The sequence below is a fragment of the Canis lupus genome, chromosome 22, assembly GCF_003254725.2.
Source record: "Canis lupus dingo isolate Sandy chromosome 22, ASM325472v2, whole genome shotgun sequence".
NCBI lineage: Eukaryota > Metazoa > Chordata > Mammalia > Carnivora > Canidae > Canis > Canis lupus.
Window position 1 is genome coordinate 16,757,101 of NC_064264.1, and position 140,510 is coordinate 16,897,610.

The following is a 140,510-nucleotide window of genomic DNA, read 5'->3' on the forward strand; positions in this document are numbered from 1 at the left end:
TCTGCCTGTGTCTCTGCCTCTCTCTCTCTCTCTGTGTCTCTCATGAATAAATAAATAAAATCGTAAAAAAAATATATATATATTAAAAAAAATCTCAAAGGCTACAATAGTCCTTTGCAATGTTATAAGTAATATTGCTACATTGCTTTAAATTGTGAAACAGAATATTTTTTTTAAAAACTTGATTTTCATTTAGGTAAGTTCTCAGTTGACTATTGCCAACTCAGGCCAGAGAAGAGGTCTCATTAAATTGAAAGGGAATGAAATGATGTGAAGTGTATTGTACAACTATAACAGAGTAAAATTAGAAATCAGTAGTAAAAGGAAATTAGGTAAATTCAGAAATTTGTGGAAATTAACACACTTTTACATAACCAGTAAGTCAAAAAGGAAATCACCAGGGAAATTAAATACCTTGAGGTAAATGAAAATAAACAGACAATATATCATAATTTATGGGATTGAAATGGTGCTCAGAGGGAAATTTATTGCTATAAAAACCTATGTTAAAAAAAGATCTCAGAAACCAGTGACCTTACCTTCCACATAAGCAACTAGAAAAAACAGAGCAAACTAAACATAGGCATGTGGAAGGAAAGAAATAATAATATCACCCTCACTCTCCGTAAGCAGGCACATATAAGACAACAGGAAGTCTACTGGAATCAGAGTGCTAGTGTTCTAACTGGCTTTTTTTTTAATATTGACCATAATAATTGGAACAACTGTCATGTATGCAAGTCTGACCCCTTTCTTTCCTTAGGATTTTTTCTTCCCAAGAAAGCTCCGTTTTGGCCATCTCATGCATTTTTCTAGTCAAGCTCGCACATGCATTAATCCCAAGTGGGCAAAGGTCAGTCTTAAACTGAAACTACAATTTTACTATGCAAAAATGTATAAGAGATTGTTATATTTTATTTCCTCCATTTTAAAATGCTCTTATCTTTCATCTGTGGTTCCTATTCAGTAATTGACAGTGAGTTAAGAGGAAGGGAAGAGGTCAGACAACATGACAGAGGGAGCACTTGTAATAAAACACAGATACAGGAAATTGTGCTAATAGGTTAACTCCCTACTAATGTGAATAAATCCCTCTGTGAACCTTTTCTGTGATTACTTTCATGAAGTAATTATTGTCTGGCCTAAAAGCTTATAGTTAAATTAAAATTAGCAAATTTTTATAGAGTACTGTGGTAATGTCATGTTTCCTGTCACAGCAGCATGATACTTTTTTGGTTTTAAGGTGTTTGTTCATTCACCCCTTCATTCTTTTGACAACATATGTTGTATGCTCATTATGTTCCAGTCAGATATGTGTATAAATGATTGCACTACAGTGGGGTAAAGGCAGATTAGCAGTTTGGACCCAGACGAAGGGGAGTAAAAAGGAGAGTGTCATCAATTCTGCTTGGTTGTGTAAGGAAAAGCTTACATGAGATTTGGTCTTGCAAGATGAAAGTCTTAGAGTCTATCGGGGGAACAATAAGAAGGAACATTACAGGCAGAATGAAAGTTTGTGTAAGGAATGAAATAATGGGACTTGTTCAGGGAACTGTAAATAGTTCCACATGCTCAGAGAGTCCCAGAAGCCACAGAGTTTGGTGTCAGAAAAGCTGGACTTGAACTTAGCTCTGACATTTACTGCCTGTATAACTTAGGTCAAGTCACTTAACCTTTCAACACCTGAGTTTTTACTCATTTGAAAAATGAGAATAGTAGTATTCACCTTAGAGGATTTTTTTCTTCTTTTTATAAGGATTGAATAAAATGTGGCCTTTTAAAGAGTTTCTGGCACATGAAAAATACCCTTTAGTTGTAAGCAGTTGTTGTGGTCCACATTGTCTTTAAGATCATTGTTGCTTTTAGGATAGAGGAAGAAGGAGATAAAGTTGGAAGAGGTGAGAAAGGATCAAGCCATAGAGGACTGTGGGTGTTCTGCTGAGAAATCTGATCTGCATACTTCTAAATGTAATTTCACTGACAATAACCTCTTCCAAAATTGTATGAAATCCATCTTTAAAGCATACTGTCCTTATCTGCATGTTTTAACCTTCCAATTATGTTTATTAATCTCCAGTATCTTTACTGTTCTCTTCCTTGTCACACATTCTTTCATCCATCATTTTTCTTTTATGTTTAGCCATGTAATTTTAAGTGTTTTCAAAAGATTCACAAATTAATTTTCATTTGCATCTTCACTTATAGTTATTTCTATGAATAAGGAATCAAGCTTTTAACTTGATATTTTTATCATGAAACCATCTCTTCTTCAATCTTAATTTTCTCATTTATTTTACTTGCTTAAATGATTAGCAGTTAAGAAAAAGAAAAGCGAAAAAATACTCTTGTATCCACATGCTTTATTGGAACTACAAGACCGACATGACATAACTATATTAATTATGGGATATAAATAGAACTTTCATTATATGTTGTCAAAAACATGATTTTTATAAAAAATTATCCTATAACTTTAAAATGTAGACAAATCAGTTGGTTCAGATTTGCTGTTCTGAACAAAAAGAAAGTAGCTGTGTATGGAAGCTATTAGGAATATATTTATGCATGAAAATGAATTTGATTCTGAATAGCACCCTGAAAAAGTATGTTTTTTTGCTATATTTCAAAGTAGTCATTTCCATAACTCTCACCAATGATACATTTGTATTGCCAAATCCCTCCTACTGAACTAGCGAAAACTGAAAAATTCATCAGACATAAAGTTGTTTGAAGAAAAATGCATAATCTAAAGTTGTTATACTTTGCAAACTGAATATGCTAGAATATTACCTTTAAATTTTTCTTATACCAAAATAATTTTTAAAAATTGTTTTGAAGGATAGTCTTTTTTTAGGCTTAGAGGAATGAACATTTAAATATTAAGGAATTTATAAAGAAGGAACATTTTTAACCCCACTAGTTAAATATGTCATAAAATTCATCCATTTGAAGTATACAATTCAGTAATTTTAATATATTAAGAGTTGTACAACCACCACCAAAATCTAAATTTAGAACATATTCATCACCCCATTACCCTGTGCCCATTACAGTCACTCTTTAGACCTACCCCAGCCCTAGACCTTATATCTACTTTCTCTCCCTATGAAATCACATATCTGGACAGTTCATATAAATGGAATCATAAAATAGGTGATTTTTTTTTGTGATTGGCATCATTTGCTTAGCATGATATTTTCAAGGTTCATCTATCACATAACATGTACTGGTATTTGATTCCTTTATTGCTGCATAATATTCCTTTGTGTGGATATAATACAGTTTGTTTATTCATTCATCACCTGATAGACATTTGGGTTGTTTCCACATCTTGCTTATTAGGAATAATGTTCTAATATTCAAATATTTTGTGCAGATATGTTTTTATTTAACTTGCTGTTGCCAAGGTCATATGATTAACTATATATTTAACCTTTTGAAAAACTGCCAAACTGTCTTCCAAAGCTACTGTGCCATTTTGCACTCCCACCAGCAATGTGTGAGGATTCAGTTTCTTCATCTTCTTGTGGTTTATCTTTTAGATTATACCTATTCCAGTAGGTGTGAAGTGTTACCTTATTGGCGGCTTTGATTTGCATTTCTGTAATGACTCATGTTGCTGAGCATCTTTTCATGTGCTTATTGACCCTTGTATATCTTCTCTGGAAAGTGTCTTTACAGGTCCCTGGCCCATTTTTTAAAATTGGGCTCATTATTTAGTTGTAAAAGTTCTTTATTCTGAATATTAGTTTCTTCTCAGATATATGATCTGCAAATATTTTCTCTTATCCTACAGATTGCCTGTTTATTTTTCTTAATGGTATAATTTGCAACACAAAAGTTTTTTAATTTTGATATAGTCCAATTTACGTTTTTTCCCCTTTGTTGTTTGTATTTTAGGTGTCATATCTAAGAAACTATTGTTTAATCCCAAGTCACAAAGACTGATTCCTGTGTTTTTTTCTGAGAGTTTGATAGTTTAACTCTTATATTAGGGCTATTATACACTTTGGGTTTTGTTTTATTTGTTAGTATGATATAAAGAAGAGGTCCAGCTTCATTTTTTTTTTCTTGCATGCAGATATCCAGTTATTCAGCACCATTTATTGAAAATACTTCATTATTCATTGAATTGTCTTGACAATCGTGGCAAAGATCAATTGACCATAAATGTAAATGTTAATTTCTGGACTCTCAGTTCTATCCCATTGACATATATGTCTGTTTTATTCCATTACTATGTGGCTGTCTTAATCACTGTGGCTTTGCAATAAGTTTTAAAACCAAGAGTAGTGAGTCTTCCAACTTTGTTCTTTTTTTCCCCCCCAACGATTATTCAGGCTATTCTGGGTCTCCTGAATGTTCATATGAATTTTAGGATCAGTTTATCATTTCTGTAAAAAAAAAAAGTAGCTGGGATTTTGCTAGACATGGTGTTGAATTTCTAGATCAATTTGAAAGTATTGCCATCTTAACAATATTAAGTCTTCTGATCCATAAACATGGGATAGGAGGTTTTTTAGAACTTCTTTGATTGCTTTCAACAATGTAACTTTTAACAAAGCACAACAAACCTTGTGCTTTGTTAAATTTATTCCTAAATATTTTGTTACTTTTGATGCTCATTGTAAATAAAATTATATTCTTAATTTCATTTTCAAATTGTTTATTGCTGGTGTATGGAAGTACGATTTTTTTTGTATGTTAATCTTATGTCCTGCAACATTGCTAAACTTGTTTACTGTTCTAACAACTGTTAGTAATTTTTACTTTTTTAATTTATTTATTTTTAAATTTTTTTTAAATTTATTTTTTATTGGTATTCAATTTACCAAAATACAGAATAACCCCCAGAGCCTGTCACCCATTCACTCCCATCCCCCGCCCTCCTCCCCTTGTACCACCCCTTGTTCATTTCCCAGAGTTAGGAGTCTTTATGTTCTGTCTCCCTTTCTGATATTTCCCACACATTTCTTCTCCCTTCCCTTATATTCCCTTTCACTATTATTTATATTCCCCAAATGAATGAGAACATATAATGTTTGTCCTTCTCCGACTGACTTCTCTCAGCATAATACCCTCCAGTTCCATCCACGTTGAAGCAAATGGTGGGTATTTGTCATTTCTAATGGCTGAGTAATATTCCATTGTATACATAAACCACATCTTCTTTATCCATTCATCTTTTGATGGACATCGAGGCTCCTTGCACAGTTTGGCTACTGTGGCCATTGCTGCTAGAAACATCGGGTTGCAGGTATCCCGGCGTTTCATTGCATCTGTATCTTTGGGGTAAATCCCCAACAGTGCAATTGCTGGGTTGTAGGGCAGATCTATTTTTTTTTTTAATTTTTATTTATTTATGATAGTCACACACACAGAAAGAGAGGCAGAGACACAGTCAGAGGGAGAAGCAGGCTCCATGCACCGGGAGCCCAACGTGGGATCCCTGGGTGGCGCAGTGGTTTAGCGCCTGCCTTTGGCCCAGGGCGTGATTCTGGAAATTAGGGCAGATCTATTTTTAACTCTTTGAGGAACCTCCACACAGTTTTCCAGAGTGGCTGCACCAGTTCACATTCCCACCAACAGTGTAAGAGGGTTGGTTCCCTTTTCTCCTCATCCTCTCCAACATTTGTGGTTTCCTGCCTTGTTAATTTTCCCCATTCTCCCTGGTGTGAGGTGGTATCTCATTGAGGTTTTGATTTGTATTTCCCTGATGGCAAGTGATGCAGAGCATTTTCTCATCTGCGTGTTGGCCATGTCTATGTCTTCCTCTGTGAGATTTCTGTTCATGTCTTTTGCCCATTTCATGATTGGATTGTTTCTTTGGTGTTGAGTTTAAGAAGTTCTTTATAGATCTTGGAAACTAGTCCTTTATCTGATACGCCATTTGCAACTATCTTCTCCCATTCTGTAGGGGTTGTCTTTTTGTTTTGTTGACTGTATCCTTTGCTGTGCAAAAGCTTCTTATCTTGATGAAGTCCCAATAGTTCATTTTTGCTTTTGTTTCTTTTGCCTTCGTGGATGTATCTTGCAAGAAGTTACTGTGGCCAAGTTCAAAAAGGGTGTTGCCTGTGTTCTCCTCTAGAATTTTGATGGAATCTTGTCTCACATTTAGATCTTTCATCCATTTTGAGTTTATCTTTGTATATGGTGAAAGAGAGTGGTCTAGTTTCATTCTTCTGCATGTGGATGTCCAATTTTCCCAGCACCATTTATTGAAGAGACTGTCTTTCTTCCAGTGGATAGTCTTTAATACTTTATCGAATATTAGTTGACCATAAAGTTCAGGGTCCACTTCTGGATTCTCTATTCTGTTCCATTGATCTATGTGTCTGTTTTTGTGCCAGTACCACACTGTCTTGATGACCACAGCTTTGTAGTACAACCTGAAATCTGGCATTGTGATGCCCCCAGATATGGTTTTCTTTTTTAAAATTCCCCTGGCTATTCGGGGTCTTTTCTGATTCCACAAAAATCTTAAAATAATTTGTTCTATCTCTCCGAAGAAAGTCCATGGTATTTTGATAGGGATTGCATTAAACATGTATATTGCCCAGGGTAACATTGACATTTTCACAATATTAATTCTGCCAATCCATGAGCATGGAATATTTTCCATCTCTTTATGTCTTCTTCAATTTCTTTCAGAAGTGTTCTATAGTTTTTAGGGTATAGATCCTTTACCTCTTTGGTTAGGTTTATTCCTAGGTATCTTATGCTTTTGGGTGCAATTGTAAATGGGATTGACTCCTTAATTTCTCTTTCTTCAGTCTCATTGTTAGTGTATAGAAATGCCACTGACTTCTGGGCATTGATTTTGTATCCTGCCACGCTACCGAATTGCTGTATGAGTTCTAGCAATCTTGGCGTGGAGTCTTTTGGGTTTTCTATGTAGAGTATCATGTCATCAGCAAAGAGGGAGAGTTTGACTTCTTCTTTGCCAATTTGAATGCCTTTAATGTCTTTTTGTTGTCTGATTGCTGGGTCTAGGACTTCCAGTACTATGTTGAATAGCAGTGGTGAGAGTGGACATCCCTGTCTTGTTCCTGATCTGAGGGGAAAGGCTCCCAGTGCATCCCCATTGAGAATGATATTTGCCGTGGGCTTTTTGTAGATGGCTGTTAAGATGTTGAGGAATGTTCCCTCTATCCCTACACTCTGAAGAGTTTTGATCAGGAATGGATGCTGTATTTTGTCAAATGCTTTCTCTGCATCTAATGCGAGGATCATATGGTTCTTGGTTTCTCTCTTGTTGATATGATGAATCACATTGATTGTTTTACGGGTGTTTAACCAGCTTTGTGTCCTGGGGATAAATCCTATTTGGTCATGGTGAATAATTTTCTTAATGTACTGTTGGATCCTATCGGCTATTATCTTGTTGAGAATTTTTGCATCCATGTTCATCAGGGATATTGGTCTGTAATTCTCCTTTTTGGTGGGGTCTTTGTCTGGTTTTGGAATTAAGGTGATGCTGGCCTCATAGAACGAATTTGGAAGTACTCCATCTCTTTCTATCTTTCCAAAGCTTTAGTAGGATACGTATGGTTTCTTCTTTAAACGTTTGATAGAATTCCCCTGGGAAGCCATCTGGCCCTGGACTTTTGTGTCTTGGGAGGTTTTTGATGACTGCTTCAATTTCCTCCCTGGTTATTTGCCTGTTCAGGTTTTCTATTTCTTCCTGTTCCAGTTTTGGTAGTTTGTGGCTTTCCAGGAATGCGTCCATTTCTTCTAGATTGCCTAACTTATTGGCATATAGCTGTTCATAATATGTTTTTAAAATCGTTTGTATTTCCTTGGTGTTGGTAGTGATCTCTCCTTTCTCATTCATGATTTTATTAATTTGAGTCTTCTCTCTCTTCTTTTTAATTAGGCTGGCTAATGGTTTATCTATCTTATTATTCTTTCAAAGAACCAACTCCTGGTTCTGTTGATCTGTTCCACAGTTCTTCTGGTCTCGGTTTCGTTGAGTTCTGCTCGAATCTTTATTAACTCTCTTCTTCTCCTGGGTGTAGGATCTATTTGCTGTTTTTTTCTCTAGCTCCTTTATGTGTAAGGTTAGCTTTTGTATTTGAGTTCTTTCCTGTTTTTGGATGGATGCTTGTATTGCAATGTATTTCCCCCTGAGGACTGCTTTTGCTGCATCCCAAAGATTTTGAACTGTTTATCTTCATTCTCATTAGTTTCCATGAATCTTTTTAATTCTTCCTTAATTTCCTGGTTGACCCTTTCATCTTTTAGCAGGATGGTCCTTAACCTCCACGTGTTTGAGGTCCTTCCAAACTTCTTGCTGTGATTTAGTTCTAATTTTAAGGCATTATGGTCTGAGAATATGCAGAGGACAATCCCAATCTTTTAGTATCGGTTCAGACCCGATTTGTGACCCAGTATGTGGTCTATTCTGGAGAAAGTTCTATGTGCACTTGAGAAGAATGTGTATTCAGTTGAGTTTGGATGTAAAGTTCTGTAGATATCTGTGAAATCCATCTGGTCCAGTGTATCATTTAAAGCTCTCGTTTCTTTGGAGATGTTGTGCTTAGAAGACCTATGGAGTATAGAAAGAGCTAGATTGAAGTCACCAAGTATAAGTGTATTATTATCTAAGTATTTCTTCACTTTGGTTATTAATTGGTTTAAATATTTGGCAGCTCCCACTTTCGGGGCATATATATTGAGGATTGTTAAGTCCTCTTGTTGGATAGATCCTTTAAGTATGATATAGTGTCCCTCTTCATCTCTCACTACAGTCTTCGGGGTAAATTTTAGTTTATCTGATATAAGGATGGCTACCCCTGCTTTCTTTTGAGGACCATTCGAATGGTAAATGGTTCTCCAACCTTTTATTTTCAGGCTGTAGGTGTCCTTCTGTCTAAAATGAGTCTCTTGTAGACAGCAAATAGATGGGTCCTGCCTTTTTATCCAGTCTGAAACCCTGTGCCTTTTGATGGGGTCATTAAGCCCATTCACATTCAGAGTTACTATTGAGAGATATGAGTTTAGTGTCATCATGATATCTATTCAGTCCTTGTTTTTGTGGATTGTTCCACTGAACTTCTTCTTAAAGGGTAATTTTGAGAGTCCCCCTTAAAATTTCTTGCAAAGCTGGTTTGGAGGTCACATATTTTTTCAGTTGCTGCCTGTCTTGGAAGCTCTTTATCTCTCCTTCCATTTTGAATGAGAGCCTTGCTGGATAAAGTATTCTTGGTTGCATGTTCTTCTCATTTAGGACCCTGACTATATCCTGCCAGCCCTTTCTGGCCTGCCAGGTCTCTGTGGAGAGGTCTGCTGTTACCCTAATACTCCTCCCCATAAAAGTCAGGGATTTCTTGTCTCTTGCTGCTTTAAGGATCTTCTCTGTATCTTTGGAGTTTGCAAGCCTCACTATTAAATGTCGAGGTGTTGAATGGTTTTTATTGATTTTAGGGGGGTGGGGGATCTCTCTATTTCCTGGATCTGAATGCCTGTTTCCCTTCCCAGATTAGGAAAGTTTTCAGTTAGGATTTGTTCAAATACATATTCTGGCCCTCTGTCCCTTTCGGCGCCCTCGGGACCCCACTCAAACGTAGGTTTTTCTTCCTCAGGCTGTCGTTGATTTCCCTTAATCTATCTTCATGGTCTTTTAATATTTGTCTCTTTTTTCCTCAGTTTCCCTCTTTGCCGTCAACTTGTCTTCTATGTCACTCAGTCGTTCTTCTACCTCGTTAACCCTCGTCGTTAGGACTTCTAGTTTGGATTGCATCTCATTCAATTGATTTTTAATTTCTGCCTGATTAGCTCTAAATTCTGCAGTCATGAAGTCTCTTGAGTCCTTTATGCTTTTTTCTAGAGCCACCAGAAGCTGTATAATAGTGCTTCTGAATTGGCTTTCTGACATTGAATTGTAATCCAGATTTTGTAACTCTGTGGGAGAGAGGACTGTTTCTGATTCTTTCTTTTGAGGTGAGGTTTTCCTTCTAGTCCTTTTGCTCAGTGCAGAGTGGCCAAAAGCAAGTTGTATTGGGAAAAGGAGAAAAAGAGAGGAGAGAAAGAAGGAAAGAAAAGAGAAAAAGAAAAAAGGAAGTAAAAAAGAAAAAGCAGAAAAAGAGAAAGAAAAAGAAAAAACGGAAAAGGTGGGGGAAGGAAACAAATAAAAAAAGCAACACAAAAGGAAACAAAAACAAAACAAAACAAACAAAAAAACCCACGGGGGAGTATCTTCTGATTCTGTGTACTTTAAGTCCCTTGACTTCCCCTGGAACTTGTCCGTCTAGCTGGTCTTGTGGGGGAGGGGCCTGTTGTGCTGATTTTCAGGTGTGAGCACTTGGGGGAGCTGCTCTGCCCCCTGCCTGGTGCAGGGCTCAGTGGGGGTCGTTTACCCCGTGAGGCCCCAGGAGGAACAATCGCAGTGGCAGCGGCCAGCCCTGGAGCCCTGGAGTCAGCTCCCGCAGTAACTACAGAGCTCTCCGTCTGCAGGGCCTGGAGGCTATGGGGCGGGGCCGCTGATCTGCTGAGCTTGGGGCAGGAGCGTCCTTGCTGTCCTGGGCCCTCCCGGCCTGTGCCTGGCCCGGGGGGAGGTGGGGGAGGCCGGATTCTGGGCTGTGTCCCCGGCGCCCTGGGCTCTGGGACATGCGCTGTTGGATTTGTGCTCCCACCCCGCAGCCCCCTCCTCGGAGCCACCCCCGAGCCCCGCCCCAGCTGCTCCCGCCCCGCAGCCCCCTCCGGGGAGCCGCCCCCAAGCCCCCCGAGCTGCTCCCGCCCCGCAGCCCCCTCCGCGGAGCCGCCCCCGAGCCCCCGAGCTGCTCCCGCCCCGCAGCCCCCTCCGCGGAGCCGCCCCCCGAGCCCCCCGAGCTGCTCCCGCCCCGCAGCCCCCTCCGCGGAGCCGCCCCCGAGCCCCTCCGAGCTGCTCCGGGTCCCGCCGTGCGCGCTGCAGCCCTTAGGGAGCTCGGCCGCGGGGTGTGGGGCTCTCCCGGGGCGCAGGTGTCTGTTAGTGTCCCCGGGAGCCCCAGGGCATCCCCGCCCTCCTGGGTCCTGCTCCACCTCCCCGCGAGCCCCCTTCCGCCCGGGAAGGTCGGTGCAGCTCCTGCGTCTCCGGGACGGGGCTCTCCTGTCCTGGGGACACTCGCCCCGGCCTCAGCCCGGCTCCTCGCGGGGCCCCTCCTCCTTGGAGGCCTTTGTTTATTTCCTTTTCCCCGTCTTCCTACCTTGATAGAAGCGCAAACTCTTCTCACTGTAGCATTCCAGGTGTTCTCTCTTTAAATCTCAGGCCGAATTCATAGATTTTCAGGAAAATTTGAATGTTTTCTAGGTAATTTGGTGGAGACAGGTGATTTGGGGACCCTACTCTCCCGCCATCTTGCCCGTCTACTGTTAGTAATTTTTAAATGATTTTATCTATACAAAATAATATGATTGGGGATCCCTGGGTGGCTCAGCAGTTTAGCGCCTACATTTGGCCCAGGGCGTGATCCTGGAGTCCCTGGATCCAGTCCCACGTCAGACTCCCTGCATGGATCCTGCTTCTCCCTCCTCCTGTGTCTGCCTCTCTCTCTCTCTCTCTCATAAGTAAATAAATAAATAAATAAATCTTAAAAACAAACAAAATTATATCATTTGTGAATACAGATAATTTTAGTTCTTCTTTTTTTTTTTTTTAACCAACTGGATGCTTTTTATTTGTTTTTCTTACCTAATTGCCTTAGCTAAACCCTCCAGTACAATGTTTAATAAAAGTGGCTAGTGGGAATGTAACCGTCTCTTACCTGATCTCAGAAAGAAAGCATTCAGTCTTTCACCATTAAGTATGATATTAACTAGGAGGATTTTGTATTTTGAGGAAATTTCCTACCACTTTTAGTTTGTTGAGTTCCTTTTTCATAAAAAGATGTTAGATTTTGCCAAATTACTGTATTTCATGTATTAAGATGATCATGTGGTTTTGTTCTTTTTTTCTTTTTTTTAAAAGATTTTATTTATTCATGAGAGAGAGAGAGAGAGAGAGAGAGAGAAAGGCAGAGACACAGGCAGAGGGAGAAGCAGGCCTCCCGCAAGGAGCCTAATATGGGATTAAATCCAGGATCTTGGGATCATACCCTGAGCGCAAGGCAAATGCTAAACCGCTGAGCCACCCAGGCATCCCTTGTTCTTTTATTCTATTAATATGATGTATTATACTGATTGACAGATACTAAACCACTCTTATATTTCTGGGATAAACCTCACTTCTTCATATTATCTTATCATTTATATGTTGCTGGGATAGGTCTCCTAGAATTTTGCTTAATGATTTTTTTGTGTGTTTATATTCATAAAGGATATTAATTTACAGTTTTCTTGTGATGACTCGGACTGGTTTTGGTGTCAAGGTAATACTGAGTTCATAAAATGATTTGGGAAAGGTATCTTAATCTATTTCTTGAGCTAATTTCAGAAATATGTCTATTTTATTTAAGTTACCTAATTTTTTGGCATATAGTAGTAATATTCATAATATTCCTTTATAAACGATTTTATTTCTGTAAGGCCAATAGTGATGTACTATCTTTTATTCCTGATTTTGGTCATTTGAATCTTCTTTTTTATTTTCTTCTTTAATTCAGCCAAAAGTTTATCAGTATTAGTAATCTTTCAAGGGAGTCAACTTGACTTTATTGATTTTCTTCATTATTTTTATATTCTCTATTTCATTAATTTACACATCCTGAAACGGCTATTTCACTAAAATACTCAATTGGTATTTGAAGGACATACAGACATTTAGTGGGAGTCCAGTGATACATTAACATAAAGGTGAAAGGAAAGAGTCTGTGGAGAGGGATAGAGAGGGAGAAATTTTTGAGATATGTTTTCTTTCCTCTCTCTTTGGTAGAAAGCAAAAAAGGTGTGTTTGTTTGTTTGGGTTTTTCTGTTCTTTTTTTTTTTTTTTTTGTCTTTTGACATTTCAAGAAGTCCTAACACAATCACACTGTGTTGGAGTAGCCAGCTGTTATCTTAAAGGTAAAGTGTACCTTCAACAGAGAAGGTAACAACAGCCTTAAAGGGCATTAGTAGACATGGTGAACCTCCAGGTCTTAATCAGATTCAAAGTTTCATCATTCGTGGGAGTTAAAGCCAGTAGGAGTACATGAAATTCCAGGCTTCATTTGCAGGGAGTGACTAGCTTCCATCTAGATTTTTGAAGATGGTAGACATTAATACACTTCAAGCTGAAAAGAAAAAAAATGATTTGCTTTTACTGTCCCTTTTTGGTGAATGCTTCTTAAGAAAAAGCCTTAAAAAATAGGATGCCATATGGAAGCAGAGTGAATTTGTTTATGTGGACAAATAGATGTCCCAAGCAGTTGTAAGGGGGATGAAGATAAAAATGAATGCCATGATTTAAGTGATTTAGTTGCTTTGACTAGCAGGAGATAACTATTGATGATACCATTAATCATGGTAACATGAATGTGGAGCTAAAGAAATACCATTTACACAATTCCCTGTCCCTGTTTTGCATTTACTATTTATTTACTTTCAGAAAGAGGTCATATTCCAGTTCTTTTAGTGCAACCTGTAAAATCAAAAGGCCACAGATGGATTTACTTGTGGCATCAACATCATCATGATCATCAGTCTTTGCCATGATTAACATCTATTTTACATTTATTAATTGTGTCAGTGGCCTTCTTTTTGTAGGATTTTATCTCAGCTGTCCTTCCTCCCACTTTTCCTCCCTCCACACATTCATTTTATGCAATAGAATGAAGTAAAATGTTAGGAGGTAGTCAGCTACTTCATCACACCATTTTATTCCACTGACTGTGTTCTGCTTTGGTGGTACATTAAGTTCCAACAGAAACATTAATATGTCTTTAGATCTTAGGATTCTAAATATGCTGAATTTATTATTTACTTTAGGCTAGTGAAAGAAATCAAGTAATGAATGTAAATGAGAGGAGAGAAGCACCTCAAAATATGTTCATTTTATCTTTAGGTAATTAGATATACAATAGTAAACCTTGAGTAAAAGAAAAATAGATGGGATATCACGTGCTTCAATCACTATTGAAGATCAGTGGCTTTTAAGTTACTAAAGCCCAGTGATTTATTCAGTGGTTTATTCTGACTAGAAAACATCTCAAATTAGTAATCTTGGTTTACTAATCCACGTGTGATTTTAGCACTCTCAAAAAGGAATGATAATGTTAGGTGGGTGGGATTTTCTGTAATACACTTAATATTGATTTTCAGTATTAGAAGCTAGATTTAACTAACCCCTGAAACACTAATGATAGTAACCCCTTTAGACCATAAGGATAGAAATCATGTGCATTATTTTTTAAATTGATTTTAGATTAGGTAGCTTTACCTTATGGTTCATATTCTTCCTCATCTTCCTGTGTCAAAATGGGTGTTTTAAAAATTACTTCATCTATTCATCGAAGGACATCAAAGATGTGGTACATGGGGCACCTGGTTGGCTCAGCCATTGAGCATCTGCCTTCAGCTCAGAGCGTGATCCCTGCGTTCTTCGGGGATCAAGTCCCACATCAGGCTCCCTGTGGGGAGCCTGCTTCTCCCTCTGCCTGTGTCTCTGCCTCTCTGTGTGTCTCATGAATAAATAAAATCTTAAAAAAAAAAGATGTAGTACACACACACACACCCAAATATTACTCAGCCATCCAAAAGGATGAATACCTACCATTTACATTGACGTGGATGGAACTGGAGGGTATTATGTTGAGTGAAATAAGTCAGTTGGAGAAAGACAGTATGGTTTCACTCATATGTGGAATATAAGAAATAGTGAAATAAGAACTATAATAGAAATAGTGAAAAATTAGAGAGGAAGAGAAACCATGAGAGACTCCTAACTCTGGGAAACAAACAAAGGGCTGCAGAAGGGGAGATGAGTGAGGGAATAGGGTAACTGGGTGACGGGCATTAGGAGGGCACATGATGAGATAAGCAGTGGGTGTTATATGTTGGCAAAATTAAATTTAAATTAAAAAAATATTGCATGAATAAAAATTAGTTCGGAAGCATTGTTGATTAAAAGGCAGGCTGAAGGGCACCTGGGTGGCTCAGTTGGTTGGATGTTGGAGTCTTGATTTCGGCTCAGGTCATGATCTTGAGGTCATGGGATTGAGCCACCAGTTGGTTCCACACTCAGCACAGATTTGGCTTCGGATTCTCTCTCTCCCTTTGATCCTCCTCACACTCGAGCATGCACATGCTCTCTCTCTTAAATAAATGAATAAAATCTTCAAAGGAGGGTGGTGCCTAGATGGTGCAGTCAGTTGAGTCTGCAACTCAGTTTTGGCTCAGGTTGTGATTTTAGCATTGTGAGATTGAGCACTGCATTGGGCTCCATACTCAGCATAGAATCTGCTTATGTCTCTCTCTGACCCCCCCAAAAAAATAAATAAATAAATCTTTCAAAAAAAAAGGCAGGCTGAAAAGATAGAAAAGCACAATATTTCTTCATTTCATTTGCATAATATTTTGTGTTCTCTATTCTCTTTTTCAAACAAACAGAAATCTACTTTTCATAACTGGTTTCATGTAAAAGCCAGATGATTTGGTACTCTTCAGAAAACACTATTTTAAACTTGGAGAAAAGTTAAGTATATTGTACAAATAACATTTTCCTGAGCCATTTGGAAGTTAATTGTTGACATAGTTCCCCATTTTTCTGAATATTCTGGAACAGATTTCCTAAAAACAGGGACATTTTCTTACATAACCAACAATACAATAAACAAATCAGGAAAGTAACAATGATATATTACTACCATCTGATACTCAGATCTTATTCAATGTTCAAGACTTCTATCAGTAATGTCCTTTATAGCAAGAAAAAGAACATGTTCTAGCTCATATGTTGTATTTAGTGGTCAAGTCTTAGTCTCCTTCAGCCTAGAGCAGTTCCTTTATCATTTCTTAATTTTTTTGACATAGATACTTTTGAAGATTTCATGCTACTTATATTGACTACTTATATTTGGTATATTGACACTGAGTTTGGGATTATCTGATGCTTCCTCATGATTCACTTCAGCAGGTTATGCATCTTTGGTAGGAAAATCACAGAAGTAATGTTATGTTCTTTTTGCATCCTATCACATAGTACTTGATTTGTTTCATTGTTGGTGAGGTTAACCTTGGTCACTTGATAAAGATGGCTCTGCCAGACTTTTCTTCTCTTATAAATAATAAGCATTTTGAAGGGAGGTGCTTAGACTATGTAAATAGTCCATTTTTCTCAATCCATGTTCAGTTTATTATTTATTTCTAGTGGTAAGTACTGTCAAATTCCTAGTTTATTGAATGAATTATTATCAGTTACTATGATTATTTCTTCCGATATTCAAAATTTCTCAGATTTGATCAGTTCTTTAAGAGGTCTTTTTGTTGTTGTTGTTCTTTTGATACTTCCCATCATTCTCTGCCCTTTTTTAATTTCAAGCTCAACAATTTGTTCCAAATTCATCATAAACGTTTTTTGTCCTAACCCTGAAATTTAGCCATTCTTTCAAGGAGACCTTAATTTCCTTTTGTGGATAACAGGAAGTTCTTTCCCTCATATGCACACTCATTTCTTTCCACCTAGGCTCTGAAACCCTGTTCTGGGCTGTCTCTACTTTGCCTGCGATGAAGCCTTTATTCTTTTTGGGATCCAACATGCTGCAACACTCTGTCCCCATATGTGTAGATGTCCTCTTCATCCCTCTTGGGGTCCCACATTCAATGCTAGAGTTGCACTGTGTGTGAATATCCTCTTCACCATGCTGAACTCTAATATCTGATTCAGGGCCACTACTACTACTGGTGCCTAAACTAGACAGCAGTCTTATTCTCTTAGGCCCCAATACTTGCCCCAGGCCAATGGGCTCCTAGGTTTCACCCCCTATGCTGCAGGGGCCTATAGCTGGGTTCCTTCGGGTGGTGTTTGGAGTGAGTTGAAGAAGAGAGTTAACTATTTGAAGATTAAAGTTACCTTCAATAGTACTCAAATGATAAATAATTAGATTTATAAATTGTCTCTCAGAAACCAAAGTTATGGGGACAAATAGCCCCTACCTATTGATTGGCTAGAACACAAAACATAGAAGATGACTCAAAATTCCCATCTGTACACAGATGACTACCAAATGCATTCAGCCATGCCAGAACTCCCTTTTGAGCTAGACACCCATGATTATCTGCCCACCAGAAGTCTCCACCTTGATGTTTTAAAGGCATTTAACCTAGTCAGGTCTTCTCATCCTCTTGGTAAATGATATTTCTTTTGACCCATTAATGAAATCCAGAAACCTATGGATCAGCCTTGCTGCTTTATGCTTCCTCTCTCCCACATCAAGTCTATATATTGCCCCTTAGATAATTATATATTTATAATTTAAATGTATTTGCTTCGCCTATCTCATCTGCCACCACTCTAATCTGAGATAGTCATCTCATCCCTCAAGTATTGAAGTAACCTCCCAAGTATTCTCTACACCTACTCATGCCTATCAGAATCCATTCTGCACACTGCAGCAGAAAGATGTTTTCAAAACACAGTTGGATCATAGCAAGCATGTACACTCTCTCCACTATATAACACATCAGTGGATTTCCATTGCTTTGAAGATGAAAAAAGATATCCTGGAGCTACAAAATAGTGTCGGGCTGGCCTTTGTTTACCTCTTCAGCATTATCCTCCTCTTTCCAATTCTCTCTGCATCAGCCATATTAGCCTTCTTTCCTGTCAGTTCTTTGAATGTTTCCTGCTCTAACATAACCTTCCTTCATGCTCTTCCCTATGCCTGAATGCTCTTCCACCATGTACACATAAACAGCACTGTTTACTTAACTCCTATTCTTCTTCCTTCAGATTTCATTTTAATTACTACTTCCTCAGGGCAACATCCCTGCCTGCCTGACACCATCACTCATCTTATTCGATGTTTTCCTATTAACATGAACTTTTCTCTCTGATCACAGGTCTGCACCTATATTTACCTGTGGTTGATAGGTGCCTGACCATTCCCACACCAAACCCTATGCTCCATGATAACAGTTATTGTTACTTTGTTTACCGTTATATTTGGTTATCTAGCAAGCCTTCAGTATATATTTGTTGAAACAACTGAATGACTAATTCACACTTTACTACTGGGAGTCCAAAAGATTTTTTTTTCTCCTTCCTTTCTACAGGGCTCTTTCTCTGAAGCTTTCTGTTCATTATGCTACTGCTTTATTGCTTGTCATTACCAGGGCTTCTTGTGGCTAGATGCCTTTTGTAATATCTTTCAAAGATTGAAGTACATTGTCTCTGTCCTCTTTCAATTTGTAAAATTTGCCAAAGATAAAAAGAAAATTTCATGGGAAAATTAATAAAGATAAATGTATAATGTTTTAAATTAATATTACTTACCATCAGCCTATCTTCAGTATTTTAGTTGTAAAATGATTACAGTAGGCAGACTACAACATCAGTATAATGGTATGCAGCTAGCCCTCTTTATTTAGCATAGGGAGAGAAAATACAGTAAAATAATTGTTAAGAGAAAGCAACTGTTCAACTTTCTTTTATTTGAGGAGCATGTCCAAAAGGCAGACAAATCCTTGCAGCCTCCCAGGAGGATCTACTTCTCTTAAGGCAGTAAATAATTGAATGAGTACTATGATTAACTTAGTAAGACCTCAGGATAAAATTTATGGATGTCACAGTTTGACAGTTATTAACCAAAGTGACTCTTTTATGTCTGTGGGGATGTTTGTTTTTCCTGACAAGTCTATTATCTGTGTTGCTTGATATCTTCAGAGATAGTAGAGATATGATGTATCTTGGAGCCTACACTAGGCTGAGGGTTATTTTACTTTGCATTTTGTATGGGTGGTTGTCATTTTACTTTAGAACGAGCATTACACATCTGGCAGGATATTTCAGCTTAACCAATAAGTTATTTGTTCTCTATAACCTCTAAATGCAAAAGGTATAATCTCAACTCATGAAGTTCTGAACCCGAAAGAGTTCTTGAATCAGAGAGAATCAAGTATTTTGCCTTGAGATAAGAACAACCATGTCTCAATATGTTTCATTGGCTTTGCTTCTATTATGACAAAAATGCATATTGCCACATTTTGTTATAAAACACTAGTGGAGGGATCCCTGGGTGGCTCAGCGGTTCAGCATCTGCCTTTGGCCCAGGGCGTGATCCTGGAGTCCTGGGATCGAGTCCTGCATCAGGCTCCCAGCATGGAGCCTGCTTCTCCCTCTGCCTCTGTCTCTGCCTCTCTCTCTCTAGGTCTATCATGAATAAATTTTTAAAAATCTTAAAAAAAAAAAACACTAGAGGAAAATATAATTGATATGATGCTATATTTTACACAGAAGCTATTTTGGCCAATGTAATCTAATGTTATATAAGGAACATGTCCAACTCTTTCTGAGACCTCTACTAGCACTTACATGAAAAATTTGCATTTTTATATTTACACCATTTTAACCTATTTATTTTTCACATTTTATTATTGTTGATACTTTCTTCAAAAATAGCACTTGTTCCACATGTATCTGTTAAACTCCCAATACCTCCTAGGCATTGTTATGATCCCAGAATATAGAACATGAGATATAATATTTGACCTTAAAGGCCTCATAGTTCTTAGAATCTGATAAAATCCTGCATTTCAAATTCTGGTTCAGCCACTTACTAGCTATGTCAAATTATATAATTTTTCTGAACTCTAATTACCTATGAAATGGAAAGACTAATAATATCTGCTTTATAGGACTGTTGTGAGAGTTAAATGGGATAGTTCATGTTAAGCATTTTCTATGCCATTTGAAATATAGTGAATACTTAATAGATACCAGCTTCATTATGGCTGTCATTATTTTTGGAAACATCTTATTTATCATCTATAGATTTGAAAGTATACCAAGGAGTGCAACTATAAAGGTCCATTTCACAAGTAAGTTTCTTATCACTTCCCGCTGTTTGTAGAGTTGTGTGAAAGAGCGAATTGAAGGAATATTAGGATCAACTATAGCAAAATGGTTATCACTAGGGATTCTAGAAAGGCTAGGCAGTCTTCCAAAACCTCACCTAAAAAAAAAAAAAAAAGTACATTAAAATATGATTTAATTGTAAATACTGCTGGGAGAAATCGTAACTTAGTTCAATAAATTTTGGCTATTATCTTAATCTTTATCAATCTGTTGTTGATACAATATGGTTACCAAAAAAAAAAAAAAAAAAAAAAAAACCTCAGTGGCATGGAAACTTAGGCATTTGTTTAGCTCATATAGCTCTCCACTGGAGGTGCTAACCTAGGCTGAGCTCGGCTGAGTGGCTCTGCTACTTTTGGGTGGATCTCCTCAGGCATTGTGGATTGATTCTGCTCCACGTGTTTCTTATCTTCCACTAGGAATCAGAGAGCCTGCCTCGACTTGGTCTTCTCATGAAGATGGCAGACGTATTAAGAGGACTAGCCCAACTGCTTGAATGATTCTCAACCCTTTGGTGCCATTACACTTGCTAACGTTCCATTGATTAAGGTAAGTCACATGGGTGAAACTAAAGTCAAGAGTGGTGAAATACACTCCACCACTTTAGTGGGGCGAAAGGCACTGAAAAGCTATGTGGAAAAGGGCACAGACCTTTGTTAAGAATGTTAAAGAATTGGAGCAGTCAGGACGCATGTGTCTCCAATGGCAGTAACACAAACCACTCTGGTGCTGTCTCCTCCCACAGCTTCATTCCTACTCAAGTCAGCCTGTCCTCCTCCAATATCCGCTGTGTGTAAATACCTCTGTGACCTCTTACATTGCACCATATCGACCATCTCGTCATATTAACAGTGCTTGACAGCCTGCAACCAGTTCCTCCTATGTGATTCCCTTTAACTGAAACTTGGCTTTCTCCTAATACTGTGAATTCCTTTCCAGCTGTTGCAGGTTTTTCCTCTGAACTCATTTGGTGGCAAGTTCAGGCAGTATATTCTTTATATTGTTCATACCTTTTTTTAGGTAATTTTTCTTTTCACTGAGGCTCAATAGCATTTTTATGAGCTGACATTTTCCACTTGTTTCTCTTTTCAGCTTTGCATCTCAAAATCACCTTGTTCCTGCCAGCTTCAGAGTTCCAAATCTACTCCCTTTCATTATGTCACTTTTGCCCTCATGTTTTCTTAGAAGTTTTTCTAGGCTTCCATAAATGGGCATTATTCTGTTTTATTTCCTACTTCTTAGGTTCCTCCTTTGCCTCATGTACTGGAGAGTTTCTTATTCCATAAATATAGGCATTCTTTAAATATTTGTCCTTAGCTTTCAACTCATTATTTTTCCCTTGATAATCTAATTTGTTCCCAGAGGTTAAATTTTCATCTCTAGTGAATGAGTCTCGACAATGTTTTTACATTGGCTTCCTTCCCAAGAAGTGAACTTTCAACAGCTTGCTGTACTTCTTTACTGTCCACAGATGATCTGTGTCTATTTTGAAGACTCCTGTTTCTTTATCACTATATCAGTCTTTCCAGGACTTAGCATCAAAATTCCATATATTCAATTTATTTTAATGTATTTAGTCCTTTATATTCTAATCTAGTTAGACCTTTCCACACTCTTGTGTATGACAGGAATCTCAAATCAATCTAACAAGCATCTGTTAACTGCCTCTTATTCCAATCTTGCCAGGTCCAGTAGATAAAAATATGACTAAGATATGGTCCCAGACTTCAAGGAACTCTATTGGAGGGGGCAGAAAATAAATATTTGGCCATAAAAAAGACAAGTGGCATAAACCAAATGTTGTGGGAACACTAAGAAGCAAAAAATTAATTCTGATATGGAGATATGTCAGAGTAGCCTTCACAGAGGTAACATTTGAGCTGTCTTTGAAACATGCATCAGAAATATAGCATCCTTGACATTTAAAGATTCACAGTCTAAAAATGACCTGTATCAATATCCATAATAGATGCTTGCCTGCCCGTAGGGACAACAGTGACACTCTATAAGAGGTTTCTCCTCCACGGCACCAGTGTCACAGGAAATCTTGCCTGGTTCTGCCTTCTGAGTTTACTTCTTTATTCTGAATATCAACATCCAGATATGGTGATTTGGACCATTCTTTCCTTCTTGTGTCCACTCTGAATTGATTTTGGTTCCCTTTTGCTTCATTTTCTAAAGTTTTTGACAAGAACTTGCTCTGGTAATCCAGTCACTTACAGAATCTGAGACTCCTTACTTTGGTAGGTATTCAGATAATTGTGGGAGTAGGATGGATGGGTAAATAACTAAAATTCAAACAATAGGTAGATGTCATTAAAGAGTTTCAGTGTTATGCAAATTTAAAAGGAGAATTCCTCACAAGTTTGTCAGCTTCTTCCCAGATAACTCTTGACCATCCCATCATGACTTAAAATTATTTTTTCCCCATAAATATCATGTTCTTGTCTCCATCTTTGAGTGTTCTAGAAGAGATTTGTGTGGGTATATGAAGGAGAATGTCTGCATGTTTATCTATGAAAATTTGCAAATCTTTCTTTATTGTAATCTGACTTTTGAACTAGGTGTGTGGCCAGAGGTAACAGTAACTTACCTCAGATTTCCTGGGCACTGGAACACTGAGAATGAGTCACTCCTAGTAGTTAGTTGTAGCATTATGCACACACCAGTATGAGTCAGCAGTTCCATAGGGACCTGAGTGCATGGATGATATTCATACTTCCATGACTGGACTGGAGTAAATCTGAATCTGAGCTTGCTTCTGTCTACAGGTATATTTGTCAGATGCTCAAAGAAGGAGAATAATGACTAATTTAGATCCTAGGAGCCTATAATGAAAAATAAAACAAAATCAAACTAGGTCCAGTGGTAACAACTAGTGCATGTTGGGGTAATGGTTGGGCAGGAGAGCCTAAATTAGTTTTTAGTTCATAATAAGATGGATTAGATAATAGAATTCCTCATTGTTCAGCAACAGAGGCTGGGATTTGAAATGGATTATTTTATTCTTTGTTATGTTTTATTACGGACTCAATATTAAAACAAATATTTAGGGGTTTTTTTTTGGTGAGATCTCAAAAGACTTGCTTTGAATTGAATTTGCTAGTGTATTTATTTTCTGTAAATGCACTTCTATTGCTTTTTGGTATTAAGTCTACACTGATTAGTCTATGAGTATGTATTTTATCTAGAAATTGCAATGGTAAGTGCCTGGTCAAAATACATATTAAGAGCTTGTAGGTCTAAATATAGTTTGCAAATGTAAAAAGAACTTTGTTAATTTTCTATGACCACAGCTATCTCTTAAGTAATAAGGATAAAAGATAAACACAAATATTATTACATTAATCACAAATATGAAAAATTTATAAGACACAAAAACTATAGCTCTTCAGAAATATAATACTATAGGAATTAGAATTACTGGAGCCAAGTCTGTTATTTTTGTTGAAAGTAGTCCTGACATAATTGTCAAAGCTCTGATTTGAATGTGTGTCTCAATTTCCATATTTTTGTAAATTTAAAAGAGCAGCAAAATCATGAGATGCTACACTCCAAGGACTATTTCCTCTATTTAATTTTTTAAATGATTTTGAGCCACTTAGCAAGAGACGGATTTTTGGAATATAATTAGTAGGGCAGTATTGACAAGGAGGATGTGGCAAAAACACAAATGAATTTACATATGCCAGAATATGTAAGAAAATATAGTTTTCCTTAATGCAGCAATTTAATGTGGTAATGGAATAATTTTAAAAAGGGAATTTTAATTGCATGCAGTACCATAATTCTTCACATTTATTGGAGAAATCAAAATATTAAAACTGTTTAACAAATAAAATTAATATTTTCCTTCATCCCTCAGTATGTTTTAGGAATCTGAGAGGGTAGTTATTAAAAATGTTAAGGCCAATGTGTGTGGTTAAAGAGTTTGCAGAAATGGAGGGATTACCTTCTGGTATACATATTTATTCAGCACTAGCCGGCTTTTCTAAGAATACAGCCTTAGCTTTGAACTTCTGGGAGGCGATAGATTGTAATTGAACACAAGGAGGTTTGGAATTGAACGTAACTTGGTTTTAGCTGTGAGCCTTTGGCAAATTGAAAACCTGCTCGCATCTCCCATTTCTTCACTTAGAAAATGGGGAAACTGTATCTAATTCTTGCTGATAAAGTGTTCCATGTGATATCAAATATTAATTGCCTTGTACTGAAAGTGCTCAAAAAAATCTTTTGTTCCAGTTCTTTCTCCTGTAAATAAAGCAAAAACATAGATGAGTAGTAATATTGCTGCTACTTTTACTACTATTGGCAATAATTTCTGTTTATTGAGCAACTGGTATATAATCTGTATTGGGACAGACACTTCATATACACTTAATTGTCTACTGTGCACCTAGTATTGAGCTGGCTACTTTATAGTATATTCACTAGATAAAATTTTCAAAATCAACTTTTAAGGAAGACATTTTGAATCCAGTTATACAGATGAGAAATTCATATTTGAGGGGAATAGTACTGATTTCCAAGCAGAAAGACTAAAGTGTTCTAGACCTTTAGAAGCTTTATTATTTCATTATTATCTCATTTGAAATCATATCTCTGTGTAGTAACTGAGATTTCAGTAGCCTCAAGTAACAGCTGAGACAACAAAGCTTTAATTATGTTGTGACTTTTACTTTCTCATTTTCTCTTAGTTACTATTGGAGTATGACTTAAGTTCAGCTTTTTTTATTTAGTTCAGCTTTTCCTTCTCTCTGTCATTCTTTCTTGGTTTGTGTTTATGATAACTTAGTTACATTAATAACTATAAAAATATAGTTTAAGGGTAATAGTAAATGATTTTTCTCTGGTTCTCTGGAGATCAGGATAAGAGAGTATGCCTATTAAGTAGTAGAGAAGGATTTTACCATTTGGGATAAAAAGTTTGCTTTTTTCCAGTTGTGAAACATTGTAATGGAACCATTGAGAGTGGTTTTCTGAAGATTTGAAAGTATGGAAAAGATAGGACTATATTTGGAAGAAGATATGATGAGAATGGGCTAAATGATTCATTCAAGATATTTTCCTGGCTTCAGATGATAAGATTTTGCACCATGTATATTTACACTCTCCTATAACGTTCTCTCCATACCCATGAAAACAGATTTTATTTGCTCTCTGTCCCCCACATACCACCCAAACTCAAGCACCTGCGCACTATACCACAGACCCACACAAACAGAGCCTTGTTTTCCTGGATAATGGTAAGCCATAGCAGGTCCTCGACTTTTGGTCCTGGATAAGTGATATTTGGCCATTACTCAGAGCAGTGGTCTCTGATGGAAAGATGGTAAAACCAGAGACAAGGTGGACAGAAATAAACTGGACTGCTCAGGTACTTAAAAAATGCACTTAACAGGCCTAATACTTTTGTTGTGACTCTGTAAAGTATACTAGCAGTTGAAGCAGGAGTTGGCCACTTTGCTTTTCACTTCAATACAGTGTGGTAGAGATTTTAACTTCTAGGCAAACACATACTGAGTAATTGAACCGCTTGAGATTTTCACAGGTAAAATGGAATAGAAGTTTCTATCAATGTCATCCTTAGGTTGTGCTTTTCTCTGCATCTTATGGAGCCAATAATTTTCTAAAAGAGTTGTGAGTATAGCTATTTTTCTCTTAATAACTTGTCTTATTTCTGGAATCAGTTGTTAACTTAAACCTGCCGTGTTAATTGTTAAATATTTAAATATTCCTATACCAATTAGTTCATTTGGAAGATACTGTTTGGGACTTTGGAAAGGGATGTGAATTGTTTTTTTGTTTTTGTTTTTTTAAAGTAAGCTCTATGCCCAATGTGGGGGCTTGAACTCACAATTCCCTGATCAAGAGTTGCATGCTCTACTGACTGAGCCCGCCCAGCACCCTGGGGCTGTGGGCATTTTAAAGGTGTTGTTTGACTACCTAGAAAAGTTTCCATGTATTGGGATAATAACATATTTATAGTAACAAATGGAAACTATAAAATATGAAGAGAAGTGATTAATCTGGAAATATTGTACATTAAATGCTATTTTTTGTTCAGATGGCCAAAAGTTATAGTCTAGGGTTGTTGCATTTTTGGTGCATATAGGATCTGCTCAGATTCTCTACTGAGTAGAAACTTATGCCATTTAACTATTACATTCCATAAAGAGCTTTTGCAAAAATAAAAAGTGAACATCTTGTGTTTCATAGATGTGTCTGTTCTTGAGCTGTGACTTTTCACAGGAGGGAATGTTCACATTACCTTTAGTTAACTCTATCTTTGAAATTGACTTATAATTCAGGGCATAGTGTCTGGCAGTGATATGCTGAGAGTTTGCTGGAGCTTAATATGATTTGAAAAATGCTTCCTCCTACTCTTAATCTAAAGTATATAATTGATTACTCATCCCTCCTTGTCAAACTTGATACAAGTCCTATCTGATAGAGAGCAATCTGTGTAATGTGATCTCAATAAACATTAAAGAATACAAATATCTTTCTGGTTATTTTTTCCCTGGTAATATCTGCTGTGTTCATTATAATTTCAATATGACAATTAGTTTCTTTTTTATTATTCGGTTAAGCTGAATGTGTACACATGCCCTTTCTGTGTTTGTTCTTTTTGTCTTTGTTTTTAGTTGCTTTATATTTATTGAACTTTTAATACAGTGCAGGTCATCATGCTTTGCTTTCTGTAATTTTGAGCTTAGTGAGATCTGTATTTATATAAAGGAACACAGTCTATGAAAAGGTATTCAGAGATTCTACCCTAACCCCGAGAAGACCTTAGGTGACTTTAACCAACAAGGCTCTCAGTTATCGTAAATGACTTCAACTCAAGTCAACCTTAAATCACTCACTTAATTAACTTAATTTAACGCAAGACATGGTTGGAATCTATTGGATCCCTTAGAAGTCTATAATTATTCACTTTTTAAGAAAGAATAACTGTCTTTAGATTAGATACCATTTTTAAAGAATTATAATGCATTTCCAAAAAGCCTCTATCATTTGAAAATTATTCACCCTGTGGTGGCTTACCAAAATCATATGTCTATGTCATAGAAGTAACTTGGCATTAAAATGACAGCACTGCTATTACCACTGTGTATATGTATGCAGAGTGAGCATAACCAGGAAATATGCACTCTAAGTGATGTTCTTAAATGCAGAACTAAGAAATATTGTCCTGCAAGCTTGTCAGTAGTGGGCAGGATGGAGTCTCATTTTTCTAATTTATGATACTGGTTTACAGCTTACATTGGAGTTGACAGTATATATTTAAGAGAGTAAAACATAAAACATAAAGCTCTTTCTCTTTACAGAGACAATTTTACTCTGACTTTTTAGGTGGTTTTAAGTCCTGAAAAGTCAAAGTTCTTAGCAGGACCAGGACGAAGGTACAAATAGTCAAACTGTGAAGAATAGGAGATTTTGCAATAATTGTAAACTAATGGGGTTAGCCTGTCATAGTTTCGTGGACACTGGCAGAAGACATGAGATTCCTTGGCTAGAGACAAAAGACTTCATTACTCACAGTAATAACAGGGTCAAGAGTGTCAGCATTTTGTTGTTGTTGTTGCCAATCTGCTGAGAACCAGTTTCCACAAGGAGGTATGAAGAGGGCCAGGTGACACCTGTACATGTAGTGTGTTGTGTTGTAGGAGATTAACCCCAAACTTAGGGAACCCATATATAATGATAAGTAAGCATACCCTTTTGCTGTAAAAAGAGATACTCTTTGCACTTTCCAAGGTTATGTGATATATATATATATCTTTCATATATATAAATATCTTTGAAAAAAGTCTAGAATGTAGGACAGTGTCTCTGCTTTTAAAACATGTAGGAAATGCAAGAGACTCATGGAGAGTTGGCACCTTCAAAGATCTGACCGTGAGTCATTATCTAGAAGAGTATGTAATTCTTACCTAGGTTTATCAGTTCCAGTATCTTGTCTGAGAAAAATATCTTTTCCTCTAAATGGCACATGGTAAAAGAACCCATTCTTATCTCCAGCTTACTCCTTACCTCATTTCTGTATGAAACTAATTTCACTTACACCAGAAATTACTTCTTTGAGGATGGACATATCCAGTTTCATCTTTCTTGGTCTTTCAGTAGCAATTGATGCTACAAATTACTTCTTTTTGAGATGAGGTGGGGTTTTTTTTTTTTGGCTATTGTAAAACTATACCTATGCCTCCACTGCCACCTCTCAGTTGCCTCTGTGGTTAATTCTTCCCTTAAGAAATCAATGTCCTTTGAGGTTCTGTTCTTTTGTTTGCACACACTCCTTTGGTGACAGCTCAAAGTCAACAGTGCTGGTTGCTCTCACATTTATGTCTCAAACCTAGATCTTTTTCTGAGCCCCAGACCCACATTACCACCTGCTTTTTGAATACCTTTATTTAGATGTCTTACTGGCATCTTCATTAACCTAGTTTAAAATGCAACTTGCCATTTTTCTTGGTCCCCTAAACCTACATGTTCTCTTGTACTACTGTCTCATTACTTGATACCACCATTTTCCCAGTTTTCCATTTTAGGTAGATGACATCCTTGACTCTGCTTCTCCTGTATCTTCTGTGTTCATATTTGTTCATGCCCTACTGCTTTTGCCATCCAGTTACCTCTCCATATATTCCTATCATCCTGACCATAACTACTTTAGTTCAAGCCACCCTCATTTATTGATGCTAATTAAATATGTTGATTCCTCACACCTGATCTTTTTGACTCAAGTTGTCATCTTCAAATTTACTCTCTAACCAGAGTGATAAAATGCCAATTTGAACTTATTATTAACCTGATTAGAATACTTTCTTGAGTCCACTAACCCTTGAGAGAAAATTGAAACCCCACATCCCTGGATAAAATGGCTTCAGATTTGGCCTACTGATCCATTCTGCCTTGTTTCTGATCACATTTTAGTCCAGCCATATCTACATTTTTCTCTCTGTTCCTTGAAGTCACTTTCTCTGTTTTACCATGAGGCTTTCACGCATGCTGGTCCCTTTGCTGGAAACTGTCCCATTTGCCTATTCAACTAGATTTAAATCCATAGGGAAATATTTTCAAAATCATCTTAATTTTGTCCTCAGTGCTCCATAGCACCCTTTACTTCCCCTCTCTGAGCACTCATCCCCATGAATAGCAGTTGCTGATTTAATACTGACTATCCTTTTGCACTGTTAGCTTTATGAAAGCAGGGTCTGTTTTTTGTCTCATATATTGTATTCTCTAAGACTGCATGCTATTCTGTGCTGATCAAAGGTTTTCAATAACTGTTTTTGAATATATGAATAAATCAAAGTAAGATATAGGTCTCTTCACAGTGAATTACATCTGTATCTTGACAACCACAGATATCTCTATTTTTAATATAGTCAAATAATGGTACCATTTATATAACAGGAATTACACAATATAATAATGGAGGGTATTTTTATAGAGTTTTATATATTTGTTATATATTCGGATGTGTAAATGTTATAGTCAGAGCTGAACAATACCAGTAGTTTATTTTGGCATTTTGGCACATAAGAAAGTTCTCAATAAATACTATAATTTTTAATGAATGAATGAAAACTGGAACTAGATCTTGTCTTAGTGAATTGTCTTTTTTCTTTTTTAATGACAAAGCCAATGGTATCTATTTCCTACACAATGCAATAATGATAGTATTTCTAGGGTAGGAATTTCACACATATAACAACAGGAGCCATTTTCTCAGAGGATTTTGTATATGTGCTTTTTGCTTTCCTCAGAGCTATACAGACCAGTGATAGAATTAGGAATCATATAGATGGATAAGTGGATATTATCCATTGTATGCTGTGTTAAAAATATGTAAGCATTTTTTCTTTGAAGATATTCTTATACATTCTTAATGGAAATTTATTTCTTCAGGATAGACTCTGCTAGTCTAGGTGCATTCCAAAGTAGAAGCCACATTTTCCTCTTTGGATACATTCTCAGTCCCTCACAGAATGAAATGTTAAGTCAGAGGCATTTGGAGCCTTATTTTACTGCTGCCACTGCCTTCTGTGTCTGATGACTTGGTTGCCCTTGATGACTTGTTTACCCTTGCTGACTTGTTTACCCTTGCTGTCTCCTTATGAGTGGGGTAGAGAAGTAGCAAGCTTTCATCGAAACTAATTATTAATAATAATTAATTAATACCTCTTTTTCTTCCTTGCTGTAGCTGGATAGGACAATGGAGGGAAGGCAGTGGGACAGCAAAACCTGTGGAAAGTGAGGTATTCTCCTGAGAGGCAGCTCTTACGCTCGTAAGAAGTTGCCCTACACTAAATGAAATTCTGATATAACAGGTTATCATTATGTCCATAGCACACTGGACACACTAAAGAAGTCCTTTGAGATCATACCAATTAAGTGATCTGTTGGCTAGTCTCAGTGATTGGAATATATGTGATCTCTTTGTCATATTTTCTTGCGTATATCATATATTTTCTTGTGTATATTGACTATTATATATTCCTTGGGAAGTGTGTCTGGCAGTTTCAGAGAGTTTGTTTATTTGTTTGGTGCTATTCCACAGCACATGTTGTGCTTTCCTTTATAGAGACAGTGGCAATGCTTGTTACATTTGATTATTATTGCTTTGTAGATGTGCTTGGTTCAAGCTCTAAAAAATATATATGCTATTATTGCCTCCCAACTTTATTTTTAGCTTCTTAACAATGTGCCTGCATGTTGCCTAAAGCTGCCTTTCAGTGCACAGGCTTATATAATGTTAAAAGGCAAATAAAGCTGAAAAGCTCCTCATAATATTCTGAGAAGAATATACCTACTATTAAAACAAGGTAATTGCTATTAAATAAGTAAAGTATATTTTTGGTAATGTGCATACAAGAAAACCTATTGATTATCTGAGGGGGCTATCATAAATAAGGTTTTTAATATCATTAAGCAAATTTGTAGAAATTACATAAATAAAAATACTTTTCTTCATCCCTAGAACAGTTCCTGCTCTTTTTATTATAAAAATTGTGTTATACCAGAAAAATATTTATTAAATTTTATTATTTATTATTTGATCTTTTTGCACCTGGACCTATTTTTTTCTTGGCTTCAAGCTAACTTTGTAGCTTGAAATTACCTGCTACTGTCCCTTTAGATTAGAGATTGTATTTCTTGGCTTTAGAACCTGAATTAGACTGGTACAAAGGACAGACTGATTTTATTTGTACATACTTCCAGTAAGGAATCACTTCTGAAGATGGTTTTTATGGGATGATGTTGACTTCAATTTTTATTTATTTTTAAATTACTGGGGAGTACCAGTGTTAATTAAGAAGTAGTTTCTCATTTTGTATTTTTTCTTCATTTTATGGAATTTATAGTTGATAAGGAACTTGCCTCTTGAGCTCTGGTTTATAATTATACACCTAATGATAAGAGAAGAAACAGCAAACAAATAGTAATATTAATACTTCCTTTTTTTAAAATATTTTATTTATTTTTTTCATGAGAGACAGAGAGAGAGAGAGGCAGAGACATAGGCAAGGCAGAGGGAGAAGCAGGCCCCCTGTCAGGGGAGCCTGATGTGGGATTCAATTCCAGGCCCCCGGGATCATGACCTACGCTGAAGGCAGATGCTCAACCACTGAGCCACCCAGGTGCCCCTATTCCCTGGTTTTCATATATTATCCCAACTTTAAAAAGACGGATATTATCTCCACTTCATAGACAAAGATACTGAGGTGTGGTGAAGTGACATTCATAAGTACACAGAGCTACCAAATGGTGGTATGAAGGATGGTGAAGACAATAGCTAAAAGCATCACACTTCTCTGTAAAGCATGAGAGCTTGTCCACAGTCTAATAATAGTCTAGATTCTTACTAAGAAGCAGAAATTACATACTTTTTTAAAAAAAGAACATATAAACTGCAAAACTTTCAGTTAATAGAAATAAATATGACCAGTTGTAACTGGTATGAAATTTAGCAAAATATCTTTGAATGGTAGTGACACAACTAAAACATGAGGCAATCTTTTTGAGGGCAACTATTTAAATATTACAGAAATACAAAAATCTAAATGTGACATACTGACTTTCCTATACAAAGCTCAAAGCATCTTCCTGTTTGGCTTAAACATGTGAACTTGTTTCTGTGCTTAACCCTCACATGTGTTTTTCAGCCTATCCCAGTCTCCATTCATTTCTGTCCTCAGTTCATCCTTATCCTTTACCACTTCCTCATCTCTATTTCTCCTTCATTTACTTTGATAACAAGAGGCCAGGTTTAAAGGACAGTCCTTGATATCCCAGGACTCCCATGTAGCTCTTTCCTTTATGCATTATGCAACAATTTTTATACTGGAAAATAAAGGACACAATAACAAAGCCAGTTTGGAGATCTTTGTGCTTATTTATTATAATGATGCTTGTCTTATGAAGTAGAAGACCTCTTTACTAATAAAATAAAAGAAACTACAAAAATACTCTCACAAATTTTGCCTTTTTAAGTAATTGGAAAAAGAGGGGGTTGGGAAGGAAGGTTTTGTTGAAATAGAGAACTAATGTATTAGCTACTAGAGTGACTTGGCTGGTCAGTTTCCGACAGAGATAGAATAACAGTACCAGATTAAAAAACACCATAAACACTTGCATTAAACTGATCAAATTGACTAATTTTGGGGAGACACTTAGATCTAGCTATAGAAAGAAAGATTTAAAAATACATAATCATATCATATCTTATATAGTATTTAGTTATATGTGCACTTACCTTCATAAGCAAATCCTAACCCCCTGGAAGATAGGAATTACATTTCAGTGTTTATCAGGTATAGGTCTTTCATACAATATTCTCCCAATACATGTACACTGAATAAATGAATTCATGAATCTAGCCAGAAAACCTTCAACTTCAAAGCTGTTGTAATGATAGGATTAATCCTAAAGGAGACTGTTTAAAAAAGATTTATCAAGTACCTAATAAACACCAGGCATAACATTAGGTACAGGGAAGATTTTCTATTTATTATCTCCTTTGAATCTCACAGTAATCCTACAGTGAAAGCATTATTATCATCATTTTATATATTGGAACACTGAGGCTCAGAAAAGTTAAACAATCTGTCCAGAGCCAATGATTGAAAGGAAAAAATCTGACATTTTTCCACAGGTCTTTGGCTCCAAAGCTCTGTCCTTTCAGTTGGTGAGTGAAAAGAAAGTACAATATAGCCCTAGAGGCATTCTGTGTGTGTGTTTGTGTATGTGTGTGTGTTTGTGTGTGTGTGTGTGTGTTTCTAATAAATGCTAATGACAAATTCACTTTGGCAGGTCAACAAAATCTAATTTAGTAGAGTCAATCAAGTATTATTCTCATTTGCTAATTAACAATTCCTTTGCTTTTTAGACAGCAGAGCCAAAGCAGTGACTAAAAAGTTATTGGTCTAGAATAGACCAGGGTATGGTTGTCAACAGCCTCCACTTTGAACACAAAGGACAATTATGGTGAATTTGTCCCTGTGTAATTAACAAAGTTTTACAAAATGCATCCCTCTCAGTATTGCAGCATCAACAATCACTTCATAAAAGAATGAAAGTATTTCAAGTACTTTTTTAAAATTCTGAGTAGGTAAACAAGGTTTTATTTTTAACTTTCTGCCTTAGGTATTCATTCATTGCTAGACATTCATTCACTCATTGATTTATACAGCAAATATTGTGTGCTTACTAAATATATTTTTAATTTGCTACCTATTAGTTCAGATGGTTGATTAGATAGAAAAAGAAAACAAAGTATAATAGTGAAGTAGATATAGTAAAAATTGCTTCTCTAGAAAGGACTACACTACTTTGACAAGGATTACTAACTCCTTAAAAGAAATGAGGAAACTGATATGTCATAAGTCTTTTCTTGATTTTAATTTGTTCTATAGGAGTTCACTCCTGCTTACCAGTGCACACACACACACCCATACATAAACATATTTACAATATCAAATTCTGATTGAGGCTGTTTTTATTGATTTTTTTTCTTCTTCTCCCCTTTCTCTCTCTCTCTCTCTTTTTTTAACTCCTTCTGTGCCTCCTTTTCACTCTCCCCTCACATTACTAATATTAATTCAGTACTACTATTTCCTAGGCACAATAGTAAGTATTGAGGTCATACAAATGAATAATAATGCTCCTTCTTGTCAAAGGGTTCAACATACTATTGGAAAGACTGATAGGTGAGCAGATAATTACAATGTAATGGAGAAAGGAGGTAATACTGATATGAAAAGATATGAATGGTTTTCTGTGGGAGAACAGAGAAAACGCCTACTCTACTTTGGGTAGATGGAAACCAGAGGAATTATACTTACGATGAATCTTGAAACTGAATGATAATTTCTTAGGAAAATAAAGATGAGAAGTGCAGTGTCAGCCTGCACTAAGAAAGATGTGCCATCAGGAAACAAGCCTATCATTAAAAAGCTTATTTTGCCGTTCTCATTAGTATTTGCAGTGATTCCTTACAGAGAAATTTGAAAATTCTGTTCCTAGGTCAAGTCATTCCCATTGTGGTTCACAAATAAAGGGTGATAACAAGCAATGACACCTCATCCAAGTATAGAAATTTTTTTCACAAATCAAATTAAAATGAGTTTTCTAATTTTCATAGATAATAACATGCTTGTGGAAGTTGTCAATAATCATGTGATTGTGAAAGCTGTTGACATAGTACTCTAATTGACATGTGTGTTTATGAGAGAACAGATGCATTAACTGAAGTTTTAACAGCATAACAATTCCAAGTATAAGAAGTAACATCCAATCCAATCCAGATTTCAGATTAAAACAGTGTTAGACTAGGAATTCTCAATGCAGAGTTTCCAAGCATTTGACTAAGACCTCCTGAAAATTGATGAAAACTTAAAAATAAGATTTTTAAAAAACTTGCAATGTAAACTAGTCTAATAGTTTACTTGTTGCCAGTCTTGGAAGGTTTACAGACTAGAGACTAGAGACTGTAAATATAGAGAGAGCAACAAACTGAACATCATCATCACCACCACACACAAAAAACAAGCAAACAAAAAAATCAATCCATGATCTATGCACACTTTGTTCTGTGAAATGAAATGATGCAACCAGTTAGGAAGTTGCTATGGAAGACATTACATCTTTTTGCCTTCTTCCCTTAGCTTGTTGGAACCAAGCAAAAGACAGGGAATGCCAATAGCTCTCACTTAAGGCTAATATTGACTTTTGCCTCATGACAATCTCTTGTGTGTTTACTTTTAATCATGGTACTTTTCATTACTTTCCACCTCCCCACCTTCACCCTATGACCATCCCTTGAATGTTTCCCTCACTTCTTTCATTGCCCAAATAAAAACGTAGTTAGGTTCTGGTAATATAGTGATGGACAAAGCAGACATCCTGATTGTTATCCTTATAGAGCTAACAGCAGAGTGAGAGAGACATAATAAGTTAAGAAATATGTAATTACTAACAGTGGTAAATACTCTGAAGTCAAAACATTTGGTGAGAGCAAATTGGTGTGACTTTTTATTGTGAGAAGGTGATGACCTGTAATAGTACTGAAATATTTACATAAATGATCAATAAAAATTATATAGGTCATGTTTTGTGACCAGAATGTGATAAAGTAGAGGTAAATGAGTCAAATTAGCAATATGTAAGTTATAAAAATTAAAATTTTTTTAAAATTTTTATTTATTTATGATAGTCACACAGAGAGAGAGAGAGAGGCAGAGACACAGGCAGAGGGAGAAGCAGGCTCCATGCACCGAGAGCCCGATGTGGGATTCGATCCCGGGTCTCCAGGATCGCGCCCTGGGCCAAAGGCAGGCGCTAAACCGCTGCGCCACCCAGGGATCCCCCCCCCCAAAAAAAATTTCTTAAGTCAGTGTATATGGTCAAATATACAATAAACATTAACATGAAATCAAAGTATCTCATAGCCAAAATGATTCTTAAAAGTAAATTATTTATTATAAAAGATTGTTTTTTAGAATGACAGAAAACATATAAATTTTACTTCCAAACTAAGGATAGAAAAACAAAACAAAACAAGGATTTAGAGAAGGAACAACTACAGATGGCTCAAAGAGGAAAGGAAGGATGAAGACACAAAATTAGAGCTGAAATTAAATAAATTACAAAATAGCAAAAAGAATAGGTTGAATAAATGTATATATATGACCAGGTCCTCTAGAAGATTAATCAAATAGAAGCATATTCATAATATAAATTTTTAAAAAATTTCCCGCCATGGGAAATAAAAGAGATTTCATCTGACAAAATGAGATGCCAGGGGAGGTGAGGTAAATGGGTGATGGGCATTAAGGAGGGCACATGATGAGATGAGCCCTGGGTGTTATACTAGAAGTTGGCAAACTGAATTTAAATAAAATATAAAAATATAATAAATAAATAAATAAATACATAAATACATAAATAAATAAATACATAAATAAATAAATAAATAAATAAATAAAATGAGATGCAATGTTCACTCACCAGATCAGCAAAATAAAAATGGAGGTATGTGTAAAGTTGATGCTTTGGTAGATGGTATTAGGGAGGAAAAAATTATCCTTTACCCTTCAAGATTCTTCTGGCTAGTCTAAGAATCAAATTGATATGAGACCAATTAACAGGAGAAAATCAAATTTAATTTTGTACACATGAGTTGACATAATTATGAGATTCCAAAGATATCAGGCAAAATGAGGTATATATGTCATCCTGAACTAAGGAATAAGGGATTAGGGATCTGGCAATTCACAGGAAGGCAATTCATAGAAAGAATGGAAAAACTAAATGGTAAACAAATATTTGATGGGCCATCCAGGGACAATAGGACAAAAAGACTTTAGTCAAACAAGCCTTGCTAAGTTTCTCCTGTTTGCTCTACCTAGTTCATATTACAATGTTTTCTATGATGATGTGGTATTCTTACAGCCGGTCTTCAATATAAATTCTTGTAGGCAGTTGAGGGAAGGTCAAAGTTTCTTCCTGGGTCTTTGAGACTTTGATTGTTTTCAGCTTAAAATAATCAGCATGCCAAAGTAGCACATCTTGGGGCAACTTGTTCTGAACCCTACAGAGAGTGTTTTTTACATTCCCAATGAGAGTGTTCAATGACACACACCTTTTCTAGAATACAGGTTTCAAATAGGTCACAAGAGACTTAAAAGGTAAAATGTTAGTTGCTTGGTTTATGAATTACACCCTTCTAAAGAAAAAATCAGAAAGATGGATCATTTCCTATATTCAAGATATCGACTGTAGTTTTATTTATACTAACAAAAAATTATGATTTTGGTATTCAAGAATAATGAAAAATAAATAAAATGTTATATGCATACAGTGGAATATGATGATGGCATTCACATTATTTTTATAGGAAAGTTTAATCATCTGAAAAATAAATTATTTGTGGTGAAGAATGCAGAAAAGTAGACAGACTGTGACTTCAAGTATATGTAGGAGTCTTGAAAGCTATATGAAATCATTTCCTATTGTGAGATCATTAACAATGGGTTAAAAACCTTTTCACTTTTTCAGTATTTTTAATTCAAAATTTTTTAATCAACAATTATTGGCAACTTTATTGTGGGGAAGTAATATTCAATGAATTTGCATCCCCTTAAAATTTCTTTATAATTTAGAAAGGATCCAAAGTTTCACTTCATCTGGATAAGAACCTAGCAAATGCCAGATGTTTTAATGTATCAGATTTATTGACAAGAAGGTCAGAAGAAATGGTCCAAGCTCAGTCTGCACAGTGGTCAGACCATGATTACTTGTCATATAGTCTTATCTCTGTAAGAGCTGGAAAAGGCCCACCAGGAATTGGTTTGGCATTAATAAATCTTCTGGAGAACTGAGATGAGTAGTTTTAAGACAATAGGGGAAAATGATATGTCAGGCTAAAGTATCCCATCTGCCACTCTGTTCTCTGTCCTGGACTGAGTAACTCAGTCTTATAATGAGGAGTCTACTATTAAAGTGAGAAAAATCAAACACATTTTTATAGTTTCTTTAGTCTCCATGGGGCAGGAAGATCAAGTTGACAGGATAGACTTTAGTGAAAGTATTGGCAGAATTTATGGTGGTGGCAGCATCATTGGCTAATGAAACATGGCCATTGTATAATTTCAGTCAATTCTCTGAACTGTTTTGCTATATAGCCTCATAGTTATGTTTCCACTCTGTGCTAGCAACATGAATTTAGGTGCATTCTTTCCCTGATAAGCTATGTGCACTTGAGTTAGAAAATATTTGGTATTCCATATTTTGCTCTTTTGATAATGATACAACTAAGGAATAATCTTTGACTATTTAATCTGTGACTAATCATTCCATTGATTGGAGGGCTTTACATTGATATTTACTGTCATTTATTAAGATAGCAACAGCAACTGCAAATATTGCCATTTTTGAGCAACTAGTCTGATTGTTCCTTTTTTGTTTAAACACCTCTTTTTCTTTTAAAGCAGATTTCCTAAAATAGCTACAATCCAATGTATATTTGCGTAGATACTAAGTATTAATTTTGAAAAGTATAGAAATAATACTGTAACTTCTCTTTTATCTTTTGGAAATTCATGTTTCCAGTATTTTGGCACCAAAAATATTTATCAGTATTGCATATTGTTTAGGATCACAGACTCTAGAACTGGATTGCCTGGATTTTAATTCAGATGCTGCCAGGAGCTTATCATAGAACTTGAAGAAGCCACTTCAATCACTGTCTCTCAGTTCCCTCATCTTTATAAAGGGAATTTAGTTATTAATATTACAGTTTTTATAGGGATTACATGAATTAAGCTACGAAGAACATCTGGAAAACTGACATATCCTAATGTTACCTATTATTATAATTATTATTATTATCCAATGAAATAAAATTGTTGCTGTGTTGCTGAGCTGATTTTTAAATGTGTATCTTCTGAACTTTGATGATTTTTTTTTCTAAATAGTATGCATTCTCTGCTTTCTTGACAAATGTGTTTGACATTCATGGGCTCTTTCTATTCCACTTATACCTGTGACATTGGCAGAAATCATGAGAGTATCAGATGGATTTGAATATTCATTCATAAGAGCTTTGGCCTTGCCTTGAATATTCATTCATAAGAGCTTCTTTGTACTGATCAACTAACTTGGCTGTCCCCGATCAAACTACTTTCCCAGTGGATCTATTTATCTGTTTGCACTCTATCCAGTTCTCAAGCCACTATACTTTCATGTGATGCATGTAAACCCTGTCTCCTGGGAGATACATGCTCGGGTGGGACCACATGCCTCAATAATCATATCATTAATGCTAGTAACAACACTTTGGTTAACAAAGAATCACTCAAAATGTCAAGTCCCTGAAATGGGAGTAGGAATTGAAGAGGGAAAGAGAAAGTCCTACAAAACTCTTTGATTGTAAGATTCTGGATCCTTTATTAAATAACAACATATGTCAGGAAACTCTGCATTGGGGTGTTATATAAGAAGTAAGCTTTTATTTTATTACTATAATTAGGGAATTTGCTACAGCAGCTGGCATTACTCTAAATTATGACTCACAGTATTTAGACCCAAGAAGTTGGATGTAAACATATACAGAATGAGAAGAGGTCTAAGGACTGAGTCTAGGGAGCTCCAGAAATAGAGCAAGGAAGACAATTCAGTACAAGAGGCTAAGCAGGAGCCAGTACCTGAAAATAAGTGTCTTAGTAAACAGGGAAATGAAGTGAAGAAAGTGTTGTAAGGATGAGGATATGATCACCTCTGTTAAATTCTATTGAGCAGTCAAGAAGAAGGACAGGGAAGTGGCCATTAGGTTTGGCAAATTGGTGGTCACTGGTGATGTAGATAAGAGAAGTGATGGAAGCTATAACCTTCACCGGAATGGACTCAAGAGAAAACAAGAAGTAAGGAAGAAAAAAAAGTGAGCAAAGGAATAGGGTGATTGCTGGAGGGATGTGAAAACAAGGGAAGCTGTTTTATATACATGATATATAATTTGTCGTGTTAGGATGCTGATGGAAGTAATATGTTAAAGAGAAAAAAGCTGATACAGAGGAGAGAACCAAAAATATTTCTCATGTACCAGAGACTACACTGCTGTGAGGTTATATGGATTCTTTTAATAGGAAAAGCATTGGGTAGCATTTATTAATATTCCCAACTTAGTTTAACTAAAGGAAAATATATCCATGTACTAGACTGTGTTTTTTATTTCTTTCAGCTACCCTAATTTAAAACAAAGGCATATAAAGAAAAAAAGTGTCTATTTGACTTCTCCAGACATTCAATATTACTTTTCTTTTTTTTTTTTTTTTTAAAGGATTTTATTTATTCATGAGAGACAGAGAGAGAGAGAGAGAGAGAGAGAGAGAGAGAGGCAGAGACACAGGCAGAGGGAGAAGCAGGCTCCATGCAGGGAGCCTGACATGGAACTCAATCCTGGGTCTCCAGGATCATGCCCTGGGCTCAAGGTGGCACTAAACTGCTGAGTCACCTGGGCTGCCCTCAGTATTACTTTTCAAAGATATCTTTTTTTTTTTGGTAGTGTACTGTGTGTTCTTCCTGGTTTTTTACTAGGCATGTATGTAAACATATATTCTATGCACATACACACACATCTCAATGGAATTAAAAACATAACTCCAGTCTTTTATACATTGTGTCTTACAGATTGTTTTTCATTTACATTGTGAGCATTTTTCCTTATTAGTACATATAAATATGGCAGTTGTTTTGTTCATAGACTAATATTCCATATTATGCATATTCTGCACTACTTTAAAATTGACCTACTGATGGATTATTCATTCTCTTGAACCAGTGCTTTCTATTTATTTAAGTATATTTACCCATTGTTTATTTTGTTTTTGACACTATTGTTCTCAACTCCAAAACCAAGGTAATTGTGAGCTGCATTCATGAGTGTATCATTTTAGTAATTTTGAATTTTGAAGGTTTTCTCCCCTCTTCTGCCATTAGAAAATATTGAATGCTTTGATAGGGTAGTAAATCCTCTAGCTCATTATTTTCTGTGAAACAAGAGACTTCATTTTATTCACCATCTTTATCATTTTATTCACCATCTTTACCAACATCTCTCTTTAATGGGTTACTTTTCTGCTGTTACATCTTCGTGAACCTCAGAAGGTATTTCCTGATACAGATACATGAAAAATAGTAAACAGAGACCCCCCTACTGGAAGAAGGTAGGTCCAGGAAAATCGAAATCAGGCAGTGTGCTCAGGGAGAGGAACAATGAAGGTGAGGACCAAGGAAGGACTTAGTAGAAACTTAGAAGCTACTGTGCCTTCTCAGCTGGGAGACTTCTTCCTAGGCACCTTCAAGGAGAGAGGTACCAGAAATACGAGGATGATAAAAATGCTTAAGGTGCCAATATCACTTTCCCTTACTTAATTACCACCCCAAGATGGCAGTTGGGGTTACCCATATTGGATCATGGAGAAAAGGAATTTCCCAGTCCCAGGACTTAATGTATCTTGCCCAGAGAGAACAGGGCATAGGATGAGTGAACATGTAATTGGGGCTATACATTATTGTCCATAATAAAAGTTTATGCTAGTAAAAAAGTTCTAAAAAGTGGATCTGAAATTAGACTTGATTAGGATCTTCAGGAACTCAGAGCTAGACATTTATTTCTTGTAATATACAGGGGCTAGTAATTTAGTCCTTGCTTTCTTTATTATTTTAGTAATTCCCAAGATTCTGCGTGCACCTGAGATAAGTGAAGGCCTTGTGTCAAGAAAATGTAACTGCCCTCTGCTCAGCTCTCACTGATGCTGCCAACATGGGCCATGTCTCTGAAGAGTCACAAGAGGGTGGAAAGGACTGAGAAGGGCTTTCCGTGCCTCTCACCAGTTCCATCAGTTAATTCACTACTACTTACCGAGCACCTCTCACATGCAAGGGGCACTTTCAATCAGGCAAAATGAACATACACAAGAGGGCATGTGGCCCTACTCTCAGTGGCTTTTAAGAGTGTAAGGCACAAACCTGAAAAACTAGAGCATGTGTGCTGTGAGCAATAATGAGACAGTCCCCACAACTTTATAGAGGTGTGCTTAGGACTTCTGGACTGTTACAAAGAAAAGGTTCATAATTGCCATGCTTTTGGTTTCAAAGGGGAAAAAATTTTATTGATGTTAAAAGTAAAAACCTAGTGGAAATTGGAGAAAAGGGAAATGTGTGCATAAATGAGGGCGATAGTAAGCAGCAAAGGAAAATAAGACAAAGTTACTTCAAATTAGGTACTTACAACCTCCAGCCTCATCACCTGGAGACAGCCAGGCTAGGGGCCTGACTGAGAGGTCTGGGCAGAGTATCCTCCCCTCAGTGAGACTTCCAACTGACCATCTCCATAGAGGCCTTATTTATAAGGCAAATGATGGATTCTGAAGTTAAACATAATGTTTGCCTATGTGCCGTCTGGAGCGAGCTGCAGTCCTGTGTTATCATGTCTTTACCTCTTTGAGGACCCTGGGCCCTATGTGTTTGCCTCCCCTCCCTGATTCCATTCCAGGCCAGAGGGGGTGCCAGGCAAGATGCTTTTGGCATCCAGACCAGTAGGGCCAGCTTATGTCAAATAAACCAGGCCCCCGAGGTCACTCATGCAGCACAAGTCTCACTAACAACATCCTTTAGCCTGCCTGTGTACGTGCAGATTGAGTGGTTGGTTATGCAGGACAAATCACAGAAACCTCCATCCATACAACACATGGACGTGGCAAGATGCCTGACAATTGGTCAGAACACAGACAGTTTTCGGAGGAGGTAGCATTGGTACTAGGTTGAAGGCTGGGTCAGTATTCCATAGGTGGAGACTGTGTTTCTAGAACAGCATTTACTTAAACTCCTTTCTTTTTTTGGTATCTATAGATTTTAAAACTTCCAAAGGTAATACAGGCACACTTAAAAAACTAAATAACACGGAGGCATATATAATAAAAAGGGAAAATTGTATTTACCCCACGCTTTCCTAAGGAAACCATTTATAGTTGAGAGTATAGTCTTCTGAAAATTTCTATAGGTATATCAAAGAAGATGAAGTCCTTCTCCCCTTCCTTCTCCCATCATCCCCTCTGTACCATGCTTTTTAGAAACCATGTGTTTGAGGTTAAGAGGTGAGTTTTTAGACCCACCTGCTCTCTAGTCCAGTTCCATCTGAGAACTCAAGGAGGCAAATTGTCACAGCTTCTCTCCAGAAGCTTTGCCCCTTCTCAAAACCAGCTCTTTAAAGGCCTTCAACTTTTCACCTAAACTAATTTTACCCAACTCGTGTGGCCCACCTTCTAGCTCTGGCAAGATTCTGGAGAATCTGCTTAGGCAGAAAACCAGAAGACAACCTGGCTAAGCTTGAGCCAGGCACATAAAGAGCCTCTTAGTTAACTGACCCCACTAGTTGATGATGAGGCTCCCCCTATCTCACTGGACAGTCACACTATTTCTAGAGAAATGTAGCAAAGAAATAAGGAGAGAGTGGATGAAGTGGCTCTCCCATATTGCTCCCTGGAGATTAGAGAGAAGTTTCCTGTCTTCTATGTGGATATAGGAAGAGAATAGAGAATAAGGGTTTCACCATAACCCTGCTGGGGAGGACAAGTGGGGGGAGCTGGCCTATGAACCGTTCCCTCCTTTCTCTTGGGACCTTAGAGGAGGGAAAAGAAACAGATGATGTAGTCAAACCCACTTGTCAACTGGACCTCCAGGTAAACAGACTGATGATATTTGCTAGGAGGAAGAGACTTTATCTAGAAAATGCTCCCCCTGGGGTGTCTCTGGCTTAAGGATTTCTTACAGTTAATCCAGAATGTTTGGGTTTATGAGACCTCATTCCCTGGAGAATATCATCTAAACCATATAATTCTGAGAGTGAAGTAGAGATGTTTCATAATTGAAATGTTCTCAACAGAGCAGTTATAACCCACAAATTCCATTTCAGAGGAGTCTCTATTTAAAAAAAAGGACTCCTTTATTATTATTCTGGTCCAGAGATTGTGTTTTTAGTGTGATAAAGAAGGTTATAAGGAGTCATAAGATATGTCCCAGACTTCAGTATGCTTTTTTCACTTGTGTTATTAGTAAAGCTTGACTCTAGGAAATATTTTGATTCCTGTGGGTCTGACTTGACAATTTTATCCCATGTGGCTCACCTGGACATATACTGCTATAGTTTTCATCTTTCACTAAACAGTGTTACTTACCTGTATAGACCTGTATCATGGGGCTTGATCAGGAACTTCTTAGATATGCAGAATTTCAGAGCTACAGAACATATAAGCTGAAGTATAGCAAAAGTCCCGGGTGATTTGTATGCATACCAAAGTATGAGAGGCTCTGACGCAGTGAAGCTCACCCTCCAGCTATTGATCCAGGTTTTTGGTGGCAAAATTTGTTGATAATGTTGCTTATACTGTTGGTATCTAGCCACTTTCTTATGTTCCATTTTCTTTCTAGCACACTATGATCTGGATATGGCTTCTTTTCATCAAAGTCATCAAGCTCGAATTTTTAGCACAATTTGGTCCAATTGAGTTTAAAAAACAAACCACTTTCTTCTCTTTTTTTGTTTTTGTTTTTTATGACATTTCATTTGTCTGCTTCTCTTCCTACTCTTTTGTCTTCTTTATCTTACCTTTTTATCTGCAAGGTATATAGATTTTGTAATGCCTCTAGGATTAGGCTTGGATCCTCTTCTCTATTTTCCCTCTGTGTCTTTGGGTGATTTCATTTTGCTATATAGCCTTTTAAACCACTTAAATATTGATTTTTTTCCAAATTCATATCTCTAACCTAAACCTTTCTTCTGAACTCCAGACAGTTTCTTCAACTGTCAAATTTGATGTATCCGAATTGATTTCTAATTGACACCTCAGTCTAGCACACCCAAAATGAATCTCATTACCCCCACTACATCCTTTTAGCCTAGTATCCCTTCTCCCAGTTAGTGGCAAAAGTATCATCCATCCAATTAGTTGCTCATTGTATCATTGAAACTCCCTCTACTTGACCTCCTACATTCATTCCACTCACACGTTTAGTTACACCTCCAAAATATATCTCACATCTGTCTACTTTTCTCCCTTATCTCAGCCACCATATCTGTCACATGAGCAACCATAAGAGGTTTCTTAAGCAGTTTCCTTGATTCTAGAACAATAGTTAAATTACCTGCCCAGTTGTCATGGTAATATTCTAAAAATATAAATTGAATGTGTCACTCTCCTGCTAATATTTCATCAAAGGCTTCACTTTGAACAAAATCCATACTCCTTTCATGCCTTAAAAGATTCTACATGACTAGCCTCTGCTTGCCTCTCAGACAGCATGTTCTACTAGTTTCCCTGGCTCAGTAAACTCCAGCTACTCAGGGCCTGCTCTGTTTTCCAAGAACATTCATTTTCTCCTATCCCAGTGCCTTGGAGTTTCTTGTTCCTTCTCACTGGAATGTTTCTTACTCCTTTATCTACCAACACACACATATACACACATACACACACAATCACAGATACACATACATATCAACATAAACATATTTATATATGCATGTACATGGATATATACATGTACACAGACACATACATGACACATACAGAAATACGACATATATATACATACACAAACACACATTATACAGACATGCATGCCCACATACCACTAGATAGCTTCTTACCCTTCACATCTTATTTTCAATGTCAAATCCCTAAAGATGTTATCCTTGACAGCCTAGTTCTAAAAATGTTTCAGTTGATTTGCTTGGCTTTTCTAAGGAAAAAATGATTCATCAACAAATGAAGACAATGTAGTCTTTCTTCCAGTGTTCATATTGCATTTCATTTTTAAAATCTAAATCCTCTAGTTGAGATCTCTAGAAAAATATTGGATAATGGTGGTGATAATATATCTCTGTTCCTGATTTTTTAAAAAAGTCAGTACTGTTTTTGCAAAATATGGTGTTTTGATCTTGTTTTCTGACAGATACATTTTCTCAAAATCCAAAGAGCTTTTTTTAAAATGCTGTCTTACTAAGAGTTTTATTTGGAATAAAAATTGAACTTTATTAACACTTTCTGGACATCTATGACGGTTATTATAAAAATTTCCCCTTTTTATTGAAGTGTTTTCTAATTTCAGAGCATTTTTGCATTATTGAAGTAATTTTCTTTAGGATTTTTCATCTCTATTTATTGTTGAGATTAGATTTCATTACCACCACCGCCTCTGTCGCTGCTACTACTACTACTGTGACTATTACTTCTACTACTCCTACTATGACTATTGCTATCCTCTTGTAGTTGAGTTTCTGACAACCTTGTAGAATTAAAGAGGAATCTCTCCAACTTTTACCATGTGCTGGAGCAGATTAGTTGCTGTATTCTCTGAGATGTTTTAGAACCCATCTGGAATTTTTTTGGCAATGGAGTTTTAATGATCTTTTAAGTTTATTCTGTTGTTACCAATATAATTCATTTCTTTGTGTCAATATTGATCATTTTTTTTCCTGAAGATTATCCACTATGTATTTCCACATTTCCTGAAATAGAGTTGTACAGAGCATTTTCTAAAATGTGTTATGCTTTTTGGTCTGTGGTTATGTTCCCATTTTCGTCCCTACTGTCTATTCTATTGTATTTTCCCACTCATTTTCTTTATCATAGTTTCCAGAGTGTTGCAATTTTTATTGGTCTTTTTGGAGAACTTCCTTTTGATTTTATCAAATAACTTGGTTTTATTAATTTCTAATTTTATCTTGATTCCTTCATCCATTTGCTTCCTTTATGTTTATTCTATTGTTCTCTGTTACGTGTTGAATTTGCGCTTCATTTACATTCATTCATGTTTTCTGACAGAATGCTGTAACATTTACATTGGGCATTCTTTTGGCTGAGTCCTGTAAGTTTTGTTATAAAGTATTCTTCTTATTATTTTTGAATGATCTGTAATTTCAATTTTTGGTAGGGAAACAATTTGTTACTGCTACATCAAATCTGTTAAGTGAGTTACTTATTCTCCGGGTTGGTATTTGTCAATTTATCCAAAGCCCCAGTGTTACAGTCTACTTTTTAAATAGCAAACTTCGGGATCCCTGGGTGGCGCAGCGGTTTGGCGCCTGCCTTTGGCCCAGGGCGCGATCCTGGAGACCCAGGATCGAATCCCACATCGGGCTCCCGGTGCATGGAGCCTGCCTCTCCCTCTGCCTATGTCTCTGCCTCTCTCTCTCTCTCTCTATCATAAATAAATAAAAATTTAAAAAAAAAAATAAATAAATAAATAGCAAACTTCTTGACGGGCCTGGGGAAAGGACACAGCTGCCAGTCATTGGGCAAGAGTAGCTCGTGCAGGGTATCTTTCACAAGTTACATATGGCTTTTTAAAAAATATTTATTTATTTATTTATTATAGACAGGCAGAGACACAGGAGGAAGGAGAAGCAGGCTCCATGCCGGGAGCCCGATGCAGAACTTGATCCCGGGACTACAGGATTGCCCCTGGGCCAAAGGCAGGCGCTAAACCCCTGAGCCACCCAGGGATCCCCTACATATGGCTTAACTTATTTCCATTCTCAAATCCTGGTGACTGATTCTTTACCTTCCACTATCTTTTGGGGAAATTAATAATCATTTCATCACCCACATTGGGTTGTGGGGATCGTCAGACCATCTGCTTTAGATGTTTTAGAAATTTGACAATGTTTCTATTTTATTTACTTAAATTTTTCAGTTTATAATAATTGTCCTGTCTCACTTTCTCATTCTCTATGTCTCCTTGTCCTCTTTCTCTCCTTCAACTGAACAGTACCTCTCCTTTTGCCTCTTTCTTTAAATGTGTTTTATTTGAAAATACTGAAAAATATGAATAGTGAAAATTACCTATAAGGAAGAAGTAAAGTTATCTATTCTACATCTCCAAGCCACCTTTCTGAAAGTGATCATTACTAATATGTTGGCTTCTTTTCTGATTTTTTCCTTATATATATTGTCATAGGTATAAGGTATATATATACACACATATATGTATGTATATACCTATGAATATATATATACACACATATATATATATATAGCTTTATGTAGGATTTTTTTTTCGAAATGTGCACTTGGTAGTTTTCTCTTTTCACTTAATAAATCAGTAACACTGAGCTTTTGCTTCAAATTTTATCTTTCTCTTGTCATTTGTAATTTGGGCAGCAAAGAGAAATAACAACCACGAGCTCACTCACTATAAGAAACTGTCCTCACTTCCCTTGAGGCTATTTGTGTCTTTTATTGAATTATGATATTTTCCAAGACCTACTGAGAGTTGCTAAATACAATCATACAAATCTACAAAAAAAAAAAAAACCCCACAACTTTCAATCTGAAAATGAAATATAGTTGTATGCAATTAGGAGTAAAGAGCCAAAGGCAAAGGACTTTTTATCATCCCTCAAATCTAAAGACCAATGATTGCATTACACATGCCTGGGAATTCTTAAAAGTAAGATTTCAGAAAATGACAAATACCCTGATCATTTTATCTTGTGATGAATCTTTCCTTAGAGAAACCTGTCAAACTTCCTAAGTGAAAAGTTAATTTAAGATTTTTTCATCTAATGGCATAAGTGAGATTGACTTACAATTTTGTTTCCAAATTTTTGTCTTGTTTTTCTCTTAACTAGGAATCGGTTTAAATGACTCACAGAATAATATGAGGAGTTTATTTTTCTAGTGTCTAGAACACTTTGTGAAATTTATACATTCTTCTTTATTTCAGAGGTTGTTAAAAATCAACTATAAAGCCATCTAGCCTAGACTCTCTTGTGGAGATGGGGGAATTTCTGGCTTGAACTTTCATTTATTAAATGATATTTAATCTATTTCAGATATTTTATATTCAGTGTTCTTTTCATTTACATTTTCAAATTTCATTATAAAATTATTTAAAGTACCTAAGAATTTTTAAAAATCTCTGCTATTTCCATTGTCTATGCCTTTTCCATTGTTAATCCTTGACTTAACTCTTAATCAATCTTGTCTGGAGCTTATTATGTTTTATTAATTTTTTTCAGAGCAAAAATAATTTTTTATTTCCTCATTTATCTTTATTTGCTTTTAATATCTTGCTTTCTTTTAGCTTTCATACCAAACTATTGGATGTATTATTTTAAACATTAAAAAATTTATTTGAGCTATAACTTTTACTCCTTAGCCATATTCCATCTTTTAATACATAGTATTTTTATTGTGATTATTAATCAGACCTATCTTTGTAATTTCCACTGCTAACTGCAAAGGTTTCTTTTGCTATAAATTTGTTATTTACTTTTAATTGTACTATGTTGTGATTAGAGAATGTGGAATTTGTTTAGACTAACTTTGTGTCCTACTTAACACATAGACCATATCCTCATACACATTTCAAAAGAATGTATATTATCTGTATTGATTATAGTTTTATTAGCTATTAGATTGATCTCTTGATTTTTTTCTCCTTTTTTATTGAAATATAATTGACATAACATTGAATTAGTTTTAGGTATGCAACAGTGATTTAATATATGTATATATTGTCATGTTATTTAAAAAAATCAGTCTTTAATATTCTTTTTTTAAAAAGATTTTATTTATTCATGAGAGACAGAGAGAGAGAGAGAGAGAGAGAGAGAGAGGCAGAGACAGGCAGAGGGAGAAGCAGGTTCCATGCAGGGAGCCTGACTTGAGACTTGATCCCGAGTCTCCAGGATCAGGCCCTGGGCTGAAGGCGGCGCTAAACCGCTGAGCCACTCGGGCTGCCCAGTCTTTAATATTTTTATGTAATTTTTATGATCTATAGATTTCAAAATATCCACAATGATAATAAATTTCTTTCTGTATATATGTTTTAGTTTTCTATATGTAATGCAATGTTATAATTTAAGTGTTAACAAAACGAATTATAAAATTTTAATTCTAAATTACAACGTAAGGATTTTGAAAGACAATTTGAGAATCTGTTCTAGGACGTTTGAGCCTCTTCATCTCCTTCTAAGATCTAAGATGACTGAGAAAATGGAGAAAAGAGGATTTTATGAGCAGATTCCTTTGAAGAAAGCTCAGATTCCTCTCCTACCTCTGATGTTGCTGATGGGAATAGGGTGAGGAGTTTCTTGTCCTCTTATGTTAGGTATGGTGAGGGTTTCCCATGGCCCCATTCAGTAATTATGAATCATGCTTTCATATGGTGAGCAGTAGTAAAGACAAATGCCTGAGGAGGCTCAAGGCAAACCATTGTGCTGAGATCTGTCCCCTATCCAGAAAATTTACAGGGTAGGAGAGTGATGTCTAGCTGCCCTGTTGGGGGCAAGGCCCAGCAGAGTGATATCATGTATAGAATTAACCAGATCTCCCAACGGATACAGAAGAAGTTATTGAGGACCAATGTGGCAAGATGAAAAAGAGGCCACGATGGAGAGAAAGATGTTCATCACATCCAGTAAACTACATGGAAATGAGTTAAAGAACCAGATACCTAGAGCCTGGGAGAGAGGTTAGAGTGGCCAAGTGAGAACTTTTCCATGCCCTTAACTCCCTTCCTTCCTTAGACCTCCAGAGCCTTTGTTAGAAGCACCAGTACCAATTAGAGAAAGAGGAAAAATTGAACAAAACCAAGATTACTGGCAGCAAACACAACAGATTAGATATTGTTAAAATAAGTATTAGCAAAGTTGTATAGTAGAAAGAGTAGTACAAATCTGGAGAAACTTCAGAGATAGAGGAAGATAAATATGAAGGAAGAAAGGAGGAAAAGGAACTGATATTTATTAAAACCTGAGTACATTACACATACCAAGTATTAGTGTAACCATATTCTTTCATTTAATTCTCAATTTTGCTAACCCCATTATTATAGATAGTAAACTGAGACTTTTGACTTTGGAAACCATAGAATCTTGACCAAGGCTAACTATAGCAATTTATTATAAATAACTCAAGGATGTACATGGTAGAAAAGAAAAAAAATTGTACAAGAGATTGAGGAAGGGAATTTATAAATATACCCAAGTAAGTTTCAAAAGTGGACTGGAAGGGAGCTGTTCTTTGTTTTTACTCTTATTTTATCAGAAATATAGAATTAACTGTGTTCCTCAGTTATGACACTCTAGGACCTCCTTTTTCATTTCTCCATGTGTGATCTGTTATGTTTCATCTTTGGCTCTCATGGCCATCTTTCTTCACACCTTCCTTCCTGTAGGCATCTCTGTTAGGTTTTCAGTTAGTCTTTCCAAGTCCCGTTTTGCACAATCATTTGCATTGATGTCTATCTGTGTAAATGTTATAGTATTAAGTGTGTTTTAAAAATAAGTTAATGGCATCATGCTATAAATCTCATTGTTTCTTGCTGTTTTGTTTTTCTTGCTATTTTATTTTTTAAAAATATTTTATCTATTTATTCATGAGAAACACAGAGAGAGGCAGAGACACAGGCAGAGGGAGGAGCAGGCTCTTCACAAGGAGCCTGATGCGGGACTTGATCTCCAGACCTGGGATCATGCCCTGAGCCGAAGGCAGATGCTCAACTACTGAGCCACTTAGGCATCCCTGTTTCTTTTTGTTTTTAATCAAGACTTATTTTGGAGCTCTGTACATACTGTTCTAGAAATATGTCATTCAGTCCTTCTGACTGCTGCATAGTAGTTTAAACCTTCACCAGATTTTTGTCTCCATTTTGACAAATGATGGATATCTAGTCTAGTTTACTTCCATGAACTTCATTCTTTGAGAGTCCTTGAATGTTTTCTCACGTATCTGTAAGTCTATATCCAATGCCAGAATTGATCTTTGGTCACAGGTCACACTGTATACACATACTGAAATTTACTAAGTACATACTAAATACTAAAACATTTTATTTTTCCATATATTTGCTAAAATTTCCTTTTGGCCCACACTGCTCTATGGAGTTTACCTATTTTGATTAACTTTTCCCAGATATGCCATGGGACTTGTTTTTGGGTGGGTATATTCTAAACTTAGCACTGTAAATCCAAACTCTAAATGTCTGTATTTTTGAAATAGTCCTCTCTGGGGTCATTAACACATACACACATACACACACACACACAAATATGAAAGGGAAGATCCACTTTGCCTGAAGTTTTTGTCTTATTTTACTTTCTCCAATATCCTGTTAGAAGAAACTCACTTCACAGTCCTACCATGCAGATTCCAATCTTCTATTCTGTCTCTTGCTAATTAATGCAATGTAACCAGTCTCCCAATGTTGTTTGTAGCTTATTTTCCTAACCATACTAGGATGTACCTCTGTCTGACATTGTTGCCACCTGTGAAGTATGTGATCTTCTGGCTCCCTGTTGGTAATCAGAAGCCACCATATTTCTAGTCTAGCTACTTTGAAGGCAGGCATTTTACAGCTGGAGTTCCAGGTCATGTCTGTCAAGACGTTGGCATGTGTGGTTTGCTCTCTTCTTCCATAGATGATTTAGGAAAACTCAACATAGTGGTGGCTGGGTGGCTCAATTGGTTAAGCGTCTGCCTTTGGCTCAGGTTGTGATCCCAGGGTCCTGGAATGGAGCCCTGCTTCCAGCTCCCTGCTCAATGGTGAGCCTGCTTCTCTCTCTCTGACTCCCCCTGCTTGTGCTTTGTCTCTCTCTCTCTCTGTCAAATAAATAAATAAACTCTTTAAAAAGAAAAAAGAAAATCTCAGTATAGAGATTCTAGTTCTTGTGATGCTTCAACAGAATGAGTAATTAGGTTCAGAATTTTAGTATTTTGTTTAGAATTTGCTTCTAGTAAATTTGAAGATGTGGTCTTTTCATGATATAGCTTACTTTGGGGTTTTATATCCTATACTTTACATCCTAATGCCCCATGAAATATCTATAATGCATTAAAATTCTTGAAAATAAAAATCATCTTATAATGACTCTCATATATTAGTGTAAACCACGTGAAATATCTGTATATTTTATCACCTCATATATCAGCTATATGAAATCACTGCTCTGGGGTCAAATATGGTCAAATATAAGCAATTCCATTCCATATGCTTCCACCTAATATGTAAAATTAAATGGATTATATTTGAGTCTATGTAAGTTAGAGGACTTAAATGGCTTGTTTACCTGTGTCCAGTTGGTAAATGATGAGGAAGCACTTGCTTATACCATTTTCTGATTCAAGTGGGAGAGGAGCACCTCAGCACAACTATAGTTAGAATTAATTAGTAGAATTATTTAAAATAGCCTCAACTTCATTTATAACTACAAGCATGGGATGTTGAGATGCTTAGCTGTTCATAATTATTAATTTACACTATTTTAAGATAAGCAATATATGATATGTTGAAAGAGGGAAACTTCCTACTGTTATGGCATAGGAGAAAACACAACTAACTCTTTAATTTAGAATTTATATTTAAATTATACTCTTCTTTTGAAGAACCTTTTTCAATAAAGATAACTGAGTTTTAATTACTATTTGTAGAAAGTCCATATCAATGTCTGGCATTCCAGATATAAGACGGCACAATTGGAGGATTAATTCTGAGTTAATGAGCTCATTTTCTTCTCCTAACTTGCAGAAAAGAGTAATAAATAACAGCTCTATAATGGAAATTGGAAAGCTGTGTTGCCCATAGAATTTGTGAATTGTAAGGGAGCTTCAAAGACTATCTAGGTCAGTTTTACCATTTCTCAGATGAGAAAACTGAGGTTTAATTAACTGTCAAGGCTGGCACAGTAGGAGCAGTTCAGGGACAACTAGTTAGGGCACCTAATTTCCCCATGTTTTTATTCTGAATAAGAATAAAATCCCCATTACATATTGCATTCTTTAAACAGTTCATCCCTGAGTGAGAAACATGGGCTGGAAGTGGGTATCCTCCTCACTCCTTATTTCATCATTTTCTTCCACATTGCTTATGATAAGCACATTCTATCCATTTCCCTTTCTTCCAGTCTCGGCCCACTTCAACCCATTTTCACATTACTGAAAGAATAATCTTATTAAGACATATATTTTATATGCCATTTCTCTGTTTAAACATGTTTAGTAGCTTTCCAGAGGTACAGACACCTAAGTGTGACACCAGATGTTTTCTGAACTGATTTTTGCCTGCTGCCATTATTTCATTATTGCTTGGTGATTTCCCCTCAGATACCATGGAGACCCCAGTACTGATAATTCACAAATGTACCAATCTCATATATATCTCTGGGCCTTTGCAAAGACTATTACCCCTGTCCAAAGCACTGCCCCTACCTCATTTTCATCAACACCATCCTCTCCCCTCCCTTCTCAGGGCCACTTTCCTGGCCTGGACAAGTCTTAGCTGAACTTCCAATACTCAGTCACAAAGATACCTCTTTCAGTGCCTTCTCTGAGTTGTCCTCCACTTTCCTGATTGCTTCCCAAACACCCTGGGCTTACCTGGATCCCAGGAGTTGTAATATGTATTATAATTCTGTATTTTTTAACATCTCCTTTGGATTTTGACAGTGCCTTTCACAATTGATTCTGGTGACCTGTACAATGTTTTGTAGGCTTGCACAGTACCACTTGCCAGCAAGCATATCACACCTAAACTTCAGGCCACCTCATTTGCATAGGCTCTAGGGAGAAGCTCTAGACATGCGTTCATATGGTCATATGCTTGAAAGCTGTTTTTGTCTTCTTTAAAAGAATCTCTCCCCTGTCCCCAGTTTTATATGCTTCAAGGCCCACAAAACCAGAGACAGCTCAGTAAGGCACTCAGTGGATGTCTGTAGGATGAATGATTAAATATACTTTCTTTTTTGTTATCAGATACCTTTGTTGTTACTAATAATATGCTAATCTATGTAGTCTCCTCTATTATTTTTATTATCAGTTTGTTTTTGTGTAGTGCTATAGGAAAAGTCAGATCTGTTTTAAAATAATTTTTTTGAGTATAGTGGACACACAATGTTTTGTTAGTTTCAAGTGTATAACATAGTGGTTCAATATCTCTATGGATTATGCTATGCTCACCACAAGTGTAGCTACCATCTGTCACCACCCAACACTATAACAATATCATTGACTTTATTCCTATGCTGTATCTTTTATTCCTGTGTCTTACTCATCTGATAATCGGAAACCTGTATCTCCCACTACCCTTCATCTATTTACCTGTTTCTCCACCCCCTTCTCTTTGGCAGCCATCAGTTTGTTCTCTGTATTTATAGGTCTGATTCTACTTTTTATTTGTTTATTCATTTGTTTTGTAGGTTCTACATATGAATAAAATTATATGGCATTTGTCTTTCTCAGTCTGACTTATTTTACTTGGCTTAATACCCTTTAGGTACATCCATGTTGTCACAAATGATATTATCTCATCATTTTTTATGTATACATAATATTTCATTACACACACATACACATACACACACAACACATCTTCCTTATCCATTCATCTTATCAATGAACATTTAGGTCGCTTCTATATCTTGGCTATTGTAAATAATGTTGCAATAAATATAGAGGTATATATATCTTTTTCTGTTAGAGTTTTCATTTTCTTTCAGTAAATACTCAGTAGTGGAATTCTTAAAATATATGGTATTTCTACTTCTAATTTTTTGAGAAACTTCCATAGTGATTTCCGTAGTGGCTGCCAATTTACATTCCTATTAACAGTGAACGAGGGTTCCCTTTTCTCTACATCCTCACCCATACTTGTAATTTCTTGTATTTTTTTCTATTTTGTTTTGTTTTATAGTCTCTGTCATTTTTTTCTTCTCTGATCTTTATTATTTCCTTCCTTCTCACTTTGACCTTTGCTTGTCATCTTTTTCGAGTTCCTTTAGGTGTAAGGTTAGATTGTTATTTGAGCTTTTTTTTATTTCTGAGGTAGGCCTGTATCACTGTATGTTTCCCCCTTTAGAACTATTTTCACTATGTCCCAGATATTTTGGACTATTGAATTTTCATTTTCGTGTGTCTCTTTGTATTTCTTTAATTTCTTCTTTGATTTCTTCATTGACCCACTGATTGTTTATTAGCAAGTTGTTTCTGTTTATTCTGTTGGTTTTTGTTTTTTTTTCTTGTGATTGGTTTCTAGTTTTAGACCATTGTGGTTAGAAAAGATGCAGGTATGATTTCAGTACTCTTAAATTGATGAAACTTGTCTTACATCTGATATATCCAGGAGAATATTCCATGAGCACTTGAAAAGAATGTATATTCTATTGGTTTTGGATAGAATGGTCTATATATATCTTATGTCCATCAGGTCTAATGTATCAAAGACACTGCTCCCTTATTCATTTTCTGCCTGGAAAATCTATTCATTGATGTAATTGGGATGTCAAAGTCCCCTACTATTCTTGAATTAACATCAATTTATCCCTTTACATTTATTAATATTTGCTTTGTGTGTTTAGGTACACTCTAGTTGGGTGCATAGATATTTACAATTGCTGTATCCTCTTGTGGATTGATCCCTTTGTCATTATGTAATGCTCTTCTTTGTTTCTTGTTATAGTCTTTGTTTTAAAGTCTATTTTATCTGATATAAATATTGCTACCTCATTTTTTTCCCCCCACTTCCCTTTGCATGGTAAATGTTTTTACCATCCCTTAACTTTTAGTCTACACGGGTCTTTTGGTCCTAAGTGAGTCTCTTGTAGGGAGCTTATAGATGGATCTTGTTGTTGTTGTTGTTGTTTAACTTACCCATTCTGCCATCCTATGTCTTTTGATTGGAGCATTCAGGACATTCACAAAGTAATTGTTGGTAAATATGTACTTACTGCTATTTTGCTAATTGTTTTCTGATTGTTTTTGTAATCCTCCTCTGTTCCTTTCTTCTCTTGTTCTCTGTGATTGTTGAGTTTCTGTAGTGTTATGTTTAACTTTCTTTTTATTTTTTGTGTATCTTATATATGTTTTGAGTTTGTGTTTATGATGAGGTTCATATGTAACATCCCAAGCATATAGCAATTTATTTTAAGTTGGTCATTTAAGTTCAAATTCACTCTACAAAAACTTTTTTAACTCCCTTGTCCACATTTTATGTATATGCTATCATATTTTACATCTTTTTATTCCTAATTATTTTATGTTAATTATATCCTTTTCTTTTCCACTTAAAGAAGTCCCTTCTTTGATGTATACTATAGAGGAGTTGAGTTCAAGGTCTTCCTGTGTTGCTACCTTGGACTAGAATGCCCTGTACTTTCAACAATATGTTATCTTCACATTTTTTAAATATGAAGATTTATGCTAATATACTTTGTATATTTTTTATCTCATCTGTAAGATAAGAGAATGATATTTAGTCTTTGTCATATTGCAGACCAATTATGTTAATACAATGTTTAATTACAAAAGTGGAATGACTGTGGAATTCATTACAATTTTGTCTAGAAAATTGTGAGTTGGGGGATCCCTGGGTGGCTCAGTGGTTTAGCTCCTGCCTTCGGCCTGGACTGTGATCCTGGAGTCCTGGGATCGAGTCCCATGTCAGGCTCCCTGCATGGAGCCTGCTTCTCCCTCTGCCTGTGTCTCTGCCTCTCTCTCTCTCTGTGTTTCCTATGAATAAGTAATAGAATATTTAGGGGGAAAAAAAAGAAAATTGTGAGTTGGGGATGCAGCTTAACAAGTGATTGTCAAATGTGGTTTTAATACATTTCCCTTGGAGTCACTATGGTTGGTCCCATAGTGTTATAAGGAATGTAGAGAAAGATAATTGAGTTGCATACATTTATTTGCTTATTTATCAAAAGTCATAAATATCAAATATTTTATATTTGTATATGTACATATATATGTAATTATATAATATGTGTCAATTACTAGGAACTTGAAGCCTAAATTCAAATAAAGGACAGCAGTAAATAATTAAGCAAATGGATTCAGACTGATCTCAGAAAAGATGGGAAAAAGAAGTATAAATAGCATCATTCAGGGCATTGAAGGTCACAGTTTAGGGAGAATGTTTTTATTCAGTTGCAGTAGAAAGCCATTGGAGGATTTTAACCAGAGTACTAATGAGTTGTGATTTTTTTTTTTTTGAAATGTAAGTCTATCTACTTAGGTAAGAATGATTTCACTGTGCACAAGAGTAGAGGTATAAGACCTGCTAATTTGAAACTTTTGGTGAGACAATGAGAGCCATTGTCTCTCATTGATTAGGGAGGTGGTAATGGAGATAAAAGAAAATAGATTTGAGATATATTTTAAAGTAAAACTTTGACAGACTTTGGTAATGGATTTGATACTAAGATTGGTGTAAAAGCAAAAATTAACAGTGATTTTTTTTTTTTACACTTCAAGGATGATGATAATTCCATTTGCTTAAATGAGGAAACAATGAATAGAAGAAATATCAAGACTTCTGTGAAAGTAAAGTGGGTGGTGCCTCATACCAAGTCTGACTCAAGCTGGCAAACTTTCAAAATATTTTTTAAAGCCAATAATCATGATAGCTCTTCCAGTTTCCTCTCAATTGAACCACTCTCCATATACCATATGAAAGATCCAGAAGAGTGGATTTTGATGATTCTGTCTCTTCCATTTACTTTATTGTCTTGTTAGATATTAAGTGGTATGCTCCGCTACAATTTAGCTGCAATATCTGGCCATTCCACAATCTCTATTCTCTTACTTTCCATAGTTTAAGTCCAACATCGTGGTTTACTGATTCTGAAGTTGTCTAATTTATGCATGAAACAAGTGAAATTGGATTCCAATAACAGGCAAGGAATACTATTGATAAGGAAGCAAGAGATACATTCTAAAGCAATTAGCTGGGTGTCAAGGAGAACCATTATATAAAAAATCCAAATTTTGTCTTTGAGGTATGGCTAATTATTCATGTCAGATATTAACACTTAGAAAATGTTAAAATCCTGTCCTTCACTAGGTATGGATATTTGTAGTACAATGCATTTTAAATGCACTCATAGGTATTTATTTATATCATTTAGTACAATATTACCCTGATACTCAGATGTTGTACACTTACAGATACTTATTTATGTCATTCAGTACAATACTGCTCTGATACTTAGATATTGTACAAGTATGAGTCTACATATGCTACAAAAATACTAAATTATTGCATGTTATAAAGCGCTGTGGTAATGATGAAGGTACTGTGATATATTAATAATGATGTTGCTGCTATTGATTTGATGAAAAGGTCCAAGTTCCCTGATCATACTTTCCTACTAAAGCTTTGAAAACTCCCTCTGGCTGCCAATAATATTAGTGCTGACACAGAGAAGACAGATAAAGAAAATGAGAAAGGCAACAGGAAAAAAAAAAGAAGAAATAAAAAAGGGGTTATAAGCGATTAATTTGATATCTTTTCAACACTGAAATATGGTGTGATAGATTAGAGTCTTCCAAGAAGGTGTTGGATTGTTCTCTCATTTTATAACTTTATTCTTATCCTTTCAGAAGAGTCTGTCTTTGCATATCTCTCTTGGGTCTCTAAGGCATTTGAACTTAATTTATGCAAGATGTTACAAAAGAGACCTAAAGCTGAAAACAGATTCATAGTAGAATGTAGATTATTTCAGTATTGCCCACTATCCTTACCATTTTGATTTGAGTCTGACCATGTGTGTAATTTAAATAGAAATCCCAGCTTTTGCTCTGTCCTATCAATCTAGCGCACCATTGTCTTCTAGCAATTATGTTTGGTTTTATTAGTCAAACAGCAGGTTAATGGTTTCGTTGGAAATATTCTCACAACATTTTGGCCCAAGCATTTCTAAGTATTTAATCTAAAACCAGACAAAGCTTTGCTTCCCAGAGCTTTGAATTCTATTTTATTTGAATTCTAGAGTAGCAAAGTTACAGATAATTAAGTCACCATTAACCAACTTGCCAGTGTTTCTTCCTTTTACTAAACTCACCACAAGTTATTATTTACTTGCTTATACCTTTACTGATTTACTTGTTATTTTTTTCCTTTATTTAAATTTAAATTCAATTTTCCAACATATAACACCTAGTGTTCATCCCATCAAGTTGCCCTCCTTGGTACTTGTCATGCAGTCACCCTATCCCCCCACCCCTTCTGTAACCCTTTGTTTGTTTCCCAGAGTTAGGAGTCTTTCATGGTTTGTCTTCCTCTCTAATTTTTCCCCATTCAGTTTCCCTCCTTTCCCTTATAGTCCCTTTCACTATACTTGTTTATTTCATACTTATTTTAGGAAGATTTGAGAAACTCAGGCATTAAGTTGACATGTTGAACTAGATTTATACTTTTAATTTTCAACTTACTTTAAATATAAGGAAATAATCTTAATTCTATGAATTGTGACATCTTAACTTCCTAAATTCCCTCTCTAGCATATAAAGGAAAAGTGTATTTAAAAAATATACAGCATATTTAGTGAGGAAAGTCCCATTTAGCTCTTTTGTCTGTCTCCCCTGATACCTGGTATCCTCCATCCTATTTTTCCTCTACTTTTTCTCAGGCCACTGATCCTGAGGTCAGGCTGTTTCTTACTATAAGATGTCAGGACTGAAACAAAACAAAACAAAACAAAACAGAGTACATTGCTCTTGCATTAATTTTTGTACAAATTTTCTGTGCCTTAAAGATAAACCATCCACTTATGACTCACTCTTTCTTAGTAATCTACCTTTTAGCAATGTCCTTATCAAATAAAGCAGATAAAATTTTGGTAGTGACTGCCAGAATGCTCTGGAGAGGGTAAAAATAGACCATGCTCTTCTCCAAAAGAAACTAGTTGTGTAATTTATAGACTCATGTTCCTATTGTGAAATTTAATTCTAAAGAATATTGCTCAAATATATGTTCAAATAAGGTGTTTCATCTAATACTATCTTTATATATATTCTAGATATTTTTCATTTCCATTTTTATATACATAAAAATAAAAATAAGTGGATTATGTTTTTGAGGATCTCAATTTTTATGTAATGTTACTATTTAAATTTCACTGAGATCTGTGGTAACTGTATGGAACTTAGAGGTAGTGATCTACCCTGAGGGGGAAAATCAACAACTGACTTCAGAAACATCCCAAATCAGAAATATCAGAAAGGGAGACAGAACATAAAGATTCCTAACTCTGGGAAATGAACTAGGGGTGGTGGAAGGGGAGGAGGGCGGGGGGTGGGGGTGAATGGGTGGCGGGCACTAAGGGGGGCACTTGACGGGATGAGCACTGTGTGTTATTCTGTATGTTGGTAAATTGAACACCAATAAAAAATAAATTTATTATAAAAAAAAGAAACATCCCAAATCAGCCAAACAATGCAGTGTTTTTTCAGAAAGAGATGAAACAATAAAATGCTACCTCCCCTTTTAAAAAATTTTTCCAAGTCTTAACAGTTATTCATTGGTATCTCTGCTTAATAATCTAGGAAGAAGAATTTTTTTAAACCATTTGACCCTACAATTTGGGGATACTGTAGGAACACACTTTTAAGCTATTTATTTATTTATTTTTTGTAGTTTATAATTTTGGCACTTGTATGCCATTGACTTCCCCTGCTTCTTACTCCTTTACTGGTCAAAGGTTTCTGCAAAGTTCAACTTGATGTTTAGAAATGTTTAACCAAACACAGAAGGGGTCAAGCAATTCACTTAGCTCCTGGCTTATTATTAAAAAATATATATATTATTTATTTTTAATTAAAAAGAAAAAGTCAAGAAAGATTTAAGCAACAGAGAAATGATTTTATAAGTAAGAGAGAAGGCTACTAGCAGCATAGGCTGTTACTTAGGAGATGCTAGTAAGTCAAGGAAAGATTGTGTGGCTCTATTTAGCCCCATCTAACCCTAGAAAGCCATCGACTTAATGTTAGCCATGGATGCAAAGAAGAGACTAGATGATAGAGTTACTGTTTTTGTTTTCAACCTGGACAATGCCAGTGGTTTTGATAGCCTTAAGACCAATAGTCACCACACACTCATTCTAGTAATGCCTCCATTTTCTCCTACTTCCTACCACACTAGAGTGTAATAAAGTAGTAACAGAAGATGGACTTAAATAAATCAGGAATGGGAAAAAAAAGGACCCAAATTGTTCAGAACTTAAATTCAGAACTGAGAGCCAAAAAGATACTTATCAGCCACCTCTTCTATCTTCTAGGCATTCTGCTATGATTCATGACTAATTAGTACATGAAAACAAGGTTCTAGTTAATGTCTTGGGTGAATGAGTCTTCCACTGATACAGGGGACCGCTGTAGGGAAAATAGATGTAACATAATGAATTTGGGGTTACATCCAAGAGTGGATGTACACTCATTATATGCATGGGATCACCCTATTAATCTTTTTTTTTTAAAAAAGATTTTATTTATTCATGAGAGACACAGAGAAGCAGAGACATAGGCAGACGGGAGAAGCAGGCTACTTGCAGAAAGCCTGATGTGGGGCTCGATCCCAGGATGATCATCTCTCATACGTCTTTTTTCTTTTAAGATTTTATTTATTTATTTATTGGAGACACACACACACACAGAGGCAGAAACACAGACAGAGGGAGAAGCAGGCTCCATGCAGGGAGCCCGATGTGGGACTCGATCCCGGGTCTCCAGGATCACACCCTGGGCGGAAGGCAGGCGCTAAACTGCTGAGCCACCAGGGCTGCCCTCTCATACATCTTTAATGGTTATTTTGTAAGTGGTAAAGTTTGAGATCATTGCATGAGTCCCAGCACTGATGGAAAATTAGCCTTACTCTTGAACTCAATTTGAAGCTTAAGAATTCATGAGAAATTCCTATTATTCTAAGAAGTATCCTCCGATCCTACCTAGAAATCTTAAATGGTATCTACATTTAAAATTACTACCATAAAGATTATTTTATACTTGTACAGTGTCAATATTGAATAAAATGCCTATATTTTATCATTTCCTGAACTTTATGTTACATAAAGATGAATATTTCACATGATTTTCCTGTTAACTATTAAAGAGCTGTGAACAAAAACAAGCATTCTTTTTCTGATAGGAAAAGAAGGCATAAAAAAATAATAATTGACTTGCCTCTGGTTACACAGAACAGTAAGTCATTGACTCTGGTTACTGTTCTGATTTCATGACCCTAACTACCTCTCTAAGACCTCCATCATAGGCAGTTGTCATTTTATTACTTAGTGTTTGGTGATTTTCTGACTAATGTGTTGATTTGCATGTTTATTCAAATGGTGGGAGAAGATAGTTTCCATTCTTCATTTTTTTCCTGATAAGGAATCTTTTCTGAATCCAAAGGACTGGTGTCTCTGTTGTTTGGCCATTGGTGGTAGGGGAGAAAGGCAAGTAATGAGTAATGTTTAGGAATTGGAGTCATAGTGTGAATGTCATGGCAGAGATAAATGACAGATGAGGATGTTATCAAAACAACAAAACAAATATACAAAAAGACCAAACACTTTTCTTTACATAAGGCCTTTAAATTGCCATAAAAAGAATTAGGAATTCTCTCCATGTAAATCTGTAAGTATAAATTAAAGGTTTCTTAATTATGGACAAGGACTGTTATATGCATATTTCTTATATGAGGTTGACTACCTGCCCTGTTTTGATTTTCCATGAAGATCACTTTTTGAACTGTTTGCTAGGAGAGGTCTCATTAACAGCTGTTGGATAAATTATGTTTTCAGTTTATTTGGTATCTAAAGCATTAAAATATAACTGTTGGAAGTTATGATGTCAGGAGCTATTGGAAGCTTTGGCTTTTCTTTTTCAGTTCAGTGTTCTATTATGTTTGGCTGAAGTTTGTCTTTATTCCCAGATTTCAGATTGGTTGAGATTCAATGGAGAGTAGATTTTTAGGCCTGTCATTGATAGGATTTCTCCTGCAATTAATGTTCCAATGCTGAGTAAATGAACTGTTATTGTGCTTTAAGGAATAATTCATGTTGCTCATACTTACTAGGAATCACCCTATTCATCTTTTTTTTTAAGATTTTATTTATTTATGAGAGACACAGAGAGGCAGAGACATAGGCAGAGGGAGAAGCAGACTACCTGCAGGAAGCCTAATGTGGGGCTCAATCTCAATCCCAGGACCCTAGAATCACGACCTGAGCCGAATGCAGATGCTCAACCACTGAGCCACCCAGGTGCCTCTCTGTTAATCACCCTCTTAACAAAACTATCAATTACTTCGAAATGTAAAACTTTAGGTTATCAACTTTATTTGGAGTTAACAAATTTGAAAAGTTGTTGCTGTTTCCTTTTTCATTACAAATTACAGAATTATTTTAGTCTTTGAAAATAGCTAATTATTTCAGTCTTGTCTTTTTAAAGATAATAAAGCTCAGAGGGATTAAGAGTCTTCTCAAAGTTAAATAACTACTTGATAGCAGACCTGGGGCTTAGCATATCCAATTATACAAGCATTGCTTTCTCAGATACATTGCACATAGAGTGATATCTTTTCAAACATGCACAACAGAATATTTCCCATATTCTCTAAATGTCCTCAGGTTAGGGACTGTGTCTTATTAAATTCTATACGTTTAATGCATATACTTATGCTGCCATATAATAGATGATTGCTTACCATTTGTTGAATGAATGAATACATGTTGAATACATATTTATCCCTCCTGATACTTTTGAATTTTATTAATTAAAATACTGTTTTTTAGATTGGCAGTTTCTTATAAGGTTTAATATATACCTCCTGTATGATTCAACAATTCCTCCTTTAGGTATTTATCAAAAAGAAATGGGAAAAAAATCCACAGAAAGACTTGTACATGAATGTTCATCATAGCTTTAATTATAATAGCCCCAAACTAAAAACAACTCAAATATTTATCAACAGATGAACAAGTTGTACATTCATATATTCTAGATTTCCATTAAGGCAGTTGTTTCATGATATACACATTTGTTAAAACTCATTGATCTATACATTTAAAAAATAATGGTGTATTATTCTATACATATTGAATCTTAAAGTTGAATTAAAAATTAAAATGTAATTTTCTGTATCTGTTTTTAACAACTGTAAAATTACAGGGAATAATTGCTATCTATCTATTAATATCTTCTATTTATCTTAATCTGTAGTTAATTGTGTGAAATCTGTTAAACCAGTGAAGATGAGATCTTTTGGAAATATTCTTTCCAACAAGCATCGTTACACCTAATAAGCATATCAGCTAATACATATAAATGAAGTATCAGTATAATGTTTATTCTAAAATATTACTCATTAGGTCATATCTACGGCATTCCGTCTAGTGTGTTCTTGCTTTGATGATGTGCTTTGTTGCTAAAAATAGGTAAAGATAGTTACTCTTTCCTTATCTAGGAGATTATTATCTGAAAACTTCAAAGCTTCCTGTGCTTATCTTTTTCAATTGAGGCCCATTATCTATGTCACAGGTAGTGCTCCAAATTTCCCTACAAAGTTAATACAACCCTTCACTTGGCTAATGATATCTTTCAGGTTTGAAAGTCAAGGAACAAGCTAATGATAATATTTTGTTTCTAAATTGTGTGAGAGATTGCCAATTATTAAAACAAAATCCTAAATGTATTTCTCTGTTTTATTTAACAGAGTACATAAGCTAGGAATTGACCTGAGTGAGAACCACTGACTCCTGAGAGAAGTATTATATTGATAACAAATGCCTCAAGAGAGAGGTAATGAGAGGACACAATTTTTCTTTATAATGTGAATTTTAAAGGTTAACTATATCATTTTCTTAGTAAGAAAAATTAAGATTTTTATTACTCATACATATAATCAACTCTTTAAAAATAAAATCCATTCTTATTTCTTACTTCTAACATCATATCTCTGGATAATGAATTTTAAAACTTGATCATCTGCTTTGTAAATTAATGCTGTAATTGTTTAATAAAAAATAAAACCCAACTACCTATTTTGGATGTAAAGTCTACCTTTTTCCAAGAAAATATGAAATTATCATGAAGCATTTTGTTTGTTCTGAAAGGTTATGAAGTTTTAATATACAGATTATATTTATAAATGGAAAAAGAGGAGGGGAAGGAGAAGAAAGAAGGAGAAGAAGAAGAGGAAGAAGAAACAGAAGAAAGCTTTGAATTATTCAGGAACTCAGCAGGTTGGCAGGGCCTGATAGCAGATTCAAGACATTATCTGTAATATATAGAGCAGATTAAGCAATTTTTCTCAGTAATGCCTGGCTTTGCCTCCTGTGTGCAAATGGGTTTATTCTTGATGCAAGGCCAACTGAAATCTTAAAACCAGTAGAATTCATCTTTTTCTCTACTTCAGTTCCTCCCACTTCTGAGTGCCTGTGAAATGCCCAGCACTGCAAGAGGCCCCAGGATACAACAGTGAACAAGATACCATTTCTAACCTCAGGCCTCTAAAAAACTCAATGTGATATCAATGTGATATCAATGTGATAAAAAACTCAATGTGATATCAATGTGATAAATATGTTACTAACATAAACAGAACTACTTATGAGTGCAGAGGAAGAAATATTTGTTTGAGGAAGACATTTTGGAGCCTTGAAAAGATGAGAAGGTATTCACCCAGGGGGTTCAGTCCTTTCACTTAATTATTCAACAAATAATGCTGAACCTCTGCTCTATGACGACTCCCATATTTGGCATTGAGCTTGCAATGATGATCAAAGACCAGCATCATCCCTTCCTCCCAGGGTTTGCAATCACGTAAATAACTATATAATTTTACACCATGGCAGATGCTGTGTATAAAAGGTTTAGGGTATAGTGTGAGTATCAAGGGGACCTGACTCTTTTGGGGGAAGCTAGAGGGTGCAGATCAAGGAAGAGTTTCTGAGGAAGTGACTCTGGTGCTGAGATCCAAAGATAAGTTGGGGTTATTTTAGGCAGTGCCGAAGAATGGGGAGGAGCACACCAGGCACAGGGAACAGCCTGTACAAAGGCTGTGGCAGGAGGGTGTGCAATGTATTTGAGAAGTGGAAACTTTGTAATGTGGCTGGAGAGCAGAATGCAGTGGAGAGGAATGGGAGAGGCTGGACATGGCTATAGGGAGCAGATCAGTTGGGGCTCTGTAAGCCAGATTTAGAGATATTGAACCTTTTCTCGAGAGATTTAAGCAGAGAAAATACCTGGTTAGAGTGTTTTTAAAAATGCTTCTGCTTCAGTTTAGAGAGTAAATTTCAGGAAGCCCTAGTCAGGAAGCTATAGCAATATGTCCACATGATAGACCATAGTAACCTGAACTCAGTAAGGATAGGAACAAGAAATGGAAAGATTTAAATTTATGAAATAAAATCAACAAAACTTAGTGATGTATTGGGTATGGAGAAGGAGGGAAAGAACCAAGGATAACTTGGTCAGGGTTCTGGCTTGAAGAATTGGTTGTATGAGCATGCAGTTCAATAGCAAACAATGGGAGGAGAACAGACTGGGGGAGGTGGTCAGCAATTTGGCTTTACACTGGCTTCTTAGGATATCTCTGGAACCTGTGAGTGAAAACACTGTGAATTGGATATAGCACCTGAAACCGAGAAGCCTGCTAGAGATTTAAATGTCACAAAAATATGCCTGGTAACTGAAGACCATAGGAAGAATGTATGCACGAGGAATGTACAGAATGAAAAGAGACAAGGACTGAAGAATATGCCTTGAAAGGCATTTGACATTTAAGGATTATTTTGAGAAAACTGAGTCAGCAAATAAGAAAGAAAAGGAGCAGCCAGAAAAATAGAGGACATCCCGGGAGGATGTGATATCATAGAAGTACGGGAGGAGAGTGTTGAAACAAAGATGGAGTACTCAAATGGGTTTAGTATTGTTGAAACTCAAATAAGATCAGGGCTAACGTTGCCTACTGATTTAGATTACTTAGAAATGTCACAGTGACCTGATGAAGAATTGTCACAGTAGGATCACGGGATTGCAAGCTAAATAGGAGTGGTGGGAGTAATGAATGGAGATTGAAGATATTGGTAAAATACGTGTTAACTAATCTCTAAAAGGATTTGGGCAAGGAAGAACTAGTAAAGGAGAGCCTTCATAAATTGCTGAGATGAATTTGGAGCCATATTGTGAAATTTAATCCACCAAAAATACCTACTTAAATTTTTTGATGATTTTTAATTTATGAAATAGATTTACATGTTGTTTTTACTCCTCTAATCTGTTCAATTTCAACTTGCTTCTGGCATTTTAGTACCTTCTCTCTGTTCTTCTCAATCCATAGTTTTACTCATCATACTATGATGAATTGTTGCCATTGTTTTGGCCTAAGATTCTATCCCTCCATTCCAGCTTAGCTTATCTTCTCTACCTAGAGTACTTGTCTGTATCTTGTACCTTTGTATATCCAGTCTCAATTTGACCTTTATTGGCTTCTGTTTTTCATGCCTTGTATAACTGAACCCATGAATCATGCATAATGATCTCCTGGTTTTCTGGGGTCTTCTGAGCCATGCCAGGTGAGACATAGAAGTGCATGACTAGACTATCACAGATGCTAGATATTCCACAGTAAGTATTTAATAGCATTAGATATACAATTGTTCCCTTCCAAAAAGTCAAATATCTTTAAACTTGGTAATGAGAATCATCACCTTAATGCAGTTTCAGTTCCCTTTCGTTCATTTTAAACAAATTTTTATTATACAAAAGTTGTCACATAAATGGATATTTATCTACTTTGTACACAATTATTACCCTCCACAGAAAGACTGCTTCTTAACTTTTCATCTGGTGTGGCAAACACTAAACTCCTGATTTTAACAGAATAGAAGTACAAATGCCTCAGCGATTTAAGTTGAAAGCAGTATATTGGTATGTGGCTCTTGCTCTCCTCAGTTATTATTAATATAAAAATGTCTTATTCAAAAATACAAAATTATTTGTAGGCACAGTGACATTAGTCAACCTTTATATGTTGTCAACTGAAACCAGTAACTGATGGTTGTAGTGATTTTCTTCAGTCATTTCCTTCAGCTGACTTCTCTGAAGTTATTGTTGAGGAGCTCTTCCTTGAGCTTCCTCTCATAGTTCATTAATAATGGTAGAGCACTATTCTAGGAATCAGATGCCATCTCCCTTATAACCTCCATTCCACCCATTCCTGGGTCCTTTTGTTCTTTAGGAATTTCAGGGACTACAGCTTCTACTGTAGCTAACAAAGAGGCCACTCCAGCAGTGTCCAAGAAAGGAGTTCTTACAACCTTAGTTGGATCAATGATTCCTTTTTCCTCCATATTCACAAAATCTCTAAGTATAGCTTCATACCAACTTCTGAGGAACTCTGCATAATTTTCTCAACTCTCAGTGATCCTTCAACACCTGCAGTCTTAGCAATGGTCATTGCAGGAATTTTGAGTGTTTTCTTAATAATTTGCCGATTTTTTTATCTTAAATATCTGGAGTTATTGAATCTAAGACTGGAATGCACCGAATCAGGTCACAACCTCCTCCTACAACACTGCCTTCTTCAGCAGCTAATGTAGCATTGAGTGCATCTATCTGTAACTCTTTTCATTCCCTTCAACATCACTTGTCCCACCAAACTTCAGCACAGTTACTCCATTTGAGAGTTTTGCCAGAGGTTCATTCAGCTTTTCCTTTTAGATTTGTTAGTTGTGATGTCTAACTGCTGAATGACTTCTTGAATATGTTTTTCAATTTGAGACTTGTCACCTCTTCCTTTTATGAGCATGGCAACACCTTTGGTCATAATGACCTCTGCAATTTTTCCTAAGTCATGAGGCTGAATATCTTCAAGATTTAGAGTCAACCCTTCTCCAAACATTGCACCACCAGTAGCAATAGCCATGTCTTTAAGCTGGTTCCTTCCATTGTCACAAAAAGCTGGAGCTTAGATTGCTACAGCCTGAAGATCCACTTTTAGCCTATTCAAAGCGAGTGTACTCAGAGCTTCTCCATCATCATCTTCAGCAAGTATGACCAAGAGCTTACTGTGAGCACTGGCAATTTCAAGAGCTGGTACAATGGACTGGGCACTAGAAATTTTCTTTTCACTAAGTAGAACATAGGCATCTTGGAATTAATATTTTGATGATTAATAAAGAGAAATATAACCTTGATCAAACTTCATGCCTTCAATAACTTCTAATTCATCATTTAGTGTTTTTCCATCCTTTCATGTGATAACATCCTTTCTTCCAACCTTTTCCGTTGCTTCAGAAAGAATTTTGCCAATTTGTTCGTCTCCATTTGCAGATACATTAGCACCCTCAGCAACTTCTTCAGTAGTCATCACAGATTTAGACTGCTACTTAAGTTCAACAATTACAGCATCAATAGCTAACATTACCTCTCTCCTGATTTCCACAGGACCAGCATCTTTACTAATCTTCTTAAAGCCTTCCTTGGCAATGGAGCGTGCCAAGACAATAGTGGTAGTGGTGCCATCCCCAGCCCCCTCATTTGTGTTCTTGGCAACAACTTGAACAAGTTTAACACCAATATTTTTACATTTATCTTTTAAGTCAATTGACTTTGCAACACTCACAAACATCTTTTGTTATTTTGGGACTTTCCCAACTCTGTTCAGTAATCTCTGTTCTTTTGTTTAGCTCTATAGTAATGGCTACAGCATTGGCTAAAGGTCTACACTTTGAAGCATTAAGGATTGGGCATCCAAACTAAATTTTACATCTTTGGCATGGGCCTGAGTGAGTTGAGGAGCCAGTAAGTGTCTCAAAACTGGCCTAATTTGGCAAAGGACTGCGGGTAATCAAAATATTTCTGCTGGGTGACGGCAAGGCGTGCTGATGGGGAGGCAGGTCTTCAGAGGCCATGAGGGCTCAGTTCCCTTTTTCAAACAAAAGCTAGTTACTGTGCCTTCCTTCAGAATTGGCAGGTGGAAATCAAATTTTTATAAAGGAGAGGTTAAAGAGAATTCAGAGACTTGGCTCTGCCCTTCTCTGAGACCTACAAATCTTTATTTGTAAAATAAAGAAAATAGTTATTCCACATTGATTTTAAGATTAATTAATATAAAGATAAATCATAATTAATAATTTTCTGTAAGTTGAATGTAATTGGATATTTTGAGTTAGGTGTGGCAATTCATATCATATCAATATTTTCTTTGTTTTTAAAGCTTCTAACTGGACATTACAGGACTATTTTATTTATAATTTCTTTGCCAATCAATGTATCTTGCCATATTATGCCATGTAAATGGCAAATAAGTGGCATTAGCTAAATATAATGAAAGTCAGAGCCTACTTACTTTTTCTGAAAGTGTTAGGTCATGTCATGGACATTCCTGGTAAGTAAAATAGAAAGAGATCGTGTTCTTCCTGAAACTCATGTAATATTGTGCTGATTTTAAAATAGTCCATGAAGACAATAACTTGCTTATATAATGAGTTACTTAATATGAAACAGTCTCACATGTATAATATCTCACCCTCAAAATGAGCATTTGAAATTAATTTGATTTTATAAATGTATATACGAAGACTCAGTTTGGTTATAAAATTTGCCTGAAATCATACTGTAAGTAGCAAAGGGAGAAGTAAAACCAAGCTTTCCTTTATCAAAATTTTTGGTCTGTGGTATGTTTTTTCACATGGCTGAGTAAAGTCATAGCATACATCAGTCACCTGTGAATTAATGGGGTATTCCCAATCTGGGAACTTTCCCTAGGAGACATGCAGTTGTAATATAAGTGTTCAGAGACCAGCTTGCAGTTTTTCTTTTAACTCCAGGTGTGATATAGCCAAATAGATTAACTAATAGAGGGCTCACCATATTAATTCTGCTTTGCTCTATTTTGCAGAGCATAAATGTGTGATAGGACAATTCCACATCACTGTTCTCAGATGATACTAACATAGAACACCTGTGTTTGGCAAGTGGATCAGAGTGTTACACTGCCAAAAAACAATAATGAGAGTCTGTAAGTTTTGAGAAGGTTAATTTTGTTAGTTATAAAGAAGTTTGTTTCTTACTTATGAGTTTGCACATAATAAATTAATTTTCTTGGTTTTCTCTTTACTTCAGTGTTTTCTGCAACTTCTTTGCTAATGAATGTTAATGGATGGCAAAAAGCAAATGAAAACAAATAAAAAAGGAACATTAATATTAACAGTTTAGGAACAGTTGATTACTTCCAAAACCTTTTGTCTTTGATGGACAAGATTGCTTGTGGTTGTGATTTTATATTGCATGTTATTAACAGTTGAAGTTCCTCTTGTGAATATTATTCCTTATTTTTTCTAAATCATTTTCTCATCTCAGAGTTCTTCAAAGGATGTGATAGACCATAAAAAGTAACATTATTTCAGGAACTTTACCATCTCAACCTTGGATCGTTTTTATGCATTAAAAATAATTATAATTTTACAACATTGTATCTCAGGGCAGTTAGTTGTTTTACAACTGGCTTTGAATGCCTTAAGGAAATGATTTAAGTTGCTTCTATTATTTATTGTTGCTGCATAACAAATAGCCCTAAAATTTAGTTGCATGAAATGAAAGTCATTTTATTATTGTAGGAGTTTAAGGGATTTGGGGGACTGGCCTAAGGGATAGCATATGATCAAGAGGTGACAGAAGCCTTTTATTGGGCTGTGTTTAGACAGGTTTACATGTGGGCAAATCCCTCAAAGCAAGAGTCTTCCACAGGCTGCTGACGGGGGTTTACTTGTCTAGGAGATCTAGGTAATATTGATCACCAGCATGGGAAAAGTCTTTTGAGTCCGAAGGCTCTGAAAAACAGTGGCAGCTTGGAGTCTTTGAACCACTGGTCTGTTTTATCAGTAACATCAATCAGATGTTAAGTGAGTCTTCTCAGGATATGCAAAGCAGACAGGTCTTAAATGGCCAAAAATCTGCTTGTTTGTAGCTATTTCTAAGACAAAAGGATCTGTAAAAATTTGTGTTTGGCATTGGAGGGATTTGGGGGTAACAGGTCTCAGTCTGCAGTGAGGAATAAACAATCTGGAGGCCAAATGTAGAAACCTTCTTTTAAACTCATTTACATAACAATTATGCTTACAATTCTTGAATTGGGTCAGAATTTACATCAGAATAGAGTCAGAATGGCTCAAGTCTTCTTCCTGTTTTCTGAAGTCTTAACTGAGATAACTGGGGTTCAGATGGTTAGAGATGGTTAGATGAGTCAACTGAAGCCAGATATTGGGAACCTCATTTCTTTCTACCTGTTAGCCTGATTTCTGGGTTCTTCCCTAAGATATGTCCTGGGACTAAAATCTCCGAAAAGGTGTCTTCACTGACATATCTGATGCCTGGATTTGGATGCTTAAAAAACTGAGGGCTAGCCAATCATCTCTCTCTCTCTCTGTCTCTGATTCTCTCTCTCATTTTGGGTTTTTCACAGCATGGTGGCTTCAATGTAGTAGGGCTTCTTACAAGATAGGGCTGGCATCCCCCACAATAAACATTTTGAGAGATCTAGGTATAAAATTATGTAACCTTGGAAATAAGACACACTGACACTGTCTTTGATAGTTCAAAAGCAAATTATGGTGTCAGCCCATACTCAAGTAAACTTCAGCTTATATTTAAGGGTGTGAAGAGTCTGTTGGGGATTAGGGGACCATATTTGGAGATTACTACCACGAAGATAAATTTCTTTTTGATACAATTAATATGTTTCTTTAAATTTTATACCTTGTTTCTCCTTTTTAAAAATTAGTTGGTTAATGTATGATTTTCTAACTCTAATGATATACATGGGAAAACATTTAATCTTTACCAAGGACCCCCCATTTTCCATGAGCTAGATTGAAAATTTAGTTTGATCTGAAATTGAATCAGTTGCATCCATATCAGCAGTATAAATGTATAGATAAATAAATGTATTGTTAAAAAATTTTGAATTTCAAATAGCTTTAATTAAAGGTTTTTAAAATTTTCACTTCTATATTGTGCAATGACCACAATTACCTTCAAAGAACAGGGAAGACATAATATACTGTGTTAATAACCAGAATATCCCTAAGGTATCCCTATTTATATTGAAAACTGTTCTGTTACCTGAATGAAAATAAAACGGGATTAGAAAGATTATGAATTATTTAGAATGGAAATTATTTGTACTTGAGTATTGAATGTTCATATTGTATTTGGTATTATTCATTCATTTTAGATATATTTCCAAATATTTTCTCTTTGATTTTTCTTATTTCTGTAGAGATTTATTAAGTGCAAAACTATTAAATAGGAGAACATTAATATCAAGATTTCTTAGAATCCCTAAAAATTCTCTTTCACCTTGATATGCATAGAAATGCTTGCCATAGGCACATAAAAGGACATAATCAAGTGAACTTCACAAATTAGAAGTAAATCCAAATGAGTTGTAGAAAAATGAAGTGGGAGGGTGGCTGGGTGGCTCAGTCGGTAAAGGGTCTGCCTTCATAAAAGGGCATGATCTCAGTTCCTGGGATTGAGCCCCATGTCAGGCTCCCTGCTCAGTGTGGAGTCAACTCCTTTCTCCCTCTGCCTCTGCTGCTCCCCCTGCTTATACTTCTACCTCTGTGTCAAATCAATCTTAAAAAAAAAAGAAAAAAAAGAAAGAAAAATGGAACAAGAAATTTTGTGACCATTGTATTTAAATAAACAAACACTAACCTGCCTTCTAGATATGTGTACACCAATTTTCCATGTGTTGTGTTGTACCATGAAAATATACTAGACAATTTTTAAAACTAAAAAAAATAGCATTGAAAATAAAACAGGGTATATTACAGTAGTGAGTGTTAGGCACATATGAAGAGATGTGGTATGACATTTCTAAAAAAAAAAACATAGAATTCAGTTAAAAATTAATTTTACCTTGCAAAATGATTGATAATATTTTCTTCTAACTATTCCCTTGCTGATTTGAGTAAGTGTGACTAAAAATAATCCGTGTGAGAAGTAGAATTTAATGTTGACTCCCAGAATAATGGGTGAAACCATAAAAGACCCTATTCTATCATATTTGCTTGTGTGGAGATGGGCAGCTGAATCTAAAAATGTCAACCTTCATAAATGTATTTAACAAGTTACCTATGACATGGATTTTGGCTAGGATTATCCAAAAGTGTATGTGAGGGTGTGGATGTTATGTATAGGTATGTGTGTTGTCTCAGAAAACATAATGAACAAAATAAATATTGAAAGAAATAAAATGAAATTACATGAGAAGAAGCTGTGAATGGGGGAAGCTTAAATGAATGATCAAGGTTTAAGTATATGCTTTACCACGTCCAGGTGTTCTTGGATATGGTAGCTCCAACTTTTTTTTCAGTTTGTATTTAAATTCCAGTTAGTTAATATACAGTGTAATATTAGTTTCAGGTGTACAATACAGTGATTTGGTACATCCATAGAACACCTGGTGCTCATCACAACAAGTGCATTCCTTAATTCCTATCACTTATTTCACTTATCCCCCCCCCCCCCCCCCCACACACACACACACACCTGCCTCCCCTCTGGTAACCATCAGTGTGTTTTCTATAGTTAAGAGTCTGTTTCTTGGTTTGCCTCTATTTTTTCCTCTTTTCTCATTTGTTTTGTTTCTTAAGTTCCTCATGAGTGTAATCATATTGTATTTGCCTTTCTCTGACTGACTTCTTTCACTTAGCATAATACTCTCTAGCTTCATTCATGTCATTGCAAATAGCAAGACTTCATTCTTTTTTATGGCTGAATAATATTTACATTTTATATGTATACCACGTCTTTATCCATTCATCAGTTGATGGACACTTGGGCTATTTTCATAATTTGGCCATTGAAGATAATGCTGCTACCAACAGTGGGGTGCATATATCCCTTTGAATTAATATTTTTGTATTCTTTGGGTAAATACCTAGCACTCCTTCAACTTTTAGTTTCTCTAACACTAAAATGGGGATGACAATCCATTACAGAGTCGTGATGAAGATTCAATGAATAAAGAAAGAGAAAATTCTTTAAAAACTCCAGAGCACTAATCAAAATTTTGGTGTGGAATTCAATTTAAACTTTCATCCACCATATATAACAGGAGTGATATTTATAACAGAAACTACTGAGAAACTGAGTTTGCATTAATATGTTAACACAAGAAACATCAGTGTATCAGTTAATTTTCTTGTTACTGAGAGTTTGTAATGCTGGTTTCTATTAGAAGAATACTATTTCATGGCTGAGGGAATAGCCTTTATTTTCTATATGTATATAGCTGTTATCTTAATAAAGTTGTTATTGCGTTGGGTTATTTGCATTGATTCAGGTTGCCTAGAATTTCCATTATGTAAATTTGGTCCCTACCCAAAATACTTTGTATGGCAATTGCTTTCTCAATTTAAAAGTCTATCTCACTTTAATACCCCTCCCCAAGCTTCAATTTTTTTTTCTTTTATTAACTTTACACCCTTGCAGTTTGTTACTTATACAACCTCTGGGATTAGAATGACATATATGAGTGACTCATCTATTCTTTTGATCTGGACAAGAGATATCATTAATTCCTAGAGACTTGGCAAATTTACTAAAGCTCAGTTTATGAAATTACTTGGCTAATATATCTCTGCAAAAAGACAATCCAGTAAGTTTATATTGAACTCAAAGTCTGGAAAATTCTTTCTCTTGTCTAAGAGAAAAGAATGTCTGATTCTCTTGTCTACGAGAAAGAAAATCATGAATTTGTTGGTCCCAAGATCAAGGAGATGCATTACTTTCTAAACCTGTTTCCAAGGAATCTCTAATTGCTTTATTTTCCTATTGAATATAGATAAGCAAAACTGATCTGCACTCACTTCTAGATGAAGGGAGGTAAAATGAATAAGAATCACAGATGTTTTAGAGAGAATTTTAGAAATCTAGTATTTTTCAGACTTACTTGAAACATCAGAAGTCTTTCCTTTTATGAAATTGTGTATTGGAGAGCTGAAAAATAGAAGTGCCCTATCGGTGCTTTTTGAACTTTAATGAAATCATCTGAGAATCTTGTTAAAATGTTGATTGTGGTCTGAACCTGGCCCAAGATCCTGCCTTCTAACCAGCTCCCAGGGGTTGCTGCTGCTGCAGGTCCACCGGCCACAAGTGAGCAGCAGTAGTTGATTGGTTCTAAATTTAGCTGAACGTTGGACACATCAGGGGATCTTTAGAAATGCTGATGCCACATCCCTCCCCTCTCCCACCCGGGTTTCTGGTTTAATGGATTTGGATGTATCCTGGGTATTAGGATTTTAAAAGCCCCCAGCGCTGTTCTAATGTACAGCCAAGTTTGAGAACAACTGTTCTAGTAAAAAAAAAATGTGCATATGTGTTGGGAGGAATGGGTGTTACAGATCTTACTTATCTTTACTGATATCTCCTATAGTATGATAAAAATACACTTAAAATCAGATTGTGACTAAAGCTATTCAGAATTTTGTAATATAAATAAATATATTTAAAAAATGCTTTGTGAGTAGAATTTTTGTTCAGTATTTGATTTAATACTACACCATAGGTGAACAAACACAAAATAGCACCACGATTTTTAATGATTGTGAAATATGAATGTTCTGTGATTTATTTTACTAATCCTATAATGTTAGTCATTTAGGACAGTTTTTTAATATTAAAGAATAGGGTGGTGAATATTATTTATCAAATATTTTTGCACAGAAGTATTTTTGTATTTCCTTAGAATAGTAGAGCACCAAGGTTAGGCAGTGAGGCAGTTCAACTTGGTGGGGAGGAGTATTTAAATCACTGATATTGTTTCAAATTGCCTGTGCATGGTGATCATAAAAAGCAAACTGGCTTTTAGTCAGCTTTATTATTGTTATAAATTCTCTATACACAATGCCCCTCCTTATTGCCAGCACCCTGGGCATACTGTTCCCACCATCATGCCTTTGGAATGAGTTCTAAGCCAATGCCTCATAATTAATTTTCACAATCACTGTGTGGAAAGATATGAGCTTTCCTAGGGTTATAGATATATTATCTCTCTATTTTATGCAGAAGGTTATATGGTATCTCCAATAGCAAAATCTAAAAATACAAACAAGAATGTTTATTTCAAACATTGAGTGTTAGTACTTTCAATATTTGACAATTTTACAAGATTTTGCAAGATTTCTGCATATTATTCCACTGGAGAGACTAAGTATTCGTTATGTCTGGTAACCATTTTTATCTCTTCTTTTGTGATTGGTTGCCTAGTTATGTCCTTTTGACTTTTTCTAATTGTGTTTATATTTTCTTATTGATATGGAAAAAAAAGTTAGTAAAGCTGTCCTTTGTTTTCCATAAAATGTAAGTAATTTCTTCAAGTTTGTTTTTGTCAACTTAATTTGTTTCTGAGGGTTTTTTTTTTTGTTTTGTTTTGTTTTTTAAAGGTGCGGATGTTTGAATTTTTACGTAGTTTGATCCCTTGGTCTTTTTCTTTTGGGTTCTTCAGAGGTCTTAAGGCCTCTCCCACACAAAGTATATGTTATTAGCTACCTACGTTTTCATCCAGAATTCTTAAGGTTTATATTGTCTTTTAGCTCTTTAATTCATTGGAAATAATTTTGTTGATTAGCATTATGTAAGGAAGTAATTTGTTATTTTGTTCCCAAGTGTTTGGTGACAAAATAACCATTTACTGCTTTCTTCACCCATTGCACAATTACGGGATATCACACTTTATTACCTAACATATTAGAATATAGTTATAGATGTTCCTGGATTATCTATCCTGTCTTCATCAGTTTCATGTACGAATATTATGAGTTCCCATTATTTTAACTTTTGAATACCCTTGAATATTTAGCAACAAAGTTCTTCTCTTTAAGATAATCTATTTTCCTGTGATCACTTTTTTCAGAAAAATGTGGAATACTCTTTTCAGTTTAAATAACAGTGTTTTGTGACTTTTATTTGTAATCACTACATTTATAAATTAATATATGTGGGCATTGGCAACTGTTTAGTAGAAGTTTTTCCATCCAGTAACATTTTATACATTGCATTTATATAAGAATTATTTTCTGATATTCAGGACAATCAACTTTGTCTTTTTCACATCTATGTTTTCTTAATTTTATATATGTACGATCATAAATGTGTATACATATATATATATGGATTTGATATTAGTGTGTGTGTGTGTATTTGTGTGCATGTGAGGTATTGCTATCTGGTCTATCTTAGGCTTCTAAAAAATACCAGGAAACCATCTCCCTTTTTTTCATTTCTCTAGAGTAATACTAATAGCCTAGTCCCAAGCCCTATATAAGACAGAGAAAAATAAAAATCAAATGACTTTAAGAACAAAAGTAGGTGTGACATAGAGATGAGGAAATTGAAGTCCAGAGAGGCTGTTACTTAAAATTATAATGTTAGTAAGTATCAAAACTAGGAATAAGGATGTTGGCTGACTCAGGTGGAAGAGCATGCAACTCTTATTATCGGGGTCATGAATTCAAGCCCCACATTGGGAATATAGATTACTTAAATAAGCAAAACTTAAAAAACAAAGTAGGAATAGAATTAAAGTCAATGGGCTGAACCATGCTAACAGCAAAGAACCTGTAGTCTAGTTAAGAACATAAAATGAATACCAATGAGAAATTCAGGTGAAAACCTAAACAGTACATGGTGAAAGATAACCAGATATAATAGAAATTTGGCATTATTGAACTTAGAAGTATATGTAATATATTAGTTATCATTTACTAAGTAAATGTATCTGTCTGGAGTTCATTATATTAGTAAACAGAGCCAAGAGTACACCTGGTTAGTTCAGTTTTGTGACAGAATGTCAAGGTCAGTTTTTTTCAACAAAGAAGTAAAACAGAACTAATAGCCCAGTTTAATACACTCTTATTTTATTCGCCTATGCTTGGGAATACAAATAGAAACCTGCAACTGATATCCTGGAAACTCTTCCAGCTCAGCAATCTGTGAACAATATCAAAGGACCTTGAAACAAGTATTCAGTAACTTTGTAATAAAGAAAGATAATTTCAGCATATCTTTTTTTTTATAGTGTTTATTTCTCTTTGTGTACTCAGACACACACAGACCACTATTACCACCATCATAGTACATATCCTCAAATCACACAGATTCAGGACCAAAAATATTGAGTTTTGTACCCTGCTTTTTATTTTCATAACATTCATTTTTTTTCTTATTTTTTATATCTTTATTCTTTGTTTTCATAGCTTTTTATTTATTTTGACCTTTTTAATAAGAAATATATACAATTATTTTAAAATTCTAGAATATTGTTTTTACTTATTTGGAAGACTTAAATCCTAATTTTTAGTACTAATGGTAATTTTATCCAAGAATAAAAATAAATTTTTATGCTGCAATAATGAATAGGAAGAGGGTCTACATTTTCTAGGTCCACATTTTCCCTCCACCAAAATCAACCAGAAAGATGGAAAAAAATATGAAACAACTATTTTTAGAATTTAAACCAAAGTCACAAAAGAAAAAGAATTAAAAGAAAAGAAAAAGAAAAAAGAAAAGCTAAAATCAAAGTAAGACTGTGATTCCTGAGGAAAGGAAAATAAATGAAGTTCCACCATCTTCTTAGGCAAAGAATCGCAAAAGGAACCTAGATGGGTTGAAGGAACAGATATCAAAGTCTGGGGAGGTCAAGGTGGTGAAAGTTTGTGTCCGTATAGTTGAAAGGAGAGAGATACATGGAGAAAGAGCTCTAGAAATCCACGGAGGGTTTTTATATCTTTACCCGTCTATGCATGAATAGGGTGAAACTTGTGTAGCCAGTGAAAAATTTATAAGGAAGAAAGAATTGCCAGGGAATTATAAGTCTAATTTCCAGCTTACTCAGCACTATTTGCTTGAGTTTCTAGGAGTCAGAGTGAAGAGATTTTGAAGAAAACAGGAGACATGCAATGGGGATTCCAGAAATACCATACCTTAGTCGTAGGGTTAAGACTCATTTTTTAAAAGGAAAAAAAAAATCAAGACTTCCAAGGATTAAAGTGATTCATAAGTAACTTAATTGCCTGCCAAAAGGAGTTTAAATACTCAATAAGACTACAGCAATACCGGGCACTAAACAATGTAAAATTTAAGATGTTTGCAATCCATTAAAAAATGTGGCTCAGTCCTTTAAGCATCTGCCTTCAGCTCAGATCATGATCCCAGGTTCCTAGGATGGAGCCCCATGTCAGGGTCTCTGCTCAGCATGGAGTCTACTTCTCCCTCTGCCCCTACCCCACAGGTACCCTCTTTTTCTCTTCATCATTCTCTTTCTCTCAAAATGAAATAAAAAATTTTTAAAAATCCTTAATATGTACAGGGATTTGTGATTCATAACCAGTAGAAAAATCAGTCAATAGAAACAAATGATGGAGATGATGAAATTAGCAAAGACATTAAGTGTGCTATTAAAATATGCTCAGTATGCTCAGAATTTAGAGAAAAATATGGATCAGAAGGAAATTCTAAAAATGAAAACATTAAATTTCTGAAATGAAAATTTTACTAGATTAGTTTAATAACTGATCAAACATTGAAGAATTAAATGTAAGAACAATTTAAGAATAGAATGTTAGTGAACTTGAATAAATCATAACAGAATTATACAAAATGAGGCACAGAGAAAAATAAAGATTCGGTGAATTTGGGGAACACATCAAGTACTTTAATGTATGAATAATTGGAGTCCCAGGGAGAGAAAATGCAGAAAAATTGAAAAATAGTGGTTGATGTTTTTCCAAATTTGAGAAAATCAGAACCTCATAGATACAAAAGTTTAATGAGCCTTAAGTAGAGTATTAACAAGGAAGACTACACCAAGCACATCATTATCAAGTTTCTGAAAAACCAATGTAAAACAGAAAATCTTAATAATAATACCTACATAGGTGCAAAAATAATTACCATAGAATTATCATTAGAAACTGAGAGCCAAAGGAGAAGAGGGATGATTTTAATATTCTGAATGGTAAAAAAGGAAAATCTGTCAATACAGAATTCTATACCAGCAAAATTATCTTTCAAAAATTAAAGTAAAAAAGTTATTTTTAAGCAAAAAAAATATGAGAGAAGGAAAATGATTTTAGATCTAGGCCAAGAAATGAAAAGTATTGAAAATGGTAAATATGTGTTATTTTTTTTTAAATTCTTTCATCCTTTAATTTTATTCAAAGGTGCTTCACTCATTTTTTTTTTAATTTATTTGTTTTTGAGAGAGAGGAGACAGAGCAGGGGAATGAGCAGAGGAAGAGGGAGAGAGAATCCTCAGACTTCCCACTGATTGTGGAGCCTAACTTGGGGCTCGATCCCAGGACCTTGAGATCATGATCTGAACTGAATCCAAGAGTTGATCACCTCACCAACTGAGCCACGAGGCACCCTCAAAGGTGTTTGACCATTTAAAGCAAAAATGGAACAATATTTTATACAGTTTTTAACATGTGCCAAAACAAAAGGCACAAAAGGTGGAAAGAGGAATATGAATATATTTCTTAAACTTTAAATTAGTATAACATAATTGAAAATAGACTGTGATCATTAAAAATGAATATTATAAATCCTAGGGAAATCAATAAGAAATAAAAGGCATAGCTATTAAGCCATAAGTGTATATAACAAAGTCATTAAAACTACACAATTTAAATAATTCCAAGGAAGGAAAGAAAAAGGAATAAATACCACATGAAACCTCCTACTTTTGGTTTTGGCTCAGGTCGTGATCTTGGGATGTGAAATTGAGCTCTGCATGTCTGGCTCCACACTCAGTGTAGAGTCTGTGTAAGACTTTCCCTCTGCCCCTCCCCTCCATGCATGTGTACATGCTCTCTCTCTCTCTCAAATAAATATTCTTTTAAGAAAGGAAAAGCTGAACAATATGCTTTCTACAGAAAAATAATAAAGACAAAGATAACTGAAAGAAAAAGTGGAGAAATAAATACCATAGAATTACTAGTCTTTATAAGAAAGCCATCATGGCTGCATTAATATCAGAAAAGCCTACATTAAGATGATGAATATTACTAGGAATAAAGATAATCACTTCATAATGATAAAGGGGTCAATCATCAAAAAGGCCTAACAGCCTAAAGTAGTTATGTATCTTATAGCACTACTTCAAAATACATTAAGCCAAAATTGATCTAAGTAAAAAGAAATTAGATAAATCCATAATTTTGATCGGAGATTTTAGTACCCTTCTCTTGATGCTCATAGGACAAGAAATAGAAATAAAATTAATAGGGATAACAAAAACACTACGTTCTGTTTAATTTGTTTCAATTCACATATATACAGCATCCTTACCCAACAACTTCAGTACGTGCACAAAAAGAAGATCAGAGTAAATCCAAAATAAGTAAAGGCAAAGAAAGATTGAAGGCAAAGCAATCAATAGATCCTGAGGTGTTTTACAAAATTAAAGCAGAAATACTAAGTCATTGAAGATACCTGAGGTTGTACATCCAATAGCATATTAGAAACTTAGAGTGGCTGAAGACCTTAATCAGGAAATTTTTTTCAGGAAAGAATGATGTTATTTTTATCTCTCAATCTCTCATAACACCTGGAATGGTGCTGTGTATCTAGTGACAGCTCAAAAATCTCTGTTAAATTGAATTGTTTTGTATCATCATATGTGTTTTACTATTGCCATCTCTGAATCCATCCATTTTGGAAACTCATTATTGGGACTTCTGCTGTTTTAAGAATTCGAAAGTCAAATAGTGTGTGCTATCAACACTGATAGGCTTTTAGCAATCTTTAAAACTTCAGATATCAGAGTTTCTAGAAATGTTCCATCAGCTGTATGTGTGCCAAAAATGGCTTAAAATTCACACAAGCAAAAATCAGCTATATGACCATGAAGGTTCACCACTGAAGTTACCATGACTAATTATCACCTTTATGGGGAAAGGATGTAAGTGAAGGATAGTTGGCAAGGAGTTAATCAACCTGTTCAGTCTGTTCAATCTTTGCCTTCTTTTGTTTGTTTCTGGATTCTGCATTTCTTGAAATCAGAAATCATATTGTTTTGCTTCCTGCTGTATCCCCAGAGCTGCTTCCAGTGTTTGATACATAGTATGTGTTCATTAAATGTTAAATGAATTATTAGGATTAAACAACAATATTAGTAGATTACTTAGGTGAGCTCTGTCTTAGAGATCTTCTTTTCATCTTTAAATCTGACTTTTGCCTTTGTTAATCTTTATAATGTCAGATTTTTAAATATATTTTGCAGGCCCAGAATTGGGAGTATTAATAGCAGTTATTCCACTTTGTTGTATTAATCTTAAGCATAACAAAACTATTTTTCAACAAAAACTGCTCTACAGCAATCAAAAACAAGTAGTTATAATAATTAAATTTGTAACACATACAATTTCTACATTTGAATTTTACATCTACCAATGTCTATATTATAAATTACTGCCAAAGTAAGACATCTTTCTCATTTTCATAGCATTTGTACTGATAGAACAAAAACAATCTTGCATAAAGAAAACTTTTCAGGCAATTATAATATATTAAGCTCGTAGCCCATTTATAAATTCCTTAAAACAGGATTTTAAGCACAAATTTGCAAATCTCTGATCATATTGAAGAAATTTTTTGACGATCATAGATTAGCTTTAAAAAGGTCTTAATTATTTCAGGGGTTTTGCAACATTTTTAAATTTATTCTTAACGCTTCCATAGTAACACCCTGCATGAGTTAACACTAGATTCTTTTCAGGGTGGAAAAATCTTGGTAATAGAAAATATTCTGATGTTGAGGAATATTAGAGTTTTATGGTGTTGCCTCTTTGATACATCTTAGTTTTTGAGTAACTAATAGCCTTTTACAGATTAAATACATGGGATCTCTCTGCTGCCATTCGTGCATGGGATGTCTCTTTAGTCCTTGCACTCCGCATCTTAAAAGGGCAAAGGAGGTGTTTGTGTAGTACATGGAATAAGTCCCCATGCTTATGGAAATACAAACTATCTTCCAGAAGATTTTTGCAGCTGATATTACAGGTCTGCTTTCTGAACTGTCTAATACATTTAAGGAGAGACAGAGCAGACACCTAATTTTAATATATGCTTAGTTGTAGGTCAAATATCAGCAGGTAGTTTACAGTAGACTTTGGCTTCTGATATGTTTATCTGTCATTTTTACCAGTTAAAATACTTATAACATTATTATTTTTGGAATTTTCCTTTATGCAAGGCTAGAAGGACATGCATATCTCAGAGACTATCTCCTAGAGCCTCCCAGAAGAGCCTTATACCTTGCAACAGTCTTGACTTTAAGGAAGCAAAATATTTCATATTTGTGTTTTTTTTTGTTTTGTTGTTTAGCCATCCTGGACCAGCTATAATATAACTAAGAACTCTAAATTAATCCTCAAAAAATACAATAGAAGAATAGAGCTGAAACAAAGAAATATGTTTACGTTTTCTGAGGCTAGTGCTGGATACACTTTCCTACTAGTTTCTAATGTTCTAGAATATACATGGAAATAACAAATGGGCTGAATATTAAATGGGCTGATTTCCCCAAGGTAGTATTTAAGTTTTCCCCCATTTTAATTAACATATACCTTCAGAGTTTCTAATGCCCCCAAATTTTATTGAGAAATCTGGCAATAAAATTTTAGTTATGAGGGAAGAAAACTAATTTTTATTAATGCTATGTGCTGGATACTGTGTTAGACATGTACAAATATATTGTTCCTCCTGATGTTTATAGCAACTGTTATATAGGATTGAGTGTACCTTCTCAGGACAAGATGAGGTGCAGAGAGATTTTAAACTTCTCTCTGCAGTTAATAACCTTAGAAAAGTATTCAGTCCTTTTTTTATCTTGCTCCAAAGATACATTTTTTCCCTTATACAACCTTCCTTATATAACCTCAGAAATTATGCAGAAGAGATTGATAAGCTCTTGCATAGTTTTACCAAGGATCACGAACAACTACATTAAAGCTTTAGGAAATTTCCTAAGCAGTAGCTTTTCAAACATTAGCTGCAAAATAAGGTTGTGGAGGGGTGCCTGGGTGGCTCAATCGGTTAAACATTGGTCTCTTGATTTCAGCTCAGGTTGTGATCTCACGGTGGTGGGATTGAACTCCATGTGGGGCTCTGTGCTCAGCATGGAGTCTGCTTGTCCCTCTCCCTCTGCTCCTCCCTCTCCCACCCCTCAAATGAGTAATAAATAAAATCTTTTTTTTTTTAAGGAAGTTGTAGAGTCTCTTCTCTGAGGATCTTTGCAACTAACATGAAATATCTTGTCCTTTGTGTTTGCCTTGCCTAATAAAAAGAAGGCATGAGATTTGAGGAATTTTTAAAAAAATAATTATGTGCCTCCCCACCGTTATTCATAGTCTTCTCCTTCTTATCCCAACAAGAACCTGCTTGTGAGAGAGTTGGCCTGGATGTGTAGACTAGAATCATGAGGCTGTTTCTCTGTGCATAATGCTGATGTAGGGAGGTTATCCTCACAGCATAGGCTTTGCTAGAACCACACAGCACCTACCTGAGATCAGAATAATTCCTTTTTTTAATATTTTGTTTGTTTATTCATGAGAGACGGGGGAGCGGGCAGAGACACAGGCAGAGGGAGAAGCAGGCTCCATGCAGGGAGCCCGATGTGGGACTCGATCCGGGGATCCCAGGACCACACCCTGGGCCAAAGGCAGGCGTTAATCCACTGAGCCACCCAGGGATCCCGAGATCAGAATAATTCTTATTCTCAGGCACTAACATTTTCTTTCATCCTTCTTGATTAAATGTATCTCTCTATTTCCATTTTGAGGTCACTGAAGTCTAGTTACTTTAAGAAGCACCATTTGAGTTTAGCTCTTTTCTTAAAAGCAACTTCTCAGGTATAAGCTTTTCTGTAAGCTTGAAGCTAAGGTATCTTAATTAAGGTAGCAGATAGTCATTACAGTTGTACCTGAACCTAGAGTGTTAGTTCCATCATGTTTGCTTCCCTTAAATACGAATACTACACGAAAGCTGCTTTTGAGGGTTGAAATTACATTAGGAAGTTCAATCAGCAAGGTGTCATATTTTAGCTCGTTACCCTCTTGATTAAATAGTAGTTGTCTGTGTTGTGACATGAGATTTATGACATTTTTAGCAAAATTGGAAACCTAGTGAAGAAGATGAACAAATTTGATGAGGAGTTAAAGGTGGTTAGTAACTTCTCAGACAGGTCTATTCAAATACTCAAGTAACTTTGAGAAAAATGCTTCTTCCTAGGAGGTAAAATACATTTTATAATGTTCTAGAATTCCATGGCCTCCAGATTAGCAGCCTATAATTTCCAGCCAGGAGTTAAGTGATGTAAATTTGGTATGGCCTATCACCTGCTAATTAGTACCTTATTGCCTTTCTTTTTGCTACTATCTGAAGGTATATCTCATTATAGTCTCATTAGCTTCAGTTCTGACTTGCACAGTATATTTTATGGAGCAAAGTCTCAAGCAGTATAAAATGTCATTTTAATTTCAAGAATGTGTTGGCCTTACTTGGCATATACAAATGATATTATTGGAAATAGTAAAAAATGCATATCCACAATGTTTAAAAAATATCAAATCAGTTTACTGTTATCCCTAAAAAATATCAAATCAGTTTACCTTTATCCCTACTATTTAATTAATGGTAAAATAGTTGATACTGGTCAACATAGCTTTAAAGAGTTCCCCTCAGCTTGACTAAACTTTAGACAGGTTTCTTTCTGACCTCCCTTTTATTAGAACATTTACTTTGGGAAACTTGCAGTTGTAAATTCTTTCTCTGTCCTTTTGAGATGTAATTCAACAACCCAAAAATGTCTGTTTCAAGAACCTGGGAGCAATTTCTTAAAAATGTAATCATCAGGAAGGATAATGCCGCTGTCTTCTATTCTCTGTGGAAAGGTAGGAGCCTAGCTCAGTAAGTACCAGGTCAGCAAACACAGATGGCATAATCATCTGTGAGCCTTAATATCCTCTAGTACTTTTTCACCAACTCATCCCAGTACTTAAAAACACTTCTACCTTTTGTTTCAGTGGAGTTGCATTCAGTATTTTCTTTTCTTTTAAAAGATTTATTTGTTCATGAGAGACACAGAGAGAGAGGCAGATACATAGGCAGAGGGGAAAGCAGACTCCCTGTGGGGAACCTGATGTGGGACTCAATCCCAGGACCCCAGAATCATGCCCTGAGCCAAAGGCAGATGCTCAACCACTGAGCCACCAAGGCATCCCAGCATTCAGTTTCTTTGATTGCAGTAGTCTCTTCCCTCTATTGCAGTAATCTTGAATAAAGTCTTCCTTGCTTTTTTAACTGGTCTGGTGCACTTTTTGTTTTATAACATACACACAAATAAAGCCCTTAGAAAATGTCAGGCATATTTCCAAATACCTTCATATGTTATTTCATTTAAGTTTCTGAAAATCCTGTGAGATAGATAGGCACCATTATCATTATCTCCATGTCATCTCATTTTATTGTGGTGAAGTAACTTTCTCAAGGGACAGTGACTGATTTTGTCCCTCACTTACTCTTAGCCCCCAAAGACAGTCAATCCTTAAAGTCCAGTTATTGTTTTCCCTTTCAACTAATGCCAAGTACGAATTTTTGCAGATTGTCATTCATTCATTTGCTCAGTATACACGTATTGACTTAACTGTGTACCAGGGCTGGGATACAATGTCAGATAAGACAGACATGTTTCCTTATCCCATAGAACTTAGTCAATAAGGACATAGATGAGTAAGCAAGCAATTCAGGTGCCTTATGATAAGGTAATAAATGCAACTCTGCAGCATATAGACTGGGCACTAACATATGATTAATGAGTCTAGGAGATTCCTCCGGGGAAGTGGCCCCTAAACTGAGAACAAAATTAAAGAACAGTGAGATGGGGTGAATATTCTAGGTTGAGAAATGTCATATTCAAAGAAAATATTGCATTCAGTGCCTAGGGGCAAGAGAGAATCAGAGTGATAAAGGGAATTAAAACAATAATGTATTACTAAAACAAAGATTACACGTGCAAAGAACTGAGGATAGTGGCAAAGGAGAGAGTAAAGGAGTAGTGGTAAATGAAGGTACTTTCATGACAGAAAAGGTAAGGTCATACATAGTAGGAATTTGAAGCTTGAAAGAGTAATAGGGAGGAATTCAAACAATTTTATGCAGGGAAATTAAGACCGTATTTGTGATTTTTGAAAACTCTGAGTAGAGATAGATGAAAAAAATGTAAAAAAAATATATATATATATGTTATATATGTAGAATAAAAGTTAGACACAGATTGCGTAATAGCTGAATTCTATCTTTGAGAAAAGAACTTTAAAATAGAAAATAAAAAGATCTATTTTAAATGAATCTTTTAAAGTTTTATTTTACATGTTGGCTATATCTTTACAAAAAATATTAGGCTTAAGATTACAAAGGCATCTTGCTGAATAATGCCTGGAAAAATGTGCATCTAGTCACTGGCTCAAATCACTCCCAGTATTTACAGTTGCCTATTACCATTTGCAATTCAGGTAGTTAATGCTACAATTAGCTCCAAGCAGGTGTGTACATTTTTACAGTCCTCTTTCAAAACAAGGGCCTTTGGCAAACTAAGTGTTCTGTTCACTTTAAAATAGGCCATAAAGTGAAACAGTACTGTTTTACATTTTGCTATAATTTTCCATTTGCTTCTAATTATCCTGCTATTGAGTAAGCACTGTTCTTTTATAGTGTTTTTTCATAGATATGGTATAGTTGCTTTGGATCCAGTCAGTTTAAATAAGCTGTATATCACAAAATGTCCCAAAACATCTTTAACATTTTAAATGGTTTCCATTTGGCTACATCTCAACTACAGCTGAAATAGGAAAAAAACAGGGGGTGGTGAAATTTTAATATTCTTTTGTTTGCATTTTATTAGATTGCCATTTGCCTAATCCTTTTTATGCTAGTTTTCAATTGATGTAAATGAAATTGGCTGAGTGACACAGTGCAGAACGGAAGGGTTGGGAATGAATGCTCTGATGCCAAATCAGCTATAATATTTTTAATCAGAGTTAATTGATGCCAGCTGTGTGGTCTGTGTGCGATTTTGCATTTATGAGTGAAGAAAGGTGTGGTTGCTGTTATTTCACTTTAGAAGTTGGAACTGGTTGCCAGTCATTATGAATCTATGGATGGGGCATGCTTGGTGTTTATTTTACAGAGGAAAGAACTTAAGTGGTTCAAGTAGTACAGTGTAATTTGGATTATTAGCATCAGACATTTTAGTTCTTTCTTAATTGCATAGGAGCAAATCACAGGCCTGCCACCTAGCTTTATGAGTGACTTTAGGAAAATATAATAGGTCTCCTTGATGATGTTATTTATTAATCTATTACAGTATTAGATCTAAACTATTCTTAAAAGTCCAAATCTATAACTACTTCATCCTTAAACTTAATTTCTAAAGATTAGCTAATATAATTATAATTTAACTCACATCCAGTTGAAATTGGCATTAATCTGGGCTCACCACAAAATGGCTCTTTAAAACACAGACACAAAAAAAAAATTAAAAAAAAATCACAGACACATGTATACTGTATATTCACATGTACACACAATATACATACACTTACTACGCATTCACCTGGGGACACCTGGGTGGCTTAGTGGTTAAGCATCTGCTTTCCGCTCAGGGAGTGATCCTGGAGTTCTGGGATTGAGTCCCATATCAGGCTCCCTGAATGGAGCCTGCTTCTCCCTCTGCCTGTGTCTCTGCTCCTCTCTCTGTCTGTGTCTCATGAATAAATAAAATCTTTAAAAAAATGCTCATTCACCTGCACGTAGCACACATGTATTCATATCCAAAAGAAGTCCCCAATCAGTTAAAAATATTATAGTGGTTGTGAAAGTTGTTTGATGATGTTTTCAAATAGATTTTTAATTGTTGACTTTGATTTGCTTGAAGAGAAATGACAGTTCTAAATTTTGTCTTGCAAAAGAAAATGGGTCATAGAGTTATCTTATGACCATGATTATTTACATTGTTGAGACTACTTTTATGTGATAAATCCTTATGTGTACTAGTTTGAACATATTGTCCCGTATAGACCAAATCCTCTAATACTAATGGATTCACCATTTAGTTGAGCCCCTACTTGAAACTCTTGACAAGTAATCATGTTTAAAGATGAAATACTCATCTTAGGGCAAATAAACTAAATTTTAGGTAATTCTGATTGTTAGAATTGGTATTTTTCATATTGAGCCTTAAATCTTTGGACATGTGGCTATTAAATGGTTCTGCTCCCTTCATTTCTCTGCTTAAAAACAAAAATGAAATCTACTCTTAGCACCTAAGAGATTGGTGAAGAAAAAAAAAGAAATTTAGTTCTCAAATAGGAACTCGGGACCAAACTTGAGATATTCAGGGATATCTCCTATTCCTTTCTAATTCCAAGTTAGCATGCAAATATCAGAAAAGATGGAGGATATGTGAGTATATAAAGTATCACCATTGGTTATTTGAGCTTACCTTTCTACCAATATTTTTACCTTTCCAGCAATTATTTTTCCATTGGAAAATGTGCTAAAAAACAAAGTTTATTCATTAAACAAAATTCAGTTAGAAGTTCATGAAATCAAAGAGGTGATTTTTTTCTCCCATGAAAAACCAAAAACCAACAAAGAAAACAACAACAAAAACCTGTCTGGCACCTATTTATTTTCAGAGGAACTTAAATTAACTAGTGTTAAAGTCTGAAGATATTTTAGGTTACAAATGTTGGCTTTTGAAATGCCAATTTAATGTACCCAAATGCAGAATAAAACTTTGATAGCTCTATTCTAAACTTTTAACATGTCTATAGATAATTCCTTTTTAAAAATCATGTGTCTTTGATACGATTATTTTAGAAAATGACGGTTATTCCCTAAGGGGAATAACCCTAAGGAAAAGCTTATCATATATACAATTATTTTTAATTGAAAATGTTACAGTGTGGTGATTTCTACTGTAATACCAGATGGCCCTTCTTTTAAGATTTTAAGATTAAAAGTAGCATAAAATATGAGAGTTTGTATCCAGGATTTGTGAGAACATTTTAATTTTTCCCTCCTATCCATAGTTAAAATGAATGAAGTATTAGTTGTAAAAACTACCTTTCCAACCCATTCAATTTTTCCCTCATCTTACATTTTTCAATATAAAGGAGATTTAGATATTTTCCAATTCAAATCATTCCACCTATAAATCCTTAACCTAATGCAAATAAGAAATGTAACTCAACTTTTCAGTGCAAAGATTTTGCCTGTCAATTTGCATTAAAACATTTTTAAGGACTATTATGTGAATGATGAATTTGTTTTTGAAAAAATATTAATAGAGTTATTTTTACAGTCTTTGTTATTCCAGTCAAAATCCAAAATACTAAAATGGTTTGTTGCAAATGTAAATCTTATGGATCCATCTCCATTTCAAGGTAACCATAAAAAGAAAGAAAGAGGAGTGAGTGGGAAGGGAGAGATTATGAAAGCGATATGGTTGCCCTCTTATGTTTTCTTTTTAAATAAACTCATGATTTGGTTGAACTTTGTCTCTTGTATTATTGAATTGCTCTACATGCAGGTTAGATATACACTAAGCTTAGAGAAAGAAAAAAGATCTTCCTTTATTTTAATCCATTTTTAGAGTCTTATTAAAGTAAAAAATATTATTCTGACACACAATGAAAGAGTAAGGAAGACAATTCAGGACTAGCATTGTAGTGGAGAGAGACTGGTCTTTACTCTGAGTACAGAAAACAAAAAGTGGGGCTTTGTAGCTGAGGAATGAGTTGAGGATTAGGTGGGTGGCAAATTACTAAGAGAAATATCGAGTGTAGGCTGTATTCTAGCTAAACTGCTCAACACAATTCTTGCTGAAGACAGGCCAAGGTGATCAGATATTGAGGGTGAAAGATTCTCTCTAAACAGACTTGTCAGGATTCTTGATAAAACTGGACTATGCAGACCTGTCATGTAAGAGAGTGTCTTATATTCTTCCATTGTGATGACAATGTTGATAGTCAATTTAAAGCACTCTAGGAAAATATGGAAAACAAAAACTCTCTAGAAAAATATGGATCTTTTCCTTCTCCTCATAGCTAAAAATAAATATGACTGTCTCATTGCTAGTCTTTTTGCTATATCTCTTAATTGAAAATGAAAGACCTTTGCATTTAGTTCCATGGTGAAGGAATATTGTGAGATTAAAGCTTTGAGTTTCTTTCTTTTTTTTTAAGATTTTATTTATTTATTCATGAGAGACAGAGAGAGAGAGAGAGGGAGAGACAGAGGCAGGAGCAGACTCCATGCAGGGAGCCCCATGTGGGACTCGATTTCAGGACTCCACAATCATACCCTGGGTTGAAGGCAAGCGCCAAACCGCTGAGCCACCCAGGGGTCCCAAGCTTTGAGTTTCTTATCGATCTTCCATATTGCTATATAAAAGGAGAACAATCAACTGAATTTATTTAAGTGTAATTTTTTTCCAAAAGCCTTAGAAAATAGTCCAGCTGGAAAATCAAGCTCATTCTGTAACATACCAGATTATTGTGTATTTGAACAGAATGACTAGTGTTAACCTCCATCAAATGTGAATCAATCATGCCCTCAATTATACTTCCATTACTATCTCTGCTAAACAATAGAATATTTTTAAAGTTTATTGCTTAAAGGAATCTATTTAGAATCCAAACTGATTCCTGAATATTCAGGCAGAGCTTGATGCATGAATCAAGCATGATGTGAATGAGTACTTGATCTGAATTTATATATTAAAGACATATGTATAATTTTGTTTCAGTGTAGACAAAAGTAACACAGTATTTATTTTTATAGCTATATATATATATATCACTTACTATATGCTAGATACTTTCCTAAGCCTTTTATCCATTTTCTTTTTTAAGTTTTTATTTAAATTTCAGTTAACATACAGTGTAATATTGGTTTCAGATATGCAGTAAAGGAATTCAGTAATTCCGTATATCACCCAGTACTTATCATAATAAGTGCTCCTTAATCCCCATCACCTATCTCCCCCATCTGCCTGCTTACCTTCTTTCTGGTAACTATCTGTTTGCTCTCTATAGTTAAGTCTGTTTCTTGGTTTGCCTCTCTTTCCCCCCTTTGCTCATTTGTTTTGTTTCTTAAATTCCACATATGAATGAAATCATATGGTATTTGTCTTTCTCTGACTGATTCATGTTGTTTAGCATAATACTCTCTAGCTCCAACCACACCATTTCAAATGCCAGAATTTCATTCTTTGTTTATGACTGAGTAATATTCCATTGCATATCACACCTTCTTTATCCATTCATCAATTGATGGAATACTTAGGCTGTTTCCATAATTTGGCAACTATAGGTAATGCTGCTATAAACATCTGGTTGGATGTATCCCTTTGAATTAGTATTTTTGTCTTTGGATAAATACCTAGTAGTGCAACTCCTGGATCTTGGGGTAATTTGGTTTTTAACCTTTTGAGGAACTTCCATACTGTTTTCCAGAGTGGCTGCATCAGTTTGCATTCCGATCAACAGTGGGAATTCTCCACATCCTTGCCAACATCTTTGTTTCCTGTGTTCTTAATTTTAGCCATTCTGACAGGTGTGAGGTGATATCTCATTGTCCTTTAGGTTTGTTATTAAGTGTTTTATGTATTTGGGTGCTCCCATGTTGGGTGCATAAATATTTACAATTGTTATATCTCCTTATTGGATTGTTACCTTTATTATTATATAGTGCCCTTCAAGTCTCTTGCTACAGTCTTTGTTTTGAAGTCTAGTTCATCCAATATAAGTGTTGCTACCCTGGTTGTCTTTTGACATCCATTTGTATGACAAATGTTTCACTTTCAATCTGCAAGTGTCTTTAGGTCTAAAATGAGTCTCTTGTATGCAGCATATATATGTATCTTGTTTTTTTAAACCATTCTGAAATCTTATGTCTTGATTGGAGTGTTTAATCTATTTACATTCAAAGTAATTATTGAAAGGTATGTATTTATTGCCATTTTATTACTTATTTAGTCACAGTTTTTGGAGATTTTTCTCTGATACTTTCTTGTCTTTCTCTCTTTCATGTTTTGCTGATTATCTTTAGTGATATATTTTAATTTCTTTCTCTTTATTCTCTGCACGTTTTTTAGTGGTTTTTTGATATATGATTACCATTAGGCTTATATATACCCACTTTTGCAAATAGTAGTCTATATTAAGTTGGTGTTTGTTCAAGTTTGAACCCATTCTTCTCTCCTCCCAACATTTTAGGTATATGTTATTATATATTGTATCTTTTTGTGAATGTGAGTTCTTTGATTTTTACAGACATACTCATTTTTCCTGCTTTTGTGTTTCCTGCCCTTATTTTGTCTCTCCTTTTCACTAAAAGAGTCCCCTTTAATATTTCTTGCTTTGGTTGGTTTAGTGGTCATGAAATATTAAGGTTAGTAGTGTTTGTTTGTCTGGGAAACTCTTTATCTTTCCTTCTATTCTGAATGATAGTCTTGCTGGATAGAAAATTCTTAGCTGCTGATTTTTCCCATTCGGCACTTTGAATATATCATGTCACTTTCTTTTGACTTGCCAAGTTTCTGTTGGGAAATCTCCAGCTAGCTTTATGGGTTTTCCCTTGTAAGTTAATGACTTCTTTCGTTTTATTGCTTTTAAGATTTTTTTTCCTTTATCACTGCATGTTGCACATTTAAATATGGTATATCTTGGTGTTGACCTGCTTTTGTCGATTTTGATGGGAGGTCTCTGTGCCTCCTTGATTTGGATGTCTGTTTTCTTCCCTGGATTAGGGAAGTTTTCAGTTATTATTTCTTCAAATAAATTTTCTGGCCTCCTTTCTCTCTCTTCTTCTTCTGGGACTCTTATATTATGAATGTTACTACATTTTATGGAGTCACTGAGTTCCCTAAGTGTATTCTCATTTTACATAATTCTTTTCTCATTTGTTCGGCTTCATTACTTGCCACTACTTTGTCTTCTAGGTCATTGGTTCATTCCGCTGCTCCTTCCAGCCTGCTGTTCATTTTATAAAGTGTTTTTCTAATCTCATTTATCGTAATCTTAATCTCTGATAGATTCTGTTTAAACTCTTTCATCTCTGTGTAAGGGTCTCACTGATGTCTTCTATTCTTTATCAAGACCTGTGAGAATCCTTATGATCATCCCTTTAAGTTTCCCATCAGGCACGTTACTTATATCTGTTTTCCTTAGATTTCTATCCATGGCCTTTTTCTTTCATTTGGGATAAATTCCCCTGTCTTAGAATTTTTTTCTAAGTCCCTGCCCTCTTCTGTGTGTTAGAAAAGCCAGTTATGTCTCCTGCTTCTGAAAGTAATGGAAGAGGTTGTGTATATACAGAAGAGATCATGTAGTGCCCAGCGCCTGGCACTTCAGGTAATGTCTGCTGTGTGCCACATGCACTCTACTACTGTGTTTTGGTTGCTCTGTCCTTCAGGTCAGTCATTTGCAAAGGCTCTCCTTGCCTACTGTGGGCAATGTTTGGTCCCTGGCCAGGGTGTGGTGTGCTCTGGTCTGCTGTGAACTGGGACCTGTTACTGTTACCACCTCTATTGGAACTGAAGTCCCACAAAACTCTGTGGTCAGGAGATGTGTTGTGAGCAGGGGTTTGTGCTGGTCTTCTGGAGGAGGGGCCTGCCACACTGGGCTAAAGCAAGCATGACTGAGAAGAGCAGTTCCACTGGAGTGCAGGTAGATGGTCCTTAGTGTAAGCAAGTTAGGCAGCCAGTGTTGGCACTACATTGCTTCCCACAGGTGGCTCTGTGTTTGTGCTGAGGGGTGAGGGAGGGAAATGGTGCTAGCCAGCTCCTTTGTTCCTGGATAGGTGTCTCTGTGAATGCTGTCTGGTCAGCGATATGCTTGGAGAAGAGCAAATAATCTCCCCATTGTGTGTTGCAGTTCATGGTTTTGTGTTGTCTGTCCCTGGGCTGTTTGCCTGCTTTCTCTGTAGGAGCAGCACAGTGTGCTCAGGACTCTATCCCAGCCAAGCCCACTGGCCTTTGAGACCAGGCTTTAAGCCCCACTTGCTGCAAGAACTCATGAAATCCAGCCCCTTTCATTTTCTAAGCCAGTGGGTTTAAGGAAGTGTTCTTATACTTTCCCCCATGTGCTGCTCTCTGCTCACCCTTCTCCATAAACATAGCTCTCTCCCCTCCACAGTACCCATGATCTATTTCTCCCATAAACCACACCTCTGGACCTTCTGTTTCTTCAGTGTGGCCTCCTCTCTCATGCTAGCTGTGGAGTTTTGTCAGTTTTCAGGTCAATTTCTGGGGTATTTACGATGATTTGATGTTATCTAGTTGTGTTCATAGGATGAGGTGAGCCTTTGGGCCTCTTACTCCACAGTCATCATCTTTTGTTAAATAAAGAATATTACTGGCTCAAGAAATATATACAAATAAGAGAACCAAAGAGGAGATATGTTGCCTTAATTTCTCAATACCTACTCTTTCTGAGTCAGTAATTTATAGTTTTCTTTAATTATTGTGTTACTTTGATGTCATTAAATTGGAAATCTGGAGCCAACTAGAAGATATCTTTTAAAGACAGAGCATATATTTCATAAGAAAACAGTAAGTCTATTTTAATAAAGACATATTTTCTGTCATAATGATAATAGCGGTAGTTACTGAACTATATACTAAACATTGTGCCAAATTTTTATAGCTGTTATATTTGTAATCCTAGAAACAACTCCGTGAGTTGGGCACTACTATTTTGCATTTTACAAATTTTACATAGAGTAAATAAATGATTTTCCCCAAAGGTTACACATACAGTAAATTTGCATAGATAGTATTCATTCATTCATTCCTTCTCTATCAGTCAGAGTGCAGCCAAAGAAGTAGAACCAGGAGGGAGAATTTCTTTTCACTTTGAACAATCCCAGCCCTGAACTTTAGGGCTTTCAACTGATTGTCCAGGATAAGCTTCCTTTCTTAAAGTCAGTTGTTTGGTTTTAACTGCATCTGCAAAATATCTTCAACAGTACTGTGTTGAAACACAATCCTGTGGGTTTTTTTTTTTTTTTTTTAACTTATGGGGATTGTAGCCTAGCCATGTTGACACCTTAAAAACACCATTGTACATTCATTCTTTCTTTCATCAATTTATTGAGCACCTACTGTATACTTAGTATTATACTACATTCTGAATACAAAGTGGTGAACAAACAGTCTCTGCTCCTAGAAACTTACTAAAGGGGAATGGGGGGGGGCATAAAAAAATACCCGTAAGAAATATTTCATCTCAGGGATGTGATTGTTTTAAGGTAAGATCTAAAGGAAGAGTGACATTAGGAAGCAGAAACATCAGGGAAGAGAATTTCAGGCAGAAAAGCAAGGAAAGAACCTGTAGGATCTTGAAAAATGGAAAGAATGCTGGGCAGGGATAATTAGCAGAGAGACTTGGGGATTATATAAAGGTAATATATTTTTTCTTACCTCACCCCCAGTTCCCACTCTAGGGTTTTTGCAAAGTGACTGAAGGTTTTATGGGTGACATGAGTTTATCCATGTTTTAAATTGATTGCTCTGGTGCTGTATGGGAAATGGCTTAGAAAAGAGCTATAAAGAAATGAGAATTATTAGGAGGGTATTGCAGTTGTTCAGGTGAAAGATGATAGGCCATGGACTTGTCTTGCTGCATTGGAGAGGAGAAGAGTGGGTAGATTCCAAATTTTTTTAGAAGTAGAGTTAGAAAAAAAAAGTAGAGTTAGCAATACTTGATAAATTAAAATATAGCATGTAAAAGAGAGGGAAAGTATCAGAGATGATTAGCAGGTTTTTGTCTTCAGATGAGGAAGATCTGAACCTGTTTTTAAAGAGCTCTTAGCAAGAACTTCAGATTAACTATCCAAACCCATCATTTTTAAGCATGAGGTGGGGGTTTCTCCTCACCTGGAGGCACACACTATAATCACCTGTAGGATCTTTTCTAACTAATCAACTATCAGAAGCTTTGACATCTTCCCAAAAGGGGCATGCATCTCACCCCCTTGAGATTCAGTACCATAGTGAGCCTCTCATGTGTTTGTACTGTCCCTGGAAACTTTAGAAAATTGTGAACTAAATAATACAGTGTGAAAATGGTCACAGGTTTCATGACAGAAGTCAATGACTCTGAGGACAGAAGGAGGGCTTTACATTCTATACAACAGTGTGGTAGTGTATTATTTTCATAAGTAGATGTGGCCATACTACATTAAACACAACAGCATTGTTGACATTGCAAACTAGTATCTTGTAACTCACTTCTGTGAAATCAACTATGCCATTTGAGGAACATTCCTAACCCCTTAATATTGAATCCATTCTATCCAATATAAGTCCACTCACACACATTCACCAACTTGCGAGAGAAAAAAGACAGGGATATTAAAATGTTATCTCTATGAAATTTATGTTCCTACTTCTAATATGTTTGAGTCTAATTTTCCCTGATGAATTCAAATGAGTCCTAAATAAGACTCTTAGATATTTAATAAGTCCTAAATTCAATTCAAATAAGTCCTAAATAAGACTCTTAGATATTTTAAAACATATTGATAGTACAAGACTATGACTCAGAGAAACACATCTCTTATTATTATAAGGACAAGTAAAACAAACAAAAAAAACCAAAGTGACTTTTTTCTTGTAACCAGAAAGTTCTCCTCTATGAAAACCCAAACTTAATATGAAGTTCGATTTACATTATTGATTCTGGCCTAGTAATATTTGTATTTCCAACTGTTCTCAGAGTCATTCTGATGCTTTTTTTTTGTTTTTAAAGAAATTACAGTGGGGACAAGTCAACACTTAGAATACCCCCTATACCATGGCTCTGTAATACTATTGTCACTGATGATGTTAGAGTGATTTGAAGTATTGAACCTTGAATTATCTACTGAGGCCCAGCATTTTTTTAAAAGATTTTATTTATTTATTCATGAGAGACAGAGAGAGAGAGGCAGAGACACAGGCACAGGGAGAAGCAGGCTCCATGCAGGGAACCCGTGGTGGGACTCGATCCCAGGTCTCCAGGATCACACCCTGGGCTGAAGGTTGTGCTAAACCGCTGAGCCACCCGGGTTGCCTGAGGCCCAGCATTTTTGCCAAAAAGCACACATTGCAATTTTCAGAGCTTCTGGTTACTTAGCTATTCATTTGATATAAGGACACTTATCCTGACTTGTTTTTCATCATGAAAAAAAATATACACCCTCACCTTTTTTTCTTTTTCTTTCTTTTTTTTTTTTTTTTGCTTTTAATTGTTCATTACAACTACTAATAGGAGTTATCTTCTTAGTTGCCTGACTAGTTGTGATGTAAATATCAGATGCAGATACAAATAAATATTTGTATTTGATGGTAACTTTTTCCACAGCAGGAACCTGAGAAATTATTTTGTGGTTCTAAATCAATCTTAACTCATGGAACAGGAAGATTTGCCAACTCTTTTGCTCTTTTCTTTTCTTTTCTTTCTTTTCTTTTCTTCTTTTCTCCCTCTCTCTCACACACACACTTTTTCTGCTTTTTATCTTGATCTACAAATGTCATTTCTACCTTATTAGTTCTGGATAATCTCCCTCCTTTCTTTCAACAACCAAAGAGCTGTAGCACTAGTTAAATTGTGTTGTAATGACTGTTGCACAGCAGGGTCATTTATTGTGAGCTATTTGTAAAGAAAACACAGAAAAATAGTCCAATCAATGTGTACAGATAGGGTCAGGCTAATACAGAAGTGCATTAAAATGGTAGGTTGCCAATTTAGTTCATCTTTTGTGAAATGATGAATTATTTTTTTCTGCTATAAAGATCAAGATAGAGTCTTTGAAGAATATTTATTTTATTTCTTTCGTTTTCCTCTATACCTTTAGGAAGGATATTCTGGAAACTTAAAAAAATATCTACTAGCCTGTGTAGGCAGTCCATATACACTTTGTTAGGGAAATTATCCTAAAACCAACTGTAGAATGATTGAAATTTAATTGTTTGATAGCCAAGATGATTACATAAAATAAATTTAGGGAACAACATTTAGCTAAAGCTTCAGGCAATTTCTTTTATACCATAGGCGCAGAACCACAATTAATTACCCAATAAAAATAATTCTAATTGATCTATAAAAGAAATGGGAGTTTAACTTTCAAGGTTTAATTTAGCAGATATATGAATTTAAACAATAATTTTATAATGCACAATTAACCAATGCTTTAGATTAGGAACCAAACTATTACTTTTGTTGTCTAAGAACTCACACTTATACTAAGCTTCAGTTACAAAACAATAAACAACATTTACTGGGAAACTACTAATATTCTTTTTTTTCCGAGTTACAGTAGGTAGGAAGCATGGTGAGAACTTGCATGTAAATAAATAACATAGCTAGCTATTTAAGGGGACAATAATCTACTACATATGATATTTAGAACCAGAGGCAGGATGTGAATAATAGCATGATACTAATTGGATTTGTTTTTAAAGATTTTATTTGACAGAGAGGGAGCATAAGCAGGAGGAATGACAGGCAGAAGAAGAGAGAGAAGCAGGATTTCCATTGAGCAGAGAGTCCAACATGGGGCTGGATGACCTGAGCAGAAGGCAAACACTTAACTGGGCCACCCAGGCACCCCATTACTTGGAGTTTTTGAGACCCAGCCGACTGGTATTATATTTTAGGTAAACTATTCCCAGATTCTGGTGTATGTTAAAGTGCTACCCATATTGTTTTTGTGCTATTATATGTATGCATTTTCATGTGTCCAAATTGCTATTTTAGTGAAAAGTAAGAGGATAGAGAGAACTTGAAAAAGTAGGATTAGTGTGAACTGGAGGCAGTGCACATTACACACACATTTACACTGAAGAAATTTCAGGAGAATTCTTCCTATGTTTTTTTTCCTGAAGAGCTAGACATCTATACCTAGTTTAGAAGCTGGAAAATTTTCCTGTGAAAATAATCTGACATACACATCCAGATTTAAATAATTTGAAAAATTTACCCACTTAGTTCTTTAAGACTGTACATTTTCATATCAGAGATAAATAAAATTTTAAAAACTATAAATATAGCTTAAAATATTGATCTTGATAAATTAGGTTATAAAGGACTTTAGAAGGAAATTGTGTATACATCAAATTCACTCAGAGCTACAGAGACATGTTATAAAAATGATTAGTTTTCAGAAATCCATTCCCTCCATTCTACTAGGAAGGTGAAGCTCCTCATATTGTCTGGTAGAGGGGTATTTTGCAATTTTGAGATGCTTTAGGCCAGCACAAACTGCACAATTGACATTTTAGAAAATGAGGTTCTTCTTTTATTCATCTCTAAATATCAGTACCTGCAAGGATTACACTTAATATATTAGAACAGTCATTTTTATGACTTTTTTGGCCCTTCTATTCTTCAGATACTTAAGAGTAGGTCTGGCTGTAATGTGGTATGTCAGTGTGATATTTTTGCTAGATTAAAAAAAAACATTTTTTTTTGTATTTTATAGCTACCATTGTATCTGGAAAAAATAACTGATTTTTTTCCTAGGACTTAAAGTCAGTATATATTTTTCTGGTTAAGCAATGAAGTGATAAGAATATACCTTATACTATTAAACTCAATATTTTGCCAAAGCAGTAGATAATTGTTCAAAAATATAAAACAGATCAACATGCTTTTAAATCAATGATGTGTGGATTATAGCATTCCAAAATCCATGCAAATTTGTTATATGAAATGATGCTTTTGAAATAGTGTTACTATCATGATAATATTGAGTGGATTAAGAACCATTTAAAGAAATTAGAGTATCAGTGTAGCACTCAGAAATAATTTTCATGAATATCTTTGGATAGTATTCAATAAGTTTTTTCTCTACTATTTCCACAGTAGCATAGTGAATATTTTTTAAAAATGTTTTCAAGCTGTTTTCCTTTCATTAGGGAAGAACTAGGTTTTATAGAAGGTAGATCTTATATAATTTCAGAGGTTCTATTTGACAAAGTAATGAAAAATTATAAATGTATAATTAAGTACAAAAGTGAGTATTTAGAATGAAAAAACCCCATAATTAATATCACATTTTTAAAAATGGTCAGAAGCCACAAACTTCATAAAGATCCAGAAAACTAAATACCAGTATGGTATTTAGTTTCATGATGCCTTCTTTTTTTTCCTCTACATTTTTGGTTGCCTACTCTTTGATCAAGTCTGTATAATAGTTTCCTTATATCTTTTTCTACACAAAGAAGAGAAAAAATGTTTTTTGCCAACATGTTGGATCAAAATGTATTTATTTTTTAACAGCTTATATATATTTTTTAGCTTTATATATTATTGAAAATGTTATGCAATTCCTAGATTTTTGTTTTTAATTTGGAAAGACTCTGAGAGGTTTTTAAAATGTATGACTGAGATTTGGAAGAATTTTACCAGAGCACCTACTGGCTCCAGACACTCCACAACCAGATTCCCCTCCTCATCTCGTGGGTCAAGGTACCATAAGGGCCTACTCAGATCACCATGTGACTCTGCTCCTGTAGCACTTCAGGTCAATGGGTAGAAGGGTATTTCTAGAATTCATTCCTATTCTGGAACAGGTAGCAATAGTTTAGTTGTATGTAGAAGTGACTGAATTATAAAAATATTTCCCACTGAATTGAAACTGCATGTATCTCTCCTTCAATTTCCCCTTAGCTGTATCTCCAAAATGCCGAAGTCATCCTATGCTACCTAACAAGAAGGGAAGATTGGTAGGAAAGAGCATTAGTATTAATCAATTACAGTTAAAATATCCTACTTTTGCAACCTTTTAAAAATTGTATGACTGTATGAGCACATAGCTGGACTTTTTTCTAGGTCTTGGAAGGAACCTATGCAAATGAGAGGCCCTGATATTTAAGCTTCATTACCTTTAAATTGGATCTTTCTCTGAACATGATGGCAAGATTAGATCAAAAGTCAGATGGAAATCATGCTCATTGTAAATGTTTATAAAATAAAGATCATGTTAGAGATGGCTTAATGTGTGGATTTGAGTTATTTGCATTTGAAAAAGCAATGGCTTTCTATCATTTGAAAATTTGAATTTTAATGTTTCATAAACTGAAATTTCTTACTCTGAGTAAAATGATTTGACACTATCCTTGCATTCTGTTCTCACTCTTTGTATTCTTCCCTGGGTGACTTCAACCAAACCCTATCATATATACAAATGCTACTTTCCTGATGTTTACCTCTGCATTTCTTCTGACATCCAGATATGAGTATCTGATTAGTTGGCCAGTGATACTTTAGTATTCCAAAGACACAGTCCATCATCTACTATACTGAAAATGCTTTTCATCTTTATATCTGTAACCTTGTCCTCAGTGAATATATTGATGTCAGCCAGAGGCCTGCATGCAGTCCTTTCTTTATATTTCCTCCTAATGTCATCCCCACAACTACCTTACAGTGGGTTCACCTTTCTGATTCTTGCAATAGCGCATTTCCTCATTTTCTTACCCAATATCTGAATCTCTTGTCAAAGCATATGCTGCCAGGTTAATTGTGTCAAGGTGCTACTTAGCTAAATACACAAAATTATTTTAAAGTCTCCTGTGGTTTCTAGATTTCAGAATGGTGTTCAGACCTCTTAGTTTATTGTACAGGGCTCCTGCCTCTGTTTCTAGCTATCTTCTGCTACTGCTCCATATGCTATCTCTACTTAAGCCATTTTAATTAATTCCAGTTGTTGGATGCCTGATACTAAGTCAGTGCTTTGCATTCCTACATGCTATTCTTCAGCCATGGAACATTCTTACCTCTTTTTTGCTTGGGGAAGTTCTTCATGGACTTCAGGATTTATCTCAAGAGTAACTAATCTCTTTTAATAAAATTCTCCTGATCTGATGGGCTATTAAAAAAATCTGTTCTTTCCTTTGCTTTCATAGCACCTGGGTAAATTTTTATGACAGCAATAACAAACCCCATAGTAATTATTGGTTTTTTACTTCTCTCCCTATAGACTATGAGTTTAATGAGATCAGGAAATACCTTGCTCATTTCTGCACTCTGAGCACAAAATATAATGTCTAGTACAAAGGAGATGATCTCAAATATTTTTTGAATGAATGGTTCATTAAAGGGAATTCTGAAGTGTAGGTTAGCTGAATGTATAGTTGGGTGGAAGAACAGGGTTATCATAAGACCATAAAATTCTAAAGTAGCAGCAGCACATAGCTTTTCTTTTTTGTTGACAACTTGGTAATACTAAGCCTACTACTCTTTTCTCCCCTTACCACGTCTTAGTGAATTGTAAAATCTTCACGTAGATAAAAGGAGTTAAGTCACTAAAAATGATAGATCAGAAAATACACATATAAGCTCAATATATTAAAAGAGTAATTCACAAATTGGAAACCCTCAGAGTATGCAAAAATTGTGTGCTAAGGAGACCTAATGTACTTGAAGACAGTATTCATGTTTGGGGCAGTTCTGACTCGATAAAATTTCATTATTGATGATAATGGTTATGGAAAAAGAGACCATAGTCAGAGAAAGCATAAAATGCTAATTAAAATCAATACTTTAGAAATGATAGATTTACTTGTTTGTCTACCTCACTTGAATGTCTCTTTCCCTCTTTTTCTCTTTCTTCCTCTCTCTAATATATGTGCATATATATCAATCTTAAAGAAGAATAATGGATGTTTTATATTTATGTGTATTTATGAGGAGATGGAACATCTTTATTGAATTGATTTTCTGAAAGTAAATATTTCCCTCTCCCCCATTACATATTTCATTTCTTTCCCAAGTTTCTATTGCTCTGCTTCTGAAAGGGTATTTATTTATTGAGATTGTCCATCTACCTTATAAGTCCTCAGTGTTATAGACTCAACTTTATGACCTGACCTACCTCATAACATGAATAACTAAAGTCCATTTGTATATTTCATCTTTTTTTTTTCATCTTTATATTTACTATAGCATATGGCGATGCTTATGGGTTTTATAGTAATTAAAAATAGTGTCATGTCTCATTAGTTATGCCTAACTAATTAGGAATTTATGATTATTTGAGTATGAATGATGCTAAAGTATACTTTTATATGCAAAGAAAAAATGTGTTAAACAAATTTTTAGTGTACATAAAAATTTAGGAGGATTGTTTAACTGTGAGAATGTTTCGAGTCCTTAGTAGTGTCACTTTTCATGATGTAATCAAGGGATCAGTTGAAATTCTTTTGATTTACTTATTTTATTTTACTTTATGTTACATTATTTTACCTAGAATTTGCCTCTCTGTGATTTTCTTTAGAATTAGTCGTAATTTTGTGTTAGATATGATTTAATTAACAAACTGAGTTTCAGATATGATATGCTCTAGTTAGGAATTTTCATGTATTCAAAAAATTTTTTTCTCAATTCTTTTAAGCTAATGAGATTTTTCTATGTTATAACTTGAGTAATGCAGGTGCCAAGAATTGGTTGGATATTATATACCAAGGTAAATTAATATTTAACTGCTTCAGTTAAAACTGATTATATGCTAGTCACTTATGTTGCAGAAACAAATAGCTAACTCAAAGTTGATTCAGTTTTTTTTAATAGAGAGCACATAAGAAAGTCAATATGTGGATGTCCTCAAATTACTTATTATTATAAATTATGGTGAGTCAAGAAAGGCCACTTAAACCTAAATTAACTGCTAAGAGTATCTTTATCTTTTTCTTTCCCAACATCAAAATAAATTAATAATGTTAAGACGTTTGATATCGATCAGCCTAAGTTCAAAATTCAGCTTGGCACTTATGAAGTCTGTGATTGTAACCAAGTTATTTAATTTCCCTAAACTCTAGTTTGTTTATTTGTAAGAAGGGGATAATAGTAGCTGCTTTATAAATTTTTCATGAGGACTAAATGAGATTATGAGTGAAATGTTCTTAGCATAGTGTCTGGCATATAGTATTCAATGCAGTCAATAAGTTAATTTAGTACAGTTATTGTAAATAATACATAATAGTATGACCAACTACTTTCAGTTTCAATTATAATTATTAAATATGGCACAATTTAATGATTTTTAAAAACAACCATTTAAAGAATATCATGGATGGGAAGTGGGGTACTTATACTGGCTTGTGTATTGCATATATTAAATACATTTTAAAAATTGCTGAAAATCTCTGGAGGCAACATCCCCAGGATTAGGTGGGGTGGTATTGGCTATTGAAGCATAAGCTGAATTTAATATTGTTGATTCATTTTATGAATTGATTTATGTTTTTCATTTTATTTACTCTATTTCATTAACCTTCTTTGCAACATACTACCTATATTGGGGGACACATTTAATAGTGGAATTCTCTTCTTATCTCTGAAAATACTGGGTTTACTCACTGATTTGTCCTTGGATCTTTTTTCATCTACCACTTTTCAGTTGATTTCATCTACTCCAAGGGCTTTAGTTACTATTGTTTGCTAATAAATCCCACATGTATTTTTCTATCATATTGCTCTTATATCACAAAATCCAGTGCCCTATTGGGCTTCTCCATCTTGAGTCCTACAAACACTTTATTTTTATTATTTTTTTAAAGATTTTATTTAATAGAAAGACAATGTGCACAAACTGGGCAGAGGGGTAGAGGGAGAAGCAGCTTCCTCATGAGCAGGGAGTAGTAATACATGGGGCTCCATCCCAGGGCCCAGGGATCATGACCCAAGCTGAAGGCAGCTGCTTAACTGACTGAGCCACCCAGGCACCCTACACACAAACACTTTTATTATACTCCAAATTGAGGTCAACATCATTGGTCTATAAACAATTTTTCCTCTTTGTTTTTTATTGTACTAAAAACTACTATCATCAACCTAGTTGTGAAAACTGAAAATCTGAGCATTACCTTTGACTTCTCTCTCAACTCAACCCCCACAGCAATCAAACACCAAGTTCTGTCAAATTATCTCCATCCCCACTATCACTACCCAGGCTACACCATATTGACTTTTTTAGGAATATTCAACATATTACTAAATACTATGCTTTTTACCAGTCCTTTTTGCCTCCATTCTGTTTCTGAAAAATAGACAAAATGATCTTTTAAAGCACAAATGTCAGATTCAGGCCCAGTCCCAAAATCTGTGGAGCTCAGACAAGAGTATAAATGGAGGTAAATGGCTCTTCCCCTTCTCTACCCTCATGCTCTATCCATTACTGCCAGGACATTTTTCGTAATGTTTTATTTACACAAATTCCAAACATCCACTCTATGAATCTGACTGGAATGCCATGGAGAACTTATGATGCATCCTACCTGGTTTTGGAAAATGACCCAGTGCCATAATGCATGAGGCATTGTTTTCTGCTATTCTTTGCTCCCACCCCCTGCTGTTTTGACTCTTCTCTCCTGTTGCAAGATTTGGGCTTCTTTTCTGATTTCTACAAAAAACATTCATATCAAATTTATAATGTAATTTTGTTGAAGGTAATTTAATTGATAATTCCAGGGGTCATCAGGAGGAGTCAAAATCATATTATATTACATTCCAACTGAAAACTTCTTACATACATTTCTCTTTTGAAGTTTCTCCTTGGCTCTTCCTCCCAGTTGGAGCCTTCCCTATCCTTACTCTTTCCCCACCCAGCCTCAAATATCAGTCATTTTTGTCCTTAATTTCTTTCCAAGAGATCTTAATAACAGTTTCTCTTAATTTCAGATTTTTGAGCTCTGCCATAGTTTCTATCTTTCAAAAAGCTTATTGAAGTATATTCTAAATAAGACCAATATGTGTTTCCAAAAAACACTTTCATACCAACTACTAGAAGGAAAAATATGGTCAGGGTTTGTGCTGATCAGTGTGGTGAAGTTGGTTCCAGTTTACTGCCTTCTGCTTGAGATCTATCAAGAAGCTGAAGTAGAAAAGATATACATTGATTATATCTGGCCTGAGTAAATCTTGATTATTATGTATCCGTTTAATTAAAGCAGCTTGCACTTCAGTAACATAAAATAGGAGTAAAATAATACAATTTTGACCCAGGAAAGATGAGTGAAAATTATGTATTAATGTGTAACTGATCACCAGTAGCAACATTCTTTCACAAAACAGATGTCTATCTGATATTCACAGCACTGTATCTGTAAGGTTTGTCTTCTCCAGAAATGAATCTTTGATTTATTACTGCCCTGGGCTAATTGAAGAAAATGTTAAGTCTCAGCTATGAGATTCATGCAGATTGACTATGGTCAGTGAAGGAGAAAGAAACCAGAGATTTTATGGAACAAGAGCCATCTGCGTCTTAGTTTAAAACTGATTAAATCGGGTGCAATCTGTGGCAGAATGACAGCAGTTATAGACTTCAGTGTGTGAGGATTTTAAAAATCACATTTAAAAGTTGATAATTGACTAATAATTATTTTCCAAATTGTATTATACCTCAAGTTAATTTCCATAGACATCTTTTGACCATGGCCACACTATTGGATGAAGGCAGTATTGAAAGAGAAAGGCACTTTTGAAAATCTTGTACAAATGCTCACCTTTTATCTGAAACTGCTACTAAATGATCTCTCTCCTTTTATTCTTAATACAAATTTACTTTAATACAGTGCAGTAATGTAACTACAAAATCAGGTGTTATGCTGAATTTATTATACATAGCAGATAGTGTTCTTTAGTAGTGAGCTGGCCTTACAAAGGAACATGTAATTTTGGTATTTAAATGACATATCATAAATCTACTTCTTAAAAAGTTAAGATAAACTGATTAACATGAGAGAGTCCGTCACAACATGGCATTTATCAGTGCAAACTTATTTTACGTTGGTTACACTAGTGATCCACAAATATGATACAATATCTCTTATGGAATGAAATTTCTTAAACTCACCATTTCCTATTGTTTTTATAGCAAGAAAAATATAATCTGAATCTGGAAAGATCTCAGCAGTTGATTCATTCAGAACTCCCTTTCAACCAACCAGCCACTGTACTAAAGATTGTGCACACAGCTTATTTTAAAGCATTTATGAGAATGTCATCAGGAGCATAGTAACTGAGGTGACAGTCAAGTGATTTCTGTAATTATTTGATTTCCAAAAAAATTAGGGTCAGCAAAGACCTTAGAAATGATGTAGCCCACATCTTTCATTTGTAGATATAGACTTGGAGACCCAGATATTAAGATTATTAAGATTATGTAGAGAGTTAGTCCAGAGCTAGAATCACCTCACTTGGACTCTATCTTTCATAGCAAGTAATAGTGATAAGCAGTATTTCATTAGTACTAGGCATAGTTCTAAGTACTTTATACATCTTCACTCAGTTAATCTTCACAACACTATAAGATATTACTGTTATTATATCTGTTTTATTGATGATCAGACTCAAGTCCAAGCAGATGAAGTGATTTATCCAAGATTACACAGCAATAGAGAGAGGAACTGAAATGCAAACCCAGATGGTTTGACTCCAGAGCCTGTGACCTTAGCCGGTATACTTCATTGTTACCTTTAGCTGGTTGTTTAAATCTACAACTGAATAGTTCTGCTAAGTCATTGGTTAGAAATTTGTTTAATAGATGATTTAACTTAATTGATGTGTTATATGAATGGGTATTATTTACACAATAAATTTGTACTTATGGTAGTGTGTATGTTTTATTCTTAGTTCCTTTTTATTTTTTTATTTTTTATTTTTTTTTTAATTTTTATTTATTTATGATAGTCACAGAGAGAGAGAGAGAGAGAGAGAGAGAGAGGCAGAGACACAGGCAGAGGGAGAAGCAGGCTCCATGCACCGGGAGCCCGACGTGGGATTCGATCCTGGGTCTCCAGGATCGCGCCCTGGGCCAAAGGCAGGCGCCAAACCGCTGCGCCACCCAGGGATCCCTTCTTAGTTCCTTTTTAAATCTCCAAAGCCTCTAGTAAACAAAGTAATGCACATTTCCTAATAATATTCACATATCACCAACTTGCAAATTTTCCAGTTAAATAGTCCCAGATATGCTCTTCTTTGTACAAATGGGGAAGGAGGAGGTAAGTAGGATGAAGATACTGAGATTGTTGTTTTTTTTCCCCTAATTTCAAGTACTAATTGCTCACAATGACCCTTTCTCCAATAATTCACATTTCTCATATTAGTACTATATAAGAAAAAAATGGAGTAGATTGACAAAGACAAAACCAACAAGATAAGAAAAAAAATTGAACTATATAGGTTTATATGTAATACCTATGCATTTGTAGGATTAGATTTTATCATTTTGGAGAGATATGGTTGATATCTTTGGAAAACATGAAATTCAAGAGAATTACTGCATTTATACAGTCTCTCAACATATTCCTCAATCACATTTCTGTGCAGAGCCATTTGTTTCTTGTGCCCTGTTAACCCTCTCAGATTTTTTTTATTATTATTTATTCATGAGAGAGAGAGAGAGAGAGAGAGAGAAAGGGACATAGACACAGGCAGAGGGGGAAGCAGGCTCCATGCAGGGAGCCAGACATGGGACTTGATCCTGGGCCTCCTGGATCACGCCCTGGGCTAAATGCGGTGCTAAACCGCTGAGCCACCCGGGCTGCCCTCAACCCTCTCAGATTTCACTGAAGTTTATCCTTCACTCAATGATTGTTTTTCACAAAGAAATACAGATTTTGGCACTTTACTATATTTTCTGCAAAGGTAGTTAATAAGGCAAGAACAAAACCACATTGAAATGCAGATACTGGGCAACTCCATAAACCCAATTGCTAGTTAAATAGCGTGTGTATTCAACCATCCTTGAAGTTATTCAAATTTGTGTTTCAGCAAATATACAAACTACTACTTGTAATGAACCTTTGGTATTCTTGGGAGAACCCCCCCCCCCAAATATTAAATCTTTGAATGCTAAACGTATTTTACAGAAAGAAGTGTGGGATATATTTTAATTAAGATAGCCCTGAATTCATATTTTATAAGATTTAAGATTCTTTTGATGGTGGGACACAATACTTGGATAGATGAAAGGCAGAAATCTTTGTGACTTATATCTTTAATCAAGTAAGAGGTGGCTTTGAGGCAGGGTCACAAAGAGAGTTGCACCTGGGACAGGAGAAGAGCAAGCTGGAGCTATAGAGGGCACATTATGTACAAGAAGAATAGAGTTATCTAGGTTTCTTAGTCTTCTTATAGATTGGCTAATTTGGATGATTTTGTGGGCTCCAGGGCCACAAAGACTGTAGATGGCCTGAGGATGATGAGGGCAGGAGCTTAGTAGGCTGGTGTGTGAGCGCCGATAAGAGAAATGGTTAGAGTGTGGTCTTAACTTCAAAAAGGGAAACTGACTAGCCTTTAGGCATGGTCTCAAGTCTGGGTCAAGGCAGCATTAAAGAAAACTCAAAACACTATATTAAACTAATTTGCTACCAAACAAACCTCCAAATTTCAGACTTAATAGGTTATTTTTGGCTCATGTAAAAGTTCAGTCAATGTGGATGATTCTGGTAGATGGGCAGCCTCCTGTGTGGATATTCAGAGACTCATGCTTTGTCCACCTTATGATTTGTTCATCAAATAATATCTTGGAGTTTTAGTCTGGATTTTCTGGATCCTGTTGGCAAATGGAGGGAAGAGGGTAATGTGAAGAAAGTGTGCTTGTTCTTAACCAAAACATCCTTTATGCTCATGTTCCATTGGCTAGAAGTAGTCATTTTATCTCACCTGAGGAGAGAAGAGTTGAGGGTCTAGTAAAGAGAGTCCCTGGCTAAGTGGCCACTTCTCAGCAATAGTTCTTACTATGGAAAGGGAAGACAATACTTTGGTAGACATATAGCTGTTTTTGCCACAGAAAAGCTTTAGAATGTAGATGGTCCCCAGACCAACTTAGGATGGTTTGATTTATGACTTTGCAGCTTTATGATGGTGTGAAAGTGATACATTCACTAGAAACCATACTTTGAAGTTTTACCTTTCCCTGGGCTAGTGATATGCCCTAGAACACTCTCTTGGGATGTGGAGCAGCAACAGCCACAGATCCCAGTCATCCATGTAATCACAAGAGTTTACAGTCATTCTGTTTTTTTGTACACCATCAGTACAGTATTCAATAAATTACATGAGATAATCAATAGTTTATTATATAATAGGATGTGTGTTCTATGATTTTGCCCAACTGTAGGCTAATCTAAGTGTTCAGAGCACATTTAAGTTAGGTTAAAGCTAGGTTAGGTATACTAAATACATTTTCAACTTATGGTATTTTTAACTTACAATGGTTTTGTCCAGGCATAGCTCTATTGTAAAGTGATAAGATCTGTGTATATCTCCATATACATATATATACACACACACATATGTATACATGTCTAATGTATACATATATAGAATGCATACATATATGGGCATGCACATAGGTTTTATAACGAGAAACTATTATAAAGATTTCAAGGTAAAATGAATGTATGTCATTGTAGCAAATTTGAACTTTGATGTACATGTTGACTCCTAATAGCCCATTGAAATTCTTAGTTTTCTCTGGCACATTTTTTCCCATGGCCTAAAGTGTTGTACATTTGTTCTGAAAGGATTTATTGTGGATTTTCAATTACATTATACAAATGGAATCTCACAAACATAATATTGAGTGAGAAAAGCCAGACACAAGACAAGTATGTTCTTCTGTCTTTGAAATTGTGTTTCTGAGATTTGTCCATATTATGGCACGTAATCGTAGACGTTCATTCCCCCTGCTCTATAACATTCAACTGGGTGAATATCCAGTTTACCTATCCATTCTACCATTGATGGGTATTTGAATAGTTTTTGGCTTGAAGTTATTATGAATAGTGCTACCAAGAATATTTTAGAGCATATCTTTTGACTTTTGATGAACCTTTTTTCACATTTATATTGGGTATATATCTAGAAATGATATTTCTGGACTATATATATAGTAAGAATGTGTTTAGTTTATATGCTTATAATTTTCTAGCCTTCTTTTACTAGCTTTATAATTGATCAAAAATGAGACACTTTCCCTGTACTATCCTTATTTTATTTTGTTGCACAAAACTTTGTGTAAACAGTAAAAAATACATAAAAGAAATTTAGGGTGAAAGTCCTGCTAATTCCACTAACACACAAACTGTTTTGTTTTTATTCCCAAGACACTTTCCCTGTACTATCCTTATTTTATTTTGTTGCACAAAACTTTGTGTAAACAGTAAAAAATACATAAAAGAAATTTAGGGTGAAAGTCCTGCTAATTCCACTAACATACAAAGTGTTTTGTTTTTATTCCCATCTAGACCTTATCAATCTTAATTGCTTAAATATAGCCTTTGTTCTAAGCTTATTTACTTATTATTTTATGAATTTTTGTATCTGTTTTTTCCCTAATTATGAAATTTTACAACTGCATTGACTCAATCTACCAGAAGTAGCAATTTCCTATTATAGACCATTTAAAGTATTTTCAATTTTCATTAATTCTTATTGAAACAATTTGTATTTTTAAACTGTACTGTATCTTTGGTACACAGTTTCTTGGATTTGCTGTGTGCTTGGGTAAAGAATATAACACATGTTTTCTGTCTCTGACCTTTAGCAAGCCTGGAGAAAAGTACAACTTTCCATGACAGCATGTCAACCTACTTACCTTCACATTAACGTATACTTACTCTGCCTCAATTCAGAGTGACATCACATTTCTTACCAGCAGGTTAAATTGGTAAGGTCTCGACAACCAAATTCTTGGTTGAAAATTGAACATTTGGACCTACCATGATTTCTTACTTCGTTGTCACAGAACTCAACATGTCTGTTACAGGAGTGAGAGAAAGCTTTTGCTCTTTGTTCCCAAGCTTTGCAGGTTTCACTGTGCATTTTAGTGTCTGTCTCCCTCTTCTCTACCCACTGCACTTCCTTCTATCCCTGGAATTTCTACATTTCACAATAACTAATGATGTGTGAGCAGACTAAAGCAAATAATAACTCTAGTAGGGAAGTGTCACAAGCAAAAATACTTCCTTAATTCTGACACTAGTAGTTCCTTCAACCTGTGTATTTTTGTTTTGATTCCCAAATAATATGTATTCTAGAATGTTAGGACTCAAGGGTTTTCATTGGCTGTATAAGTTAAAGCAGGAGCAGTGTTTTTAAATGACAGATCTAAATGCAAAATATAGATAGCTATGATCCCATGAGTAATCCCAGTGAGGATACGGTGTCAAAGTAAAAAAATTAAATATGAGGCACAAAAAGAGATTTAATCGATGCTTATAGACCATTACATTTTGGCAGAGTGTTACTACTCTTTCTAAAAACCATTTGATTTGCATTTAAGTGATTAAAAGGAAAAGTTACAAGGTAATTGGGATATCCTAATTTCATTAGTCATTTTTTTTTCTCAGTATTTCATTTGAAAACTGTCAAGAAGGATATAGTGCTTAAAAAGTGAAAAGAAAAGTTAGGAAATCTTTGAAAAGTTAAAATCACCCTTTATTGAAAAATGAATAACTTTCATAGTCAAATAGTAAGTTGCTGTTTATTTTTAGTTAAGTGCTTGCATGTAACTAAATGTTTTGAAGTCAGTACTTTCATATGGGCAATCTACATTATAGAAATAATATTATTATTTTTAACTATATAATTTTTTAGCAGACCCCAGAAAATAAGAAATATCTTAGTTCCAAGTACAACCACAGTCCTTAAAAACTTAGTGAAATTCTGGAATGAGGGCTTCTAATAAGCTTTGAGACACAAATATTCTAGCATTTCTTTTTTTAAAAATCACTTTATTGAAGTATGATTGGCATGCAAACAGGTGTTCATACTAATGTATTTTACAACTTGATGAGTTTGGAGAGAAATATATACCTGTGAAACCATCACCATAATTCATGCCATGAACATATGTATCACCTCCTAATAGTTTCCTCCAACCTTCTTTGTCACCATTATTATTTTAGTTAACACTACTGTATTATATTATTAAAATTTTGTTGAGAGCATAGATCTCGTTAAGTGTTCTTATCACAAAAATAGTAAGTAAATATTCCAGCATTTCTGTGCTTGCTTTTAAGGCTTACACAGTTTTATATTCCACCACTGGAATGACCAACTTGAGTTTAATTACCAAAATTAATAGAGCAGAGTAAATTGTCAACATGATTATCTCCTCTTAAAATTTGTATGTGTGTGTAAAGCAATAAAATATGCCCTGCAACTTAACAGATGTAAAAATATTTATTGTATTTATTTTTATTTTTAAAGGTATTATTTATTTATTCATGAGAGACACACAGAGAGAGACAGAGACACAGGCAGAGGGATAAGCAGGCTCCTTGGAGGGAGCCTGACGTGGGACTTGATTCTGGGACCCCCAGATCATGCCCTGAACCAAAGGCAGATGCTCAACCACTGAGCCACCCCACCATCCCTAACAATATAATTTTTTTTAATATGAGTATTCTGATGAGCACGGTAAGTCTCTACTATTCTTAAGGATAATCAGTTAAGCATCAATATTTTTAACATGGAGGATAATATTTCCCCTGGATTTCAATAAAAGAGGAATATAAGAAGTTAATTATATGATATAGTCAAAGCTTACCACATTAAAGATATGCTGATATTATCTATTAAGATATATTATCATTGATTATTAAAGTTTTATCTTCATGCCTGAATAATCAGTTATTGACATACACAATCTTTTGTGCCTTACTGATATGAAATTACATAAAAGATTGAATTGTAGAGGTGTCTAAAATGTCCCTGAAATGAAAAGAGAAAATGGTTCAGACCATATTTCAAAGTTAATATATATTTTTCATCACAGGAAAAAAATGAATTAACTTTGTATTCATTAGACAGTCTTTGAAATAATCTTCAATTAAACAGACAATAGAGTACCAAATCCTACAAAGATAAAACCTCAATCTTACATAGAATATTTTTTTACCATTTACTTACTTGTCATGCTTCAATTTTTCTCTGCCTCTTTTAGTTCCTGCTAACCTCTGGAAAGGGAGAGGTAATGGAGTAGGCTTTTTCATTTCTGAAGAAACTATCATAAGATTATTTCATATTAGCATTAGCTACATCAACCTTTGTTGATTAAGGAGAACAAAGATGTGAGAAAATTTCCCTTTAGAAGTGTTCTATAAACAAAACTGGGTCATTTATTCTCAAATTAAGTTGGCAAATATAGCACATTAATTATAGTAATCTGAAGTATGTCTAGATGCCAGACTCTATGAAAAAATATTTTACATGTATTCACTAATTTAAACTTTATAACAGCCCTCTGTTTGGGTGCTACCATCGATCCTCATTCTACAGGTAGCAGACTGTTTCTAAGTTGTAAGTTCCCAAACTCACATAGCTGTAAGGGGTGGAGTCAGGATTTATACAAATGGAGGTTTTTGGGCTTTGATGTGGGAAGAGGTTGAACAGGAAGGCTGGTAGAATAAGATCCCTAGACCCTAAAAGGTGCATAGTGAGTTGATCCACCTAGTCATCTATTGTTTCATTCAGCAAATATTTCTCAGCTCCACTTTGTGCAAGTCAGTGGGCAAAGTGCAGAAGCAACAATAAATGAATCAAACATGACCTCAAATATCACGAACTTTTAGTTCACTAGAGGCTAAAAGCTAATTAAAAAACAATTTTAACACAGTTTTATGTCAGTGTGTTAAGAAATATGATGGGGATTTGACTGACAACATATTTTGTGATTTTTTTTTTTATTTCTAAAGACTGAGGGCCCAGTGAAGTTCTGAGTGGAGTTTCTTTCTAGAAGTAGGTTTGCTAGCTCTTATAGGAGTTTAATATTTGTAAATGTTATTAGTGACAATGTTTGGGGCCCTATGAAGAATTGGAAAATAGGGTTTCTCAGAGGCCATAGATGCTGGGTAGAAAAGCGAAAGAAGACTTGTAGACACTAATTGAAGGGTCTGAGGAAGTGTATTGAGCAAAAGTGAGGGAGGAGAGGGAATATTGGGAATCTCACAGAACAAACACCCTCTGAGTAGGGCACCAAGTTGTATCCACAGAGTAAATTCTCAACATTTATACAAATAAAATAACAAAAAGCATGGACCTAGTGGTGGGACCTTGGACGCTAATGGTTTGTATTTAAGGGTATTGGAATTGGGGAAGGGAGTCCTGTGTGCATTGACCTAAATAAAGGTCAGTAGCCAACCGAGCAGCAGTGGCCATAGAATATCACAGGAATGACCCTCTTCAAGGCCTCTAATGGCATGTAATTTGGGCAGAAGTGCATCTAAGGACATAAGTCTTTAATGTGCTGTATATGAAGTTAAGTAAATAGAAGCATTACTTAACTAGAAAAGACAGAGGCCTTAGAGAATCAGGTACGAAACAACATGAGTCAGGTACACTTGACTCCAAGGTCAAATGGGATGTTTTATGGGGTGTCCTTATGTCAATTATAGTGGATTGTGGATTACCAGGATTATAAGTACCTGATGCAATGGTGGATTTATACCATCGTGGGATTTTTTTTTTTTTTTGGGGATTATTTTTTATGTTAACTGGAAAACGTTTAGAAATTTGTATTTTAAAGCAGGAAATGTTGGTGCTAGAAGGCTGCTTATTAGAGACCTATCAGGATGTTGTCCAGGCTGTATTCTATTTGTCTCCTTATTGTCTGACACAGAAATGATGATGATAATTTACCTCTGTATCTGTAGCGTCCAATTATATCCTCGATACTTAGTTGGTGCCAGTAAATTTTTGCAAAAATAACCACACGGATGCATGGAAGTTAATCTGAGGCCCAAATTATCACAAATGTAAAGTTTTCAATTAGTGCATTCAATCTGATGGGTTTCATGGGGTTTATTCTTACTTCTCTTTCAGAAACTCACACGCCTGGCAGTCTGTCTTTTTTGTATTCAACAAAGCCTGGTACAAAAAAAAATCACTTGCTAGTCATAACTTAAAAATACAGCTCAAAGCTGGAGTGCTGCATCTCCTAGGGGCAATCTTATGTTTCATCACTAACTATCGGCTGACAGATGTTATTCCTCAAGTATTAGTGGTTGGGTTGAAGAGGTCCTTTGATGTCTTTTCAGTGGCCCTGAAGTTAGGGCAGATAGTGATCCTAGAGGATCCTGGGGGTTCATAGCACAGTAGAAGAGTGTAGCAGCAGTTTTTCTGGATGCTCCGGAGAACTAATTCAGCCTTCAAATTTGTTGGGAAACTATTGCCACATTCTCAGCAGCAAATGCCTAGAAAAATGTGGATTTCGAGAGACAATGTAGAGACAATGTCGTAGATTGTAACCACTCCAAATGGAAATGTAGCCAATTTTCTCATACATTTCCTAATTGTATATTGCTTTTAGTTGCCTTTTTGTCTCTTCTCACTCCACTGTTTTTGTCACACTTATTTCCCATGACAGTATCTCTCTAGGTACAAATCCAATTATGCTATTCCATGCTTAAAAACCTTCAATTCAGAATAAAAACAGAGCCATTGATTTCAAAAGTATTTAGAGTATGGTATTACTAAACTAAACAATGGAGCTACAAAGATTATTCACAGTAGAGTCATGTCTTCCTGAGGAAGAAAGGCAAGTGTAAATGACATAGTAGATAACTAGTCTGTAATAGAAGTGTGTGTAGGATGTTGAGAAACATGCAGGGAGCTAGTGGTGTCAATCAAGGGCAAGGTTGGAGGTAATGGCAAAGAGCCGATCATAGACATTTGTGTTATATCTCGAATAAGTGAATTGAAATTTATGAGATAAAAATTGAGGGAGAATCCATGGGAAAGGATGTACAAAGGTATAGAATGCAGAAAAGCATTTTAAGCCAGGAAAGCAGTATCGATGTAACTTGATGTCAGGTTGAAAACAAAGGTAGTGAGAGAGCTGATGTTAGACTGTATGGGGGAGGCTACTCTACCTCAATTATCTAGCAGGTGTCAGGAACAGTTTTTGTGGGTTGTAGAAAACCCTCCAAGGGTTTGAAGTCATGAAAATATATAGTGTGTGCTCTGAAAGAGCATTCTGATCACAGTGTCATGGGTGGAATAGAAGAGATGACAGGCAGAAGGACCAGATAAGAACTAATGAAAAGTTAGCTTCTTGCTGCTTACCAGGTATACCAGTGTTAAATTTGCTCTACCAATAAAGTGTTGATTACAGGAATCAGGCTTGTGTTTTTGCTGGAGGAGGGAGAGGCATGGGAAGTAAAAGACCTGGAAAGTCACAGCAGAAATAGTTATGAGGGACTTCTGCAAATGAATAGAGATGCTGAAAAGCCTCTCTTTTTGTGGGAAATCACAAAAAATCATCATTGGCTGCTGCAGTCATCAAATGTGAGCTTATAGCAAGATTTAGTAAGTGACTGACCCACATGACCTGTGAGAATATTGGCTTCCTGCTTAGTTCACTTTCTAAATCTTGCTTCAATTTAGTGCATTGGCAAATGTTAATCCAGAACCTTAACGCAAATGATTGTGAATGGAAGATGACCACAGATCATTGAACTTAGTAGTAAACTACAGACTCCTGTGCCTCAAACACAAGACCCTCGAGCATCTAACTCCAGCCCACCTTTCTGCATCTGTGTGCCTAAAGGGATCCCTGCACCCACTCCCCCAAACCCATGCTTCAAACACAGACTACTATTCCCTCCACATTGTTCACATTTTCTTCCTCTGTTTCTGAGCTCTTCTACTTCTTTCAAGGCTCTGCCAATGTTTTTCAGATAAGAAACCTTCCCTTGGTATCAAGAGCAGCACTAGCTTACCCTTCTCTGCTGCATCACTTAGGATGAAATCCAAGTGTAACAGAACAGCCTACAACAGTGGCTGAAATAGGTAGGGGTTTTTTATATATCGCACTACCAGGGATTCCAGGATGGTAGTTAAGCGTTGACGTGGTAAGTCAACATATGTTCTGCCGTTTTTAGTATGTGGCTTGTCCTTATGGTTACAACACAGATGGCCCCAAACCAGGCATCACATTCACATTCTAGATAGGAAGAAGGAGAAAAGGGAGTAGGCAACCCCAAGCACAAGTCTGGAATTGAAGAGCAAAGCAATTCCTGTCTGCAGTGGGTCTAGTTAGTTGGTTTTCAGCTTAATAATCAGCTTTTGGCTAATAGATATCAATGGAATAAATTAGTAAGGGAAAGGAATAACCATGGATGTGGGGTAATATACAGCATCTGCCACACTATATTCTCAAAGCATTTTGAAGAAAACACTTTATTGTCATAATTATTTATGTACTCTTGTCTTTCTCCACAATCACAGGCCAATGGCAATGTCTCATTCATCTTTCTATTGGAAACATGTGGAATATTATGGGAATAAGGGTCACTGCTATGTGGGAATATATTGAGATTTTAATAAGATAGAACTAAGTATTATTGATAAGGAGACTCAACTAGCTTATGAAAACCTCAACTCTTCCAAAGGATATGATGTAATATTAAGTGATTGACATACTTATGTCTCTAGCAATACAGACAACACAGACTTAAATAAAGTAGAAATAAGTATTATAACCACCGTTGACTAGTCAAGCTATGAGCCTTTGAATTATATTTCCAGATCAGAGAGTACTCATTTAGTTTGTTGGTGATCCTGTCATTTTGATTCAGAGTATAAGTGATGATGCCATTAACACCGTATGCTTTTTAAAATGCCTTATTCCTTCATCTATTCTAGGACTGATAGGTTTATTTATTAGAGATATTAAATAAGCTAAAACCATATCCTGTACTTTCTTCGTTTAGTCATTTTGAATTCTGGGTCACATCACACCATTTTATTTATCTCTAGGAATCTCTATGAAGATGAGTTTGTCTCTGAAAAGAAGATTATTTGACAACCCAAACACCATTTTATTTACAACAAAAAGGAAAATAATAGACTTTATTAATGAGAAGCATTTTTCTGAGTGCTGAATAATTTGAAACTGTGACAGATTCAGGGACTTTTGAATCAATTCTTTTAAATTCACTTAATAATATACATAAATTGTAACTTGCATGATACATTTTATAGTTCTATAAAAATCAAATTTCAAGACATTTTTAGAGAAAGCCATATTGATTAACTATTTGGATTTTGGTTTTGGTTGTGTTCTCCTCTGATGCTGTCTAATTCTATCTTGTCTCATTGTTTCCCAACCCTATTGTGAAAAATATGTATTATATGATATAGGTGTGTGTTTGTTGTTGTAACTTGTATTCTTGCTGGTTTAAAGAAAATCTGCAATTATTGAATGATTATTTATTTTTCTCAAGGGAAAACAGTCAATAGTTCTTAACCAGTTGCTCTTTGGAATAACTAATCAAACCAGCATTGGGAATATTGCATTAAGTCCTTTAATTAAAGAGTTATTATATTATTGTAAGTAGAACTGACATTCCTAGAAAAAAGGATAGGTGGAGTTACACATTATGACTCACGAAGTTTTCTTAATATTCACCAGTATGTGTAGTCTGTACAGAATTTTAAATACTTACGTGTGCTTTACACATTTTCATTTTAAAGATGCATAAATACATAATCTACACCCTTAAATATATATAGGGTGTCACCCAGCTCTGGTCCTTTCCAAATTAGCAAAGACTTCCTTGCTTGATCAATTATCATTAGGCCTAGAAGCATAAAAGAAAATAAGAAAGTATTACTATTGGCACTAGGTCCCTACTAAAAAATATACGTTCACATGTAAGCAGTTTGCTATTGTTGACTTATTATTGATTAATCATTGATGCTAAATTGCTCCCATTTAATTGGAGGTATTGAAAGGCATATTTTAATGTTTGTCACCATGTAAAACAAAAACGAGATGTTAATGATTATATTTGTCAGGAGATGACCTTTTATGAGGACTATTCGGAAATGAAAGAGTACAGGTTGTCATCCAACAGATAAATGCTTGCAGGAACACATTCTCGGTGTATTGTTTTTGCTTTTGTTTAGGTATAATATTTATGAGTGTGTATCTCTCTTTTTCTCCCTCTCTCCACCTTTGATTCATCTCTCTGCCTCTCTATTACATAGCATTTCTTCTGAATATAGATAGTTGAATTTGTAATGAAAAGAACACTGCACTGGCTATCAAGACAGCTGAGATACTTAAGTCTGAATTTATCCTCATTTTGGAACTTTTAAAAAGTCATCTGGACTTTCAATTTCTCAGTTTGTTCATTAGTGAAATAAAAGAATTATGTTCACCATTTTATTTCTAAAACTAGAATGTTAGCTGCACCAGAATAAAAACTTAATCTGGTTTATTTACTACTGTATCCCAGCACCTGATACAGGGCTTTGAATGCAGAAGGTTCTCAATAAATACTTGTTGAGTTAATTAATAAATACTAGTTATTCAAAATCAAATCTCAATTTTTATTATAAGGAGAGAAAGCAATATTTCTAAGACATGTGAATGGAGGCATAAAAAGTATACAACACAAATATCTCTATTCCCACCACACCATATAAGCAAGAGAATATTACTAATTTCATAGAACTCTGCTGTGTCCTTGCTACAGGGTTGCAGGGTTCTTGTCTTGCAGAGTCAAAAAATGAATCTCGTGGACACAAAAGGGCAAAGTGTCAGTTTACTAAGTAAAAGTGAGAACAGAAAAAAAAAGCTCGCTAGAGTGAGAGGAGGGGTCCTATCTGGGTCACCAATTTACATAGTGTTGGAATGTTGGTGAGGTCTCGAGCCAACGGCCAAGAAAGAATTCTTGAGATGTCTTTGGTGCAAGAAGGTAATTTTATTAAAGCACGGGGACAAGACCTGTGGGCAGAAAGAGCCGCACTAGGGTCATGAGGAGTGGCCCATTATATATCTTAAAGTTGGGAGGGGGTTAGGGACAGCATAAGTCTCTAAGGAATTTTGGAAGCAACGTTTCCAGGACCTTGAGGGAACCAGCTATTGTTAGGAAAAGGTCATTTATTATTGTCTAATAAAACCTTAGTCAGGAGACCCTTCAGATGTATATTGGTGGGTCATATGCTCGGGGAATGGTTGCCAACATATATAATCGGTGGGGGAGGGGGCTTAAAGATAAAGTTTCCAAAGGAATTCTTATATGTGTTCAAGTACACTTACAGGATCCTGGGGGTTGGGCTAAGATTGCCTGCTGTTTTTTGCAAAGAGTCAACATCCAGGCAGTTGAGTCCCTAGAGGAATGTCACTCTGTCTGTTTCAAGGACTTGTCAATGGGCTGCAAATAGTAAGGAAGTTGAATAATTTTTCTTCTGCCCTTGTTTCTCACATCATCCTTACTCCAGAGACTTACTCCAGTCTCTCTTAATTTCCTCGTGAGGAACATTCTCCTGATTTTTATCTCATATTCTTTTACATTTCTTTCCTGTTTCATCACATGTGAAAGCATTCCTAAAATATATCACTCATTTTTATGTAATTTTGAACTTTATATAACTATAATAATGATGTTTCTTTCATGATATGATTTAGGCTCAACATCACATTTGAGATATCCATCCATGGTAAATGCATGGAGCTACATTTTATACATTTTCACTATAATTTGAATCCTTCATTCTGTTTCTTTGCTCTGTTTCTCATTTTTGTGCTTTTAGACACTATCTTAATTATGTTATTTTAATATAAAAACGTTTGGTCGTAATATCTAGCATAGTGAGTCTCCTTCCTTATTATTTTCCATGTGTCTTGGTCCTTTTTGGGTATTTTCTGATACAAAACCATATTAGATTTGCTTACTCAAGTTCCAAACTGTATTTTTATTGGAATGCCACTGAATCTACAGAGCATTTGGAAATAAGTGAATCATTATTTTATTATTTGTTCCTACTCATGAAAATGAAATATAGCCTTTCAATCTTTTTAGATAATCTTTTAAAACACCGTTTACATTTTTATCTCTTCATTTCATGACTGTGATATGCATAGTTTTCACAAGTCAATCTTTAATTTCTTCAATTGTCTTTTTTTATTTATATCTAATCTCTTTAACTCATTTGTGAAATTTAGTTATTAGTTGAAATTATTTCCTTTTTAGAAGTTATGTTTGTTCTTAAATTTTTTTATTTATAAAAAGATTTTGTTCCTTGATCATATTCTTCAGTTTCCCTTTTTTTAAACACATGAATGTTTTTATTGTACATTCTATATCCAGTAATTTCAGTATCTAAACCTTTGTGTGTTTTGTTTCTTTCTGTTGTTTCTTGGGTATTATGGCGCATGCATTATTTGTGTGGATTGTGATTCTGTTATGAATTTTGTTGCTAGACATTTCTTTTAGTGATGATATCCTGAGAACTCAGTTAATCCAAAAAGGATTTGCATTTGCTTCTACCAGGTTCCTGGAATTCTGTTAACCAATAGTCACTTTATAATTTCCCTTTGAGGATTTTTGAACCATCCAAGTACTGGGATTTGGGAGCACAGATTTGAGGAGGGCCAAATTACAGGGAGAAAATATAGCTTCTCCTAGACCCAGTAATGATATGGGGAAAGGGAAGTTCCCTTGTTGCTTTTTCCCTCATGCATAGCAGTTTATTTCAAGTTCACTGTCACATTGAACATGTACTGTTTTAAGTTTCAGCATTATTCAGCTGTCTGTTGTCATATTCACTGGCTTGGGGGTGGAGTTAACACTCCAAGGCCCACTCCTCCTGACCTCTCACAGCATAGTTCATATATACATTAAAAACAAACCTCAAAATCACCAGTTATCTCCTTTGCCTTCACTTTTATTATGGATTTCTAATACTCTCATCAGTCCAGTAGTGGGTTTGTAGTTATGCTTTTTTATATTTTGTGTAGCATTCTGAATTTTTTTCAGTGGTAATGTTATTGCAAATCTCTTAGGGTTTTTTTTTGTTTTTGAACAAACAAAATCTATCAAAAATGATTCTTAATTTACAATCATTTTTCCTATATTGATCAAGTTCATCATACATGTCATATATTTTGCCAGGTATCAATTCATAAAGAATGGGATAGGATCTGCCTTCTTGGATTTCCAGGCATGAAGACTCTCAGAACATGGTCAATTGTAATAGAAAATTGTTCTGTGGGAACTTGGTGAACCACTTTTATTTTTTTCTTAGAAGATTTTATTTATTTATTCATCAGAGAGACAGAGAGGCAGAGACACAGGCAGAGGGAGAAGCAGGCTCCCTGAAAGGAGCCTGATATGGAACTCGATCCCAGGACCCCAGGATCATGACCTGAGCCAAAGGGAAATGCCCAACCACTGAGCTACTCAGATGCTCCCTAGTGGACCACTTTTAATTGGCCTTGAGAATCTGAGGCAAGATTCACTGAAAAGGAGGTATATGAGATGGTTCATGATGACTTAGAAGAAAATTGATCAAAAAATGGGCTTAAGTACTTATTGCAAGATGAAGAAACAAGAACTCATCTGGACATTCTGTACAGAGCTGGGAGTGTTGTGGTGGCTGAAGGGTGAACTATGACTGATGCAGGGTATACGTTTGGCTGCGTGGTGATCATAGTGGAAAGGGAGATTTTGAATAATTGCTAGATTAGGCATTTGAAAGTTTTCTGGTATTGAAAATATTCAGTAAGCTGGAAATTTAAGGAAGAAATGAATGAGGATATTAGAAGATGCTTAACATACATTTGCTCTTTGAAGAAATTGCAAGGCAGCTGAACAGCTTCCTACTTGAATACAGATTTTTTCATTTTACTTATTTAAAGTTGGAGCTAGTAATAAAAGTAATCTTGAATTTCTCCAAAATTAATGATATTTTATGGAAAATGGTAATATACATACACACACACAGAGAGACACATGTATATAATGCTTTCCTAAGGCCCCTTTTTCTTGCCAGACAATTTTCTGGTAAGTCATCAAAAACTAGTGTACTTGGATACTCAAAATTCAAAACCTGTACCCTCAAAAAACATTACCATAGTTTTTTCATACCAGATTCTTTAATAGAGGATTTCCCTGCTCTAGGATCTGAGACATTATTTTACTCAGCACACAAGAATAATGAGAGGAACAATGCATACAAAGACTTAGAAGAGGAAATACCTGATTAAGTAAGATATTTGATGAATCATTGTCTGGCTGAAAAGAGAGGACATTTGTCACAACAGGTGAATTTGCCAAAGCAATGTGAGAACAGGTGACTGGGGTGAGCATAATGAGCCTGCCAAGGGAATCAAGTACAGCACATTTGTAGCAGCTGCTGGGCTTCAAGGAACCTTAGGGAATGTACTTGAGAGGCTGAGCCAATTTATCTACTAGCATCATTGCCAAGGATGTGTTAAGAACTTGAGAAGCCAGCTTTGTACATCAGGAACATAAAATATCATAGGAGTCACTGTGGAGAATATGAGATCCCAGCATCTTAAAGAAGACAAAATGTGAGTTGGGTTTACAGTGGCATTTGCTCTTTCAACAAACAGACTTCTTGACTATCTGCTGAAGACAGAGTACAGATTCATGTGCTGATGAGCAAGAGGAGGAAAGAAAGGATCCTAACCTTTAGGCACTTACTACCTAAGGAACATGATACATAAAGCTATGATATATTCATGAGACTGAAAAGAAATAAGTGTCAAAACAAATGTGAAAAAATTAGTGCTGAATTTTATAATTACATCGGTCATAGTGAGCTATAATAGATAGGCAAGGCTTAATAGGAGAGGTAATTGTGCAGAGTTTTGAAAAGTGTGTGTATTTGGACCAGGGAGGACAGAGATCTTGCATGAAGGAATCACTTCTCTTTCAGCCATGGCAGACACCAAAGATCAGTCATCTTCCCACTAAACCTGGAAGCGGTATTAATCATTCTCAGGGTAGTGTTGCAGGAAGACCCTGTGTTTCATCACAGATATCATTAGAAGTTTTAGCACCCCTGATTTGTATAGAGAAATTAAGTCAAGGGCATTCTAGGCAGAGGAATGTGCAAAGTATTGGCCTTAGAATTTGTGTCCTAGGAAAATAGAAAGTGAGGATTTACACTGAGTAATAGGGGAAGGAGGTTGGGTAGTTAAAATGTGAACCTCGAGGATCATAGATACCCATTTAGGATATTACTCTCAGCTGATTACTTAGAACCAGTTTTTTTTAACCACTTTAATTTTTTTTTTATTGGAGTTCAATGTGCCAACATATAGAATAACACCCAGTGCTCATCCCACCAAGTGCCCCCCTCATTGCCCATCACCCAGTCACCCCAACCCCCCACCCACTTCCCCTTCCACTACCCCTTGTTCATTTCCCAGAGTTAGGTGTCTCTCATGTTTTGTCCCCCTCACTGATATTTTCACTCATTTTCTCTCCTTTCCCTTTACTCCCTTTCACTAATTTTTATATTCCCCAAATGAATGAGACCATATAATGTTTGTCCTTTTCTGATTGACTTATTTCACTCAGCATAATACCCTCCACGTCCCTCCACATCGAAGCAAATGGTGGGTATTTGCCATTTCTAATGGCTGAGGAATATTCCATTGTATACATAGACCACATCATCTTTATCCATTCATCTTTTGATGGACACCAAGGCCCCTCCCACAGTGTGGCTATTGTGGACATTGCTGCTATAAATATTGGGGTGCAGGTGTCCTGCCGTTTCACTGCATCTGTATCTTTGGGGTAAATCCCCAGCAGTGCAATTGCTGGGTCGTAGGGCAGGTCTATTTTTAACTCTTTGAGGAACCTCCACACAGTTTTCCAGAGTGGCTGCACCAGTTCACATTCCCACCAACAGTGCAAGTTCCCCTTTCTCCACATCCTCTCCAAAATTTGTTGTTTTTTTAACCACTTTAATTGAAGTATGGTTGACATATAAAAAGCTGTACATATGTGTGCAGATGACTTGATGAGTTTGTGGCTGACTATATACCCATGAAATCACATCTATGCTGTCAACATATCCATCACCTCCAAAAACTTGCTTCCACCCTCTTTATTTATTATTTTTTGTATGTATAAAGTTACCTAGCATAAGACCTACCCTCTTGGCAAAATCTTAAGTATAAAATACATTATTGTTATATACTCTATGCTATACAATAAATCTCCAGAACTTATTCATCTTGTATAGATGAAACTTTGTATCCTTTGACTATTATTTCCCATTTCCTCATCCTGCCTCTGGCAGCCACATTCTTATGCTTTGCTTTTTTTTGAGTTTGACTATTTTAGATTCCTCATATAAGTTATGTTGTGCACTATCATTATTTATATGTGTCTAGCTTATTTCACATAGCGTAATACCATCCAGGTTCATTCATAACACTGCAACAAGTGAATATTTTGGAAGCAAGGGCATGACAAGATAATGGAGAAAGTAATGTTAGATTTTTATGTAAGACTGATAGGTAAAGGAACTTATATGGAACTTTGTCATTATTTTAGAGCTTAACATCTAAGACAATTCCCGATAATTTTGGGATTTTCCAGCTTATATGGCAGAGTTCATTTCTCACTACTGAATACAAAATACGGTCCCAGGGTCCTCTGCAGCTAGAGAATGGGCACATCCACAAGGGTACCATGAGGCAGTCACATCCTTACTGGATCCAGTCTGGCAATGGGTGTCAGTCCGTAGTACCATCAGTGGCATCAATAGAAGAAGGAACTATTTCCTATTTCAAGGGAAAGCAGAGGCAACAATATGCCAAGTCAGTGCAATTGGCAAGTAGCTTCTGAGCCTAAGAGAGGCAAGAATGTTGGCGACTCTTGCAACATTATGCCCCAGCTCTTGGCTGTTTAGCCCCAGTGATGGTTTGGGGCTCCTCCAGTGACATTTTCACAACCTATTCAAGAAATGCCACTTTTGTGTAGGTTGACTGGATTGGTTTTTGGTCCATGCAGATCTGATCTAGGGGCATTCTAGTGAGAAGAATAGAAAATGATTTATCCATGTGTAGGTGAGCTCCTGAGCGAGTGTAATAGACAAATAATTTTTGAGAATGAATGGAAAGGTTTGGTGTCTGATTGTAAGAATAAAGTGTGGGAGGGTTTTCTTTTTAAGATTTATTCATTAGAGAGAGAGAGACCACAGCAGGGGGAGAAGAGAGAGGGACAATCAGACTCCCCGCTGAGTGGGGAGCAGAACGTGGGCCTTGATCCCAAACCCCAAGATAATGACCTGAGCCGAAGGCAAATACTTAACTGACTGAACCACCAAGGCATTCCAAGAGTGGGAGGTTTTTAAGTGCTGGGGTGAACTGCTAGGAAAATACTAGAGGACATCAGTGTGAAAGTGATCAATGGGATATGTGGAGTACATTGAGTTATTCCAAGTTTGCAGATGCTTTTCTCTGTGATTAGACCATCTGTGCTTGTTAATTGGCTCCCACTGAAGATAAGCCTTTTCTCTGTCACAGAGAAGGCAGATAGGGGTGTTATCATCCTCGATTTAAAAAAGATGGTGCATAGGTCCTTCAGAAGGACATTCTTAGAGTGTAAAACTGGCAGGAAGCTTTTAAAAAGGTTTACATCTCCAAGGGGCAGAGAAAACAAATTTAATTGTAAGTTTTCTATAAAGTAAGTATTACAAAATAAATGCTCAGAAAAAAAGGGAAGAAAGGGGGCTTAAAGTCAGTAAGAAGTCTAAAATTTAGTCAAGCTGAGGGCCACCCCTAAATTCCTAATCAATTTCCTGATCAGCTCCAAGAGGAAGAAGGAGAAATACAGGAAAAACTAAAGTTATTTTTATTTCCTATTAGATTGATGGAATTGATTCTGAGTCAAAAATAATGTCATTGCACAAAATATAAAACTTGACTTTTTGCACAAGTGGTTTGGCTCATAAATTCATTAACACACACATTAAAAATTAATAATTTTTCCCATTTACATACTCCCTAGAGAGGTTTTTAGAGACTTAACTATTTATAGCCCTCCCAAACTTCAATGGAAGTCCCAAACCAATACCAAAGTTTTACCAGCTTTTTTTAATTCAAATATGTCCACATATGGTGAAACCAATAGGACATTTGCATTGTTTTCATTATGTGTCGAACAATCAGTAAATAGAACGGTAACCTGATATAAACTCGATAATCAATTTTAAAAAAGAATAATTATGAACATGTATAAGAGAAAATGCAAAATCTACATTTAGAAATTATATAAACAAATGAATTTTAAATTGATATGAATATATTGTATGGGATGGTTAATGTTGGAATGTACAATTATATGTATACAAGTGGAGTATGTATTTAAGTATATTAGAATACAAGTACAAAAAAAAGATTCCAGAATTCACAAAATGACATGAATGAAATTATATCAATAAATTCCAATAAAATTGCTCCTCAATTACATCTATTTCCTATTTCCTGAGTGATTTCCTGATCAACCCATAATGTTAGTAGATTCATAATGTTAGTAAATCCACAAATTGATATTTTACTCTATTGCTTTTCACCAGAAATTGAGGTAATTTAAATTATGTGGTTAAAATTCCATTAAGTGTTCTTCTAGGTAACCAAATGGAAAAAATTCAAAATTAAGCAAACTGACTATATGTTTTCTAATGTACTGAAAATTCGTTTCCACTGGACACAATTTTCTTCACTATTTTTTTTCATGTTAGTCCTTTATTCTGAGTTTTTTTCCTCCCTAGAGAAGAACATCAGTCTTTTAGAAAAACAGTATATAATATGCTTCAGTAAACCTAAAGATATCTGAAGCAAGAGAATTAAAGTGTTTATGTAATACCAGCACTGGTTTAGTTGGAATACACACATTTTTATTTTTATATTTGTTTCGGATATGGCCTGTTGTCCTTGTCTTTTTTCACCCTCACTTGTTCTCTTATTCAACTCTTGGTGGAGAAAGGGCCTTATAAAAAAGTTTTTTCTTTTTTTTCCTTCTTTTTTTCTGTAGTACACCTGTGCCTCAAAGCAGATAAAAGGTTATATTACCATCTTTTCATGCCAAATGTCCTCAGAAAGTACATTGGCTAACAGTGTTTATCTTCAAGTGTTGTTTTATTTATGTAGTAAATCATTATTGAAATTGTTTATAAGTTGAATTTTTAAAACCATGTGTTAAATATATGTAGGAATGGCTCTATATAAATTGCCATCTAGTCTCTAAGAAATGTTTCTGTTTGGTTCTGATCTCTTCTATCTTGGCCAAGGAACAAAGCTATTCCTTCACTCTTTCATTCCTTTATCCTCTGCTTACAAGTTTAAAGTAGCTTGTTTGAAAAAATATTTTAAAAATGGATGTGCATAAATGATCCCATATTTAAAAGGTTTGTTCATGCCTTTATTTCTGCTTATTGTGTATATCCATGAGAAAACTAAAAACAAATGGATTGTTCCATTGAGAGTTCACTTATTGTCCTAGAAATAGAGGATGAATTTATAGAATAAATAGGAAGATATAGGAAAAATTAATATTAAATGAGGTCTTCATCTAATAATACTCAACTTTCTGCAGGAAAATGTTGCTGTAACTCACATTACAAATGAAGAAATGAGGTTAGAGAAATTTGGGATTTGGCCAAGATAGTGCAGCACTGGGAGGTCTTGATTTCTCTTTTTCTTTTTCTTTCTTTCTTTCTTTCTTTCTTTCTTTCTTTCTTTCTTTCTTTCTTTCTTTTCTTTCTTTCTTTCTTCTTTCTTTCTTTTTCTTTATTTTTTAAGATTTATTTATTTATTCATGAAAGACACAGAGAGAAAGAGAGGCAGAAACATAGACGTAGGCTCCCTGTGGGGAGCCTAATGTGAGACTCGATCCTCAGACCAGGAGCTCACTCTGAGCCAAAGGCAGATGCTTTCAACCACTGAGCAACCCAGGTGTCCCTTTCATTCTTTCTAGATTTATTTATTTCTTTGAGAGGGAGAGAGAGAAGGAGGGAGCAGAGGGAAAGAATCTCAAGCAGACTCCCCATCGAGCATGGATCCTCACTGAAAGGGCAGGGCTCCAATCCCAAGACTCATGAGATCATGACCTAAGCTGACATCAAGAGTAGGACACCCAACAGACTGAGCCACCCAAGCTCCTCAGATTTCTAAATCCATAGGTGTGACATTACAATAAGCTGCTTCGTATAATGATAACAACTCATATTTATTAAGCACTTATCTTGTGCCAGAAATTCTTCTATTTTAAAAGTGTAATTGCTTTCCAGCCACACCTGCAGTTGAATAATTTGGTATTATGATTCACAGTGAAGTAAAAGAGCTCACATCATGGAGAACCATGGGGCATCTCAATGGGAGACTACTAAAAAGATTGACATATTTAGGCTTATTTTCCTTATATTGATGATTTTCAGGAGATTTAAGGAAGCAGGGCTTTGCTCCAGATTGGATGTAGTCAGGAAGTGAAGGTAATTTTCTGATTGGTTATGCTAATCTTATCTAGAAAGAAGGAAAGCTAGAATGAGGCTAAAGCTATAATTGTTAAAACAGTCACTTGTTTGGCAGGATAGGGGAATGTTTGGGTTATTTTTGTTGTTTGGACAATGTTCAGGTTTTCATCTATGTTAAGACATGATTATAGAGTGATCTTGCTTTGGTCTTGAACCATCATAATCTATAGTCATATGTGATGTTGATATTCTATAAAACTGTTTATGTTCAGGGTGCCTGAGTAACTCAGTCCATGATTCCAGGGTCCTGGGATGGAGACCCGTGTGGGGCTCCCTGCTCAGTGGGGAGTCTGCTTCTCCCTCTCCTTCTCCCTTTGCCCCTCCTCCCATTCATGTTCTCTCTCACCCTCAAATAAATAAATAAAATCTTTAAATTAAAAAAAAATTATTCATGTTCAATATGAGAAAACCAAGACCTAGTTGACAGTACAGAGCATTTCCTAGATGTCAGAGCCCACTTTTTTCATTTTTAGCCCCTTCTTTAGACCAAGAGCAGATGAAATCAGGCCACACGATATTCATCCATGCCATCTGAATTTCTGCCATTGTTAAGATCTTATTGATAAGGAGTCTATTTATTTTCTTTTAAAGATTTTATTTATTTATTTAGAAGAGAGAGTGAGAGTGCAAGAAAGCACGAGCAGGGGCAGGGATAGAGGAAGAAGCTGACTCACCACTGAGCAGGGAGCCCAATGTGGAACTAGTTCCCAGAACTCTGGGATCATGACCTGAGCCAATGGCAGACATTTAATCAACTGAACCACGCAGGTACCCAATCATGAATTTCTTTAGAAAATGTAGATTGTGGTTGGACTAGAATCAGTCTCTCCTCCTTCTTTTACTATGGGACCAGTTGTTGAGGAGGGTAGTGACTGTACAGACACATTTAGGAACCTGAACAGGATCCATTAGCAGGATGTGATACAAGCAAAATGTATTACAGAAACAAAATGATTATTAGTCCTTAAAATAAGCTTTAAAGTCAGGAGTTGAGATTATAAAATTCAGGCAATATATCTGATGGTTCTGAGAAGGAGTTACTGTAGCCTTATTTATTATATTAAGATATTGATGGGCAGCCTGGGTGGCTCAGCGGTTTAGTAGCCCCCTTCAGCCCAGGGCCTGATCCTAGAGTCCTGGGATCAAGTCCCACATCAGGCTCCCTGCATGGAGCCTGCTTCTCTCTCTGCCTGTGTCTCTGCCTCTCTCTCTCTCTCTCTCTCTGTCTCTCATGAATAAATAAATAAAATCTTAAAAAAGATAGGAAAAAACCATTCATATCTATAAATAGGCATTAAATAAATTATAGTGCATTAATAAAATGCAACACCTTTAATCTAGTTAAAAATGATATTGCAGATAAATATCTATTAGCATTGATATTTATGATGTATGGTTAAGTAAAAAATTCAAGTTACTAAGCAGAATATAATATTGACACTAATATATATAATGGAAAAATGTGTGGAAATAAGTTTGTGAAAGTATTAACAGTAGTTCTCTTTAAGAGGTGTGCTTGTGGGAGATTTTAAATTTATTTCACCTTTTGACTTATCTGTAGGTTCTCATTTTTCTATGGCCAAAATGTATTGTCTTTGTAATAATTTAAAAAAAAGATAAACGAATATTTCTTTTCATGATGGAATTGTTTATTTCTATTTTTATGCATTAAGTGATTTTTAAGATCTCCTAAAAGAGGGATCCCTGGGTGGCGCAGCGGTTTGGCGCCTGCCTTTGGCCCAGGGCGCGATCCTGGAGACCCAGGATCGAATCCCACATCGGGCTTCCGGTGCATGGAGCCTGCTTCTCCCTCTGTCTGTGTCTCTGCCTCTCTCTCTTTCTCTCTCTGTGACTATCATAAATAAATAAACATTAAAAAAAAAAAAAAAAAAAAAAAAAAAAGATCTCCTAAAAGAAACTATTATCAATATTATTAACTACAAATAATAACACAAAGATTAAGTTAAGATTTTTTAAAAATCCCAATTTATATGAAAATATGAAATTATGAAATTAGTAAGTTTAGGAGTGCCTCCCAACTCAAATGCAAAGTAATCTATACAGCCCAGTGACTTCATTTTATGTTAGCTTTATATTAAGTTTTAGTATCTGACTGGGTCTCTGATTAGTCTTCATTTTCAACTGTTTTAGGTAGGGAAAAAGGCTATTATATTTTTTAAATTACCAGTCAAAATAAGCTATAATATTTTGCATTTCAGTCAAATTCACAATTAATATTTGTTGCTTCTATAAGTGTGTGATCCTGTTATCTGAAAATAATACAAAAATGTTCTCCTTTTTAATTATATAAGGCCCTTTTTTGGTAATTGCTTTCTAAATCTTAATAATTTCGAATAGTAGAAGGAATGGAATCCTTGACCTATTTGTGACGTCCATGGAAAATTTAGCTTGCTATAGTTTAATAAACAGTGGCAGAAGACAGGAGACTCCTGGATACGTGGAAAAGAGAGTGTATCACTTAGAACAATAGCAGTAGGCAGAGTAACACTGTGGTGTTGCTTGTCTAAGCCCCAGTTCCCACAGAACAACAGGTGACGCCTGTACACACAGTGGAGTATATTACAAAAGAACCTCAGCTTTGGGAAGTCTGATCTGAGAGGGGGGCCTTACATGTTACACCCTGCAAATACAACTGATTCAGAGGGAGAACTTAGTTTTATTATATTGAATAGTAAATCTCCTCCAGTAGATTGTGCCTATCTTCCAAGGCTGCTTGCTAAACAAACATCTTTGAAAAGATAATCCAAAGCAAGTTAGACATCACAGAGCAACTGCAACTTTTCCTGCTAATGATAAAGATTGCTTTGTATGGGTTTCAGCTTGCATGATATTTTTATGGTCTGCTTTCATGAAGTTTTCCTACCCTGATTTATAATATACATGTGAGTGTTTTACTGTTATAAACTGTGTCCTTTTTCTTTGAAAGAAAGAAGAAAGAAAGAAAGAAAGAAAGAAAGAAAGAAAGAAAGAAAGAAGAAAGAAAGAAAGAAAGAAAGAAAGAAAGAAAGAAAGAAAGAAAGAAAGAAAGAAAGAAAGAAAGAAAGAAAAAGAGAACCAAACCACTTTTTTGTGTAATTAAGAAATCTTAAGAAAGATGAGAAGTGCTATGTTTGTCTTTTAAGCTTCCATAAAACCTGTGATACCATTATGTGTCTTCAGTGGTAACAGTGCATTCCTTTGAGAAGCACAGGATTCCATGATTTCATATTCTATAAGAGATGTTAAAACCAAATTTGTCCCAAACTTGCCCAGTGCAACAATTGTAGGGTTTACTGACAGTTACAGGGTAAGTCAATGGCACAAAATTATATATTTAGCCAAGTTTACTACATGAAAGAAATAAATAGAAACCCATTCTAAGTCATTCAAGAATAGGGAAAGCAGGAATAAGCTAAATGTCATTAATGAAATTTTGACTTGAAGATTGTACTGCATGTAAATATGAGATACAGTAAAGTATGAACTGAAGAATGGGGAATTACAGTATAAAAAACTGCCAGTAAACACTAAAGTCATTTATAATAAAAACCTAGAGAAATTTTAAGCCATATTTTAAAACTTGGTTCAAATTCTGAGATTTATTCTGTGTGTGTGTGTGTGTGTGTGTGTGTGTATGTGAGAGAGAGAGAGAGAGAGACAGAGAGACAGAGAGACAGAAGCAGAGAGAAAAGCAGGCTCCATGCAGGGAGCCCAATGCAGGACTTGATCCTGGGACTCCGAGAGAGAGAGAGAGAGATTGGGGGGGGAGAGGAAAACTTCATGAAATTTTATAAAACCAGAAAAGTAATTTGAAAATTCATGTGTGACAGATAATTTACACCATATTCTTTAAATTCACTAGGGATATTTTTCCCTTTACACTGACACTAATGACAGTCTGTTAAATATACTTGAGAATCACTTAGAAAATTCTATATTCCAGTTACCAGATTTGCTTCTTTTTTTTTTTCCCTCATGTCTTCATTATAATTTTTGGAATTGCATGTCTCGGAATTTATAGTATCACAATCTTCATTGTACTGTCAAGCTGTTTTATGCAAAGAAAAAATTTGGGCAAAAGGGTTGAGAGGATTAATATACCAAGCAAGACAGAGCTGTATCGCAATTAAGGATTTATTCCATTCACTAATTGAAGGGATTGGTGATTTGAGAGGCATAAAAAAATTTTCCAAACTCTATGTATATTTCTATGCATGCTCATCTATGTGTTCACATACATTCACAAACCAACCAGGATAAGCTCTAGTACTTATTAGGTGCTTAGTATGTGTTTTACTTAGTATGTGTCTGGCATTCCTCAGAGGATACATTTATTCATCTATTTACTCCAGATATGTACAAATTTGTCCTCTATCTTTAAATATATTTTCAGCATTTTGTCTATCATTAAATATTCCTTTATATTATCGTTTTAATCTGCATAGTATTCCACATATTGAAATATTTTTTAACAATTTCTCTGTCCTTACATTTTTAGGTTCTTTCTAGCTTTTATTTTTTTTAATGACTTTATTTATTCATGAGAGATACAGAGAGAGAGACAGAGACAGAGGCAGAGAGAAAAGCAGGCTCCATGCAGGGAGCCCGATGCAGGACTTGATACTGGGACTCCAAGATCACGCCCTGAGCCGAAGGCAGATGCTCAACTACTGAACTGCCCAGGCGTCCCTTCTAGCTTTTAATTACTATAAATATCATGCAGTATTTACAGTAGTAGCATTGCTATGGTAATGCTGCTGCTCACCTCTGCCTTTTTCCTTAATACAAATTACTAGAAGTGAATGAATCAATATATATGATTATTTTTAAAGATAATGATGCACTTTTTCTTCAAGAAAATATATCAATTTACAGCTGGAAAAATATTTTATTGGAATCATTGTTTCTCTATACCCTGATTAACAGTATTCTAGCCCTTTCAAACATCTTTGGTGGGATGCCTGGGTGGCTCAGCGGCTGAGCGTCTGCTTTAGGCCCAGGGTGTAATCCCAGAATCCGGGATTGAGTCCCATATCAGGCTCCCTTCATGGAGCCTGCTCCTCCCTCTGCCTGTGTCTGTGCCTTTCTCTCTCTCTGTGTCTCTCATGAATAAATAAATAAAATCTTAAAAAAATATAAAACATCTTTGCTAATTTCAAAAGTTAACATTCTAGAAATACTGGGTAAGTTCTCATAAGAGACAACCAGCATTCCTAAACCCAGAATAGGAAGCCTGATGTATCACATGGTCATGTAACTCCAGATATAGCTGAAGGGAGTGGAACTGTGAGGCAACTGGCTCTACACAAGGTATATTCATCAGATTTTTCTTCAGTCAGTAAAACTCAGACATGAAAACTAGGTGACTTAACAGGAAAGTCTAAGCCAGGTATCATTACCGACCAAGAATTAATATTACTTTTATGAAAGTTATAATTGGCCATGTGCAATTAGATGAGTGGAGAAGTGGATCTTCAGAAAAACAATGAAGCAGATGCACTTAGATAAAGAGCAAAGGAACAAAGGAGTGAGGTTCCGGGAGGATACAGGAAGACAAAGGGAGCGACCAATTGATGTTTTACTACTTAACTGAATCCTGAATAGTCTTCCTAATGATGAATTCCATGAAATTATTCTATATCTTTTATTTATTTATTTATTTATTTATTTATTTATTTATTTATTTATTTTTTACTTGCCACAAGTGTACCTACTGTCACCATACAACACTATTACTGTATCATTGACTATATTCCCATCCTGTGCCTTTTATTCCCATGATTTGTTTATTCCACAACTGGAGGCCTGTACCTCCCACTCTCCTTCACACATTTTGACCAACTGCCTACTTCCATCTCCTCTGATAGCCACCAGTGTATTCTCTGTATTTACAGGCTTGACCCTGTTTTTTGTTTGTTTCTTCATTCATTTGTTTTGTTTTTTAGATTCTATATATGATTGAAATCATATGGTATTTGTCTTTCTCAGTCTGAATTATTTCATATAGCATAATACCCTCTAGGTTCATCCATGTTGTCTCAAGTGGCACAATCTTTATGGTTGAATAATATTTCGTTGTGTATATGCGTGTGGTGTGTGTATCACATCTTCATTGTCTATTTATCAGTATACACTTAGGTTGACTCCATATCTTGGCTATTGTAAATAATTCTGCAATAAACATAGGAGTGAATATATCTTATATATTTTCAAATTAGTGTTTCTGTTTTCTTTCAGCAAATATCCAATAGTTGAATTATTGAATCATATGGTGTTTTTATTCTTAATTTTTTAAAGGAACTTCCATAGCATTTTCCACAATAGCTATTATCAATTGACATTACCACCAACAATGTATAAAGGTTCCTTTTTCTCCACATTCTTGCCAGCTTTGTTATTTATCTTTTTTATTTTAGCCATCTAGCAAATATGAGCAGTATCTCATTGTGGTTTTGATTTGCATTTTCCTGATAATTAATGATGTTGAACATCTTTTCATGTGTCTGTTGACCATTTATATGGTCTTTGAAAAAACATCTGTTGAGCTCCTCTGACCATTTTTAAAACCATATTGTTTATTTTTTTGTTGTTAAGTTATAAATTCTTTATATATTTTGGACATTAACTTCTTGTCAGATATATTATTTGCAAATTCTCCCATTCAGTACATTGCCTTTTGTTTTGTTGATGGTTTCTTTCACTGTGCAAAAAGTTTTTTATTGTGCTGTAGTCTCAATAGTTTTTTGTTTTTGTTTTTTTGTTAGTTCGTTTCTATTTCCCTTGCCTGGGAGACATATTTAAAAAATGTTTCAATGGCTGATGTCAAAGAAATTACCACCTGTGTTCTTTTCTACGACTTTTATAGTTTCAGGTCTCACATTTAGGCCTTTAATCCATTTTGAGTGTATTTTTATATATGGTATACGAAAGTGGGCAGTTTCATTCTTTTGCACATAGCTGTTCAATTTTCCCAGCATCATGTGTTGATGACATTGTCTTTTCCCCATTGTATATTATTGCCACCTTCATCATAGATTAATTGGCCATGTAAGTGTGAGTTTTTTGCACTCTCTTTTCTGTTTTACTGATTGCATGCGTGCGTGTATGTGTGTGTGTGTGTGTGTGTGTGTGTGTGCTAGTACCGTACTGTGTTGATTACTATAGCTTTGTAGTATATCTTAAAATCTGGGGTTGTGATACCTGCCTTTGTTCCTCTTTCCCAAGATTGCTTTGGCTATTCAGAGTCTTTTGTGGTCCCAT

General features: G+C 35.4%; 1 pseudogene; it reads right to left on the bottom strand.

Moving 5' to 3' along the window:
• Positions 1 to 68,978: 68,978 nt before the first annotated feature.
• On the bottom strand, positions 68,979 to 114,761 carry LOC112678706 (60 kDa heat shock protein, mitochondrial-like; annotated as a pseudogene).
• Between the last annotated feature and the right edge of the window lie 25,749 nt (positions 114,762 to 140,510).